This window comes from Bos indicus, chromosome 29 (assembly GCF_029378745.1).
Source record: "Bos indicus isolate NIAB-ARS_2022 breed Sahiwal x Tharparkar chromosome 29, NIAB-ARS_B.indTharparkar_mat_pri_1.0, whole genome shotgun sequence".
NCBI lineage: Eukaryota > Metazoa > Chordata > Mammalia > Artiodactyla > Bovidae > Bos > Bos indicus.
In genome coordinates this window covers 37,697,922-37,839,306 of record NC_091788.1, presented here as the reverse complement: position 1 = coordinate 37,839,306, position 141,385 = coordinate 37,697,922, and the positions used below count along the sequence as shown (strand labels likewise).

Genomic DNA, 141,385 nt, shown 5'->3' with positions numbered 1-141,385 from the left:
GTTGTGTCTGATTCATTGTGACCCCATGGACTGTAGCCCGACAGACTCCTCCGTCCATGGGTTTCTCCAGGCAAGAATCCTGGAGTGGGTTACCATTTCCTTCTCCAGGGGATCTTCCCAACCCAGGGATCAAACCCACATCTCCTGCGTCTCTAACACTGGCAGGCAGATTCTTTATCACTGTACCACCTGGGAAGCCCATCTGGTATATAGTAGGTGCCTGAGAAATGCATACTGAATGAGTCATTGAATGAAACTTTCTCCTGGCCACCAGCCCACATGGATCTGTCTCTGCTCAATAATCACTGAGCACCTACAATGTGCCAGGCACTAGACCTGAGGAGACAAATAGGACAGTAGTGTCACAGGCCTTGAGGGTCTCTGTCTCTGTCTAATGGGAAGATGGATGGACAAGCTGACTCAGTCCAATTCAGTGAGATGCCTGGTGTGATGAAAGTATGGACAGGTGTGCATCCCTCCAAGCGACACTGATTCTCTGTGGGTTAGACCATGGCTGGATTCCCAGAGAAGGTGGCTCTGAGCCTCTGCAGGCAGGGAACAGATCATCAGGAGAGAGAGATCTCCTTCCCTTGGCCCAGATGCATCCCCCCTACTGGAGGTGCATTCCCTGAGGGCAGGAGTGAGGGCCAGAACTCCAGAACTTCCGGCCCTGAAGCCCTGGTGTGACTGTTTGCCTTCCCCTCCCTCCTGGCCCCACCCCTGCTGAAAATAACTCAGAGCAGAGAATGGATGGAGGCCACAATGAAACCCTAACCCTCATCACCCCAGAGACATGAAGCATCTCCTGCTCAGTGCAGAAGGCCTGGGGTGTGCAGACTGCAGGGCTGGAGGAAGGGGAGTGACAGTAACATGGGAGGCTGGGGGGATGAGCTCACCCAGGCCCCCTGACTGGCAGCAGTGTCTGCTCCCACTAGGAGGATCACCCCTCTCCCCGTCCTCACTTTCTCCCCTCCTCTTGAAAATGGAGCAGTTTGGGCCAGGGTGGGAACTGGATGTAGCAGCAGGAAGAAGGTACAAGGCAAAGACTGGGCTAGGGGTCTGGGGGAGACCTGTGAACATGAGCCAAGAGGGTCAGGGGCTGAAGGAGGGGCTGCTGGATCATGGGCTGGAGTGTGGTCCTTGGAGAATAGGTCTCCATAAGTGCTTTGCTCCTCTGAGGGTAGCGTGGTCCCCTACCCCAACCTCAGTAATTAAAAGTGTGAGAGGGTACGTGTAGGGGTCCTGATAGGAGCTCACCCTAAAGCTTTTCATTCCCTCTCTATGCCTTATCCATAGCCAGGTTCTCTGGCAGGACTTGATGGCCTTCTGTCCCCTCCCCAAGCTACCCATTGCCTCTGGAGAGGATCTGAAAGAGGGAGCCAGGAGCAGAGTGAGGAGTAAGCCTATGAATGAGGGCTGACCCCTGTGCTTATCCTGGAGCTGCCAAGGGGCTCCACACCTGGACTAAATCAATAAACAAGAATAACTGATGTCCAGGTAGTGCTTACTGTGTACTGAGCCCTGTTGTGAAGTGTGCTCTTCACCAGAAACTCACAGCAACAATACTAGGTGAGAAGTACTGTGATTCTCATCTTCATTTTGTAGTCTAGGATCTGAGGCTCAGAGAGGTTAAGAATTGCCCAGCATCACACAGCTAGCAAGAGGTACAGCTGAGGGTTGGGCCCCAGAAGTCGACTCCCGTGATGGCTAAGCTACACACAGCTGGAGGACAGACCAAGTGTGGATTCGGAGTTAAGAGCCTCAGATGCAGGTTCCAGGCAATGGTGGCAGGCTGGCAACCCACCCTCTGAGCCTGAGCTGCTACTTCTGTGTAAGGGTTGCGGGAAGACCTCCCCAGGGGGCTGCTGGGAGGATTAAAGGGTTGGGAAATAATGATGGTAAAGCCCTGGCCAGTGCCCAGCACATTATAAACACACTGGCTGCTACCCTCGGCGTCCCCACTCTCTGGCTGGTGTCAGATCAGCTCTGACTCTCTCTAGCTCTGTCCTCCTGCCCTACTCGCGCTCATGGAGAGTGGGAAGAGGACTCCTGCCCATGGAATGTCAGGATTCACGGAACTGTGGAGCTGACATGCAGAGGCAGATGAAATGAGCAGAGCACAGAACACCCAGAGAGCCCAGGGACAGTTGGGGAGTCAAGTTCATTGTCTGGAAGTGGGGGGTTGGGGGACAGACCATCAGACCCCTCTCTCAGACACACACACACATACACACACCATGCATGCATGCAAACAAGCTTCTGAAAAACTACCCCCAGGGATACTCACCCACAGTGACCGGCTGACCACTTGCAGGGACTTCAGTAATGGACAGATTGAGCAGACTCCGGGCACCTGTTAGAAAGCACCGCTCATTCACTCAGCACATGCACCCAAACACCTGGGTGGCTGGGCTTTGTGCTAGAAAGTGGACAGGACAGACAAGTGGCCTGAAACTGGGGGCGTGTTCCCACCGGGGCACATGCTGAGTCCCACACCCCACAATAAAGAGGATCTGATGGATTAAATGCAAGGAGGATTCTTTGGTTAAAATAAAGAGCTAATGAAAGAATTAGCCCTTCCTTCTGTACAATCTGCTAGAGAACCCAAATATTTCCCCTTTCCATCTTGTATTGAGTTTGTTCTTCACACCTGCCTCAAGAAGTGGGAAGCTGACAGTCTCATCATTATCATAATCATTTGACTGGTAAGGGAGGGGGCTTACCACATTCCATAGTGGATACTGCCTGATTTCCTAGCTACTCTGTGAAATGCCTGGTATCAACATCTGCATATTCATGAATGAAGCCTCCCAGCTGGTAATCAGCAGAGCCGGAATTCATAGCCTGGTGTCTGAACTCCACAGAGATGCTGACACTGTGTTTGTTCAAGTCTAATGCTTTTACTTCTTCACATTTTAACACCTCGGAAATTAGGGGTGGTAATATCAATCAATTCAATTGATGGCATATCAAGAGTTTATTTTGGCAGCGTTTTTGTCCCCGATGGTGCATAAAGGAATAACTGTGAAAGTGAAAGTTTTTCAGTCACATCCAACTCTTTGGGACCCCATGGACTAGTCCATGGAATTTTCCAGGCCAGAATACTGGAGTGGGTAGCCATTCCCTTCTCCAGGGGATGGCTTCCCAACCCAGGAATCAAACCTAGGTCTCCCGCATTGCAGGCAGATTCTTTATCAGCTGAGCCACCAGGGAAGCCCAAGAATACTGGATGGGTAGCCTATCCCTTATCCAGTGGATCTTCCTGACTCAGGAATTGAACCGGGGTCTCCTGCATTGCAGGATTCTTTACCAGCTGAGCTACCAGGGAAGCCCAATAACAGTGTGACTTATGATCAATGCCATCTTAGACTCGGTGAAACCCAATTCATAGAGCAGGTAGGAGGCTTTGCTGAAATCATACCAAGTCCCAAGGAATGCCTGGCACCTGATTAGGGCTCCAGACACTGTAGCCCTATTATTAGTGTCTTCTAATTTTTCTTTTTACAGTGATCACCAGCCCAAGGATAGCAAATTGATTTTGTTTCCTGAGCCAACTCCAGTCACTAGGGAACACTGCTTCATATATAATAATGCCTTAATAAAGATTGGATTCATGATTCTGGGGCTGTGACAAGGATCTGGGGAAAAGAATACCTGATCAATACCGTGTACCCTGGGCACGGTAAGGGCCATGGTCCCTCTTATGCCAGTATTTGTCATTCCTAATCTAGCCCAACCTCTGGTCCTTGGGCTACAAGTTCTTAGGTTGTGGATTCAGATGGAATTCCTGGGGATGGGACAGTGGAGTGGGGAGGAGGAGGAGGGGTACCTGAGCAGAGGACCCTGGCTGCCTGGGACTGTCTGCAGAGGTTGGAGTTGTTGAACCGCCAGAAGCATTTGGAGAGGGTGGACTCCTTTCCCTTGCATGAGTAGAACATCTTGCCCGACAAGGAGTGGGGCAGCCCCTTGGGCACCCGGGCCACGGTCCCACAGCCCAAGTCCTGGCAGAGCACGTTGGCCTCTGAGTCGTACCACTCACTGTCACACACTGTGTTCCAGACCCCTCGGAAGTACACCTCCACCTGCCCCTCACAGGGGTCAGTGCCCCCGGTCAGGCGCCAGGACTGGTGCTCTGCAGGGGGTGCGGGGGGTCAGAGTCAGGTCAGGATCCTTTGAGTGGAAACCCCCACCAGCCCTGACCTACGGATGCAGACTCCCCAGAGCCAAGGGGTCTCCAGATGCTCTCCCTTCTGCCTCTGCACGCCCCTCTCGTCCACCCCGTCTGCTCTGGCTGACCCTGTGCTGTCTACATCTCTGCTGCTCAAAGCGTGGTTCAAGGACTGGCAGCTTCGGCATTACCTGGGACCCTGTTAGAAATGCAGACTCTCAAGCCCTGCCTCAGATCTACTGACGCAGAATGTACCTTGGACAAGATTGCTCCTCCCTCTCCATTCTCGGGCTCGAGAAGCCCTGGCTGGACCAGAACCTCATTCCTCATCGGGGGAGCCGCTGACGGCCTCCTCAGGGCCTCCCTGCCTCCAGCTCCCCTTGCTGCACTGAGCCAGGTGACCAACTCTCACTCAGGAAGAGTCTTGTCTCTAATGTCACCCATTCCAGGAGGCGGGCAGGCTTCACCCTCCGCCTCTGCGCTGTCTGCTGCCTCTTAACCCCACCTGGCTGCCTTTCGTAGGTCATGTGCCACTCTCTCTCCTGGATTATGTTTGTTTGGGTCTCACCTTCCCTTTGGACTGGGACCTCCCACGGGCAGGGTGGGTCTCTCCAGCACTCATGGAGGCCCAGCAGGCCTATAGTGAGTGCTGGATGACCCTGGTTCAGCATCACCCACTCACCTGAACACACCACTCCGGCATCCTCCTTGTGGCCACAGTACCCATTTCCGGGCAGCCCCGGGCAGTGCCACAGGTAGGTCTCCAACCCGGTGCAGTTCACTTGGTCCCAGTGGATGCGTCCTTGGCCAGGGGCAAAGTGCAAGCCGGGCAGGGCCTGGACGGCCCAGCCGCAGCCCAGCTGCCGGCACACCACGTGAGCATCCTCCAGGTCCCATGTGTCGTCACACACCGAACCCCACTGGCCGTGCTCCAGCATCTCCACGCGGCCCTCACATGGGCTGCCACCACCCACCAATTTCAAATCGCGTTTATCTGGGGATGGGAGGAGAATGGGTTTGGGGATTGGAGGGAAGAAGTAGAGGAAGGGAAGGGGTGAGAAGATTGTCGGGACTGGGCAGGGGAGTGTTTCCCCAGGGTTGTAGACCCAGGGAGAGGGGCTTGAGAAGACTGGCTGTCAAGGCTGGAGACCTAGGGTTGGGGAGCCAGTGGGAGGGGCTAGTAGCCTGGTGGGCGGTACTGAGGAATCTCTCTGGGCCGCGTGGGCTGGCTGAGGGGCAGACTAGTGGGTGGGGCTAGAGACCCGGTGGGCGGGGCCTGAAAAGCCTAGGGGAGTCGAAGAGCTAAGAGATGCTGGGAACCTGGCGTATTTATGTATTAGGGGCTAGGGGCGCTGCTGGCGCCTCCGGTGTTGGAACCAGTTGTATAGTTGTATTTGCGTCGCTGGTGGGTGGGGTTTCAGTTCAGAGGGCGATGCTTGGGCCCAGGAGCCAGAACTGAGGACAGGAGGGAGGGGCAGGGGCCGAAGGCTTGGGAGGTGGGACGGGCAGGGGGCCTGGCGGCCGGTGCGGGTTGGTCCGCTCGTACCTGTACAGTTGACCTGGGCAGGCCACTCGTCGCTGCGGCAGTCGCGCTCCACCACCTTGCAGCTCAGCCATTCGGGGCCGCTGCACTGGACGGCAGGGGCCAGGACACTTGTGGTGTTCGGGGCCCAGCTGGCGTTCCCCGCGGCTGCCCAGGCCGGCGGCTCCGGGGTCTGCAGGACCGGCAGTTCCAGCGGGTGAGCCCGGCCACAGTCCAGCGAGCTGCACAGGGCGTGGGAGGCATCGAGCTCCCAGAGCGCCCCGCACACGGGCTGCCACGACTGCTGGAACCAGACCTCCACTGTCCCTTCGCAGCGGGTGCTCCCATTCACCAGACGGACCTGGAGTCGCTCCCCTGGAAGCGCCAGACATCAGCTGAGCCTTGGCAGATGCTGATGCTGCTGACCCCAGGGATGGAAGGGGGTGGAGGGGCGCGGACAGAGGCCAAGGGCTTCACCAGGGATCTGCTGCTTAACCTTGGACGGTCCCCTACTCGCTCTGGGCCTCAGCCTTCCTGTCTGCAAAATGGGGGCTGGGCTGGCTCCTCCCCTGACCCTTTGATCCTCCTTACAATCAGGAGAGGGTAGGGCCGAAGGTGATTAGAGGTTAAGATGAGTTAACCCTGGGGTGTCCAGTCCCCACAAACTCTTCTCTCTTGCCTCCGCCTCCAGAGTTACCTTGTGTGAAAGGTGGTTGTGGGCTCAGAGACACCCCCATCCCTCCTCCCCTCTCCCACCCCCACCTCCTCCCAGTACTATGGGGCCATATTTCGCCTCCCAGACTCCTCCACTATTTTGAGGGTACTACCAAGGAGGATGGGATCATGACCCCAGAACCTTGAAAGATGGACTTGGGGCTGATGATGGGGTTAAAGATGGGCCATTTCAGTGGATGGCAGGTCCTCTTCCCCTGAGCCTGCCTCCTGCTTCTGCCCAGAGTTGTACAAGACTTTGACAGAGTGGATCCTTAAACATCTGTTGAGTTAAATAAGGCCCCATCTGATGGAACCCCAGTACCCCTACCAAGAGTCCTTTAGCTTGTTCTCAACAAATCCTCTTTAAATGCTCACTGAATACTTTGCCCACATGTGCATGATTTTTGATCAATAGCCTCTCAAAGATGGTAGCACTAAGATCTCAAACTGAAACTAGTAGTGGAACTTTAGACATTGGGTCAGGAAGGAGAAGTGTTATCTGAAGTTAGGGAACCTCCCTGGTACCATAAAAACCCATTTCCCTTTTCCATCACACCAGCAGACCACCTGCTTTGTCTCAAAAAGCTGCCTATGAGCCCAGTAATATCTTTCCTCACCTGGCTCCAAGGTCTGGCTCTCTGCACTGGTGGTGCTGGGCTGGTCAGATGGAGTCGGAGATGGGTGACCTGAAATTAACCAGCAACAGCTGTGGTGGGTGAGTGAACTCCAGCCTGAGGAGGGCACACAGGTGAAGGGTAGGGGGCACTCATTGGAGCCTGCAGTGTCTACATGGGGCCTCTGCTAAGACAGGGCCCTCAACCTTGGGTGCATTTACCTCCTTCAGGGCACAGAAATTCTCAGCATCCCCCACTTCATCTATTATTGTGCACACATGCTCAGAAATCAGAGGAGAGCAGAAAGAACAACTGTGGCTTTGGGGCCAGACCCACTCACTGACTGAGTGAGCACAGAGGGGTTACTCACTGCTCTCGGCCAGAGTCCCAACTTGTTTACAATAACACTTAAGAAAGTATTATAAAGCTAAAAGGAGACAATACCAGTAAAATACTTCACATATATAAGTAGCTCGAAAATGGGAGTTATTATTAGGAAAAACACTTTTGGTTTGGAAAATTTGTTTGAGAAATTCACACCAGACTTTAGCGTAGTTGGCACATCCTGGACTGGGAGCCGTTGGACTACGAAGTACCTTCAGACACTGAGAAACTAACATTTGCCGAGGGCCGATTATATGCCAGGTCTTTACATACAGTATTTCACTTTCCTTCAATAACACAGTGAGGTAGGTATTAGCATCCACTTTTTAGAAATTAGAGAAGGGAAGCCCAGAAAATAGAAATCAGTTGTCTGTGCCAGACTGTGTCTGTTTATTCTTCCAGAGCCTCTGTCCACTTTGCCCTGAGAGGCTGACCTGTTTGGACTACATCAGCAACTTGTAGGGCCCTTGGGCTTCTGTTGGGCTCAGCCAGTGGTGAGCCCCCACAGAGAGACGAGGGAGGGGAGGAGTGGAGTCGTGGAGTTATGCTCCTGACTTCCTTCTCGTGCGATCCCTTGGGTAGCCTGATCCTTCATCTGAAGGTCATTGCTTATCTCCAGGGGCTCACCTCTGCTTGACTTTCTCCTTCTGGATCTCATTGACTGCTCTGTGGTCTTGTCTCCTCTGGCTAAGGGTGGTGAGAGCTCAGCTGCTCCAAGCACCTGGTTATCACATTATTCTTTCCAAGTAAGACCCCTTCAAACTCCTATTTTGAAGGTGCCACCTGTTTCCCGTTGGGATGCTGGCTGATACATGGCCTGAAGCCAGCCAGCTAGCAAGTGACAGAGCCAGGATTTGAACTGTCTCTAAGGAATGGGCTCCATGCTGGGCATGGATATTCTGGTTTGCAGAAGCGTAAAGGGGAGATATGGTTGGGACTGTGAGCTTACTAAGGAACTCCTCTGAGGTTCCAGATTCTCCTGTCCTTAGTTTGGAGCCCTTGATGTCTAGGCAGAAAGACGTGTGCCCACTGCCAGGCCAAGGTAGGTAAGAGTCAGTGAGCCTCCTCCATCTCTTTCTGCTCTGTTGTGGCCGAATTAGAGATCCTGGATTCCAGATTCAACCACAGGATGGAGGGGGATGTTGACCCATCTTGAATTTTGTGTAAGAAGTGAGGCTTTTTAGTGTTAAGCCACTTAGCGACTCAGCAACCACTAAGTGAAGAGTTTTGAGATGTATTTATTATCACAGCCTAGCCCGGCCTGGCCTGAATAATACAAGAGCTGAAGATTCAGGCATGACTACTACACAATCTCAGCCTCATCTGAGAATATTCCATGGACTCACTCCTGGATGAGCATACACGCCTGTGCATGTGCACACACACACACACACACGCATGCGCGTAACCTGCAGACATAGCTCCCCTACAAGCATCCAACTAGGCTACTCCATCACTCAGACAGAAAACAATCAGACCTTTAATTGCCTGTTCTCACCAACTCCCTGGTTGGCTGCCCAGCCTGACCTCCTGAAGGTGAAATGACTCAGAATTCAGAGCACAGACTCTGCTGCTAATATCAGAGTTGGAGCAAGAATTCAGATACCCTCAAGTTAGAATTGCAGAATCTCAGTTCCCACAGCAATGGTCCCAGAACTCCAGTGTAATTGTTATTTCTGTGTGTGCTGGGGAAAGGGGGAGCGGATGGGGGAATTGGAATGCTGGCTGCAGTGCTTGAGTGTGTGATTGTGGGGTGTGTGTGTATGTGTGTATGTGGTTGTGGCAGTATGTGTACCCTGATGTGTATGTCTTTGCACGTATATATGAGTGTGTATGAGGCTGTAACTGTATGTGTGTATTAGGGGGGCTCTAGCTCACTTCTCTACACCTCTCTGTGGGTCTGAGAAAATATTTCTCATACATAAAGGCACACATGTTTTCAACTAGATCAGAAAACCCTGGAGGGCAGGGCCAAAGTCTGGGTCAGCCCCACATCCCCTAGGGTGCCCAACACAGTGTTTGTTGATTAACTGACTGAGTGAAACAGTGAGCAGGGGGTGTCAACTCCAAGGACAACTGTTGCCAGGGCAGTTTATTAATACCAGCGATACTCTATTTGTTTTCTGTGTCACAGGCATTTTCCTGTCCCTTATCTCAACAAGTGAGGTTGACTTTTGTGTTTGGACTTCTGTGCTGCAGAAACAAAAGCAGACATTACCTCTCAGCCTCCTTCCATCCGGGCCTCAGTTCACAGAGGGCCCAGTGCAGGATCCGCACTTCCCAGAACTCATTTCTGCCTATGTTTCACATTTTCCCATAAATTTGATTCACATTTTTTCTGCAATAAATTCATTTGAAAAGGAAACTTTACCCTGTCTTAAGATTTCACTTTACAATGCAAAGATGCCTGAATGTAAAAATATTCATTACAGTTTTTTGAACAGCAAACAATTGGAAAAAGTGAATGCCCATGTGTTGGGAAAATTGCAAAATAAAGATGGTCCATTTACATCATGACATCTTATGCAGCCTTTGTAAAGAATGAAATAGACTTATACCATTTGGAGGGATTTCCATGGAAATTGGTATGATTATGTGAACATGGAGGAACGTATGGAAGAACACAGACCAGGTTATGAAAACGGGCGGTTAGGACTCAGTGCTTCCGCTGCCAAGGGCATAAGTTCAATCCCTGCTGGGGGAACTAAGATCCCACGAGCCAGGCGGCCTGTGCCCTGCACTTAGAAGAGTCTTGGACTTGGTCTAATGCTCTGTTGTCTCCATCTCAACATTCTTAACAATTTTGAAGCATAAGATACTGCATTTTCATATTGCGCTTAGCCCTGCAAGTTACGCTGCTGGTCCTGCCAGTGGGAGAAGAGAAGAGGGAGAGAAAAAAGAAACAAGTGATGAAAGAAAGAGAAAAAAGGCTACACTTCAAAAAATCATGTATATAGATGGTTGTACACGATTTTATATAGACTCCATCTATATGAGATTAGGTACAGAGGTAGGTATGCAGAAAAATTAGAAAATATAGCAATATAAATGGGTATTTTGTATTGCTTGCCTAAAACAGAAAGGAATTGTAAAAATAAATACACTAAAAATAAAGCCACATTAGGGACTTCCCTGGTGGTCCAGTGGTTAATGCTCCATGCTTCCAATGCAGAGTGTGTGGGTTTGATCGCTGGGCAGGGAACTAAGATCCCACATGCTGCACAGTGTGGCCAAAAAATAAAAATGAATAAAGTCCTATATTCTCCCACATAAATAAAAATAAAGCCACATTATAAATGTTGAAAGACACACCATCATCAATTAGAGACTCTTTGAGGAGATCAGCAAGAATGACAGAGCCCTGAAAATAAAATAATTGAAAACTTTTCTTGCTAAGTAGCTCAGTGTTATTTAATGCTCAGTTCATTTACCACCTGAAACTCTCCTGTGTGTGTGTTAATTGCTCAGTCATGTCCAGCTCTTTGTGACTCCATGGACTATAGCTCATCAGGCTCTCTGTCCATGGGGATTCTCCAGGCAAGAATATTGGAGTGGGTTGCCATTCCCTTCTCCAGGGGATCTTCGCAACCCAGGGATCAAACCCAGGTCTCCTGCATTGCAGGCAGATTCTTTACTCTCTGAGCCACCAGGGAAGCCTCAAATTCTCTTGTATACCCAGGAAACAGTCTTGAGTTGAGCCCACATTCTGGAAACTTATGGATCAAGAGGGATAAGGAAAGGAGGGGAGGATTTCCCAGCAAGAGGAAAGAAGCTGAGAGAGCTACCTCTGGCCCAGGAAGGTGGCAGCTTTTTTAGGCTAGTCCCAAGCAGAGTGGGGCAGGACGTTACCTGGGGTGGCAAGAGGAAGATGCCAGGGAAGGAGGAAGTGAAGGAGACAGAGGACGGGGAAAATGAATGCACTGCAGAGCCACCTTTCCCAAAGCCCAAGAAAATGGGCCACTCCTCCCCTTCCTGGGTCACCCAGGCCCGTGGGATTTCCCCTTGGCTTCTGGGAAATGAGAGACACAGGGAGGGAGGAGGTACAGACACTGAGGGAAAGGGGGGTGTTTTCCCAGTCGATGCCCCAGCTGGCCAGCCCAGTGTCAGAACAAGGCCTGCGGGGAGAGTTTCAGGTCCCTGTAGGGGCTGTGGGAACTCAGGCCTGGCCACACCCGGCACACCCACATAGGGGAGTGAGATAAACACCATCTACCGTAGCTGAGGGAACCTGCAGCCCCGGCGCCATCGATGTCTCAAGGAACAGGTGGGTGCATGGTAGATGCTCACTGAGTGGATGATGGATGGAGAGATGCTGTGCAGAAGCGAAAGAATGGTGGAGAAGGACTTTCCTGGTGATTCAGTGACTAAGATTCCAGGTGCAGGGAGGCCAGGTTTGATCCCTGGTCAGGGAGCTAGATCTCACATGCTACAACCTGGTGCAGCCAAATAAATAATTTTTTTTTTTTTTAAATGAAGAAGAAGAACCAGTATGGGGAACATGGAAGGTGATATTTGCTGAAAGCATATCTTTCTTTCTTTAATATCAGTGTAAAGTGTTGGTGAGCACATGTGTCAACAGCCTTAAAAATAAAAAACAAACCAGGCCCTTCTGATCCAGTAATTCCACTTCTGGGAACCTTTCCTAAAGAAACGATCAGGAATACAGTACTACATAGTAGTAAGCATCCCCAAGTCGGAAATTGGAAAGTTCTCAATTATTTTTTTCCGGCTGAGCCCATTTGTAACTATGTGACTCGGGCAAATCATTGACCTCACTGAGCCTCAATGGCCCTTCTGTAAAACAGGAGCAACAAGCACTCACACAGCAGGCTTGCCGTGAGGATTAAGGGAGATGATGCAGCCAGGGAGCTCAGTGCCTTGGAGCACCTTGAGCTGCTGCCCTATTAAGTAAAAAGTCTGAGGCTATGTAGTTTCTAATAGTAAATATAATAACAACAATAACAACAACAACAACAAAACCCAACCGGAGACCACTCATTTGTCTAGAAAGAAAGGGGAGATTGGTTAGGAAATCACAACATGTAAAAAATATTTGCAAGAAAAAGTAACCAAGAGTTTTTAAGGACATGTTGCTAGGTTAAATGATCAACTTAAGCAGGGAAAGATCAAAGGCCGGAGGAGAAGGGGACGACAGAAGACGAGATGGTTAGATGGCATCACCAACTCAATGGACATGAATTTGAGCAAGCTCCAGGAGATGCTGAAAGACAGGGAAGCCTGGCATGCTGTAGTCTATGAGGTCACAGAGAGTCGAACACGACTGAGTGACTGAACAACAACGAGCAGGAACACAGTTCTCTCTCCCGCCCAGTGCCCGCCCTGCCCTTGGCTTTAAGCTTCTGAAGGTCTTCCAGAACCCAAATTCAACTCTCTGTTCTAGCCTCTCCTCACACCCTGGACTTTTCCTGTGTGACCCCAGCCAACAGGCAAGTCTGTACTTTGTGAGCAGTTTCATTGCCATAAGTCCTATGAGATTCTAAGCATCCCACGTGTACCCCAAGGCCCACAGACCCCAGTGCAGCGTTCTCCCCAGCTGTTGCTCCGGGGCACTGCTGCGGAAAGGGCAGAGTGCGCTCCTCTCCAGGACTAGGACCAGGCCCCTGGGGCTGCAGAGCCCACAAGCTTTGGGAGCAGCGTGGGCCTGATGGCCTGGACATCACCATGAATCATGTTCATGCAGACCCACTTTTGTTACCTGAGAAAGGTGATGAAGACTAGTTGACCCCAGGATGGCTTGCCTCCCAGGCTGGAGCTGGGGGCCCAGATATTCACAGAGGGCAGCGCTGGTTCAGAGAGCGGTCCAGAAATGTCCAACTGACCCCTGGCCCTGAGAGTCACTGGGTGGGCCCTGGACTGCCATTCCGTTTGCAGACGGACATTTGGGAGACAACCAGATGGGCACCTAGTGTTCTACTTGCAACCTACACTGAGAGTCGTTGCCCATCTCAGGGATCTCAAGTTCAAAGGATAGGGAATAAGGGAAGGACGTTGTGGTTCTTCTCATTGCTCTGATGGGGAAAGTGGAGGCCCCAAGACATGCCGAGTACCCCCTACAATCTCCAGGCACAGCTCAGTGATACAGTTGACATTTATTCACTACTTTCATACACCAGTCCTTTTAAAAATACTTTAGATGAATTAACTGATTGAATTCTCATAGAGAGTCCACAAAGTAGGAAAACCAAGGAGCAAAAAATTTAGTAGTGATTTGCCTGAGTTGACACAGCTAGAAAATAGCAAAGCTAGAAGTCTAACCTATAGAATCGGACACGACAGCACCTGAGTGACTGAACAAGGATTCGAAACCAGGCTGACTGTTTCAAGAACCCACACTCTTAACCAGTCTACTCCACTGGACTTGAATCCAGCATCCTGCTTTCTGGTTCAGTAACCATGCCGAGGGTAAGGCGCAGAGATCTCTGACCACTCAGGTGGGCTTCCAAACTCCTCCCAACTCTACCATGCTCAGCCAGCCCTGAACTCAGATAGCCCACCCCCAAAGGTGATATATCCCGTTGTCTCCCACATGTCTAGGGGTTAGGATTCCTGGGTTTGACCTAGGCGGTCCGGTTTCGACTCCCCGTGGTGGAGTACCACCCTTGTGGAGAAGGAAACGGCAACCCACTCCAGTATTCTTGCCTTGAAAATCCCGTGAAGAGAGGAGCCTGCCAGGCTATGGTCCGTGGTGTCACAAAAGAGTTAGAGACGACTGAGCAACTAAACAACAAACGAAGGTGATACAACTCAGCACCCAGTCAAGCCTCAGGAACCAAGTCCTAAAAGGGCCCTGACTGTAAAGATGCGCAGAAGGGAGGAAACTGTCCTTTCCCAGGGCCAGAGCCTCTGGGATGGCTTGTGTCCCCTGGCCCCACAACAACGACAAGATGAGGTCTGGCAGCCCAGCCAAAAGCATCCCCACCTCTTCTCCACTTGTTCTCCACACAGCCTGGCTTCAGAGCCACCTGAACTCCCTTGCCTCACTTCTGAGGCCGCAGGAGAACTGGTTGGACAGGAAGAGCCAATCAATGACTAATACCCCCAGGGAATTTAGGGGGAGGAGCCTGAGCCGAAGAGTATGGAATTCCAGTGAATGGTTTTTTTGTTGTTGTTTTTAGAAAAGTCCTTTGAGGTTGTTGATGGAGAGCAATTATTTTTGTTCTTTGTTTTCTAAGTTTAATACTAGTTTTATTTACTAATAGCTAAGAAAAGCCATTGGAGAAGGCAATGGTACCCCACTCCAGTACTCCTGCCTGGAAAATCACATGGACGGAGGAGCCTGGTAGGCTGCAGTCCATGGGGTCGCTGAGAGTCGGACATGACTGAGCGACTTCACTTTCACTTTTCACTTTCATGCATTGGAGAAGGAAATGGCAACTCACTCCAGTGTTCTTGCCTGGAGAATCCCACGGACGGGTGGGCTGCCATCTCTGGGGTTGCACAGAGTCGGACACGACTGAAGCGACTTAGCAGCAGCAAGAAAAGCCATGACAAACCTAGACAGCATATTAAAAAGCAGACACATCACTTTGCCAACAAAGATCTGTATAGTCAAAGCTGTGGTTTTTCCAGTAGTCCTGTCCAGATGTGAGAGTTGGACCATAAAGAAGGCTGAGCACCTAAGAATTGACGCTTTCAAATTGTAGTGCTGGCAAGACTCTTGAGAGTCCCTTGGGCTGCAAGAAGATCAAACTGGTCAATCCTAAAGGAAATCAGCCCTGACTATTCACTGGAAAGACTAACGCTGAAGTGAAGGGCCAATACTTTGGCCACCTGATGCAAAGAGCCAACTCGTTGGAAAAGACCCTGATGCTGGGAAAGACTGAGGGCAAGAGGGGAAGGGGGCAACAGAGGATGAGATGGTTGGATGGCATCACTGACTCAATGGACATGAGTTTGAGCAAACTCAAGGAGATAGTGAAGTACAAGGAAGCCTGACATGCTGCAGTCCATGGGGTCACAGAGTTGGACATGACTTTTTTTTTTTAAGTCACTTCAGTCGTGTCCGACTCCGTGTGACCCCGTAGACGGCAGCCCACCAGGCTTTCCCGTCCCTGGGATTCTCCAGGCAAGAACACTGGAGTGGGTTGCCATTTCCTTCTCCAATGCATGAAAGTGAAAAGTGAAAGGGAAGTCGCTCAGTCGTGTCCGACTCTTCGAAACCCCGTGAACTGCAGCCTACCAGGCTCCTCCGTCCATGGGATTTGCCAAGCAAGAGTACTGGAGTGGGGTGCCATTGTGACTGACAACAACAATGATCCTTAGTGGAACAGTAAACCTCTAAAATTCTTTGTTTTCTTTTATAATCTTTATTTTAGGGACTTTCCTGGTAGGGCTTCCCAAGTAGCAAGTGGTAAACAACCCGCCTATCGATGCAGGAGACATAAGAGATGCGGGTTCAATCCCGGGGTGGGGAAGATCCCCTGGAGGAGAGCACGGCAATGCACTCCAGTATTCTTGCCTGGAGAATCCCATGGGCAGAGGAGCCTTGGGGGCTACAGTCCAGGGGGTCGCAAAGTGTTGGCACAACTGCAGCACGCATGCACACACATATATGTATCTATTCTTTTTCAAATCCTTTTCCCATTTAGGTTATTAGAATATTGAGTAGAGTTCCCAGTGCTACACAGTAGGCCCTTGTTGGTTATCTGTTTTAATTTTTCTCTTAAAATATGGTTTTAATGTCTAAAATGTTATTTGTGTACATATGTTTTGATATCTAGTGTTGGACATTTGTTTTCAACATTTTCCTTTTATAATTAATATTGAGATGAATTGCACATTCTTAATTATTTATGTAGAATAAGTCCTAGAAAGGGAATTATTAAATCAAAGGTAATACCCGTTTTTTAAGCTTTGTTACATATTCCTTAATTGCTTTCCAGAAAGTTGCATCAGCTATCTCAGCAGCAAGATTTGAGAATGCCTGTTTCCTGTACCTGCTCCAACATCAGATATTATCGTTTCTCAAACACCATTACCTGAAGCAGGTCACCCTCAGCCCCCATCTGGATGGCTTACAGCAGTCTCTTAGTGGTCCCCAGCCATCATGCTCCCCACCCGTATCAATTCTCCATACTCCTCCCAGACTGATTCTCCTAACATTCCTTCTTAAATTCCATGGCCCACAGAATGAGACCTAAGTGTCCTCATGGCCCATGAGCATCTTCATGTCCCTTTGGGGTTTCTTTAATCATCTCATCATCCCCTTCTATGCCCTGAACATACTGAACACGTTTCTGCTTTTAGAAGTCCTTCATTCCTCTCTCCGTCTCTGTCTCTCCCCCTCCTTCTGCTTTCCAGTCTCTGCATTTGCAACTTCCTCAGGTTGGAACACTCTTTCCCCTGTTCTCTGGCCAACTGCCTCCTCTTGCATCTAAGCATTTGGGCTTCTTCTTTTTTTCTTTTTCCTTTCTTTTTTTTTTTTACTGGAGGAGAATTTCTTTACAATGTTGTGATGGTCTCTGCATGACTACAGTAATCAACAAGAATTACTCATAGTTGTATATATATGTATCCCTTTGCTCTTGAGCCTCCCTCCCCCTCCATTCCACACCTCTAGGCCATCACAGAGTGCTGGGCTGGGCTCCCTGTGTTATACAGCAGCTTCCTGCTACTTCTTGATTTTACACATGATAGTGTATATATATCAACGCTACTTTTTCAATTTGTCCTACCCTCTCCTTCCCCACTAGCGGTGTGTACGTGTCAACCCTAAACTCGATGGAAGGCAATTGTTAAAACAACTGGAAAGAAAACCCAGAGAGGCTATAATTCCATTAAAATTAGAAAGAAGCATGGTTGGTTCACACAAGTAATGTATGACTTGATTCAGAGGGAAGAGCTGTGCCCCATCTTTGAAGGGACTTAGAGAGGTTAGGCTGAGTTTATCACAGAGACCGAGGCTGTCCTGGGGGCTCAGTTGGACAGTATGGCTCATGGCTTCCAGAGGTGACCGACATCCATGACTACAGTGAACAGACCAGGCGGCACCCACTGGGGCCTTTCTAAACCCAGCAAGATTGGGCTGAAATCCCCTCCCCCCAACCCCCTGGAAAAAGACAAAGTCAGCAACTTGGTGTCTTAAATGTATTTAACTTATTTTACAAGATTTTTGTTTGTTCCATCTCATTCTCTCTCACTATACTTAGGAAGGGCTTAGGGACACAAGGAAAACTCAAGGCACAGGCTATGGATTGAATATTTGTGTCTTCCTAAAAATTGGCAATGGCACCCCACTCCAGTACTCCTGCCTGGAAAATCCCATGGATAGAGGAGCCTGGAAGGCTCCAGTCCATGGGGTCGCTGAGGGTTGGACATGACTGAGCAACTTCACTTTCACTTTTCACTTTCAATAATTGGAGAAGGAAATGGCAACCCACTCCAGTGTTCTTGCCTGGAGAATCCCAGGGACTGGGGAGCCGCCTCGTGGGCTGCCATCTATGGGGTTTCACAGAGTCGGACACGACTGAAGTGACTTAGCAGTAGCAAAAATTAATATGCTGAAGCCCTGATCTCCACTGTGATGGTATGAGGAAGTGGGGCTTTGAGAGATAACTTGGGTGAGATGAGGTTATGAGTGTGGGGCCCTCATGATGGGGAAAAAAAAGCGAGAGACCTAAGATCTCTTTATCCTGTGAGAGTATAGCAAGAAGGCGGCCGTCTGCAAACCAGGAAGAGGACCCTTACCAGACACTGAAGCTGCTGGCACCTTGATCTTGGACTTCTTAGCCTCAGAACTGTGCGAAACAAATGTTTGTTGTTTAAGCCACAAACATTTAAACCGCCCAGTCTGTGGTATTTTGCTGTAGCAGCCCAAGCTAAGACAGCACATGATTGACAGAGCAAGGTGATGGCAAAGGTTTCAAGGGTCCCAAACCCGAAGGTCCTCAGTCACCCGGGTCAAAGAAATCAACCTTTTTGACTGTCTTTTGTCACCATATTGTACAACCCAGGATGCTCCCCTGCCTGACATCCTCCCTTCATGCCAGACTGAATTCCCCCACTTTCCATCACCAAACCCAGGGGAGGTGAAGGACAACAACTCACAATCTGCATTGAGAGGAAGCTCAAAGATTAGATCAAGCAACACCACCGGCTTTGGGGTATGTTCAGTTCCTGGAACTCCTCTTTTCATGCTCAAGAAAGTGAGGGCGTGTGAGCGACGTTATCCTGAAAGCTGAGAAATGAGTCTATTGCTGGTCCACATTCAATTCCATTAACATGTGCCGAACTCAGACCATGTGCAGGGCCTGGGGCAGGTATTAGGGAGGAGAGAGTGAATGGGATGATCCCGGGAATGGCAGAATCCACAGCCTCCCTAGCACCGAGGCATCTGCTTCACAGTCAGCACTCTCGGGAAATTCTTTTTTCAGGTTCCAACACATTTATTGTCTTGTAGCAACACAGTTACTAGTAGCAAGTTACTAGTGGAACAGTTACTAATATAAGAACAGACATTTTATCAGACATACACATATTCGATGTGAACACAAAAATGAACACAAAAACGTTCAACGTCATGAATCATTGTGCTGTACTGTGCTCAGTCGCTCAGTCGTGTCCGACTCTTTGTGACCCCATGGACTGTAGCCCTCCAGGTTCCTCTGTTCACAGGGATTCTACAGGCCAGAATACTGGAGTGGGTTGTCATGCCCTCCTCCAGGGGATCTTCCCAACCCAGGGATTGAAGGCAGGTCTCCCACATTGCAGGCAGATTTTTTACTGTCTGAGCCACCAAGGAAGCTCAAGAATACTGCAGTGCATAGTCTATCCCTTCTCCAGGGGAACTTCCCAACCCAGGAATTGAACCAGGGTCTCCTGCATTGCAGGCAGATTCTTTACCAGCTGAGCTACCCAGAAAGCCCCATGAATCATTAAGGAAACACAATCAGGTGCTGGTGAGCCACGTCTCCACACTTTTAAAACAGGCAATATTCAAAATACTGATAGTGCCAACCAAGTACTGGTGAGGAATACAGGGGAACTGGAATGCTCCTATAGTGTCACTGGGAATGCAAATAGATACAGTCATTCATTTTATGAAACCACATGTTCATATAAAGAGTTTTATGTATATGTTCATAGTAAGCTTATCTGTAATAACCAAACAAGAAACAAACAGGAAGTTCTTTTTTCATGATTTAGAGTGGGGACCTTGGGAACAGACAGAATAGCGATCTGAACCCATCCCTGTCGATCACCAGCTGTGCAACCTTGGGAAAGTCTCTGGGCTCTGTTAGATGGGTTTTAACCTGGCGCTGGGCATAATACATGGACCACATCGGATTGCTTTGAGGAGTGCATGGATGGCATATGTAACATGTTTAGGACTGGTACAGCTGCCATTACATCCCCCACTCTAAAGCTTTGATCCACTTTCTCCTATTCAGTCCTGAATGGACATGGAAGGGCAGCTGGCCATTGACTATCTTTATGTTCATCCCAGGCATAAAGATGGATCTGAGGGTGCCTCAGTTTTCTCTGCAAAGGGACAATTCCAGTTCCCCCCAAACATCCTTCTTTCTTCCTGCCTCCCCACCTTTCTTAGGAAGCTTAGCAGAGCTGCCTCACACTCACAACTCACTATTCCCTTCCCCACCTCTACGAACATGTCATCCAGCATTCCTAGAGATGAGATGGGGACTGCAGTTTCCATGGTAACGAGTTCCTTTAAAAGCAAAGGCTCTCTGGTCTTGGCCACAAGGCTTGCTCAGGCTCCCATGCCAGATGATACCTTCCCTGCATCTACCAGATGGTAAGATGGGACATCAGAGAGCATAGAGGATTGTGAAAAAAAAAAAAAATTCCCAAGGCATAACAGGAAGGATATGACTCCAAGTAAACCCAGCAGGCCAGAGACACTGGCCTTTTACTAACTGCATCTTCTTGATCCCCCGTAAGAATTCAGACCATGGCAAGAGGCGGACATCCCAATTCAGTTGGTCTTGGATGGGGTCCTAGAATCTGGTTTGGGTAGAACCATCTACCAGGTTTTCGGCAGCAGAAATAGCACTGGATTGGAACTGAAGAAACTCGGGTTTGAAAACCAGCTTCTTCCTTACTGTGAAAACCTTGGGTGAATCTCTTCATATGCCCAGCTTGCCTCCCTCACCTCACAGGTAATAAAAACCTCACAGGACTAAAACAAGATCACATAAAACTCCAGTACCTTGGCCCCAGTAAGTAACCAAGAAGACCCTGCAGAATCAATAAGCACAATGTATGTGTGTGATAGATGTGTGTGTGCATGTGTGCAATAAGTGGTAAAAGCTGAATATAAATAAAATACAAAGGGTGAGGGCTTCCCTGGCAGTCCAGTGGTTAAGAATCTGCCTTGCAGTGCAAGGGACACTGGTTCGATCCCTGGTTCGGGAAGATCCCACATGCCGCAGAGCAACTAAGCCTGTGAGCCACAACTACTCAGGCCCATGCACCAAGAGACTTTGCTTCAAAACAAGAGAAACCATCGCAGTGAGAAGCCTGTGTACCACAATGAAGAGTAGCCCCCGCTCACCGCAACTAAAGAAAGCCTGAGTGCAGCAACAAAAACCCACCACAGTCAAAAAATAAGTTAATTAAATAAAAAAAATATTTTTAAAAATTAAGCAAAAAATACACAGAATGATCACATTCTTATAACTATAAATGTGTAGAAAAAATGGCCAATGAGACCTCATAGAATTGAAGATGCTGATGTCTTGACTCCAAAATGATACCTTTCTATTTATAGCTTAGAAAAATATTCGCTGACATGTTCACACGCAGACATGCACAGGGATTTTTACCACAGCACTGCTTGTAATCAGAGAAAATTAGAAGTAATCTAACAGCTCACGAGCAAGAAATCATTAAAGAAACTGTGCTCTATTTATAGAACGAATTATTTCATTAAAAAAGTGAACTAGATCTATATCTACCTACCTGGCTAGATCTTCGAAATGTATTCTGAGCAAGAGAAGTAAGTTGTAGAACAATATGTCCAATATGATACCGTGTATAGAAAATATGGTGGACTTACTATCTATTGGGTATTGATACATTTTTGTGTAATAAAAATATAAAACATGGAAGAGAAGGGACACACCACATTTTGGAGCATGAGTGTTCTGGGGAGGGAGGGATAAGAAAATATTTCAACTGCATCCGTGTGGTTTTCTTCATTATTAAAATAGATCTGAGAAAACATGGCAAGAATGTCAGCATTTCTTCAGTCTGGGTGGTAGGAATGTCTAGGGGTTGTGCAAACACTCTCAGTGCACTTCCGCGTGTTTGCAATATTTCTGACTAAATGTCTGGTGGTGGTGGTTTAGTCGCCAAGTCATGTCCGACTCTTGTGACCCTATGGACTGTAGCCCACCAGGCTCCTCTGTCCATGGGATTCTCTAAGCAAGAATACTGGAGTAGGTTGCCATTTCTAGAAGGCTCTATAACAGGGTAATAACAACAGTTTTTATTACAGGTAGGTTTTTTCCTTTGTATTTCCGACATTGCTAAATTCTGTAATTTTACATTGTATGTAATGTAAAGATGAAAATGAAAGCAACACTTTTAAAAAATGACAACACATGTGAAAAAAGCTTTGTGAATTGCTTGAATCATATCACTGCCCCTGCCAATGAGTCTTGTGTGCTTACTCGGATGTTTTTTAAATTCTTTTGTTTTCATCACGATGCTCACAGATAAGTACTATTTTTTTTTTTTTTTTAGAGGGGCACCCCTGGCCCCACCAGCAAGCTGACTGTGTTGAGACGCTCTTTATGTTTATTTGGGTGCGGAAACGACCCCCGACTCACCAGTCAGATAAGTACTATTATTCCCACTTTACAAATGGGGAAATTTAGGGTCCAAGAGAGGTGGAGGAACTTCCCAGAACCAGGGCTCATAAGAGGCAAAGCAGGATTGGAACCCAGACAGAGGGTTTCCTAGACTGCCTGCTCAGGAAGTTACTGCAGGAGAGGTGACTTTTGAGCCAGGCCTTGATGGTCAAGGGACATTTCATTGGGGCATATTTACTGAAACAAGAGCTTTATATATGTTGTCACACAGAACCCACATGAAAACCCTGTGAGGAGGTGCTATTATGAGACCCATTTACTGACAAAGTGGCTCAGAGGAACTATTACTAACCCAAGGTCGCAGAGCTTGGTGGTGACAGAGCCAGAATAGAAATCCAAGTTTGTTCTCCAGTCACCCTTCCCACTGTGCCAGGCAGTGTCCGCAAGTGAGAGGAGGAGAGGGGCATTCTGGGTAGGGGGGCACAGCACGTGCAAAGGCCCAGAGGCAGGATAGGGCCTGCCATGTTTAGCTAGAAACTCAGGTATATGAAATGCAAGAATAAAATCCCCCAGAGCCCAGCCTTCTGTACAAAGGGCAGCGTTGGGTTTCAGTAGAAGCTGAAACTCTGCTGGGTCATGCAGGATTTTCCAGGGGGCCCGTCCCCACCCACCGGCTCACAGGAGTGACTCTGGGTCAAAGTTGCCGAGAGCTGCTGGAGCAGCAGTTTCTGGGTGAATGAAGCTTGTGTGTGGGCAAGAGGCGAAAATCCCCCCAACTCTCAGGGAGTGATGCTGACACCTTCCTGAGATGGTCTAAAGCCCCCTTAAGAGAAGGGCCCCCTTAAGAGAAGGGCGCCCTTAATGTCAATATCTAGAAGCTGTTGGAAGTCACTGGCACCCTTCCTAGGAAGGCAACACAGTCCTTCTCAGCAGGAGGTATCTCGGGCTTGGAACAGAATGGGGACCAACCCTGGCTCAGCATGTGCCCATCAGCCCCAAGGGGCCCCACCCCTCCCACCATCATCCACCTCCACTCTCTAAACAAATCCAGACCCAAATCCAGGTTCAGAGGGGAAGCTGAGAAGACACGGGGGAATGTTCAGCCTGAATCTCCAAGGCCATCTTGTGCCATTTAGCAGCCGAAGGCCAGAGCGGTCAATGGCCACGTGGCCAACCAGACCCATGAGTTCAAGTCCAGGAAATAAATTTGGGTTCCCTGGGTGGTGGTAGCATGTGTGTTTACCTGCTTTTACATACAGCACATGCTCTCTAATTACTTTCCGTTGGACCCACTGAAGTCTCAGTTTTCCAGATGAGAACTCAAACTGACTTGCTCAAGGTCACAGTCACTAAGAGGTAAAGCCGGAATTCAGCTTCTGGTTTCTCTAAATTCAAGCCCACGTCTGGGCTGTGGGGTCGTAGCATCACCCTACACTCCCCTTCATAAGTCTTGTTGTCTAGGAAGCTTCCAAGGTGGCTCAAACTCCTTTCACATTCTTGCTTATCCCAAACCTTAGTCAGGAAGGTGCCCTTCCTCCCTTCCTTCCTTTCCTCTTTTCATGACTCCTTCTCTTCTCCCTCCCTTCCTCCCTCCCTTTCAGCCAGGCTCTGTACCAGCCCCTCACCATGGTGGGGGACAGAGGTATACTCATAGTTGATTATGATCAAGTAGAAGTGCTAATCCGGGCATCAGAACAAAGTGCTTTGCAAAGAATAGAGATGAGAGGCCATAACTTTGACAGGGTCAGTTGAGAGGGGTCTTAGAGGATGAGTAGGAGTTCTCAAGGATGAGAATGTGATGGAGAGCAGGAGATATCCAAGTCTTTGCCAAACAACCTGGGGGATCTAACATGTATCTTTCCAGAGGGTGAGCGGGCTTGGAGGCAAGAGCACGTGGGGCAGTGAACTTTCACTCTCCATGTCACCCGTTCTCCTCACCAGTAGCCTGGCACCACAAGGCTTCCCCCATTCTTCCTCACAAAAGTGCTTGAGCCCTGACTTAAATGCTGAGAAGACATTGTTGCTTTCTCAGCCCCTGAACTCCAATGATGGGTAAGATCTCTGGCCAGTGTCTCTCCCCATGGTGTCAAAAGAGGCCTTCAGGACTTCCCTGAGTGGTCCACTGGTTAAGAATCCTCCTGCCAATGCAGGGGACAAGGGTACAACCCCTGGTGCAGGAAGATTCCACATACCACTGGGCAAATAACCCGTGAGCCACAGCTACTGAGCTGGCGCTCTAAAGCCCTCGAGCAGCAACTACTGAAGCTCACACACCCTAGAGCTCGTGCTCTGCAAAAAGACAAACCACCGCAATGAGAAGCCCACGCACCACAACTAGAGAGTATCCCCTGCTCACCACAACTAGAGAAAGCCTGTGCTCAGCAATGAAGATGCAGTGATGCCAGAAATAAACAAATTAAAAGATAAATAAAGAAGCCTTTACACTGGGGCAAGCAGGGAGCCAGCTGAATGTCTAGTCAGTGCCAAAGTATGCTGGACCCTTGGGAAGTTTTGCAGAGGTTTAAGGTGGGCATCCCAGGCTCTAGCAACCAACACCCACTGCTTTGGTATAAGTGTCTGGCTCAGCCAACTGACCTCCCAACCTATTCCCAGCTGCATCCCACCCTCCCAATCCACTCCGTTGGCTGGCGACTCTGTTTCTAAACTCCAGAGTCCCGGGGAGCAGAGAAGTCAAGAAGCCATCTCTGCAGGGCCGGGGTTAACATGGCAGAGTTGGAAGCAGGTGGGCTTCCCAGGTGGCGCTGGTGGTAAAGAACCCACCTGCCAATGCAGGTAGACGTAAGAGACACGGGCTCGATCCCTGGGTTGGGAAGATCCCCTGGAGGAGGACACAGCAGTCCACTCCAGTATGCTTGCCTGGAGAATTCCATGGACAGAGGAGCCTGGCGGGCTGCAGTCCATGGGGTCACAAAGAGTCGGACACAACTGAAGCGACTTCGCACACTCTCACAGGCTTTGAAGTCGAATCTCATCTCTTCCTCTTAATACTAGGATCTGGATTTCTTGTCTTTTTCTTAAAAAGAAATTTTATTGGCCTACAGTATTGACTTAAAATGTGGTGGTAGTTTCAGGCATACAGCAAAGTGAATCAGTTTTACGTGAACACATAGCCACTCTCCCTTAACCTCTAGTATCCTCCGCGACCTTTGTCCACGAAAGTGGTGACATTAACAGCCACCTCCTGGCGATGCTGGGAGATTGAAAGAGAAAATGATTGTCATAGGACCTGCCTCTCCTTAACTACTTGGCACTGCGCTTACACAATCCTTTACTGCAGTTCTGAAGCCCTCAGGTACCACTGGGGTTTTCATAACTCTGTGAGTGGCCTTCCCGACCTGAAATGATGCAGGGTTGTTTCATGGTCTTTATTTATTCTGTACGGTGTGAAAAATCATATATTTTGCTGCAGAAATGTTAATGTACTTAGTTACAGGGGCTGCTCAGGCCCCTGCTGAGACATTATATAACATATGCTAATACTTCACTTCACAGAGCAAGAGAGCTGACATTCCGGTCATACTCATTTTCCCTCAGAGAGGTTCAGAAACTTGCCTAAGGTCACAGAGGAGGTGGTGGAGCTTGAGAGCAAATGCTGGTCTCTGAGACCCCAGGATTCACATTCTCACAGCCATTCTGATAAACATTCCTTGGAACCAACACAGTGCCCCTCAGCGCACCCACCTCCATACTGATGAGACTAAACACCCACCACGCCCCGGAGCCTCACACAGTCCCTCTTCGAGAACGAAAGGCCGTGTTGTGTGAGGGTGCTGGGTGAGATCTCTTTTAATGTGGCTGTTATAACATTTTTACAATAAGGATGACTAATGCTTACATCGTGTCTGAATTCTCAGCTGGAACTGGGCGGGAGTGACAAGGAGAGATGGTAGAATAGAGACTAGCCATTATTATGACCTTGGGTGAGTCCCTGTCCCATTTTGGGCCTCAGGGTCTCCAAGGTGAAAATGGGTGAGTTGGGCAAGCTGGGGTCAGCCAGAGGGGATTAAGTTCTGTTGCCTCCAATGGCCCCTGATTTGAGGCTGCCGAGCAGACAGTGCTTCAGAACACAGCTCCCGCTGTCCCCACCACCTCCACCCAGCTGTGCAGTATTTCCTAACCAGATGACCTTCAGATTCAAGATTAAATTGTATTGAATCCCATAGTAAGCAAATGATTCCTTTTCCAGTTCTTCAGTCCTGGGGATTGCAAGTCTTATTGTCATGCTTCTCTACTTTTAATGTCTAAGATTTTTTAACACAGGGAGAGCTGACTTAGGTTTGGATAGCAGGCTAGTGAATGACACAGTCGTTCTGAGGGACTCATCTGTTTATATGGATATAATCAACTTATTGAAGTAACATTGGTTTGAGATATAGGAAACTTGGAGAGTTTCAAGGTTTAAATAAACTTTTTTAGATCTACATACAAAGTTGATTATAAAAAATATTTGTTAAATAACTATATATACATAAGGATTTTCCCGATGGCTCAGCAGGTAAAGAATCCACCTATAATGCAAGAGACACAAGAGATATTTGTTCAGTCCCTGGGTCAAAAAGGTCTCATAAAGAAGCAAATGGCAACCCACTCCAGTATTCTTGCCTGAAAAACCCCATGGACAGAGGAGCCTGGCTGCCTACAGCCTAAAGGGTCAAGAAGGGTCAAACAGGACTGAGTAAGCACAAGGGTGAATCATATCACATCCTTGTACACTTAAAACTCTTGATTTCCCATTTCCTCTGGATTAATTCCGAGTCCATACTGATGTTTTCCTTGACACTGCCAACCTTTCCATCTCCGGCTCCCCCTCCCTCTGTAATCTCCTCCAGCGTGTCAAACTAACTTCTGCCTCAGGGCCTTTGCACCTGCCATGCCCTCTGCCTGGAATGTCCTACTCCCTGATCTCAGCAAGGACGGCTCATTTCATCAGTCAGATTTCTGCTCACAGGCTCTCAGAGGCCTGTCCTAAATCCCCATTCCAGTCTCTCTATCTGCCTTCCTTGGTTCTACTTCTTTTATAGCACATATTCCTCTCTGAAATGATACTGTTTTTTAAATGTTTTGGGGGAGTTCACCTCAAGGCATATGGGATCTTAGTTCCCTGATCAGGAATCGAACCTGCACTCCCTGCATTGGAAAGCGAAGTCTTAACCACTGGACTTCCAGGAAAGTCCCAATACTAATTTTTTAATGTGTTTATTTGTTTGTCTATTTTCTCCACTAGAATATAAGCTCCTTAAGTCTGGAGCTTTGTCCCACTTCCTCTGTGGCTGAAAACAGTGCCCACTCATAATAGGAGCTCCACAGATGAATGGCAGGAAGCTGTAAAGGTGAAGGGAGGGTGGCCAGGGAGCAAAGAGGAGCCCACCGGGTGCCACAAGGAGGCAGGCAAGATGGTGGCCGTCGGAGGCTCAGCCTGAGGGCTCTCACACATGGCCCCATCAGCACCAGCCTTCCAGACACTAAGCCAACTGGTTCCCGCCCACTGAGCCAGCAGAGAAAGCCATGTCAGCAATTACACCTGTAAAAGAATGAAGGCTTTACAACATCACCATCAAGACACTATCATGATAATAACTGATTCAGACTGGAATCAGCCATAATATTACTATGAGTGGATAAAGATTTGAAGAGGACCAAAATATTTATATATTCTCCGAGACTCTGCCCATAAGAGACATATTCATTACAAAGGAAATAAGTGACTTTACCTAGCAGACAACACCTTAATCCAAGCAACCCGAGTGAGACCACTGGTAACGGGATGAGCTGATACTATGTCCGAGAAGGACTCAGCTTCATTTTTGTGACACTCCTGACAAAATAAGAACAACTAATCATGAGGGACCTTCAGACAAGCCCTGACGAGGAACATTTTATAGAAAAACTAGCCTGCACTCCTCAAAATGATCAATACCATGAAAGAGAAAGAAAATCTGAGCAAATGCTCCAGAAAATCAGCAGAGTGAAACACAATACGTTCCATAGAATTTTCTTTTGCCTCTAAGACAAATTGTTTTGGAAAAATCTGACAAAGTTCTGTAGATTATTTTTGTAGTGATGTTAATCACCTGATTTTGATACACGTACGGTGGTTACATAAAAGAACGCTTTTTTTTTTTTTTTTTTTAGGACATGTTGACATATTTAAGAGAAAGGGCCATTATGTCTACAACTTGCTCTCAAGTGGTTTAAGAAAAAAATGCGGTAGAAAAATAGAGAAAATTATAAAAAGTATTAACCAGTCAGGGAGTCTGAGTAAAGAGCACAAGGAAAATCTTTGTATTATTTTTGCAGCTTCGCAGGAAGTCTAAAATTGTGCTGAAATAAATTAAAAAAAAAAAAAAAACCTAAAATACTAAGCTAGAAAAAAGGCTAGGAATTGAGGAGCCATTGAGATGGTGGAGGCAAAGTGGCTGCAGGAAGCCAGCTCCTCGCCTCACAAGGCTGACATCTTAGAGGCCACGGTCAGTTGTGTTCACCTCAGACCACGTCAGCCCACAGTGCTCCCCTGACATATCCACATCGAGGTGGGGGAACTGAGGACACATGTGGGCCCTCTGGGTGATGTGTGGAAGGGACCCAGGGCACAGCCTGCAGAGCAAACTTCTCACCCCTGACCATGACCCTGGGTCCCTCACTCCCCACTTTGCGCCTCAGTTCCCTCCTCTGACAAATGGGTAGATGTCAATGACTGGCAGCCCTCTGGCGATGAAGTCTTCCAACTCAGCTTGTTATTGTTGTTCAGTCACTAAGTCGTGTCTGACTCTTTGCGACCCCATGGACTGCAGCATGTCAGGCTTCCTGTCCTTCACCATTTCCCAGAGTTTGCTCAAACTCATGTTCATTGATTCGGTGATGCCATCCAACCATCTCATTCTGATATTTCTAGAATCCCATCTGGAGAATGCAGCATATCTCTCCAAGAAATTTGATTCATTTGGCAAGTATGTTTACTTTAGCCGAAGGAAAGACAGAAAGGTGGTCTCGCTAAGCAGAATGAGGAATGAACGTTCTCCCTGTCTTGGACACGCTTCTCCATCTCTGCCCCAACTCCCCCACCCCAGCTCTGCTCCCAGGCACCCCTCCTGGAAGAGATGAACACAACTACCAAAAACTTCTACCAAAGTATAGAGAAAATCTTTCCTGAAGCCCTATTTCGGAAGAGGCAGCTGGTAGGGATGGGTTGGTCAGAGACCAGAAAGCCACTCTGGTACCAGTTCAGTCGGCAACTGTCTGCATGGCTCCAGTTTTCTGAGCATCACTTTGTGCTCCTGCAAGATGACAGAGCCATGCATAGCTTTGCACACAGCGACTTCACCTCTGTGTTCTCCTCGGCTCAGGGCTCAGTAGGCGATTTTCAAATTGAAAGCAGGGCACTCCCATAAGACCCTCAGGACACCTTGAGAAGCTGTCATCTCTGATGAGCCTCTCATTCAGGACCCCACAGCCCAGGCCCCCAACCCTCGGCACAGACTCCCTGGGCTGGTCTGGCCCTACCTGGAGAGCCCAGCCCAGTTCAGGGTCACAGTGGCGTGGTCAGGATGACCTGGAAACTTAGAGGCTGGAACTCCTAATGCGTTCTGCCACCTCTGATACACAGTGGAGATCCAAGGCATCCTCCTTGCAGGGGAAAAAAGGGGGGTCTTTTTTCCATTACACTACCGTAATCCAGCATACCCCAAGGCCCCCTCAGGCTCCTCCCCAGCCCATCTGCCCTGCCTCCCTGCCCGGGCTGGCTTCCTGGGGGCTGCCTCAGCTGCCATTTTTAGGCAGAGGCAGTTTGGCCGCAGGAGTTTACAAAATGGTGGGCGGAAACCCGGGCTTCCCTCCGCTGTCCCTGTGAGCTCCCGCCCTGAGGCCCAGCTCCACGCCCTGGCTGTGGGGCTCTTTGGGGCCCCAAGGAGCCCTGAGTTTCCCCAGGTACTTCACAGCTAACATCTTATGCAGCCTCATCCCAACCCTGGGCTCTGGAGGTTACCACTGATCCCACTTTACAACTGGGGAAACCGAGGCTGGGCAGAAGCTCGGCTGGCCAGGAAGTGGCTTCTGACACATGAGTCCCTTCTAGAGTTTCTTCACACTCGTTCCATGACAGCCCAGCTGAGGTGAAAACTCTGCAGAGAATGGGAGACCTTTCCTAGAAAAATTGATGTGGATGGGTTCCCAAACCCTGCCATCTTCCAGGGCAGGGAAGCATTATGGATTTGGAGTCCCAGGCAGCACAGTGGATAAGAATCCGCCTGCCAGTGCAGGGCACACGGGCTCAATCCCTGGTCCAAGAAGATTCCACATGTCTCAGAGCAACTAAGCCCATGCACCCCAACTACAGAGCCCTTGTGCTGCAACTACTGAAGCCTGAGAGCCTAGAGCTTGTGCTCTGCAATAAGAGAAGCTGCCACAATGAGAAGCCTGCATCCAAGAGTTGCCTCCACTCACCGCAACTGCAAGAGAAACCCCACATAAAGCAAGAAAGACACCAATGCAGCCAAAAATAAATGAATAAATAGAATTTTAAAAAAAGATCTGGCACCTAATAGTTAGCTGCGAGCCTTGTTGAAAACAAGGGGCCCCAGATGGGCTTGCTTATGCTAAGCCCCACATCACCAAGTCGAGACTTTATGGTTTCACCTGACCAGGGCTAGTTAAGTCATCTGCCTGTTAGACCCTGCCATTCCTAAAATAAAGCAATTTTGTGATAACCAACAAAGACCTACTGCATAGCACAGGGAACTATACTCAATATTTTGTAATAACCTATAAGCATAAATAATCTGAAAAACATAGACATATATGTATGCATAACTGAATCACTTTGCTGTACACCTAAAACTAACACAACATTGTAAACTCTGCTCAATGTTACGTGATAGCCTAGGTGGAAGAGGGGTTTTGGGAGAAAGGATACATGAATTTGCATGGCCGAGTCCCTTCACTATCCACCTGAAACTATCACATCAGCCACACCCCAATACAAAATTTAAAGTTTAAAGTTCGAAAATAAAATAAAAATCCCCTTATATACCTGTCCTTTCTGTCAGAGCGCATGCTGCCGATTATAACTGCTTTTTGCTCTTTAGAATTTTTACTGCATTAAAAGATTTTAATATGCCTCAGTTTATCTTTCAACTGACTATTCACTGTGCCATCTGGGAAAAGTCACTTCACCTCTCTGAGCCCCTGACATGTGGCGCTCATAATCAGACTTCACAGGGATGTAAGGAGGGCAAGACAGGTGTATGAATTTACAAAGCACTGCCCAGTTGGCCTGGTGCAGGCAAATGTACGGTCTGTGTGGGCCATCTCTGTGCCAGTCTCTGTGCCTGGCATGCTCACTGCATCCTCATGACACAGCAGTCTGGGTGAGTCAGCAGATAGAGAGCCTGGCACCCAGCTCTTCTGGGCTCTGGGGACCTACCCACCCAATAGGCCTTAGGCCTTGCTCTTCAGATTCTGCTCAAATGGTTCTTTTGCCTGAAATGCCTTTTTTTCCCTTTAACTTTTTATTCTGAAATTATAGACTCACAAGAAGTTGCCAGAATAGCACAGAGAAATCCCAGGCACAGAATAGCACAGAAAAATCCAGCTTCCCCGGATGGTGACCCGCTCTATAACTAGAGTAACTCACCAAAACCAGGAAGTCGATACCCACACAACACAAGGATCTCACCAGCTTTCGCAGGCATTCATTTTTTTTTAATGTCAAAGGAAGTAAATAAATTTTTTAAAAAGTGTCTTTGGGCCTAAGATGTCTTTTGCCATCGTATTTTGGTATGCAAAGCCTTCTTGTCCCCGTGTCCAGCCCCTCTGTGGCAAGTTCAAGCTCTCCTTATCCTGATTTCCAGCTCCCAGAAACTGAGCAACCCAGTGATGGAGAATGTGGGTTTTGGAGATCTAAAACCCGTGTTTTAAACTCAGCATCATGGATTTAAACCCATGGGGTTAAGCTCAGCATCAGCCACAGACTGGGACAAAGTACAGAGCTTTCTGACCCTCCGTTTCCCCACCTATTAATATAAAATAGGGGCAAGCACCCCAATGTCAAGAGAGGAAAGAATAATCATGGCTGGTGCTTGGAGAATGTAAGTCCCCTGCAATGGATGGTGGTTATGACTATCATCGGATTGCACCTGTTGTCGCATCTACCCTGGGCTGACCCTTGTATGTTTTATCACCATCCCCTGTGGCTCAGCTGGTAAAGAATCTGCTTGTGATGCGGGAGACCTGGGTTTGATCACTGGGTTGGGACGATCCCCTGGAGAAGGGAAAGGCTACCCATTCCAGTATTCTGGCCTAGAGAATTCCATGGACTTTGTAGGCCATGGGGTCGCAAAGAGTCAGACACGACTGAGCCACTTTCACTTCAACATTTAACATGTTCAATGTCAAGCCTTCATAGCTCAGTACCAGCTCAGGGCCTGGCACACAGTGAGTGAGTGTGAAGTCACTCAGTTGTGTCCAACTCTTTGTGACCCCATGAACTGTAGCCCACCAGGTTCCTCTGTCCATGAAATTTTTCAAGCAAGAGTACTGGAATGGGTTGCCATTTCCTTCTCCAGGGGATCTTCCCGACAGTTGCTAAATAAATGTGGATAAATGGAGCCCTCTGCTATGCAAGCTCTCCTTTGGCTTATGGTATCTCTTTGACATGGTATCTCTTTAGCTTCACTTAGATCATCCCTGGCCTGGTGGGCAAGGTACATGCACAGCAAGTCCGTGAAGGCCGAGCCTTGTGGAGGGAGGCAGCCCATTTGCTCCCATCCATCCCTTAAAAGTCTTTTGGGGGCCCCAGGATCCATCCCTGAGGCCCCTTGGGGCCATCCCTGGACCCAGTATTAAGGCTGCAAGCCTGGGAGGGTACAATATCTGGGAAAGATGCCTCATCCTTGGAAAGCAGCCAGACGGGAGACAGACCAGGCAGCCTTTCGCGGCGGAGAGAGCTCAGAGCTGCCGGTCAGGAGACCTCAGCTCAAGCCCTGGCAGGTCTTAGCCACAGACTTCGGACAGGGCTGAGCCTCGCTAAACCTCAGTTTCCTCACCTACACAATGGGGTCTTTATGTGGGTAAACGAGCTTATGGTACAAACGACATTATGTTAACCACTAAATCCTGTACTTACATATATGAGATCTTTGTCCTGGCTGTGTAACATTTATAAGTTCACATTTAAGTGGTCACTGGCATGGTATTAAATACCACAGGTCTGACCAGAAATGAATAACATTTTTCCATGATGTTTATTTTCACCGTTATTACCATTCAGGTGATTGACAATGGCTTTAAGGCAGCAATATGTAGGGGTTTTCTTTTTTTTTTAAGTAAATGTCTTTATACTTTAAAGCATCTATTAAGAATATTAAGCAAATGGTCAGGTAGAATGGCAGCTTTAGTAAACACCTAGAAGGGGCAAGAATGTGGACCCCCCAGAAAATGCTGCTCTTCTGACACACCTCGCCCTGACCAGATGTGGGGAGGAGGGCAGTGATGAGGGTGCGATAGAGGAGTTGGAAGACCCTGAGACTGGGGAAAGCAAGGGATCTCAGTGCAGGGCTGAGGACCCAGCAGGGAATTTAGTTGTGGTCCATGCAGGGGGATGGCGAAGGTGCATGCCAGGGTGTGTGTGTGGTGGCGGCAGGAGGGGGGAGGTCCTTCTCCTCCAGGCCCCTATCCCAAAGCCTCAAATGGACCACCTGCTTCCTTGTCCCAGGGGGACGGCTGATGCTTCAGCCTCAGAATCCGACAGCTGGGGTCTCGATTTAATTCTCAAAGGTTTCTGTAAGAAATGAGGCTGACTCAGAGCAGGCTTCAATATATGTGAACTGAATGAGGGATGCTGTGGGTAGTGTTTCTCACTCATTCCGGATCCCTCTGGAATCATCTGTGTTAGGCTGACTATGCCAGCCCCAACGCCCTAGGAGCTGCCTTGTCTTGCGTTACCACCCTGGTGACAGCCACGTTAACTGTCCCCACCAGGCATATGACCAGAGAACCAGACTAAGCTGGGAGAAATATGGAGGTGGCTGTCATACATTATTCATAGATGGATAAGACTTGCCAGACAGGAAGAATGTGGGAGATTAAAAAAAAAAAAGAATAGTAACCATTTGTTTAATTTAATCCAATCAAGTGGTAAAAGCCCCTGAGTTAGGGGGAGATAGAGAGGATTAGGCTTGTTAAATTTGGATTGTGTGTGGAGAGACCAGTCCAATAAGAGGGCATGAGCTATCCATTAGCAGCACAAGAGAATGCTGTCTCATATTTTGGCAAAACAACAAAAAAAACTGTCCTCATCTCAGTCCACTGATACAGAAACTCTAGCCTGCTTGGGATAAGTCAAGTTACCTGCAGTGGTACCACTATTTTCTCCTTGGTAAGTGGCTTTTAAGCCCAGGAAGATTAGAATTTAAAATACACAGGTGATGAAAAACATAAAAACCCATAGTATTTGTACCTTTTTGTCAAGTTTAAGTTGGGCCAAATTCTGCATGTTGGTGTATAAAATCCTATATTTTCGTGTTTAAGAATTTTTGGCCACTAGAGTTTCTCGGAGAAGGCAATGGCACCCCACTCCGGTACTCTTGCCTGGAAAATCCCATGGACAGAGGAGCCTGGTGGGCTGCAGTCCATGGGGTCGCTAAGAGTCGGACACGACTGAGCGACTTCCCTTTCACTTTTCACTTTCATGCATTGGAGAAGGAAATGGCAACCCACTCCAGTGTTCTTGCCTGGAGAATCCCAGGGACGGGAAAGCCTGGTGGGCTGCTGTCTGTGGGGTCGCACAGAGTCGGACACGACTGAAGCGACTTCGAAGCAGCAGCAGCAGCAGCAGAGTGTATCATGTTTGTGACTGAGTAATTGACTCCAGTTGAAATTTTAACCTAAAAAATTAAGAGAATTTGACAGCGTCTGTAAACATGATCAAACTACTTAAGAGAATTTAATATTCACTTTGTTTATAACTTAGTTTTTTGGATTTATAAGAATTATTTTAAATCCTTGATAATGCTGTGTTTCTTAGAGGTATTTGAGGCATTTATAAGACAATCAAATACATTAAATTTATAAATGCAGTGTCTGAAAGAAGGCATGGCAACCCATTCCAATTTTCTTGCCTGGAGTATCCCAAGGATGGAGGAACCTAGCAGGCTACAGTCCATGGGGTTGCAAAAGCTGGACATAACTGAAGTGACTTACAAGCACCCACGCATAAATGCAGTGTAGAATATCTAAGGCAGTGATCTCCAATGTAAGTGTAATATGTGCTCCATACATCATTTTACATTTTCTGTCAGCTACATTTTTAAAAAGGAATGGGTAAGCTTAATTGATGGAGAAGGCAATGGCACCCCACTCTAGTACTCTTGCCTGGAAAATCCCATGGATGGAGGAGCCTGGTAGGCTGCAGTCCATGGGGTCGCTAAGAGTCAGACACGACTGAGCGACTTCCCTTTCACTTTTCACTTTCATGCATTGGAGAAGGGAATGGCAACCCACTCCAGTGTTCTTGCCTGGAGAATCCCAGGGATGGGGGAGCCTGGTGGGTTGCCATCTATGGGGTCGCACAGAGTCGGACACAACTGAAGTGACTTAGCAGCAAGCTTAATTGTAACAGTAGTACTTTTACCTAACATATCTAAACTATTTTCATTTCAATGTGTAATTAATATAAAAATTATTAATGAGTTATTTTCACATTCTTTCTCTAAACACATCTCTGAACTCTGCAGTGTATCTTGCATTCCTAACACATCTCCCTTCAGACGACCACATTCGGACGGCACACTGTAGTGGCAGCTAAATTAGACGTCACAGATCTAAGGGAATTAAATCAGCTACATTTGTAAGTGGTATTTATTCTTTAAGGAGGCTTACTCTGTTCAACCTGACTTGTTGAAATATTAATCAAAGAGTCCTTGAGAGCCGTTGTTTAAAAGCCACTGGACTTATAAAGAAAATGAGGTCTATGTATTTACAAGGCAAGGAAATAATAGATTTTTTTTAATTGTTAATTTAAGAAGCTATTTTTTTAAGTGACCACATATAGCCTTTTCAAGTGCACAGCAGCAGCCCTTGAGGACCTCGCCGACCACAGTCCAGATGGAATTCGAGTCACTGGCTTCGGCTCGGCCCCGGCAGGACTGGCTAGGTTCTTTGTTCCTGCGTCTCTCGTAGTGTCAGATATGACGGAGCCCTTAAGGCCTGTCTGTCCAAAGCTCCCCGTTCCACACAAACTGAGGTCTAAAGCTGAGAAGCCCTACTACAAGGTAACTGAGAGGCAGGGTGTCAGGGATCCATCGAGGGTCTCCTGACTCCCCCACTCAGCCCTCCAAAACTCCCCTGTCAGGGGTTTCTGGCTCCTTCTCCCCACCTCTCCACCCACCCTGGCTGATCTGGAAAGTGAGGCAGAACTGGAGGGTAGGTGGACCAACAGGTCTCTGGCCCAGGCCTCTAGGGAGCACCAAGGGGGAATTGGGAAGCATGGGTCTCTAGACCCTGGCCCCTGCCCTGGTCACTCATCAGGACAGGCCAAGACCTGCTGAGAAGCCTGCCCAGAATCCAGGCCAGCCTGGCCAGAGAAACTGCTCTGCAAGGCCCAGGATGGAACCTGGAGCTGGGACTGCAAAGGGAAGAAGGACAGGGGAGGCCAACCCAACTCCAGAGAGCAATGACCAGGTCCACCACGACACCAGAGAGCCAGACTCCACGTGCCACATGCCTAGTAAGCCCCCCAGGCCACATGCAGCCATGGGGGCAAAGCCCTGGAACTTCCTCATGGACCTCATCCTCCCAGCTCCCCTTCCTCCCTCCCTCTTCTCCGCTGCTTTTCTTTCTTTGCTTTTCTCCAGTTCCCTTCTGCCCGACTGCCCCTATGTCAGGCCACATTTCCAAGAACTAGAATCTATACCTCTGGGCACCCTTAGGAGGGTTGAAGGGAGCAGCATTTAATGCCATTTAATCACAGAGCAAGGAAACTATTCCTGCCTAAAGGGCTTTCTCCTGGAGTAGGAAATGGCAACCCACTCCAGTATTCTTGCCTGGGAAATCCCCTGGACAGGGAAACCTGGCGGGCTACAGTCCAAGGGGTCACAAAGACTGAGCAGTACAAACAAAAGGACTCTCAGTCCCCCTGAACAGTCAAGACAAAAATCACAGTTTGGAGGCAGGATGTCTTTATCACCTCCTCATCTCCCCTTTAACAAAGAGAGCTGGCTTTGGGCTCAAGGGCCGTTACATTCTTTTAACTGTCTGCTAACAAGTCGTAAGAACTGGTTTTCACTGCCATATATTTTTATGCTTATCTTTTCCTTTTATTTGTGGCAAATGATGTCAGTTTTCCATGTGTAAATTGTGACATAAAGTTTCCTTTCAAAACTGAACTTGTATTAGTAACAAGTGAGTCAATTGAGTATAAATGCAGTTTTGAAAACACGAAGTAACTATCCTGAGAGTGGAGTGGGCCGGGCAGAGCCATGATGAAGTGTAGAGAACGGGCCCCAGGTGCCCTCTGCTCCACCTTCCTCGGCTCTGCCCAGCCCGGGTTCCCACCTCCATTCAGACACCGTGCGAGGCCAGATCCCAAAGCCTGCAGGCCTTTCAGACCCAGAGCTGAAGCCAGCCGCTCATGAAAAACAGAGGATAGAGATGCAGAGTGAGGGGCCCACTCTCAGACCATCTGTCTGTCCAGCTTGGGGGCAGAAAGTGGCCGAGCTCCGGAAGCTCCTGGTAGAGTGAGAACAGGCAAGGCCTCTCTTCCGGACACTCATACGGTGCCAAAGTCCTACCCATACCCACTCCTAGAGCTAATCAGTTTTTCCTGAAGCAGTGTGAAGTCAGGAGGCTGGAAGCACATGCCTCTAGACAGATGGAGGCAGAGAGAAGAGCCCTCCACAGCTCCCCAAATGCTCCAGGTTTCCCGATGGCGCCTTCCAGGGTCTCCCTCACATCAAACTAAAAGCACTTAGCATCTCTACTGCCAAGTGGACCCAGACTTCTGGGCCCAGAATTCTGTTTCCATCCCCATCTCCTTACCCTCCAGACATGAGGGCCCAGAGCAGCAGGACCTCTGCCACCTTGAACCCCACCCTCCGCGGGGGACCAACAAGCATCCGATGAGCAAAACCTTTCCGCCATCTCATGCCTGGCCCAGGTCACTCCAGGCAGTACCTTGGTCCCCATGAGGGCCTCAAGATCAGAAAGGAGCTGGCTCTCAAGAGACTCTCTGCTCATATGTGCCCTAAACCAGGGGTCCCCAACCTCTGGGATCTAATGCCTGATGATCCGAGGTGGAATTGATGTAACAATAGAAATAAAGTGCACAGTAAATAGAATGTGTTTGAATCATTCTGAAACCATCCCACCCCCACCTTGGTTGGTGGAAAAAAAATGTCTTCCACAAAACTGGTCCCTCGTACCCAACAGGTTGGGGAACACTGCCCTAAACTACCCCCAATGGAGTCACCAGTGGCCACCTGTCCCCTAGTCTGCTTGGCTTCCCCAAATTCTGTTACAGGATGACTCTACCATCCGTGGTACAAGCCTGGTGAACCCAGAGCCTCTGCTTTGGGGTTGAAAACGCAATCATCAGTGAGCCTGCTTCTCTGGAAGGAAAACGGTTCCTTCCTGAAAGTTGGCAAGAAATCCTTAGCCTATGGATAGGAGGTGTCTCCTTCCTCAGACACTGGGAGCCCATTGATAAGAAGCTTGCATGCTGCCCACATTATTTGACCCTCAGGGGTCCTCTTAGGACTGTCCAGGCACAGCCCCAGCCCTTCACGGGGGTGCCTGTACCCTCCCTGGGCCCCAAATGCTGTTGGCACAGCTGGGGACCATCCTGGTACCAGACTGTAGTCTTAGCTAGAAGGCTCCAGAAACATGAGCATGAGAAAACAGCCAGAAAGGAGGCCTGGAGGGCAGGTCCCAGGCCCTCCCACAGGAATGGCAGGAGGTGAGGAGGGGGCTACCTGAGAGAGCTGCCGTCAGCAATCCAGCAACCACGAAGAAGAGCGCCATGTCTGCCGCCATCTCTGACTGCTATGCGTGCCCGGCGGTGGGAAGCACCATCCCAGGGCCAGGAGGTGGACAGGCCGCTGAGGGCCCCTCTCAGCTGCTCTGCCCCTGGCTGCTCCTGTCTGTAACTCTCTGCAGGAGACGGCACCCTTTGCACGCATGCGGCCAAGCCCAGCCTGCGAATGTCTCTCACGCCTCTGTGCTCTACTTGTGGTTTCGGTCTCCAGGAAGCCAGGCTGGTAATATAGGTGAGGAGAGCCCAGCTGCCTCTACTGCGAGGCCACCAAGCCTGGCTAAACCCTAAGAGTCTCAGAGTAAGACACACATACACACAGGGGCCCAAGGGTCTCCTGAGGAAGAGGGGAGCAGAGCGGGGAAAGCCTCACTTCTGGAGATCTGGTACATAGTAAGTAGATGCTCCATCAATACATGTTGGAACAGTGAAGGAGCGACCCAGTTCCACTCTAGTCCGTGAGCTCTGGCTCTCATGGGATTGAATCCCATACTTTCCCTTGTTCTCAGGTGCCATGATGAATGGGAAGGAGGAGAGTGTAGCTTTGCACTTTCAAGAGGGAGAGACTCCGCCTGCGCGTGAGCATCGTAAATCAGAACAGTCCTAAGAGATGGTTTTCCCCCACCTCCTTCTGCAGGCTGGAGCCACCCCCAGAGATGGCACAGAAGGCTCCAGTTCCCCCTATACCACTGGGTCCCGTTTATTGCTCTGTGGGAGGCAGGCGCGGGAGCTGGGCCCAGAAGGATGAGCAGGTTTTCAACAGGCAGCAATGCGTGAAAGCTGCTGGGCCTTGAGGAGCGGAAGGGCAGGGGGCTTTGCAGGAGCTGAGGCGGCCCCCCAGGGCTCTTTGGGAAGTGCTGAGTTGTCTGGTTGGGCTGCAAAGAAAGTTCCAAAGGAGGCAGGGACGAAGCCCAAGCATAATTAATTCACCATTGTGCTCCATGGGGGGTCTACATGCACATTAAGTCACTTCAGTCGGGTTCGACTCTATGCGATCTATGGACTTTAGCCCACCAGGCTCCTCTGTCCATGGGATTCTTCAAACAAGAGTACTGGAGTGGGTTGCCATGACCTCCTCTAGGGGGTCTTCTCCACCCAGAGACTGAACCTGCTTCTCTTATGTCTCCTGCATTTTCAGGCAGGTTCTTTACCACTAGTGTCACCCGGGAAGCCCAGGGGACCTACAGCTAATGCCAAATAAATGAAGTTGAGTCAACGAAGGAACTGCTCACTTAATCTGGTCGTCCAAACAGAATCCATGAAGAAGTTGAGTCCAAGTCCAGGGGAGTCTGGTTCTCTCCTGACCCTTCCCTGATATGACTCCATCTCAAATTCACTAAGCCTGGCCTGACACTTCCCTCATCCTCACTTGTTTTCATTTCCCTACCTGTGGAATGGGGAGGGGACATCTGAAGTTGCAGGTTGTTGAACCACAAGGAACCAGTAAACTGTCCAGCCCCACCGGGTGGAAAAGTTCTGGCACCAGCTGAGACTGCCCTCCTGTGGACGGTTATGGAAGCGCATACAGCAGATAACTGCCTCCCACTTCCATTTTCAACTCCAATAAGGAACACTTAGTGAGACCCCTTTTGGAGGAAGAGATGAAACCACAACCCTGCCCTCAAAGAGCAGGTAGTTCACAAATTCAGGTGACCAACGGTGGACCAGGGTAGGATGAGCACAGTGGGAGGTCTCCTGCTGAGAAGCAGCATCCTAAGGGACACGTTTGGTTGGGCAGGAAAGATGGTTATGCTTCCCTCTCTGGCAATATAGGAGATGGTATGTGCTGGAAAGTTCTCCTGAAACCAAACACACACAAAAGCTGGATTAAAATATTATAAAGCAGGAGTCCCCAGCCTCTGGGCAACCTCCTGTCAGATCAGTGGCAGCCTTGGATTAGAAATAAAGTGCATTAAAAAAATGCAATATGCTCAAAGTATCCTGAAACCATTCCCTCTGCCTGGTCAATGAAAAAATTGTCTTCTACGAAAACAGTCCCTGGTGCCAAAAAGGTTTAGTGATGCGTGCATGCATGCATGCTCAGTCGTATCCGACTCTGGGATCCCATGGACTGTAGCCCTCCAGGCTCCTCTGTTCATGGGGTTTCCCAAGCAAGAATACTAGAGTAGGTTGCCATATCCTCCTCCAGGGATCTTCCAGACCCAGGGATCAAACTCTCATCCCCTGCATTGCAGGTGGACGCTTTACTGCTGAGCCACTGGGAAGAAAAGAGTTTGGGGGATCGCTGTATAAAGCATCTTTAGAAAAGTCTAGCAGAGGTGGCACGAAATTAAGGTTAATTGTTGGAGTTCAGAAGTGACAAAAAGCACAAATCCAAAGAGATCGCTGAGAGCAGAAGCAGAGGTTACCTGAGGTACCTGCTGATCCCAAGAGGCCAAGAACTTCAGTTTGAAGGGACAAAACCTAGAGCTTGAGCAAAGAGTAAAAGAGAATCAGGAACCTCCCATTCAAAGCAGAACAGTGAACAACACCCACAGTGGATGACCCTGGAGAGAAAAACCTTGAAAGGGAGCTGGTCAGAATTCGCTCAGCTCAGCCTTGACTCTGAGTGAGAGAAAAAGGAACATCAACCCTGAATTTAAAAACAACAGGAGAATTTAAAGAAAGTAGATAGTTGCTCCCTAGGTACTTGGGAGAAACAAATGGGAAAATACTCTCTGGAGTAACTCAGCTTAAACTCAGGCCTCAAAGAATCCCCATAGAAAACGTTCACAGGAACAGGAGTACATAGGCAAAAAAAAAAACACATAAAATTCAAAACACAAGGGTATTGATCAGGATTCTTTAGAGAAACAGAACGAGTAGAATATGATTTATTATAAGGATTGCCTCATATGATTTTGGAAGCTAAGAAGTCCCAAGATCTCAGTTGGCAACTGGAGATTCAGGAGAGCTGGTGATGAACATCTAGTCTAAGTCTGCAGACCTGAGAACCAACAGAGCTGTTGGTGTAAGGTCCAGTCTGAGTCCAAGTCCAAAGGCAGGATGAGATCAGTGTCCCAGCTCAAAGAAAGGCAGAGAGAGACACACTCTCTTACTCGGCCCTTCTCTTCCATTCAGACTTTCAGTGGCTTGGATGAGGCTCCCACTCATGGGGGACAGCAACATGCTTCACTCACTCCACTGTTGCAAATGTGAATCTCATCCAGAAACACCCTCACAGACACACCCAGAATAATTTTTAACCAAATATCTGGACATATGGCCCAGTCCAGCAGACACATAAAACTAACCATCACAAGGCATTTTAAGTGAGAATTACACATAGCAATAAATAATAGACTTAAACTTTCAAAAGCTTTGGATATTGGAATTATGGTATACATAATATAAAATAAAGATATTTCATATGCTTAAAGAAATAAAAGTTAGTAATCAATGGTATAGATGAGGAATGAGACTATTTTATTTTTGTTGTTGTTGTTGTTTTTTTAACTTTCCACCTCTGCTTTATTGCTAAGCACTTTAGATAGACAGGGACCCCACCTTACCACCAGGCCTCTGGACTGATACAGTCAGGGTCTCTGGCCATGTCACTGATGGTCTTGTAGGGAGAAATAGATCTGGAGGTTTGGACTTTCCCAACAGAACTAGGGGAGAAGGGGCAGAAACTTGCAGAATGCTTCAGACCAAGATGGAGCTCAGGCTGAGGCTGGACCCAGGGCTAGGCTGGTGTGTAGGTCTGGGCCACTCAGTGCCCAGTTCCTCCCCAGACAGTGCCACATGGAACCTATGAGAAGGAACATTTCAACCTCACACTTTATCCTGAAAAGCATAATGAGACTATTTCAAATGACTAGGGAGATTTACAAAACAACTAAGATAATACCTCTATATTGGATAAATATGATCTTCAGAACTAGTAAACAAAGGACAGATTAAACATCAGAATAAGATAGCTCCAGAGAGTACTCATGAGCTGGATATATATCTGAAGAACTTATTAAAAACACAGCACAGAGAGACAAACAATGGAAAATATGAAACAGAGGTTAAGAGATATAGAAGATGGAACAAGGGCTTGAATAGGTCTAAGCGGAAAATTGTCAGAATTCATGAAAGATACAGTCCTCAGATCCTGGAAGCTCCCTAACCCATGAATGATAAATAAAAAGAAATCTACAACAAACACCTATGGTAGCAAAACAGCTAATCACTGGAGAGAAGATGATCTATAAAGCAGTCAGCTAACCTCTTAATATCAATAATTGAAGCCAGAGGACAGATGTTCTTTTAGAATTATGGACAAGGAAAATAATCTTGGAAGGAAAGAATAAGATTCAAGTAGGAATTGTGATCAAAGGAATACGTGAACATGGACATAAATTAAATAAGCATCAATGATATAAAATAATTGTAAGAATGTCTAATTTGTTGGATTAGCAAAAAAAACAAGATTAAAAAGAAGCAGGAAATAATAACAAAGGAATCAGTAAGGAGCCATCAGAGTTTAAAAAGGCCTGTCATTTGCAAGAGCACAAAAATTTTGACTGGCTTTTAACTTTGTTAAAGTAAATGTGCATGCTAAATTAGTGGAACGATTAGTGGGGAAAGCCTTATATAAAACCAAGAAAGGAAAGAAAAAGAAGTCAAATAAGAAAGGCAGGACACACAGGATGGGTAGGTTTTAGCAGACAGAAACAGGTGTAGGGCGCTCCTGGCAGAAGGCACAGTGTAAGAAGAGGCAGGACCAGATGGCGGGAGCATCACTGGGAACTGATATGATACACCAGATATGCCTGTGTTCTGTGGACACAAAATTCCAGGAAGCTGGAAGGTACACAAGCTCGGGGCCCAAAGCCAGGTGCTCATTTTTATAACTCTGGGAGCCAGGACTTTTTTAAATTAATCTTTTCCTTTTTAAAAAAATTATTTTTAATTGAAGGATAATTGCTTTATAATATTGGTTTGATTGAAGTGCAGTTGCCTTACAATGTTGTGTTAGTTTCTCCTGTATGGCAGAACGAATACAGCTCTATGTTTACATATATAGTGAATTCGCTCAGTCGTGTCCGACTCTTTGCGACCCCATGGACTGTAGCCTACCAGGCTCCTCTGTCAATGGGATTTTCCAGGCAATAGTCCTGGAGTGGATTGCCATTTCCTTCTCTAGGGGATCTGCCCAACCCACGGATCGAACCCAGGTCTCCCGCATTGTAGACAGACGCTTTACCGTCTGAGCCTCCAGGGAAGTATACCTCCCCCCCTTTTTTGAATTTCCTTCTCATTTAGGTCACCACTGAGCACTGAGTAGAGTTCCCTGTGCTATACAATAGGTTCTCAGTGGGCTTCCTTGGTGGCTCAAATGGTAAAGAATTCACCTACAATGCAGGAGACCCGGGTTCAACCCCTGGGTCAGGAAGATCCCCTGGAGAAAGGAACGGCTACCCACTCCAGTATTCTTGCCTGGAGAAATTCATGGACAGAAGAGCCTGACGGGCTACAGTCACACTCTTTGGTGTCACAAAGAGTCAGACACAACTGAGCAACTAACATTATCTATTTTATACATAATATCAATAGTGTATTATATACGTCAATCCCAATCTCCCATTCACCCCACTTCCCCCGTTTCCCTCTTGACATCCATATGTTTGATATCTATGTCTGTGTCTCTATTTCTGCTTTGCAAATAAGATCATCTATACCGTTTTTGTAAATTCCACATATATGCATTATTATATGATATTTGCTTTTCTAACTTACTTCACTCAATATGACGGTCTTTAGGTCCATCCACATCTCCACAAATGACCCAATTTCATTCCTTTTTATGGCTGAGTAATATTTCACTGTATATACGTACCATACCTTCTCTACCCATTCCTCTGGGGGACATTTGGGTTGCTTCCACGTCTTTCTTCAAGCCAGAACACCAATTTGCAAGAACACCTCACGTTTCTGCATCCTGTGGACAGTCCAGACATTTTTCACCCAGACTGCATCTCTCTCTTGACCTTGGCCCAGCAGAGAGGAACAAGCCACGTTATTGAGGGAAATCTGACTCTGACTGGAAGGAAGGGAGGCCTTGGGGCTGCACCCCCTGCTAAGTGGCATAGGGGAAAGTTCAATGCCTGCTCATTCTTAGTGAGCACTTCCTATTGTACTAAACACTTGACATGGGATTCCCTCCTCATTTCTCACAACAACTCAACTAAATAGGTACCATCCTTAACACATCCTTGAAGACAAGGAAACTGAAGTTAAAGAAGTGGTTTGCTCAAGTTCCCACAGTTAAGAAGTAGTAGGGTTAGGCTCTGAACTCAGGTCTGTCTGACCCCAAACCCTGAGCTCTAACCACATGCAACTCAGCCTCACTGGGGGTCGGAGTGGGGAGGCAGAAGTTGCCAGAGGGGGTTACAATTTTAATTAGGTAGTATCTTAGCCTACCCCTCTCCCAAATAGAGCTTTGCCTGCAGGTAGGTTATTTGGAAGTGGGATCTCAGGGAGCAGAGAAAGGGACAAAAAGCAGTGAAACAGGAAAAGAAGGAAAGTCAGTAAAAGGACGCGCTGTTGAGTTGGTCCCACTGTGTGCCACTGGTGCTCCATCTCAGACTTACGAGGCGGTTCTCGGAAATATTTAACCCATGTGTAGGCTCCATTCCTGCCACCCACTGCACCAGCACCAGTGTGGCCAAAGGAGATGCAGGAAAGACCCGCAGGAAAAGCCAGCATGCCCCCTTGCTTGTTAGATCTCTCTCTGTGTAGCCCTTCTCTGCTGGCCATTAACATAAGAAAAAAAGATTTGCTTGCTTGGGACTTCCCTGATGGTCCAGTGGTTAAGACACTAAGCTCCCCATGCAGGGGTCAGGGTTCAGTGCCTGGTGAGGGAACTAGATCCCATATGCCACAGCTAAAGATATCATGTGCCACAACCAAGACCAAGCACAGCCAAATAAATACTTTTTTTAAAAAAAAGAAAAGAACTGCATGCTTGTGCCCACTCCCACAGACTCATCCCTATGCTTCTACCCCAAGCATCCTTGTCTTTGATTTTCCAGGCTGGCTCCTTCCAGGTTGCTGCCCAGGAGTCCATGTATATCCACAGCCCCAGCCACTTTTCCTTCCACGGGAAGTGGATGACCAATGGTACTCTCACATCTCCTCCACCAAGAGTATTTCCTTTAGAATTACCTCTAAGTGAGGCTGTTTCTGTCCATTTCTAGTTCATTACAATCACTGTGCTCTCCCATTTGTGAAACAGTCGTAAGGTTTGCCACCTTTAAGAAGGGCAGCCCCCTTGAGGCCAGAAGTTTGAGTTAAAAGAGAAACGTGGAGACCACAGAGGTGAAGACCTTCTGTTCATCTAACTTACTTACATCTTCTGGGCCTGTTTGGGCCCAAAGCTGTTGTCCAGTGAATCACTGCTACCCTTCCTCCAGGTCTCACAACCCAGTGTGTATGATAATACCCAGACCATGCTGGGTGCTCAGGTTGCTTAGTCATTGACGTGGTGTTATTTAGTCACTAGGTCATGTTCAGTTCTTTGCAACCCCACGGACTGCAGCACGCCAGGCTTCCTTGTCCTTCACCATCTTCTGGAGTTTACTCAAATTCACATCCATCAAGTTGGTGATGCCATCCAACCATCTCATCCTCCATCCCTGCTTCTCCTCCTGCCCTCAATCTTCCCCAACATCAGGGTCTTTTCCAACGAGTCATTGGCAACTCATCATCAAAGTACAGTCACTGCAAGGGCCCAGAAACATATTAGATGATTTTCAAATGACAATTGATTCTCTGTGGCAGGAATCATGGTTTTATCCCAGGACCCTAAAGTTTCAGGCTGCGAATTCTCCTCCACTAGAAGTCTCCAGAGACTTCACACAGCATCCTTCTCCACTGGGTCTTATGGCCAGGATGGCATGGTGGCTGGTACCACTGCCTGGACCTGCTGCAAGAATCTTCTCTTGGGGGACTTCCCTGGTGGTCCTGTGGTTGAGACTCTGTGCTTTCACTGTAGGAGGCATGGTTTCAACCCCTGGTAAGGGAACTAAGATCCTGCAGGCCTCAAGGTGTGGCAAAAAAATAAATAAAAATAAAAGTTGATACAAAGAAAGAGAATCTCTAGGCAAAGTAAAAAAAAAAAAAAAGTTAATACAAAAAATATCCATAATGAAGAACAAAAAACAAAACTTCTCTTCTCTGAGCCCCACTCAGAATAAGCAGCCCCCCAAGTCACATGATAAGTAGTCAGAACAGAATCCTCAAATGTGATATATGTACCAAAATCCAAAGAGGCTTACCATGTACTGCCCCATTCTTACAGGGAGTAGATATAAGGTGCAAAAGATTGCTCTTCACCTTAGAGGTAATGCCCCAGCATGCCCCAGACCTATGGATCCCCTGAGTCTTCCTTGGTTTGGCAGCCACCTAAATTTTCGTGTGGTTATCTCCCACCTTTCAGCACAAATAGCAACTCTCAACTTTTCTGGTCTCAAAACCTCCTGATAGTCTTAAACACTATCAAGGACTCCAAAGAACTTTGTTTATGTGGATTATATCTATTCATACATACCATGTGAGAAATTAAACTGAGAAATTTAAAACATGTAATTTATTAAAAAATAACAATACTGAAAAAGAATATATATGTATAATTAAATCACTTTGCTGTACACTTGCAATTAACACAATACTGTAAATTAACTATACCTCAAGAAATAAATACTTAGCAAAAATAAACTTGTTACACACTAACATAAGTAACACTTTTTATGAAAAATTAATATATATCCCAAACCAAAAAAAGTTATTGGGGAGAGTAGCATTATATTGAATGTTTACCAGTCTTTCTAATGTCTGGCTTTGTAGAAGACACTTGGATTCTCATATCTGCTTCTTCATTCAACCTGCTGAGATATGTTATTTTAGTTGAATATGGGAAAAATCTGGCCTTGTGATATGCAGTTGGAAAAAGAAGGAATATTTTAATCACCTTTTTAGGTAATTTTAGATAGTCTTCTCTGATACTACTACAAAACTTAACAAGTGATAATTTCTAAAGGTTAGTTGCAATTTGGAATCTGGAATCAGATCAATGAACTTTATTGCACTGTTAAAATCCATTGGTTTATCTCGCACTTCTAATGGATCTTTAATCTGCATGTGATTTTGAAATAACATGTATCAGTCATTCTGGAACATGTTGGTTGACAGAGTTATGGTAGATCTTCCAATTTCATATATTTCATCATACGATGTTAAAAAAAAATCACACTCATTAATGTCGTCTCTGATCCCATCAGGAAACTAAGTATAGGGAATCTGTCAAGATGACGGTGGCAAATACAAGTTTTCTAAAATTCCAATTTTTCACTTAAAAGCTCCAATCTTATCATTGGCAACAAATACTGTCAGTTGTTTTCTTTGAAGTGACAAACTCACATCACTGATTTTCAAAAAATTGTCTGCCAAATCCTTAAGTCTGAATAACCATAGTTTCAAGTAAAGATGGTGTTCTGTGGAAAAAATAATAAAAGACTCAACAAGTTCATCTGGCAAATCAAACAATGGCACAGTTGCTCTTCCTGGAGGCAACCACTGTGCTGCAATATTCAGCTGAAGTGTTCTGTACATACTCCTCATCTTGTCACATAGAATATTAAAAATTTGTGTACCTAAGAATTGATTTAATGATATTCATAATTTTAGGGAGTATGGGTTCAATCCCTAATCAGGTAACTAAGATTCCACATGCCCAGGAGAAACGTGACCCCTTGCACTGCAACAAGAAAGCCCATGCACGGCAGTGAAAGAGCCTGTGTGCTACAAATAAGACCTGATGCAGCCAAATAAATAATATTAGTGATGCTTATTGCTTCCTTCAGTTCAGTTTAGTCGCTCAGTCGTGTCCAGCTCTTTGCAACCCCATGGATTGCAGCACGCCAGGCTTCCCTGTCCATCACCAACTCCCGGAGCTTCCTTAAGAACATTCTTAAGTAAAGCTAGCAATTTTTGAGTATTTTTTACTCTGGGTGCATGGAAGTGAAGCGTTCAATGGCTACTAGTTGAGTATAGGGCTTCCCCGGTGATTCATTTGGTAAAGAATCCGCCTGCCATGTGAGAGACCTGGGTTCGATCCCTGGGTTGGGAAGATCCCCTGGAGAAGGGAACAGCTACCCACTCCAGTATCCTGGCCTGGAGAATTCCATGGACTGTGTAGTCCATGGGGTCGCAAAGAGTTGGACACAACTGAGCGACTTTCACTTTCAGTAGAATATAATGCCCCCACTTTGACTCATGCTGAGAGCAGCAGTTTTACCCATCATTGTTTTTGTACCAGCCAAATTAGGTCAGGAAAAAGGCAAATTATGTCTTCATACTTTTGAAATTTAATTAAAATTTTATTTTATATTGGTGTATAGTTGATTTGACTGTGTGGATCACAATAAACTGTGGAAAATTCTGAAAGAGATGGGAATACCAAACCACCTGATCTGCCTCTTGAGAAATTTGTATGCAGGTCAGGAAGCAACAGTTAGAACTGGACATGGAACAACAGACTGGTTCCACATAGGAAAAGGAGTACGCCAAGGCTGTATATTGTCACCCTGTTTATTTAACTTATATGCAGAGTACATCATGAGAAACGCTGGACTGGAAGAAACACAAACTGGAATCAAGATTGCCGGGAGAAATATCAGTAACCTCAGATATGCAGATGACACCACCCTTATGGCAGAAACTGAAGAGGAACTCAAAAGCCACTTGATGAAAGTGAAAGAGGAGAGTGAAAAAGTTGGCTTAAAGTTCAACATTCAGAAAACAAAGATCATGGCATCTGGCCCCATCACTTCACGGCAAATAGATGGGAAAACAGTGTCAGACTTTATTTTTCTAGGCTCCAAAATCACTGCGGATGGTGACTGCAGCCATGAAATTAAAAGACGCTTACTCCTTGGAAGGAAAGTTATGACCAACCTAGATAGCATGTTCAAAAGCAGAGACATTACTTTGCCAACAAAGGTTCATCTAGTCAAGGCTATGGTTTTTCCTGTGGTCATGTATGGATGTGAGAGTTGGACTGTGAAGAAGGCTGATCGCCGAAGAATTGATGCTTTTGAACTGTGGTGTTGGAGAAGACTCTTGAGAGTCCCTTGGACTGCAAGGAGATCCAATCAGTCCATTCTGAAGGAGATCAGCCCTGGGATTTCTTTGGAAGGCATGATGCTAAAGCTGAAACTCTAGTACTTTGGCCACCTCATGCGAAGAGTTGACTCATTGGAAAAGACTGTGATGCTGGGAGGGATTGGGGGCAGGAGGAGAAGGGGACGACAGAGGATGAGATGGCTGGATGGCATCACTGACTCAATGGACGTGAGTCTCAGGGAACTCCGGGAATTGGTGATGGACAGGGAGGCCTGGCGTGCTGCGATTCATGGGGTCGCAAAGAGTCGGACACGACTGAGCGACTGATCTGATCTGATCTGATAGTTGATTTACAATAGTTATAATAGTTACAATAGTTAATAGTTGTAATAGTTAGTTCCAGGTGTACAGCAAAGTGATTCAGTTACGTATATACATATACGTCCTCTTTTTCAGATTCTTTTTCCATGTAGGTTAATGCAGACTAATGAGTAGAGTCCCCTGTGCTAAATAGTAGGTCCTTGCAGGTTATCTCAAAGCTACTTTCTTTATGAAAAGAGTTATGACCTCACAGATTCCTGAAAGGGTCTCAGGTACCCATTAGGGTTGGTTTGATCAGAAGGTCTATGGTACCAAGAGTTGAAACCCAGCATCCTGAGTATCCTGGTTCTCCTCGTAAGCATTGCTGGTGACACATAAGCCCTCACGGAGGAGCAGCCTTGTGGAGATTTGACACCGGGGACATGCCCCATTGTCTTTCCTCTCCCACAGGCAATGTTTCACTGATCACTCCCCAGTGAACCTTGCAGTGTGGTACCTGCTGAACCCAACACTCCATATCGGGCCTGATCAGCCCAGAATCAAGCAGAATGATACCCCCAGTACCAAATTTAACCTTTGTGAACAATCAGAATCTTAGAAGCACTGTAGAGAAACTCTCTGGAAAATTAAGAAAAGGGGGGGAAACTATAATCTCATCATCTTGACAATCACTGTTAGGTTGTGGCCAACGGTGACCACAAACAATGTCATTTCATTCTGAATTTACCAGTGATGAAAATCCCCAAGCTTTTTTTTGTCCTACTAGTGCTAAGCCACGTCATCCTGGCCCTTTCTAGCTGGCTCTGGGACCCCAAGAAGAGGACCTGACATTCAAATGTGTTTACTTTATCCATATAGAGCTGCTCTACAGACACATGTGGGGTCTGGAGTCCAAACTGGCTAAAGTTTTCACAGTTCTGTGTGATTTTCAAATGGGGGTCATGCTCATCCATATCAAGAGCCTCTTTCATAAATTCTCCCATGGAAATGTGAACCTTGGATTGTAACGTTTAACAGTGAAACCACACTCACTGATGACATGTCCTTTCTATATTTGTTTCCTGTGGCTGATGGGACAAATTCCCAAGGATTTGTTAACTTAGACAACAGGAATTTACTCACACGGTTCTGGAGGCCAGAGATCTGACATCAAGGAGTCAGCAGGGCCACACTCCCACTAGTGGCTCTAGGGGAGAATCTGTCTCTTGCTTTTTCAACCTTTTTGTTTTGATTTGCTGGTTTGCTTTAATATTCATTTATTTGGCTGCACTCAGAATATCTAGTTGCCACATGTGAACTCTTATTTACACATCCAGGATCTTTCCCAGACCGGGTATCAAACCCCAGCCCCCTGCTTTGGGGCATGGAGTCTTCGCCTGTGACAACAGGAGTTCCTTGACACTCTTTGTTGCTTCCAGCATCACTCCAGTCTTTGCCTCTCTCTTCCCAGTGCTGTCCCCTCTGTGTGGGTCTATCTAATCTCCCTCTGTCTTTCTCTCTTTTTTTAATTGACCACCTTCACCCATTTCCCTCACTTCCCACCCCCACCTCTGACAACCACCAGCCTATTCTCAGTTTCTATAAATTCTTTTTCTTTTTTTCAGAATCCACATATAAGAGGAATCATATAGTACTTGTCTTTCTCTAACTTATTTCACTTAGCACAATGCCCTCAGGGTCTAGCCATGTTGTTGCAAATAGCAGCATTTCCTTCTTTTCATGGTTGAATAATACTCTGTTGTGTGTGTGTATACATATATACACCAAGTTTTCTTTATCCATTCATCCATTTATTTATCCACTCATCCATCAGTGAACATTTAGGTTGCTTTTTAAATTTTTATTTATTTATTCTTTATCTATTTTGGCCACTCTGGGTCTACCTTGTGGCTCAACGGTTTCTCTAGTTGTGGCGTTAGGGCTCAGTTGACATATGGGATCTTAGTTCCCTGACCAGGGATCGAACTCAGGCTCCCCGACTTGGGAACATGGAGTCTTATTCACTGGACCACCAGGGAAGTCCCTAAGTTGCTTTCATGTCTTGAGTAATGCTGCAATGAACATTGAGGGGTATAAATATCTTTTTTTAGACAGTGATTGCATTTCCTTCAGATAGATACCCCAAAGTGGAATTGCTAGATAATCCAATAGTTCTATTTTTCACTTTGTAAGAATACTCCATGCTGTTCTCCAAAGCAGCTGCACCAATTTACATTCCTACCAACAGTGCAAGAGGGTTCCCTTTCTCCACATCCTCACCAATGATTGTTGTTATCTCTTGTCTTTGCCTTTCTCTTATAAAGATACCTGAAATGGCATTTACAAGCCACTGAGATAATCCAAGTGGGTCATAAATGCCATCTTTTGCCCTATGGGATAATATTCACAGGTTCCAAGGGTCAGGACGGGGACATCTCTTTGAGGGGGCCCACCATTCAGCCCACTACACCCTCTCACAGCAGACATCTATCTATGGCCATAGTTCCCAATCAGGGATGATTGGGGCCCCCGGGGACATACAGAAATGTTTGGAGACATTTTTGTTGCCACAACTGAGGGGGAAAGATTCAGCTAGCATCTTGTTAATAGAGGCCAGCGATATTGCTAAATACCCTACAAGGCACAGTGTGTGTGAAAGTGCTCAGTTGTGTCCAAACACATGGACTGTAGTCCGCCAGGCTCTTCTGTCCATGAGATTCTCCAGGCAAGAATACTGGAGTGGGTTACCATGCTCTCCTCCAAGAGATCTTCCCAACCCAGGGATTGAACCCCTGTCTGTTGCATCTCCTGCATTGGCAGGCAGATTCTTTAACACCAGCGCCACTTGAGAAACCCCATGGCTCAGCAGGTAAAGAATTCACCTGCAATGCAGGAGACACAATGCATAGGACAACTCTAAAGCAAAGACTTAACCAGCCTAAAGTGTCAATAGTGTTGAGGTTGAGAAACCCTGATTTATAATGAAAGTGAAAGTGAAGTCGCTCAGTTGTATCCGACTCTTTGCAACCCCCTGGTTTGTAGCCTGCCAGGCTCCTCCATCCATGGGATTTTCCAGGCAAAAATACAGGAGTGGGTTGCCATTTCCTTCTCCATGATTTATAATAAATTATTATTATTACATATGCTCTAAGAAGCCTCCATGGTCAACTTTATCTCTTTATCCAACTTTATTTTTCATTATAGCCTTTATTATTTGTGACATTAAATACATCCTATTCTGTTTTATTCTATTCTCTTCTATTCATTTGTTTGTTGTCTGTCTCCCTCAACACATCAGCTCAATGAGGGCAGAGATTTGTGTCCGCTTTGTTCACTGCTATATCCTCAGCCTTTTGAACAGCACCCAGAATGTAGTAAGCAATTCCCAAATGTGTATTTAATTAACTCATTAGTTAATTAAAATGAAGACATTTCCTGAGCTCTTACTGTACATGAACACAGTGCTAGGTTATCTCATTTTGATGTTCATTAAAAAAAAATTCTAGAAGGTAGGAAGTATTGTTATTCTCCTCCATTTTCCAGATAAAGAAACTGAAGAAGTTAAACAGCTTACTGAAGATTACACAGCTCTTAAGAGGACAAGACAGGAGGCTTCCCTGGTGATCCAGTGGCTAAGACTTCACACTCCCAATGGAGGGGGCCTGGGTTCAATCCCTGGTCAGGGGACTAGATCCTATATGCTGAAACTAAGAGTTTTCATGCTGAGTTTTCACCATGAAGACTGAAGATCCCACCTGCCACAACTAAGACCCCGTGCAGCCAAATAAATAAATATTAAAACAAAAAAAGAGGTCAAAGTAGAGCCTTTTCTCAGGTGTCCAATCCCAGGGTATATTCCCTTGGAGAGGTTGGGCTTACCATGTGCCAGGCAGGGTACCAGGGAACACAGAAGTGAAGAAGATGCAATCCCTGTCCCCAAGTCTCTAGTCCAGTGGGACAAAAAGCAAGTAAATAGGCACTTATGACACCAGTCATTGCAGGGGACTCTGAGGGTTAAACCAACCTCGGGAAATCAGGGGAGACTTGATTGGTGGTTCAGTCAGTAAAGAATTCGCCTGCAATGTTGGGTTGGAAAGATCCCCTGGAGGAGAGCATGGCAACCCCCTCCAGTATTCTTCCCTGGAGAATTGCCATGGACAGAGGAGTCTGGTGGGCTGCAGTCCACGGGGTCTCAAGAGTCGGACACTAGTGAGCGACTAAGCACACCACAGCACATCATCTGTGATGCTTTGCCTCCCAACCCAAACCTCAATCCATGGATGTTCACACTCATGAGTGCTCAGGGGACAGGAAGACAACAGGAGGATGGATCCTCTACTCCATCTGCCCCCTGGGGGCCACGGCCATTCACAGACCAGTCTGCATCCATGCCAGACCTTCAGCCCTGGGAATGTCGTGCTTTCATTCATGGCCATGGGAAGGCATCCACTCTGTTCCACTCCTTTAAAGGCCCCTGGCTCTCTTGGTGGTCATGGGAATGGAACAGCAGTTATCAACCTTGTCCTGAAAAAACCCAACAGAACCAGGGCCTTCCATGTGCTGCTACCCACTTAGTGGGGAATGCGAGTCCTGCACGAACAAGTCAGCTGCAGGTTACAGGCCATTCCTGAGGTGCTGCTACACCCCAGGGTGTGCTGGGCTTGGCCACCCCTGCATAGGAAGCTGTTGTGGGTGGACACCTGCACAGCATCCAGGAATCGCCCTGGGCTTTGCTGTCCTTTCCTCTGCTCTGCCCCTTCTCCACTTTCATCCAGGTGTATTTTGATTCCTGTGTGTGTTCTAAGTTTCCCTGAGCATGCATGCTCAGTCATATTCAACTCTTTGCAACCCCATGGTCTATAGCCTGCCAGGCTCCTCTGTCCATGGGATTTCCCAGGCAAGAATACTGAAGTGGGTTGCCTAGGTGAAGCCACTGCCTCTAAATATCCCCAGCTTGCAGACACGGCCATCCTCCCCTTTGTCACCTTCACCAGTAGCTGTGGCTCCATGCGTAGGTGAAAGGCTCCATCAGCAGTCCCCGATGGAGGCATCTGCTGAGCCACTCCAGTGATTCAGTTGTGGGCTCTGTAGATGGGGTGGGGGACTGCCACTTGGCTCCATTTGAGCCTGTGGGCCCAGAGTTGCCAGACTCTCCCTAACTTCAAGAACAGCCAAAAATCCTGATTTTCTTTTCTTTTTTAAAAATCAGTCTGTTAATTTATGTATTAATCTGTGTGGGGTCTCAGCTGGAGCTCACAAGCTCTTTGCTGCAAAGCAAGGGCTTAGCTGCCCTGCAGCATGTGGGATTTTAATTCCAATGCAGGAATCAAACCTGCGTCCCCTGCATTGGAAGGTGAATTCTTAACCATTGAACCACCAGGGAAGTCCCCAGAAATCCTGATTTTCATGTGACCATTTCTGAATTTTTAAGGATGCAACTCAATTTAAACTTTTTTTTTAATTAAAAAAATAAATAAATAAAAACAAGAACAAAAACTTTGCACCATGGGGCCAAATGCCATTTGGGTCAAACCACATATGCTTATGGGACATGGACATGGGCTCTGAGTCTCCTCAGACTAAAAATCTGCTCTCCAGACCTTTATACAGGTAATTAATGTTGACTCACACCGGGAAAGTAGTCACGGTTGTCTTCAGAACACTACTTCCAGTGTCTGCAGGACACAAATCACCCCTACCCAGCAAATTAGGTCCCTCATCACCCCATCCTAGTTCCTGCCCCCTGTACGCTTCAGGGACAGAGACTGGATAGCAAGGGAAAACCGGCATTTTGTGTGTGTGTGTTTGCTGCTTTCTTCTCTTGGTTCTTCTCTGCTAGCCACATTGTTGGTTTCTATTTGTTTTTATTTTGGCTGCTCTGGGTATCACTTGTGGCTTGCAGGCTCTTCATTGTGGCTTGCAGGCTTTCTCTAGTTGCAGCACACGGGCTTCTCGTTGAGGTGCGCAGGCTCAGTAGCTACAGTGTGGGTGCTTAGTTGCCCCCATGGGAAGTGGAATCTTAGTTCCCTGATCAGGGATCGAACCCACGTGCCCTGCATTGGACGGTGGATTCTTAACCACTGGAACACCAAGGAGGTCCCACCACACTGTTTTTAGGAAATTTCCTTTCATCCACCTCCTCCTGAAGGTCACAGGTGGCAGGTCAACACTCTCATCTGCAAGGCTCAGCCCTCCAAGATGGCATTTGTTACACCTGCCACCCTAGTGACCTTGTCAAGAGAGGACAGAGTCTGAATGTGACATGCATGTTGTCACCACATCCTGGTGATCCTGAGTGTCCTCCAGGTAGAGGCAGAAAAGCCCAACTATCTGGGAGGGACTAGGAGACTCCAGTCTCTGCCCAACCCATCCACAGCACTTGCCCCTGACTAAAGTGGCTGAATCCTGGGTGGAGAGCTCTGCTTTCTCTCCATCACCCTCCATTACTCTTATCCCTGCATGGGCTTTTCTCATCCATCACAAGCTTGGCTTCTTGCCTGATAGAAAATTTGAACAACCAGTTTTTTGTGGCATCTACAGCTTTTGCAAGACTCCATTTATTTTAGCTTTGAGCCTTCCTGAGACTATAGTAGGCTCCCCTGATGCCTCAAATGGTAAAGAATCTGCTTGCAGTGCAGGAGACCTGGGTTCGGCCCATGGATTGGGAAGATCCCCTGAAGGAGAGCATGGCTACCCACTTCAGTATTCTTGCTTGGAGAATCCCATGGACACAGGAGTCTGACGAGCAACAGTCCATGGGATCATAAAGAGTCAGATATGACTGAGTGACCAAGCAGGCTCGCAAGCATGCAAGACTATATAACCCAGTACAAAGTACTGGTCAGTCATTAGGTTAAAACAGTGAAAAGTTAGACAAGTGTCTTCTACAAATAGTGCTGGAACAGCTGGATATATGATCCAGCAATCAAGCTCCTTGAATTTTAACCCAAAGAAGCTGAAAATGTACATCCACACAAAAACCTGCACGTGGATATTAATAGCAGCTTTATTCATAGTTGCCAAAACTTGGAAACAACCAACATGTCCTTCAGTACACGAATGAATAAGTTCACTATGGTCCATTGTACCTTCCCTGGTGGCTCAGATGGTTAAGCGTCTGCCTACAATGCGGGAGACCTGGGTTCGATCCCTGGGTCAGGAAGATACTCTGGAGAAGGAAATGGCAACCCACTCCAGTACCCTTGCCTGGAAAATCCCATGGAAGTGTGGTAGACTACAGTCCATGGGGTTGCAAAGAGTTGGACACAACTGAGCGACTCCACTTTCACTTTCACGGTCCATTAGACAATGGAATATTATTTAGCACTAAAAAGAAATGAGTTATTAATATCAAGCCTTGAAAAAGTATGGAGGCACCTTGAATGCCATATTACTGAGTGATAGAAGCCAATCTGTAAAAATTACATATTGTATGATTCCAACTATATGACATACCAGAAAAGGCAAACCTATGCAGACAATAAAAAGGACCAGAGGTTGCCAGGGCTTGAGGAGTGGGGTGGGGATGAATCGGCAGAACACAGAGGAATTGTAGGACAGTGAAAATACTGTGTGATGCTATAATGATGGATGCATGTCATTATATATTTGTTCAGACTCACAGAACATACAGCACCAAGAATAAGCCCTACAGTAAACTATAGACTCCAGGTGACTAAAATACTTCAATGTAGGTTCATCCTTGGTTTAATTAAAAAAAAAGTATTATTCTGGTGAGTGATTTTGATAATGGGGGAGGCTATGCATGTGTGAGTGTGAGAGTAGTGGTGTGTAAGAAATTTCTGTACCATCCTCTTGATACTCTTATAAACCTAAAACTACTCTTAAAAGACAAAATCTTTTTAAAGAGGTTCAACAAGTTCCTTGACCCAGTGGAACAGGTTCCTTCTACTCCACTGGAGGAGACAACCAGTCATTGAACGAGTATTCTGTGCCCTGAAGACATTAAAATGGGACAATGAGACAGAGAAAGGATGGTGAGAATCCAGTAGACAACTTCTTAGACAGGTAACCAGGGAAGGTCTTCCTGAAGAGGAGATACTCCAGCTGAAACCTAAATAAAGAGAAGAGACCAGTCACGCAAGGAGCTGGAGGAGAAGCAGTGTGGCAGAGGTAAGAGCAGAGACCAAGGTTCTGAGGCAGGAAGGGGCTCAGCGCCTGAGAACAGAAAGAAGGTCAGTGTGGCTGCACGTGAGTGGACGTGAGGCTATGCGATGTTGGAGCAGGGCAGCAGCCAGATGCCGTGGGACTTTTAGGTCAGGGTGAGGGCTGGCCTTTAATCCAAGGGTTCTTAGGGCTCTGAGGAGGGGAGGGCTGAGGCCTGATTTTGATTTAGTCTGAGGCCAGGCTCTCTCAATCTCAACTCACTTGTGGGCCCTCTACAGCGCAACAAGCTTCTTGAAGGTGCCCCCACTTCCTTTTCCACAATAGCTTTTGCACAATCTGAATTGCATTTGAGAGCTTCCTGTGTCTCTCAAGAGACCGGTCAGTGGTTTACCCCTAGTTCAGCTACCATAATCAGTCATTCCCAGACCTTCCTTCCTCGCCCTTCCATGGGGGCCTCAGTCTCCGCATCCACTAAGTGGGAGAGTAGGACCAACCGATACAGGCTGCCTTTCTGGTTCTGTATCTCTAGTTTTGGAAGTGACTGGAAGAGGATGCAGCGAAAGTGGGATCCGAGGGAGAAATGAAAGTGAAAGATGGGAAAACATTCCTCCAGCTTCCAGAAAAGTGGGCAGAACTGGGAAAGAGGGTGATGGGCGGGGAAGGGAGGTTTTAGAAAGCTGGGCAGGCAGGGTCCGTGTGACCCAGGCTTTCGCTTCTCCTAAACAGCCCCGGGGCACCATGTGATGCAGCCCGGGCCACAGAAGCAGCGAAAGGGGAAGCTAGGGGCTCCCCGACTTTCTCAAGAAGCGGAGAGCCGGACCGAGGCTGAGCTCGGAGGGAGAGGGGCCCGGAGGGCCGGGAGGAGGGGACAGGCTTACAGTCTTGGGAAGGGAGGCGGGGGAGGAGACAGCGGGCGGTGGAGGCAGAGGCAGGCCCCGTGAGGACCCCTCTCCCCGGAGTGCAGGCCAGGTGTCGTCAGGGAAAGGAACAACGGTTAAGAAAAGGCAGCCAACCGGGGAAACAGACAGGAAAGGAGGGGGAGGGGCAGAGCAGAGGCGAGAAAAAGGGTCGGCAGTGAGGATGACTGAAGGCAGGAGGAAGAGTTAGGGGCGGCAGGAGGGGAGAGGTGAGAGTTAGGGAGCAAAGAGGTAGAATCCGGGTAGCCCCCCAGGCCCCGTGGGGGCGAGAAAGACCGGGAGAGGGGACGCGGGAGCAAAGAAGAGGAAAGGGAGAGGAAGGGGGACCCCAAGGGGGTGAGAAAGGAGGGAAGGGAGGAGAGGAGTGAGGCCGCAGGGGAGGGGCGAGGGACTCGGACGGGGGAGGGGCGGGGGTTCGGCGGGGGAGGGGGTGGGTCCGAGTCGCTCCGCAGAGGGCCCAGGATGCCCGGGCCGAGCGCCCCCCGGGCGACCTGGGAGTCGGAGGAACGCCAGCCGCTCCTGGCGCGCAGGCCGCGGAGGCCCCGTCGGTGGTGGCGGGCCGCGGCGGCCGCGGTGCTGCTGGTGGAGATGCTGGAGCGCGCCGCCTTCTTCGGCGTCGCGGGCAACCTCGTGCTTTACCTGAACAGCGCCGAACTCAACTGGGCGGGCGACCAGGCGTCCCGCGCCGCGCTTGTCTTCCTGGGCGCCTCCTACCTGCTGGCGCCCGTGGGCGGCTGGCTGGCCGACGTGTACTTGGGCCGCTACCGCGCCATCGTGCTCAGCCTGCTGCTCTACCTGGCCGCCTCTGGCCTGCTGGCCTCCACCGCCTTCCCCGACGGCCGCAGCTCCTTCTGCGGAGAGATGCCCTCCGCGCACCTGGAGCCCGCCTGCCCCTCGCCCGGATGCCAGTACACCTGGCGCGCCACCTACTGCGCGCCCACCCTCTACGCGGCGCTGCTGCTGCTCGCCCTGGCCGCCAGCTCCGTCAGGAGCAACCTCACCTCTTTTGGGGCCGACCAGGTGAGTGGCAGAGGGCCGGGGAGTATGGCGGGGAGAGGGAGGGATCTGGGAGTCAGGAGGCTACGACTGCCGGCGTGACCTTGGACAAACCACTTCCCCTCCATGGGTCCAGTTTCCTTATTTGAAAGAAGCTGGGGTGGGGGGTGGGGAGTCGGAGTTTGCTTATTCCAACAACTAAAACGACAACAATAGCGACAATCTTAGTTGGCCTTTGACGATGTGTCACTTTCCGTGTTTTAATTCATTTCATCCTCTGAACTACTTACAGGGTAGGTAGGTGGATTATGCCCATTTTACAGATGAGGACACTGAGGTTACAGGACATTAATCAACCTTTCCAAGGTCTCATAGAGAGCAGCTCAAAAGGAGGATACGGCTACAAGGACTTCAGGCCCCATCAGGAGCCCCAGCTTTGTGTGTTATAGCCATCTGGGGGCTGCAAGAGGAGCAAGCCTTTTCCTGCCAGCTGTGGCAGAGGTGGAGTCAGACCTATTTGTTCACATCTTAGCTCTGCCGCTCATGAACCCTCAGCACTTGGGCCAATATCCTAACTACTGAGCCTGTTTCTGTACCCTTTTGGACAGAAGATGGCACATAGGAGAAATTCAATAGATATTTGCTAACTGAATGAGTAATCACCTGATTTATTGTTGTTCAGTTGTCAAATCGTGTCTGACTCTTTGCAACCCCATGAACTGCAGCACGCCAGGCTTCCCTGTCCCTCACTATCTCCCGGAGTTTGCCCATATTCATCTCCATTGAATCAGTGAAGCCATCCAACCATCTCATCTTCTGTTCCCCTCTTCTCCTCCTGCCCTCAATCTTTCCCAGTATTAGTATCTTTTACAATGAGTCAGTTCTTTGCATCAAGTTGCCAAAGTATTAGAGCTTCAGCTTCATCATGAGTCCTTCCAATGAATATTCAGGATTGATTTCCTTTAGGATTGACTGGTTTGATCTCCTTGCAGTCCAGGGGACTCTCAAGAATCTTCTCCAGCGCCACAGTTCAAAAGCATCAATTCTTGGGGCCTCTGCCTCCTTTATGGTCCAACTCTCACATCTGTACATGACTGCTAGAAAAATACCTAATAGCACAGCTGTATTTTGATAGCTCTACTCAGTGGGATGTTAGACAGTAATTTTTTAAAATATGTAACATGATTTGAAAAAAATCACTTACAATGTTAATGAGCAAAAGCAATGCAGAACTGCATACAGAATATGATCACAGCCATGTGAAAAGACCAGGTGTCTACAAAAGGAAGAAACTGGGAAAAATTGTAACAGTAGTGGGAACATGATGCTGGACTAGTTAGTTATACTTTTTTTACCTAACTGTCTGTTTTAAAATGCTCTTTAATTACATGTGTTACAATCAGAAAGGGGACATTTTAGAAAGCATCATTGCATCCAGCTGTCATCCACAGTCCAGCATCCAACATAGTCTCCAGTGTCCTTGCCAAGGAGTGACTCACCCAGCCTGTTTGGATTCCTTTGGTGATGGGGGATTCAGTGCCCCCAGGACAGCCCTCTCCATTTCTCAGCCCCCACTGACCTTCCTTCAGACCAGGAGACTCCCAAAATTTGCCACTGGGAATCTTTCATCTTCCCTTAACTCTCCTCTTCACTGACATCCCACCCCATCCCCAGGTGCCCTTAATGTGTGCCTTGACCTCATTGACCTCCAGAGGGCCTCAGCCATCTACTGCCTCCTGTCTCTCCCACCTCTTGGTGGCAGAACTGACCTCTCAGAGGCTCGGCCACTGGGCAGCATGGACTTTGGGTGGGGCCGGGCCAGGCTGAAAGACTGCCTAGGGGTCTGGCCTGACCCCTAGGGCAGTTCAGAAACACTAAAATGATTTGAGGCAGGGATGGACATGATTAGATTTGAGTTCTTTAAAATGGCTCTGGCCACAGGTAGACAGTTGATGGGGGTCACAAGAGTGGGCACACCAGAGCAGTGAGGAGGCTGTTGCAGAATTCAGGGGGGGCAGTCAGATGGGCTTGAGGGTGGGAAGGGTTGGCATCATCTGGCAGAACAGCCATACATAGGAGCCAAGTGTTTTAACACACTTGCTGGTTTCAGAACGGGCCATCCATCATTCTCAACAAAGTGGCTGCTCATTTTGGGAGAACTCATTTATATCCTGAATGGGCTGTCTGCTCTTCCCCTTAGAGTTGCAATTGTCATATTCATTTACATCCAGTTAATAAATGGAGTGACTGCTCGTTATGGGACTTATTCGATTTTCTGCTTAAAAGTCTACAGCAAGGATTTTCAGTGAGTGGACAGGCCTTTCCCTCTTTATTGCCAAGAGGATCCCTCAAAATCTCCAAAGGGATGCAGTTTTAAATGCATCTGTGTGAACTGTAATCTTACATTTGAAAAAGGAACAAAATACCTAGTTATCTTTTTCCTAGTGCAATCACAGAAGTTAAAGCTTGATAAAATCTGCTTAGCTAATGGATATATGTATCTCTGGATAGAAGAAGAATGATAGGTTCTGAGATTTGGGGAGTTGTTGAAGGGGTGATGGGGTACAGAATTGCTTATTTAGAGAGGTGACTTCCAGAGCTCACTGCTTTTTCAGATTTCAGATGTCTGGGCCCTGCCCCAGACCTGCTGAGTCAGAATCTGTGGACCAGGATCTAGGAGCAGGACAGCTGCCAGTACAGTTGATCCGAGCCAGCAGACCGGAAGTGGGCCTGGGGCTTGGCTGTCGCAGATTGATCCAAACCCTGGGTAAAGATTTTTCAGCCTTTCTGCCCTTGCTGGGGGGCCTGAATTTTTTTTTTTTTTTAAATCAGGCCAAAGTCTGCTCTTGGGGCTGCATCTAGGATCACTTCTGCTTTCCCTGATTATGCCAACTTTGTTTGACTGGGAGGCAAGTGGGGGTGGGGGCACAATAGAAAACTCTATTTGCATCTCCAAACTGCAGAGGAAATTCTCCATTGGACTTTGGTTCTTCCAGTAATACACATGAATCATATTTAATAATGTGGAGCAGACCCGAGATCTTGACTGGCTTTTTTCTGACTATGAAGGTTATGCACACTATGGTCTGCTCAAACACAAAAGGATAAATCAGCTAGAAATGAACAAAGTGGCATCAGAGACATCTGTTGTGTGCACCACTTAGTGACAATAAAAAAGCAATGTGTGTCAAGGGCATGAAGAAACAGCTGCGCCAAAATGTCCTTATCATTAACGAGTGACTCCCAAGGGAAGGGTTTATTCATTCATTCGACAAATATTATTGAGCATCTACTTAGTGATCAGGGATTAGGAAAGTGCCAGAATGCCCACCCACTGATGGAAGAAGTGTCTCTGTAGGAGGGTCATGCAGTCACAGAGAGTATGTCATGGCAGGGTGCCACCACACCTCCTTGGCCCTCACTCTTACCCCTGCTTTACAGGTGATGGATCTTGGCCGCCATGCCAGCCGCCGCTTCTTCAACTGGTTTTACTGGAGCATCAATGTGGGTGCCATGCTGTCATTGCTGGTGGTGGCCTTTATCCAACAGAACATCAGCTTCCTGCTGGGCTACAGCATCGTCGTGGGTTGTGTGGGCCTGGCCTTCTTCATCTTCCTCTTTGCCACCCCCAGCTTCATCATCAAACCACCCACAGGCAGCCAAGTGTCCTCCATGCTCAAACTTGCTCTCCAAAACTGCTGTCCCCGACTGTGGCACCGACACTCTGCCAGGTGAGGAGGGGGCTCTGGGGGGAGGGGCCGGGTGGTCCAGTTTAAAGATACTCTGGATCAGCTCCAGTGGTAGCCCTTCATGATGATGGGCACCTCTATGCCTGAGGAGGGTGGTGGAGATGGGGGGTGGTAAAGTTGACAGGGGACTAACTGTAGAAGGTATGAGGATGTTAACAGTCTTGACAGTGATGGAAGTGATGGATATAGGGATGATGGGTTATCAGTGACAATAACTTCTGGCAATAAATGCTGACCATGGCAGCAGAGGTGGTGGCTGTGGAGATGATTGTACAGTGAAGGCACTTGGGACAGAATTCTATACCACATTGATATTAAGTGTAAGAAAGACTAAGAAGTCAGCCAAACCAGTTTCTTTTCCCAAGGGAAGAAAACCATCCCCAAGGAAAAGAAATGCAACAAGGCAAAATGGTTATCTGAGGAGGTCTTGCAAATAGCTGAGAAAAGAAGAGAAGCAGAAGGCAAAGGAGAAAAGGAAAGATATACCCATCTGAATGCAGAGCTCCAAAGAAAAGCAAGGAGAGTTAAGAAAGCCTTCCTAAGTGAACAAAGCAAAGAAATAGAGGAAAACAATAGAATGGGAAAAACTAGAGATCTCTTCAAGAAAATTAGAGATACCAAGGGAACATTTCATGCAAAGATGGTCACAATAAAGGACAGAAATAGTATGGACCTAACAGAAGCAGAAGATATTAAGAAGAGGTAGCAAGAATACACTGAAGAACTATACAAAAAAGATCTTAATGACTCAAATAACTATGATGGTGTGATCACTCACCCAGAGCCAGACATCTTGGAGTGCAAAGTCAAGTGGGCCTTAGGAAGCATCAGTATGAACAAAGCTAGTGGAGGTGATGGAATTCCAGTTGAGCTATTTCAAATCCTAAAATATGATGCAGTTAAAGTGCTGCACTCAATATGTCAGCAAATTTGGAAAACTCAGCAGTGGCCACAGGACTGGAAAAGGTCAGTTTTCATTCCAGTCCCAAAGAAGGGCAATGCCAAAGAATGTTCAAACTATTGCACAATTGCATTCATTTCACATGCTAGCAAAGTAATGTTCAAAATTCTCCAAGCCAGGCTTCAACAGTACATGAACTGTGAACTTTCAGATGTTCAAGCTGGATTTAGAAGAGGCAGAAGAACCAGAGATCAAATTGCCAACATCTGTTGAATCATAGAAAAAACAAGAGAATTCCAGAAAAACATCTACTTCTGCTTCATTGACTACACTAAAGCCTTTGTGTGGATCACAACAAACTGGAAAATTCTTAGAGATGGGAATACCAGACCACCCTACCTGCCTCCTGTGAAACCTGTATGCAGGCCAAGAAGCAACCAGACATGGAACAATAGACTGGTTCAAAATTGGGAAAGGAGAATATCGAGGCTGTATATTGTCACCCTCCTTATTTAACTTATATGTAGAGTACATCATGAGAAATACCAGATTGGATGAAGCACAAGCTGGAATCAAGACTGCTGGGAGAAATATCAATAGCTTCAGATATGCAGATGACACCACGCTTATGGCAGAAAGCAAAGAGGAACTAAAGAGCCTCTTATGAAGGTGAAAGAGGAGAGTGAAAAAGCTGGCTTAAAACTCAACATTTAAAAAACTAAGATCATGGCATCCAGTCCCATCACTTCAGGTCAAATAGATGGGAAAATAATGGAAACAGTGACAGACTTTATTTTCTTGGGCTCCAAAATCACTACAGGTGGTGAGTGCAGTCATGAAATTAAAAGATGCTTGCTCCTTGGAAGAAAAGCTATGACAAACCCAGACAGCATAGTAAAAAGCAGAGACAGTACTTTGCCAACAAAGATCCGTATAGTCAAAGCTATGGTTTATCCAGTAGTCATGTACAGATGTGAGAGTTGGACCACAAAGAAGGATGAGCACTGAAGAATTGATGCTTTTGAACTGTGGTGGTGGAGAAGACTCTTGAGAGTCCCTTGGACTGCAAGAAGATCAAACCAGTCAATCCTAAAGGAAATCAACCCTGAACGTTCATTGGAAGGACTGATGCTGAAGGCAGGAGGAGAAGGGGATGACAGAGGACAAAATGGTTGGATGGCATCACCAGCTACACAATGGACATGAGTCAGCAAACTCCGGGAGATGGTGAAGGACAGGGAAACCTGGGATGCTGCAGTCCATGGGGTTGCGAAGAGTCAGACACGACTGAGTAAGCAACAAGAAGGGATGAAAGTTCTGAATAACCTCGCATATGCACAATGGCTGCCTTTTGCCCCTCTCTTCCCTGAGTTTATTGACTACTTATGCTAAGCAAACCTGTCTCTAGACCGTGGACCCAGTTATAGCTCCTATCCATGGAATCTAGACAGAAAAGGTATACAGCATGCTTTCTCCCGACCTGGTACATTGCTGTAAGGTTTTGTTTGAATGATCCATTGCTGCCTAACGAACCACCCCAGAACTTAGTGTCTTAAGCAACCACCTTTTTTGCCTCTCAAAATCCTGTGGTTCACTGGGCTCACCTGGGTAGTTCTGCTTCTTGTGTTGTCATGGGGGCTGCAGTCACATGGGGACTTGTAAGGGTTAGAACATCCAAGACAGCTCACATTCCTGGTTGGCAGTTGACGTTGATGTTGACAGTCAGCAAGCGCACCTTGGTTCCCCTTTGTGTGGCCTCACCCCCGAGCAGCAAGGTGTTTGGGCTAGGAAAGAAAGGAAGCATGCCAAGAGAAAATGTCCCAAAGGGCAGGAAGCGGAAGCTACGTGTCCCTTGAAGGCCTTTTGGAGTTTCAGCGTCCCAGAGCGTCACTTCTTCCTCAGTCTGTTGGTTAGCACAGTCACAGGCTTGCTCAGATTCAAGGGCAGGGCAGATAAACTCCGTCTCTCAGCTAAGAAGCGGCATCACAAACTGGGAGGGGAGAAGCTTACGATGGCCATCACACCGCACTGGTATGGGCCCTTTGGGCATCTCAAAGGATGAGCCAAGGCTCTTAGGTAAAAAGGGATTAGAAACTTCTCAAGACAAAGGGCAAAGGGTAAAAGTTGATCTTTCCTGCTTCCTAATAATGTCCCCTCCACCCCTACCTCTCCATTCCTTGGTCTGTAGAGAGAGGGCTCTCATGTTGCCTGTTAAGGAGGATGGGCTTGGAGACCACACCTGGGGAACTGGATTGTCTCAAATTGTAATGCCTCTTTCCCTGAGTCAGGCATGAACGGGGGCTTCCCTGATTCCCAGGCAAATCAACGCTATGAGTGGAAAAATCCCCCAAGACTCTGCCTGCCACAGCCTCTGGTCTTACTTCCCCCAGGACCCAAGAGGCTGACACTCTAGGATGGAATGAGCCTTGATCACCACCTCTGCTTCAGGGTTGATAGTGATCATATTGACAGTGGCAATGCCAACACCAAAAAAAAAAAAATTAATGGTGATAGGAATGCGAATTCCATGAAGAAGATTGCTTTGGTGACTGTGGTCACCGTACTAATGATGGTGCTGCTGCTGCTGCTAAGTCGCTTCAGTCGTATCCAACTCTGTGTGACCCCAGAGACGGCAGCCCACCAGGCTCCCCCGTCCCTGGGATGCTGATAGGGGTGCAAATGTTGATAATGTCGGTGAAAGTGATGCTGATGGTGGAGTGGAGGAGAGGAGGGCAGTGATTTCCTAGATGATGGTTGTGATAACTGGTGATAGGGGAATGGGATTAAAGTAGGGGATGATGGTGGAGGTGGGAAGGTAGCCATGGTGGTGGTGACAGTAGCTGCCATTTAATCTGCTGCCTCTTTGGCCCCTTAGAGACCCTTCCAGTGCCCAGCTGCTGCCTGACCAGAGGTTTCCCCAGCCTGGCCCTTCCCCACAAGAGGACATCGCCAACTTCCAGGTGCTGGTGAAGATCTTGCCCGTCATGGTGACTTTGGTGCCATATTGGATGGTATACTTCCAGGTCAGCACCTCTGCCCTTTCACTCTAGAGGAAATGGCTCCCTAAGCCCCTTAGTAGTCTCATCTCTCACCATAGATGCTCTGGACACATGGAATGAGGGTAGTGTGGTTCAGTCGCTAAGTCATGTCCAACTCTTAGAACTCTATGGGCTGTGTAACCTACCAGGCTTCTCTGTCCGTGGAATTTTCCAGACAAGAATACTGGAGTGGGTTGCCATTTCCTTCTTCAGGGGATCTTCCCAACCCAGGGATCGAACCCCCGTCTCCTGCATTGCAGGAGGATTCTTTACCATCTGAGCTACCAGCCCCTCCCCCCATCTCCCCTGTGGAATGGGGAAAGGGCTTACAAAGTGAACTGCAGGGAGAGGGCCTCACAAAGTGAACTGCTGCCTGTAGCAGCCAGGTGGGCCTTGATGCAAAGCTGTCCCAATAATTACATTCCCTGAGTGCACAAGGAGCTCTGGAGACGGGTCTGAGGCCCAGTGACTGAATAAATCACCCCATCCCTCCCAGCCTCAGTTTCTTATGTTAGACTAGAGGTCAGACAGCTCTGAAGCATTCTGATTCTCCGACTTGGCAATGAAAGCCCAGAGAAGGTGGGTCAGTTACCTGAGACCCTACAGCAAGTCTGAGACAAGCTCAGCACCTCAAGTGCTTTGCAACAGAAGTTCCCAGCCCTGGCTCTGCCTCAGAATCCACTGCAGAGTTTTTTAAAAATATACAGATTCCCAGGTCTCACCCCCAGATTTGTGAAAGAGAATTGCTAGGGGAGTCTGTAGTGTAATAAACTTCTCAGATGATGCTAATTCTCAGCGAGGTTTGAGAACCACTGCTTTCTCCCGCCCCGCAAAGTGTGTGGGTATGTGGAGGGTGGGCAACGAACTCCAGTCTCTAAGCCCCAGGCCCCACATCTGCTTTCTAGGAGTCTTGTTTCGAGATGCAGAAGATGGGGGTCGTTCGGGGTCAGCCTGCTACTTGGGGACAGCACAGAGGCAGAAACTGTCTGTGACGGGACGTTGTGTGTCCATGGTGATCCCCAGTCACACCAGTTGTTAGAACACTGACATCCTTCCATAACCAGTCAGCAAATAGCTGCTGCCTTGGTCAACCCAAGGGCCCTCTGCTGCCCCCGGCCCTTCTGTGGGATTCTATCAGATCCCCCTCCCTCACAGAGCAACTAACAGGGTAACACCTGGGATGGCAGGGCCCCCTGGAGTCTGCTCCTGCCGCTGTGTCCAGGGACACTCTGGTGGATCAGTGGCTATGCATCCCCAGTTGTGTCAACATGTGTGACTCAGCTTGGCTTCAGTGTCAGATAAGAGCTCCCCATGTGGCCAGCCATGTCATTATCTTACCCATGTCAACAAACATTTATCCACGAGTACTCTATGCTGGCCCTGGAGACATGAACATGAGCCAGACCAGCTGGGACCCCGGCTCTGGAGCAAAGCTAGGCACGTAGCCCTCAGGCCTGGGAACAGAGTGACGGAAGCTCCCCAGGAGCGAGGAGGGTGGTATAGTCTCTTCTCCCTGAGACTAGGAAAGGGGACAGCTGCCTGGCCACCCTGTACTGCTGCAGAGGAGTGCCTGACTTGGAGCTAGGAGCATCCTGGGGTGGAGGTGAGGTGGCCAGCTCTGTTCCAGCCTCACCTCTAGCTCTCTTGACAGATGCAGTCCACTTACGTCCTGCAAGGTCTTCACCTCCAAATCCCGAACATCTTCCCCAACTGCCCTACCAACAGATCCGAGGCTCTGAGAGCCCAGGGCAGTGTCTACAAGGTGAGAGACACATGTGCGTTCAGCCCCGATCTCGGGCCAGGCTGGGGGATTCCTCTGAGAAAAGGAAGACTGAAGCGGCCTCCACACTCCCGTCCCCCAGTGGCAGAGCATCCTTGGAATACAGAAAATGCACCTGGAGGTCCAGGCATCCTGCCCCTAAGCTCAGCTGTAGCTTGTACAAGACTTCAGGCCGGCTTCACTCCACTGCTGCTCTGAAGTGGCCCTCACTGCCCAGTTTGCACCAGACCCTCAGATCAGACACACTCGGGGCATCCTCATCTCTTCCTCACTTGCTCCCTCTCTGGAACCCCCAGATACTCAGATCTCTGCCTTGCACCAGAACTTTCCAAACCAGTTCCTTGCCATCTCAGAGACTCTTAAAATCAAAGACTCTTCATAATAATGAGAGCTATATGGCAGATAAATGACATACTAGGTGCGTAAAAAGTTTGTTCAAGTTTTTCTGTTAACACCTTATGGAAGAACTCCAATGGACTTTTTGGCTAACTGAATATTTGCTACTAAACCTCATGCCTTGCCCATGGCAGACATCACTAATCAATCTCGACATTCTATCATGCTGAGCCCATGAATGTTCCAGGCAGCCACAGCCAACTGATAGAAGTTAAAGGAAGCTGTTTGCCATCCCTGATCTAATCCATTCCCCAGTTGCACAGCCGAGGAGTGTGCATTCAGGGGAGGGGAACAAACTGACTCCAGGTCACGCAGGGACAGTCTGGATGGAGTCCAGGTCTGCCGACCCCAGTCCGAGCTCCTTCTGCTCTGCTCACCTGCCCCTCTTGGTTTCTTCTTGCAGATCCCAGAAGCCTGGCTGCTCCTGGCCAATGTCGTGGTGTTGCTGATCCTGGTGCCTGTAAAGGACCACCTGCTTGACCCTTTACTGCTGCGCTGCAAGCTGCTTCCCTCGGCTCTGCAGAAGATGGCCCTGGGGATGTTCTTTGGTTTCACTTCGGTCATTGTGGCAGGTGCAGTGTAGGGCCTGGGGGAGTGGGATGGCCTTTGTCTGGGGCTGGAGGGAGGCTGGTTCCCCCAGGGGCTGATGCTGGAGCTGTGGGTCTGGGCCAAGTACACCCTCCACCTGTGGGTGCCAGTCTTGGTTTCTGGAAGATGTGAACTGAAAGAGACCCTCCTCCTTGAGTCCAGCCTCCTTTCATTTTTGACAGATGAGGAAGCTCAGGTCAAGAGAGGAAAAAAGATTTTCCCCAGTGGGATGTAAGCCCCCTGAAGGCAGGGAATTTTTTTTTTTCTTTTTTTATTCATTGCTATGAATAATGAGGGGTTCTCTGGTGGCTCAGATGGTAAAGAATCTGCCTGCAATGTGGGAGACCCACGTTTGATCCCTGGGTCAGGAAGATCCCCTGGAGAAGGGCATGGCAACCCACTCCAGTATTCTTGCCCAGAGAATCCCATGGACAGAGGAGCCTGGCAGGTTACAGTCCATGGGGTCGCAAAGACTCGGACATACTTTGTTGAGCGACTGAACAACAACATGAATAATGAACATAGGTACTCAATAAGTGTGTAGAATGTGTTTTCCAAAGACACACAGCTGTTCAGTGGTTGGGGGACTTTTTTCAAAAAGTATTTACTATTTATTCTCTTCTTTCTTCCATTTCAAAAGGATTTGAAGCTGCAAAGCTGCTTACAAGAAAGGGCTCTGATAAAAGAAGCTTTGCATGCTACTGTACTGACCTCAACCCTTTCACTTTGTGACATAATGATCCTGAAGTTTCTTAGTGTCTCTGAACTTCATCTTTAAAAAGGAGAGAGTAATTCATTCAGACACTATGCAGGGCCTGGGCTCTGCCCTCATGGAATGTGGTCTAACAGGAGTGTTGTGAGGATTAAACAAGATGAAGTCAGTAAATCACTCAGCACCATGCCTGGATCATAAGTAGGAGCCAGAGGAATTAAAGCTCAGTAAACAGTATTGTGTTTGTTTACTGGAGGATGAAAGGATGAAAACCAAACTAGATTGTTTTTCAACTAGGTACTTTGGTAAATTTTGTCCTATATCACCCTCACAAGAATCCTGGGATTTTTATTCCTGTGTGCGTGCTCAGTCGCTCAGTCATATCCAACTCTGCGACCCCATGGACTGTAGCCCACCAGGCTCCTCTGTCTATGGGATTCTCTAGACAAGAATACTGGAGTGGGTAGCCAATACCTTCTCCAGGGGATCTTCCCAACCCAGGGATCTAACCAGTTTCCTGCACTGCAGGTGGATTTATTGCCACTGAGCCTCCTGCATGAAAGTACTGGGTCTCAGAGAGGTTAAGTGATTGGCCCAAGGTCACACAGCTAACCAGTGGCAGGGCCATGACTGGAACCCAAGTCACTTAATTACATAAATGGTTTTCATTCCATGAGAGCACAGCTGTCTCCTAAGCAATGAAGGGAGAGAAAATAAACTTGAAAGCCAGGTTAGAAATGCTGCTGTAATACTTGATGCTGCAGCAGAGGAGTCAGGTGATAGCATGGGAAACGGGCCAGCTTTGAAACCAGACACACTGAGGCACAAGCACAGCCCCAACTACTTATCAGCTTTGTGACTTGGGGCTGATTGCTTAAAGTTCTCTTTCTCATTTACAAGAATGCATACTAGGTGTCTCACCCATAACAGGCTCTCAATTAATAAGAGCTGTTACTGTTATTGAGTGCAAAATCGAGTTCTGAGCTTCCTAGCAGCTAAGGCAAAAAGGGAATAGTTGGAGGGCCAGTATTAATTTCCTTACCTGATGCCTGGTCAATCACTAGCTACTTAGGGAATACACGCTACCTGCCAAGCTCTGTCATGGGCAAAGCTGCCTAAAGGCTTCTCAGGTGGTGCTAATGGTAAAGAACCTGCCTGCCAATGCAGGAGACATAAGAGACATGGGTTCCATCCCTGGGTTGGGAAGATTCCCTGAGGAAGGGCATGGCAACCCACTCCAGTATTCTTGCCTGGAGAATCCCACAGACAGAGGAACCTGGTGGGCTGCAGTCTATGGGGTCGCAAAGAGTTGGACATGACTGAAGAGACTTAGCACAAGCTGCCTACAGTGGATCTGACTGTATTCCTTCTCTCTGCCACCAGGAGTCCTGGAGATGAAGCGTTTAGAATACATCAATCACAACCAGACTGTGTCCCAGCAGATTGGGCAGGACACATACTACGCAGCACCACTGTCCATCTGGTGGCAGACCCCTCAGTACCTGCTCATCGGGATCAGTGAGATTTTTGCCAGCATCGCAGGTACCCTGGACCCCCCCACCCCCACCCCCACCCTGCTCTTGCACAGGTGATGGGCTCTGCCTGGTGGTGCCTTGAAGTAAGAGGTTTCACGGGCTCAGCCTCTGGAGCTTGTCTTCGTGGAGGCAGGCAGGACCTTCTGAGCAGGGCTGCGGTCACCCAGTGGGGACTTGTCAGCACTAATCCCAGTGGGGATTAGAGGTGAATAAGATATTCCCATACCCAACTTCCCTGCAGTCCCCCTGGTGCCATGTTCCCCACCCTCTGTGTCTTTGCACTTGCTGTCCCCTCTACCTCCCTATTTCACAGATTGGATGTGAACTCCCATTTCCCCTTCAGTCTAAGACTTCCCCTCCCTGTCTAACTGCCGTGTTCTCCACGAGTCCGTCTCCAAGGCCCCTGGGCAGACGGGGGTCCTCTCTGCCCTCCCTTTGTTCATGTGGCCCAGGGCAGAGGGAACAGGGGCAGGGACAGACTTTGGGAAGAGACTTCTGAGGTTGAATCAAAATGATGTGGTGATGATGTGAAAGCTGGGCAGAGAGGGTTGGGGAGAGAGAGGGTGAAGGCCGGGCTGGCTCAGCGGTGCCATCACTGAAGTGGGAGACCCAGGAGGAAGGGGCAGAGGGGAGACAGCAGTGTGGGAGCAGCCAGGAGGACATGTCCAGACAGGGAAGATGAGCCGGGCAGAGGCAAGGGGCCATCCGGGGGAGGCCAGGAGGGAGGCTCGGTGAGGGTGGGGTGGGGGCTGTGGCCCAGGAGGCTGGGGCCTGAGCCTGTTCTCTGCTCCTCCCCCAGCCCCTTGGGTAACCCTTCCTCCCTCTCTGCAGGCCTGGAGTTTGCATACTCAGAGGCCCCACGCTCCATGCAGGGCGCCTTGATGGGCATCTTCTTCTGCCTGTCCGGGGTGGGCTCGCTACTGGGCTCCAGCCTGGTGGCACTACTGTCACTGCCAGGGGGCTGGCTGTACTGCCCGGAGGATACTGGTGAGTCTGGGGGGCTCCCCGGGAATGGGACACGGTTGGAAGGAGGCTTAGAAAGGGGGTGTCAACTGCGAAGTGCTTTGACCCCAGGCAGAAGGTAATGGCACGTTAGACTCAGGAGAACGAGGTTGGAGCCCAAACCTAGCCCACCGCCCACAGCATGGCCTCCCCTCCATGGGCCTCCATGACCCTAACTATCCAAAAGGAGTCTGAACTCAGCAGACCTCCAAGGCGGCTTCCTGCTTCTGGAACCCTGCCAGTCTAGTTAAGGGTCACCTTTCTTGGTCTGTTTTAAGCCCCTGAAAGAAGAGCCAGCTAACAGGACATTGTAGACGCCACAGGAAACACCCAGGGCAGCCCAGTGCTAGAGGATCATCTGCCCAGTGTGTTCAGATCCCACCCATTGCCCACTGTGACTTCAGCTGCCAGCCTCAGGAGAGCCCCACCCTGACCCAAACGCCAACCCCTCCTTTCTCCAGGGAACATCAACAAATGCCGAATGGACCTCTACTTCTTCCTGCTGGCCGGCATTCAGGCTGCAGCAGCCCTGCTGTTCATCATTATCGCTGATCGCTATGAGAGGGCAGCCAAGGGCCCAGCCCCCCAAAGCTGTCCCAGGAGGGACAGTGGCTGAACAGGGCCCCCATGCCCCACCCGCGCCTCTCTTCCCCCAACACAGACAGCAGCAGTCCCCGGCTGGAGTCTCCTTCTCAGTTTATTCCGACGTTAGGATGAAATGGTTCTCATAAATAAGGGCCACGAGCCCTTCCTCACGACCACGGTCCATGACAAGGGGCAGGGCAGAGGGGGCCTGGGTGGGAGTCCCGGCAAGGGGCCAGGCAGGGACTCAGATCAACAAGCACCAGAGGATGAACGGGAGGCTGCCCGGGCTGGAGGCCCACGGCGCCGGGCCAGGCAGGCTGGGAGGGTCAGGAGCTGCCCCGGATCCGCTCCATGTAGCTGCGCAGCTCCTCAGGGTCTTTCAGCCCCATGTCCTCACACACCCAGCGGATGTCCTCCTCGCCCGCCACCAGGATGGACTGCACGGCCGGAGCCCCCACCGGCTCCTCGGGCAGCTGGGCCGGGGGCGCTGGCGCAAACGTCACAAATTCCACACGCTTCCTCCGCCCCCCGGCTTCCTTCCTGGCCAGGGTGCCCGAGGAGCTGGTGGTGGCCCCAGTAGGAGGAGCCTGGGCCTGGGCCAGGGTCAGGGCCTCTCCTCCTCCCCCACTCTCACAGGGGCAGCCCCCCTCCCCCTTGGGTGGGCCAGGAGACTGCCGGTCCAGCTGGCGACTCAGTTCCTCCTGGTCGGTGCCCAGCCAGACCCAGTTGTGGGGCTGGGGGGAGGCAGGGTCAGTGGCACCGTCGGGAGGCTCCTTGCGCTGGTAGCGCAGCACAAAGACCACGCCATTGACCAGGAAGATGAGGATGGCCAGACAGAAGATGCCCAGAAGGGCATACATGCCCAGCTCTAGGTCAGTGACCCGCTGAGGGGCGGGGACCATCTCCTCCTCTCCCTCCTCCTCCTCCTCCTCCCTAGCTTCTGCCTCTTCCTTCCTGGCCTCCTCCTCTGTCTGCTCGAACTTGCCCCTCACATCCCCACTGCCCCCCATGCTGCCTGCTGCCCACCGTCCTCCACCCACGCTGGCTCCTGGGGCTGGCGATGAGCTCCGAGCTGGGCTGGATGGGAGGGCAGGGGCTGAGGTGGGAGCAGGGGGCAGCCCCAGCCAGGCAGTGCCAGAGGCCAGGGGCACACGGTGGCGGCCACGGCGGCAGGGCTCTGGGGGGTGCAGAGCCACGTGCAGGGGCAGCCCCTCGGTGCCCGCCCCACTCACCACTACCCGGAGTTGGGCACCCTGCTCCTCAGCTGGCAGCACGGCACCGGGCTCCTCAGCCGAGACGGACAGTCCCAGGTCATGGTGGTCGTAGAGCTCGGCGGGGGCCAGGGTGTGGTCAGAGAAGGACAGCCACAGGGAGAGGGCCACCTCCTGTGGGGCACACAGACACGGGCAGAGACATGCGAGGGCACGCACGCACGCATGCACACAGAGACCACTCCCACGGACACAGGCCACATGGAGGAGAAGAGACCAGAGAGAAAACAGACACAGGCAGAGAGGGACAAGACACAGGGAGAGAGGGGACATGCGTCAATCACCTGTCTGCTACTCGGCTCAGGGTCTGAGTCATCAGGAGGGTCCTCAGTTAGAGCCCTCTAATAACCTCCCACTGCCACACTCCAGCCAGCCACTGCTTGATCACCACCAGCCGCAGAGTGCTCACTACCTTACAGGGAGTCCGTCCTCATTCTGAAAACCCTAAGGTGAAGGGTGGAGGTACCTCCCATCCCTCTGGTTATCAACCCCCAGCTGGAGATGTCGACCTCAACCCCCTGACCCCGCAGCGTGTCACCTGCTTTGGGGCGGGAAGGGCGGACTGCGCCCAGCACGTGGCTGTGACCTCCCCCGGGTGGGCAGTGCCCCGGCTTAGGGCCAGTGAGATGCCCATCACTGGCTGCACTCGCAGCTCCAGCACCGAGACCTTGTCATCCGTCACAGCCAGCGCCTGCTCCCCGAGGATGGAGTCAGACAATGGGGAGCGCACCTGAGGGTGAGAGGGAGTTGGAAGTGGGGAAGAGTTATCACCCACAGACAGCCTCTCCCCTCTGAGAGCCCAGCACCCCTACGGAGGGATCTGGTTTATGAGCTAGGCAGCTTTCCCACTTTCTGCACCGCAACCACACGCCTTATACATACCTGGACCACAATCCCACTCCTAAGGGACAGTTCCCTCCTCTCTCAAGACCTGGCCCCCTACACCCAACCCCCGCCCTTCATACTTTAAGGACTTCGCCCCCATTCATTACACGGCCGCCCTATTTTGACCCAATCCCCCATCCCCAGGGCTCATACTTCCCCAGGTGCACTCTGGGCCCTTCCGACACTCTTCGCACCTGCCCATTAATATTCTGGGAGTCACCTCCATACACCCTTTTCGGGGCGTCTGCTCACCTCGATGGAGGTGACACCGGGCTCCCGACCCACCAGGACCCGGCCTCCCTCCAGCGAGGCTACGCGCGGGTCTTGCACGCGAGCGTGCGGCGCCACGAGGTGGGACACGTCCAGCAGCCAGTCCGGACCGAGCAGATGGGTGAGGCGGCGGCCGCCGTCCAGCGGATGGGCCGCGAAAGGGACGAGGAAGCGCACGCCGGCACGCTGGTACTGCAGGCGGCAGCCGCGGGCGCGCCGCTCCGCTTCCTCTACCCCCGCAGCCTCTGGCTCCCGCGCCCTGAGGGAAAGGGCGGCCGGGGGAAGGGGCGTCAGCGCGGGCTCCGCCCCCTCGCTGGCCGAGGGCCCCGCCCACGAGAGGCCCCGCCTCCAGGTGGGGGACAGGTTATCCAAGCCCTGCCCACAGTCGCGCCTCAGTGGTCAGGTCCTTCCACCTGCTGGCGCTGAGTTCAGTCCCCTCTGGCTCCTAATTGGAACTCTTTGACTATGCATGAGGCGAGGGGAAACAGTGACAGACTTTATTTTGGGGAGTTCCAAAATCACCGCAGATGGTGACTGCAGCCATGAAATTAAAAGATGCTTATTCCTTGGAAGAAAAGTTATGACCAACCTAGACTGCATATTAAAAAGCAGAGACATCACTTTGCCAACTAAGGTCCGTCTAGTCAAGGCTATGGTTTTTCCAGTAGTCATGTATGGATGTAAGAGGTGGACTATAAAGAAAGCTGAGCGTCGAAGAATTGATGCTCTTGAACCGTGGTGTTGGACAAGACTCTTGAGAGTCCCTTGGACTGCAAGGAGATCCAACCAGTCCATCCTAAAGGAAATCAGTCCTGAATATTCATTGGAAGGACTGATGTTGAAGCTGAAACGCCAACATTTTGGCCACCTGATGCAAAGAACTGACTCATTTGAAAAGACCCTGAAGCTGGGAAAGATTGAAGGCAGGAGGAGAAGGGGACGACAGAGGATGAGATGGTTGGATGGCATCACCGACTCAATGGACATGAGTTTGAGTAAACTCCAGGAATTGGTGATGGACAGGGAGGCCCAGTGTGCTGCAGTCCATGAGATTGCAAAGAGTCAGACACGACTGAGCAACTGAACTGAACTGAGGCGAGGGACGCTCTTTTATTGGAGGAGACCTACTAGTGCTCCATCTCTAGAGGGCCTAGGGGGACAGATTCCTGAGGCCTGAGGCCCCCTCACCCTTGGGCTCTGGGAAGATCCCCTCAATAGTTACTGAGCTAGGTGCTACCTTGAGGACACAGCAGGGAACACAATAGACAAAGCCCTCACCTTCGAGGGGAGGAATGCGGAGGGGGATAATCAGACCACAAACAAAATTAACCTGATCACGCGGTGTGTTAGAAGTGATATGTACTATTAAAGAGGCAGGGAAGGAAGAGAAGAGTGGAGGTCAGCAGTTACAAACAGCGGTCAGAACCTGTGTGAAGGGCAGGAAGGGGCAGAAGGAACCGCAGACCACAGGGCAGTTTTGCCAATTCGGGTTTATGGCGGTATCCCGCCCCACTCCCCGCACGCTCAGTCCCAGAGGGACTTCGCCAAGGCCAGCCAGCTTCCCCAGGGCTCCACTCACCCTTCCGCTGGGCCGGGTACCCTCCAGCCTCGGACCTGCTCGAGGGTGGTGTCAGTCACTTCGATGCGCAGGGGCAGCAGCGGGGCCCACACGGTCATCCGAAGCGAGGCCCGCAGCCGGCGCCACCAGAAATCCACCCGCACCCCCAGAGCGCCCCGGCTCTCCTTGCCAGACACAAACACAGCATCACAGGCCTCTGACACCTGTGGAAGGGCAGAGGGCAGGGGGTGGGCTTAGCCACAGCGGACAGGCGCAGACCAGACAGTATTCCTGACTCCTACCCGTAAGAAAGGGTAAGGCTGAAATTCATTCTGTATTCTACTATAAGGTATGGCTTCCCTGAGATTTTCCCATGCAGCCAAGATCCATTGCCCAGGGAGGTACCGCCCTTCCCTGAGTTTACCAGGGGCTGTTGGGGAAACTGGCTTTTTGCATACAACGAAATTTTTCCACCAGCAGGTAAGGGTTTGAATGCACAAGTTTGGCTCCTCCTTAGTGCTTTGGTAGACAAAGGGTAGGGGCAAGGCAGGCCTATCTACCCAAGGACTCTCAGGTAGGAACCACTTACATAATGCTACCTGGCACAGGTAGCAAAGAACACCTTCACTCAGGCAGCCAGGATTTAGGAAGTAAAGCCTCTGGGCTTCCCCCTCTTAGAACTTTGATTGGGAAACGTTGCCCTGCCTTTTTTTTTAAACCTCACAGATTATTTCAAGGCTCCAATAATGATAATTATTCTACAACAGAGGATGAGATGATTGGATGGCATCACTGATTCAATAGACATGAGTGAGCGAACTCTGGGAGATGGTGAAGGACAGGGAAGCCCAGTGTGCTACAGTCCATGGGGTGGCAGAGAGCTGGACACGACTGAGCGACTGAACAACAACAAATGTAACAGCAGCAGCTGCTGGTGTTTCAGCCCCTGCTTTGCTGAATACAGTCCTAGAGTGCCTTTTTTTTCTTTTTTGATGTGGACCATTTTAAAGTCTTTATTGAATTTGTTATAATCCTGCTTCTGTTTTATATTTTGGTTTTTTGGCCAGGAGGCATGTGGGATCTTGGCTCCCTGACCAGGGATCAAACCCACACCCCCTGCATTGCAAAGAGAAGTCTTACCCACTGGGCCACCCAGGAAGTCCCTCTTAGAGTGCTTTTAATTCTTACAACATCCTTAAAATATATTTTCATTTTAAAACTTAGGAAACAGAGGCTCAGAGAAGTTGAGATTTGCCCACAGTCACACAGCTAGTTGATAACAAAGATGGGTTTCAAATGAAAACTTTCCCACTGTAAAGTACATGCTCTTAACCCTCCCATGTCAGTTCATCTGCCAATGTAGTAATGAATGGGAAAATGCCTGAGTTGGGGGCTTTGGGGTAGTACAGCTCCCACTTGACTCTGGAGAGAGTTGGTGGGACCAGAGCTGTGGTTCCCCTCATGAGGTCCCTGGTATCAAGAAGAAGCTGCTCTCTGGGACTCCCTGGGCGGTCCAGTGGTTAACACTCCATGCTGCCAATGCAGGGTCCACAGGTTCAGTTCCTGGTCAGGGAACTAAGATCCCACATGCTGTGCAGGGTGGCCAAAAGATTGAAAAAAAGAAAAAGAAGCTGTTCTCTTGGGGACCTGATTGGGGAAGGAGGAATGCTGCGTGTGCATCAAGCAGGTACAGCCCCCACGTGCCACTCACCTGCAGGACCTGTGTGTTGGCCGACTCGCAGCCGATGTGCTCTGTCACCTCCACCAGAGCTCCGCCACTGTCCACCGTGACAAGGCGCACAGGGATGCGCCTCGGCACACCAGTCAACGGTGCTGTGTTCACGAGCTCCTCAGCCTGGGGGTGCAGCAGAGGCTCAGCCTCAAGCTCTCCACCTCTTCGCCCCCAGCCTGGCCGGGAAGAGCTGTGGACCCCTTACCTTGGCCAGTGGGACGAGGGCTCTTATGTCCCGCTCCGACACCAGGATCTCCCACACCATTTTGTCCTTCTCTGCTTCGGGGGCCTGGCCTGGGTACTCCAACTGCCAGGTGACAGGGCGAGTGACCGCCACGCCCCCACTAGTGCCATTCTCCACCAAAAAGTCCACCCACAGGAACTCGGACAGTTCAAGGGGGCTGCTGGCCAAAAGAGAGAGAATCTGAGTGCTTGCTAGCAGTCAGGTGTTGTCATGAGCACTTCCTGTCTTGGTGAGGTCGGTCCTATGATTATCCCCATTTTACAGATGAGGAAACTGAGGTACAGAGGTTATATAACTTGCCCAAGGTCATGCAGTGAAAAGTGGCAGAGCTGGAATGAAACCTAACCATCCTGGCTCCAGAGTCCCAGTTCTTATCTGCTCAAGATCCAAGTAGCCACTTTACCAACCCCAGGGAGGCTTGCTAATCTCTGCCTTCCATAGCTGTCAGGGTGGCATAAAACACCAAGGAAGAAGATTCACTTCCAGGACTGGCACTCAACCCCTGAATTATAAAGAATCTCACAGCTTCCTTTGATCAAGCACCTACTATGTACCAGAAACTGGCCTAGAAACTTGCTGTGCAGTACCTTATTTTCATAAACTATAAGGGGTGTATTGTTATGTCCATTTCACAGGTGAGGAAACAGAGGCTGGGGTGGGAATGGGGGAGGTGGGCTTCACTGGCTTGCCTAAGATATTTATCCAAAAAGTGTCAGAACTAGAATTCAAACAGAGGCTACAAAGTCCAAGGCCTTGACCCAGACACAGGACATGAATAAGGAGTTCATAAGTGTTTAAGAACTGCAGCTGGGCTTTGGGGGAAATATTAACAGCCTGGAAAAATGAACACATGTAGTGGGAGTGGGAGATGGGGTAGTGGCTGTGAGGGTTGTGACTGGGTGACCAGGACAGGTTGATGTCACCTGGAATAAGACTCACAGATACTGTACCTGGCATGTGCCAAAAGATGGATAAATAGTAGCTGAGTGAAGGAAAGATATCTGTTTTGTGCTGCTTCCTTGAAGGAGACTGACTGCTCTTGTGCCTGACTACATGTGAATACAGGGGGCCGCGTGGCAGCCTCCTCCCTCCAGCCCCATAAATCTGCCCACTTGCACTCTAGGACCATCCCTCCCCTCATGGAAAGAAAGTACCCACCTGGAATTTGGCTCCACTGGCCCGACTCGATGGCAGGTGATGAGCGTGGTGTGGTGCTTGGAGCCCTTGAAGCGTTCCAGCTTGGCAGTCCAGAGGGTGGGCTGGGCTAGGCGGGCAGCCATCACGTGCAGCCCCTTCTTTACCTTAATCCTGGGGGAGGGGACACAGGTACAATTTGTCATGGGTCGGGTGGTGTATGTTGAAGTGTGGGCTGGATTGGAGCAGGAAGATAAGGAGCTCTGGTCTGAATCTTCTCCTCACCACCCTCCAACCCAGGGGGACCCATCTCCATGCAGGTCCTGTCTGTCACACAGCTCTCCTCATTCACAGAGCACTTATGACTCCCCACGGTCCACAAGGTCAAGTCTTAGCCTGGCATCTGAGGCCCTCTAGGGTTGGTCGGTCCAGTCTCATCTTCAGTTGTGACATCTCTCCATTGCGCCCTTAGCTTCAGCTGCTCCCAAAGTACACATCCACCATGCCCCTTCCTGCCTCTAGCCTTTGCTCAAGCTGTGCCTTCAGCCTGGTCTGCCCTTCCTTCCTTAATTCTTTTTAAAAAAAATATTTATTTATTTATGCTGCACTGGATCTTAGCTGGGCTTCCCTGGTGGCTCAGATGGTAAAGAATCTGCCTGCAATGTGGGAGACCTGGGTTCGATCCCTAGGTTGGGAAGATCCCCTGGAGGAAGGCATGGTAACCCACTCCAGTATTCTTGCCTGGAGAATCCCCATGGACAGAGGAGTCTGGCGGGCTATATATTCCATGGGGTTGCAAAGAGTTGGACAGGACTGAGCGACTAAGCACAGCACAGCAGGTTCTGGATTGTAGCATGCAGGATCTTCGATCTTCATTGTGGCATGTGGAATCTTTAGTTTCAGCCTGCGATCTCTTTTACTTGTGGCATGAGGGATCTAGTTCCCTGACCAGGGATGGAACCCAGGCCCCCTACATTGGGAGCATGGAATCTTAGCCACTGGACCACCAGGGAAGTCCCTGCCCTTCCTCTTTTCACCTGCTCATTCTTCAAGCCTCCAGCAACACAGATACCATTTTCTTTAAAAAGCTTTCCTGGTGACAGGATGAATTTCCCCTGCCTCCCGGAGAAGGCAATGGCAACCCACTCCAGTACTCTTGCCTGGAAAATCCCATGGGCGGAGGAGCCTAGTAGGCTGCAGTCCATGGGGTCGAGAAGAGTCTGACACGACTGAGCGACTTCACTCTCACTTTTCACTTTCATGCATTGGAGAAGGAAATGGCAACCCACTCCAGTGTTCTTGCCTGGAGAATCCCAGGGATGGGGGAGCCTGGTGGACTGCTGTCTCTGGGGTCGCACAGAGTCGGACACGACTGAAGCAACTTAGCAGCAGCCGCTGCAGCAGCAGCCACCCTCTAACCCCTGCCCCTGCAGAGCTGGGTATGGTATGATCCAGTCCATGTCCATGCAGCCCCCTTCCCTACCACTAGGGGTCCCTCAGGACATGGGGGAACCGGGCCTTGCTCTATCCTGAGCTCCAGAGTGGAGACACAGGGCTTGGCATCTTTTAAGTCTAGGAAAGATCTAATGATGGTGCCAGTAAGCAGAAGAGAGGGAGAGACACAGGGGTGGGACACACGCAAACAATAACAGCGGGGTGGGGGAATGGCTGGGGCGGAGTGGGGAGGCCTTCCTAAAGAAAGGTACATGAAAAGGAGGGCCTTTGTATGGGAAGGAACCAACTCTGTCCAAAGGCTAAGGACCATGGTGAGGTGGCCAGCGGGAAAAGATGTAGATGAATGGGACTGGGGCAAATACCTCTCCTGGGGCATCCAAGCATTAACCACCCCCAGGCACCACATTTCCCAGTTTCTAAGTCCTCTTCCTGTTTCCCCTCCCTGGAGACACAATTGTGGGCAACGTTAGCTGCACCGGACCAAGGAGTCTCAGAAAAGTGCTGGGGGGAGGGGAGCTTCCTACTTCCAATTCTAAGTTCAAGGTCCTGCCCAATGGCAGGGTCCTGCCTGCTACCAGTGCCTAGCCTGGAGGGGGTTTGATGGACCCATGTTTTGCAGAAGTCAGGGATTCCATAAGGACACCAAGAAGAGGGGGCACCTGCCCAGTCTTCCTGCAGAAGTTCCCTGCCTCTGACCCATCCCCAGGGACACAGGCAGCTCACCGCAGGGTCAGGACACCAGCTGTGAAGTTGTGCCGAAGCAGGAGGGTGGCGCTGAAGAGCTGGCCGGGCCGCACAGGCACGTCAGGCACCCGCAGAGTCACTGCCTCATCCAGGGGCACCTCTTGGTGCTGTGGGGGGTCCGCTGGGCGCAGCTCCACACTGCCCACTGGGAGTGCCTGCTCCCCGGGGTCTTCCTCCCCGCCGGGGCCACAGCCCCCAGGACCCTCAGCTGCTGGCTCCAGCGTGTAGGCCAGCTCTGCCCGGGTGGCCGAGCCCTGGGAGAACCAGTGTGAAGGGAACTCCAGCTCCACCACGCAGGCGCCCAGGGATGGCTGCCAAGACACAACAGCCATGGTCAGAGTGGTGGGGGAGGGGAGCCCCAGCACCCGTCCTCTGGCAGGAAACCCAGAGCTGAAGGGGTCCACGAATACAGGGCCAGCATGGGCCAGAGACGCCAGCAGGTGACACGCCAGCTGGTGACACGACAGGCTAGGTCTTAGAACACGTCCCATTGGCCACTTTTCTACCTTTGGGAACATTCTTATTCCAAAGTGAACCAGCCTCAATACCTCCCCCTGATCATGCCCCGGACTGCCCTGACTACAGCTCAGGCTTCTCAGAACCCACAGCCCACAGAACACCTCTCCCCAGTGGAATCCCATGCTAGGCTGCAAAAGAGGGGAAATTGCAACAATAAAAGCAATACTAGCAATAATATAAACACTCGCTGAGGGATTGCTCTTGTGCCAGGCATTGTGCCAAAAGCTATTCTTGCATCTGTCTCATTTATTCTTTTTTTTTTTTTAATTACTATTTCTGTTTTGTTTTGGCTGCACCACACTTCACAGCATGTGGGATCCTAGTTCCCTGACCAAGAATCAAACCTGTGCCTCCTGCATTAGAAGGGCAGAGTCTTAACCACTGGACCACCAGGGAAGTCCTCATCTCATTTCTTTATTCCAGCTCCATATGAGGTAAGAATTGCTATTATCTCCTTTTACTGATGAAGAAACTGAACCTCAGAGAGATTAAGTTACTTGCCCAAAGTCATGTACAATAGACTGAACTCCTCAAGGGGCCCCAAATAACAGGGCCCTGTGAGAGCTAGCAGAGTAGGAATGGAATCGGGTGGTCTGTGACCCCCAAACCTCCCAGAAGTGGTGAGCCCTCTCTTTCCTATTCTGGGATCACCTTCTGGCGGGCACAGCAGCAGGGCCAACCCAGGTGGGGGCCCCCACTCACCTGGAAGCGGCAGGCTCGGTGAGCAGTGCCTGCTGGGTGTGTGGCATGGAGCCGGGCGCAGGGCAGGCTGCCAGGCCCTGGGGGCCAATCCTGCCCTCTGAGGTGGAAGAGGACACGGGCGTGGGGCTCTGCTGGAGTCACGGCCGCTTCCACTGACACGGCCCTCACGTCCCATGGGACTGGCCGTTGGTGTGGCTCAGTGACCCGAGGAGGGACCACCTGGAGGGAGAATGGGGGTGCTCAACAAAACAGGGGGTGGGGGGAAGCGAAACCTCAGGCTAGTAAGAGAGAGCCTTGATGGGTCTCCTTCTCCCCCTCTGGAAAAGGGGGAGCGCGGCTAGGGCTGTGGAAGGGCCCTGAGCCACACACAGCAGACCTCGGCTCTGAGTCCCGGTAGCCCAGGAGTCTCTGGTGGTACCTCCTTACCTGCTGAGTGGCGAAGGGTGGGTAGGAGGCCCGGAGAAGTGGCTGGGCCCTGGGCCAGGGCTGCAGGAGCAGAAAGGTCTCAGATCGGGAGCCCAGAGAGGAGTTGGCAGGGGGGTAGCGGCCCACCTGCTGCACACGGAAGTGCTCAGGGGCATCCAGGAGTCCCAGGGCTGCCGGCAGGTAGACTGGGTCCAGGGGGTCCTGGTCACAGTCCACTAAGGAGGGAGAAGGGGTAGGGGTCGTGGCAGCTTTAGAGCGGGCAGGGGCTGAACCCAGCTTTGTCCCAGGGCAGAGCAGTCATGGGAGGTGGAGGAAGAAAAGGGTTGTGAGTCCCATTCTCCCAGGATGTTGGAGTGGGGATCTCCCCATTTCACAGGTAACGGGGGCCAGGATTTGAATCTCCATCCAGGACTGACTGCCAGCTTCTGAGTCACTCCTGCCTTCCACAGACCCAAGCCTTCCTCCCACCAGCAGAACCTTCTCAGTGTCTCCTCTTCCCCCACCCGCTCCTGCCCTCTACCTACCTGCCTCTGACACCAAGGCATTTGTGTGACACCAAGCCCTCCCCAGACAGGGTCCATGTGATAATAAAAGATGGTGACGAGGTGAGCTTTGTAGAATTAGAGACCCTTCCTCTGCCCCCTGGGTCCTTGGCAAGACTTGGCTGGGCATCCACCCTCGCTGCCACTGTGTCATCACCATGGCAACCTTACACTGGTTTCCCAAACTTGCTCCTTTCTATGCCATCCCAACCGGGTATTGGAGTACAAGCCCAGAATGGGGTAGGGGGCAGGAACCCTACGGAAGCCTGGGGAGAGAGTCAAAGTAGTCAACACTCAAAAGGGCAAAGGACCCCTCTAGCTAGCCTTAATAATAATTTTTTGAAAGTTATCTGTGTGCAAGTTACTATTTTAAATGCTGTGCATATGTTAACGCTTCCGTGTTCTGTAATAGCTCTGAGAACTAGGTTTATTACTATTAATGCCATTTTATGGTTGTAGAAAATGAAGTTGAGAGGTTCAGGGACTGGCCTGGGGTTCCATATCTGAAGCGTGGTAGAGTTGGGAGTCAAAGAGCCCAGCTACCCACCATTACACACCCTGTCTCTCCACCCTCCCCCTCTCTCCACCCTGGGCTGCTTTCCACTGCGCCCCTGCGGGCTTCACTCCCTAGACTGTATAGGTCTCTTGTCCTCGCCTCCCTCCTCCTTGAATGTGAATGTTGCCTCCTTCTTTAGGAAGCCCTCCTTGATTGCTTGCTCTCTCACCCTGGCTTCCTCCTCTGATTTAGTTTTCTTGTCTGTTGACCAGGGGGCTTGTCACACTCATCCCAGAATCCCCCATTCCTGGAGAGGATGATCTGGGAACCTGAAGTAAAAGTCCCTCAGTCCTGTCTGACTCTTTTCAATCCCATGGACTATAGTCCATGGAATTCTCCAGGCCAGAATACTGGAGTGGGTAGCCTTTCCCTTCTCCAAGGGATCTTCCCTTGGAAAACCAACCCAGGGATCAAATCCAGGGCTCCCGCACAGCAGGAGGATTCTTTACCAGCTGAGCCACAAGGGAAGCCCTCTGGGAACCTGGAGACCTGCATTTATGTCCTAACTCTGCCTTGATGAAGCTTGGGTCAGTATGCTCCTCACCTGTAGAAGGAGCATTTAGTGACATGGTAGCCAGAGGAGGGCTTTGTAAACCAGTGGCACATTGTCTGGAGGAGGGGTTGTTGCTGCTGCATAATAGATGTGACAAGCCTTTCCTCTTCTCTCTGTGTGAGGGGTTATTAGGGCTCCTGCTGGGTCCCCAGGGAGGGGAGCAGGTGGCTGAAAGGAGCCCTAGAGCCAGTTCACTCTCAGCCCCACTGCTGGGATGGGGGACTGGATGGTTTCAACCTCCTTCAAGACCCTTCCCTCCAAGCAGCCTGTGGTGAGAAGCTTCACTCCTCCCTCCCCAAGTGTAACAGGTGAGTGACTGTGGCTCCCTGGGGTCAGACCCTGGCTTCTGGTCCTCTTGTCTACTCCACTGCCTGGATAATTACAACATGCTCTTGTGGCCTGACTCCCACGGACTCCCATCACTCAGAGTTCAGCTCTCTTGTGAGGGAGGGGGGCGGGGGCAGAAAATGTCTCACTATCCCCCGCTCTCTCTGGCATCATCCACCTAGCAGCCTCAGTCCACGCCAGGGGCAGCCTGACTCCCACCTCTGGGGTCCAGGGGAGGCTCTGCCCCTCCTCCAGGGATCCCCATACTCAGTAAGGCACGGATGGGGCAACCCCTGGAGACTCCAAGGTCAGAGAGCTCCTTGGCGCAGGGGGAAGGCAGTGAGGATCTCTCAGGTTCTGGGCAGAGGGGAGGGGGCTAGGAGCCACAGGGCTACAGCTCTCTGGACGGCCAATTAGGGAGGTGGTGCGTGCGAGGCAGGGGGCAACCAGGTTAGACGTCCCGGCTGGAGGGGAAGCTCGCGGAAGGTGCGGGGACTCGGCGAGGGTGGGAGGATGACGCGCAAGAGCCCGGGGACCGTGCTGGTCGTGGACCAGGAAGGAATTGCCAGGTTATGCAAGTGAGGGAAGCAACGGAGGCCCGCGGCTGGGGGCCAGATCCCGGGGGTGAGACCTCTCCACCCTCCGGGCACGCTGCCGAGCGACCCGGCTCGGGGCTTCGTCCCAGAACTCGTAGACTCCCGGCTCCCGAGCATCCCTCGTCCCCGGCCTCAGTTTGGGCCCGGCTGCCCCTCGCCCCGCCCTGTCCCTCCCGCTGACCTCTCACGATGTCCAGGGCGAAGGCCACCAGGAGGCAGAGCCAGGGGCCGCGGGGCCCCCGGGGAGCCGCGGCCGTGCGCCCCGCCATCCAGGCGCACATCCTTCCCAAGGAAGGCGGGGACTAGGCGGGAGGCTCAGGTGGCCGCGGTCCGCCCGGCATCTCCCGGCCGGGTGAGTCCCCGGTGCTGCCTGCGCGTTCGCAGGTCCGCCCGCCCGGCGGCTGCAGTTCCCAGACAATGGAGCGGAGCCGGAGCTGGAGCAGGAGGGTGGGAGGGAGCGAGCGCGGCTCGCGGGCTGCCCCTCGGCCCCGCCGGGTCCTAGTGCCCCGCGGATCCCGATCCCAGAGCGCCTCCTTGATAGAGGCTGGCCTGAAGGCCACTTCCCTGGGGGCTGATTTGGCTGTGCCAAGGGACAGGACGAAGTGTTCAGTTCGATCCCTCTCTGGGAAGCTCCTGATCAAGGAGGAAAGAGCCACGTCCTCTGCTTCATCCCCACTCCACAAGCAGCTCACCTGTAAAGGCATCTGACACCTGAACCAGAATTCAGGGATATAAGGAACCGAGCTCAAGGGTGGAGAGGGGATGAAAGAGGGCCCATAGGGCCAGGGGACCACTGCCTGGGTGCATGCAGCCCCATCCCTGCGGGAAGCCTGTGGGCCTAGAAGTGTGAGGGAGGAGCCCCAGGGAGAAGGCCTGCCTCCCAGCTTCCTGGCCCAGCTTCCTCAGCCAAGCAGTGTTGGGAGTAAGCGGTCTACAGCAGGGCACCTGGCTGCACATTAGCCTTTCCTGGGCAGTTTAAAAAGGAAAACCCACACCAGGACCCCTCCAGGAAATAACTGATCCATTCCATGGGCCGGGTTGAGAACCATGGTGGGGATGCAGGGAGGGCAAGCCAGTCTCTCTCTGGCTGGGGGCCAGGCTTTACCACTCCTGCACACAGGGATGGAAGCAGTCCCTTCCCTCCTCCCCTACAGGCACACTGCTCTCTCCAAGTTGGTCAGTCCCAGGAAGTTTGGGAATGGGGCATGCCCTCCTCATTCCTCAGCCCAGGAGGGAAGGGTCCCTGGTACCAGCTGTCTTTCTCACTCCCTTTCTCCCTATTTGGCACCTGCAGGGAGAAACTAAGCAGCTCCGCAGAAATGGGTTTAGCTGGAGAGGGAGCAATCAAGGCAAGCCAGACTTTTAGCAAATACATTTTATCCGGAAAGAGATAATAAAATAGCGTGCACTTTATTTAAAACCAACCAAGCGCCGATAAAAATATATATATATATATCACTGCAGCTGTGATTCCTTTCAACCTCAACAGTAAGAACTGGGCATTTCTTCACTCTTCACATCGTGTGCAGGGCCTGGCAGAGGAAGCCACCCACCTCCACCAGAGCCTTGGAGGAAGAAATGAGTGGCCCCCACAGTGGGGCCATCTCAGCTGCAGGGCATGAGAAGGGGCCGTGTGGTGCATCTCTGTTGTCTGTGCTGTGCTCCTCCTGGGCCGCTGATCAGCGACTCCTCAGTGGCAGTGACGGAGAGAGAGATGGAGAACCGCCTGGAGCTGTGCAGACAGGAAGATGAGTCCTCTTTCCTCCTTCGGGGTCTCTGAAACCCCCACGGGGGATCCCATCGCAGGGTCCTACTTGCAGGCACAAGCCTGCAAAGCAGTCATCTTTTGCTCTGGCTGAAGGGGAATCAAGAATCCGAGAGGAACCACTTTCCTCTTGACACAAAGCAGCCACAGGGCAGTTTCTTACATACAGTATGGCAGCAGCGGGCAAACGGAGGACCCCGCTGGCTCGGATTAAGGCACTTGTAACAGACTCAAGGTACGTTCCAGCCCCGGCCCCAGGTGGGAACTTCCTCACTTCTGTTTGCCCTCAGGCCCCATAGGCCCTGCCTCTCCCCACCACCGGGCAATGAAAGGGACAGGAGCACGCCTTGAGGGACCGGGGTTTGGTTGGAGTACAGGGCTGGGAGGAGAAGACAAACAAGGATGGAAGGAGGGGACTTGGCAAAGGGGGAGGTAGAGAAGGACAGGAGGAAAAGAGCACTGGAGGAAGGCAAGTCGTGGCTGAGTCATGGAGGCCACTGGCAGTGATCGGGGTGCTCGCTGGGAGCAGGTGCAGAAGCTGGCAGGAGCCCCCCGCCAACCACCTGCCCTGCTAAGACAGGCTGGGAGCAGAGAAAGAGTGGGGAGAACCAAGCCCAAACCAGAGAACCTCAGAGGACAGGGCCCCTGAGGACAAGTCGGGGCATGGTCTTCCTCTCTCGGCTAAGGGGTCTGCAGAGAGAAAGGTCTGAAAGATTCAGAGACAGGGCAAGAAAGAGGCAGGGGGCTGGAAGGAGGGTTGTGTGACCCAGAAGCAGCTGGGCTCTTTGGTATGATGCAGGGGGTGGCGTCCGACGACCCTCTCACTCCTCCTCCACGTTCCGGGGCCCCTTGACCGCTCGCCTCTGCCGCCAGCGCAGCTCCTCCACCTGGCGTTCCAGACCCCGAACCTTGGCCTCCAGCTGGGCCCCCGAGGCGCGGGTGCCAGTGAGCCGGCTCAGCAGGGCGTAGAGGGTCAGCAAGGCCAGGAGAAGCAGCGCCCGGGTGGAGGGGTCGGGCACGGACCTCACCAGGGCCACAAAGGCAGCCAGGAAGAGGGCAAGCTTCAGGCCCCACAGGATCCGCCCCAGCAAGGCCAAGACCAAGCCGAGGAGCACTGACAGCAGCCAATAGGCAACCAGGGCACCTGCTCCCCACAGCAGGAAGGTCTGGACTTGGCCGGGGCTGAGCTTCAGGCCCTGGGTGAGGTGATCTCCTGGAAGGAGAGAGAGTCATAGAATCAGCCACCCTGGCATGGTGAAGGGAGTGGGGGGAGCTGGCAAGGACCAATAAAAAGGGGAAGAGCCAAACCCCCTTAGCCAAGGAAAAATCCTTTCCCCTCAGGTCATGGAGCTTAAATCCCAGCATCGGGTCCAGCTGACTGAGGGCAGACTCCTTCCCTTGGCTGAGTCCATTGCATCTGTGAAATGGGAGTGAGCCACTGTGGGTGCTGGTTAGAAAAGACGCTACGGCTTAGTGCGATGCCACAGTTAGTAGCCTGCTCTTAGGTTGCCTCTGGAGAGACCTGGGAGGAGTTAAACAGCTAGGGAAAAGTCTAGACTTTGAAAAGATAAACTCTCACAAACATGAAGTGACACGTTAATCTCCAGCTGACCTAACCAGTTCTCTGCCACTCACCTTCTAGCCCCAAGGCGTTCAGCAACTGAGCAGCGATCCCAGACAGTGCGAAGAAGGCCACAGAAATGGCTGACGAGATGGCCCACATTATCTGCGCCAAGGTCTGTGGGAAGAGGAGGGCACAAGATGAGTCCATAATTAATGATGTTCTTCCTCTCTGAGCCTCACCACTACCAGCCAGGAACGCCTCCACCTGCTTCTCGTCCTGGCCGAGGGGTCCCTTCCACAGCCACCTTCCAGTGCATGGGGACAGGCCATTTCTCCTTCCTGAGCTGGAACCCATGACACTGGGGCCCTAATTCAACTGATGTGCTCAAATACTTTGGTGGTGGTAGTGGGTGAATGTGGATGTGTGGGAGAATCATCAAATCCCTGAAGCAGTCACCCTGTAAAATTTGGTGGGGGGTCCTCCTAGCCTCCCAAGGATTGAAGGTCTGGGAAGCAGCATCCCTGATGGGCTAGGCTGTTTCAGTGACAATGAAGTCAATCGGCTCTTCTGTATTATGGATCTTATAAATGGTAAGATCTTTGTTTCAGGTATTCAATAAGACCTATCAAAAGTATATGGCAACATGCTTGGGATGCCACTGGGTAGAAGAGACAGCCCTGCCTTAAGGCCCTGAGTCATCCCCACTCCCGCCTCTCCAGGTAAAAGTATGGACTCAGGTCTTGATATTTGGCCAATTTAAGACTTAAGGTCAGATTTAGACCAAAGTCAGACACATCGTCACCAGTGACATAGGTTTACAAAGATGGCTCATTTCCCAGTCTTTCTGGCAAGAAAAGGCAGGGATAAGGGAAAGATGGGGGTGGAGCTAAACGCTCTGGGGTAGGAATGAAACAAAGGGGGTGCAAGAGGCAGGGGCTGTCTGGCTTCATTCCGTCGAACTGGGGGGCTATTTGCCCCACGGATTATGATACAGAGGATGTGGAGTCAAGACAGGTGGCCGTGAACAACGGCTCCTCTGTCCTTAACATGTGTGGTCACAGCAGGGAACACTCTCTTTACCTCGGAAACCAGGTGCATGGTTTCTGCCCCAATCCAGGTATCCAAGGTTCCCCGCACAGAGCTACCGATCTGGCTCAAGAGATCAACTGGGGCCTCCCTCTTCTGCTGGCCCGGCGTCACAAAGTCTCGATGTGACTGGGAAGACGCTGAGTGCAGGAGCAGGAGGGCCATGAGCACCATCAGGACAACTTTGAACAGATACTTGCCCCATGGCGAACCGCTGCCTAAGCCTGCCATGGCTGGATCTGTCAGGGTTGAGAAGCATGGTATGAGTGAGGGCCCGAACTGGCAGAGAAACCCACTGTCCTGAGTGCGACTTGCCCCAGCACCCTCCTCCACCCCTCCCTGTTAGTTGAAACGCAGAACTGAGACTTTCAGCCTCAGCTGGGTACAACCATCTGATTCACAGGTTCCTCTTTCAAGTTCTTTACTGTTTGCATATTAATAAACCAGTAAGTATACGTCAGCGCCTTAAGGTGGATGAGAAGATCTCTCTGAGGCTTACTCCAGTTCTAAAAACCTGAAGGCCTGCCTTTGTGTATTAGGTGCTTTGGGCATTAAAGAAAAAAAAAAAAAAAATATATATATATATATATATAAGACTATAAAGCTTTGTCCCCAAGGAAGTTATAATCTACTTTAGATAAAGCTAATACATATATTTTACAAACTTAAAAATTGCACTCAAATAGGATTACCACTGCGTAAAGATGTAAAGAAACATGCTTGGTTGGGTGCTCAAATACACAAGAACACACTGTACACAGGCCATCTGTTCTGCAGGAGTATCACGTGAGATGGTCCTTATCCTCCTCACCACTATGGGTAGAGAAGAGACTGAGACTTAGGACTTTGTCATCCACCCAAGGTCACTGGGGCTAAGGAGAAAGGCCAGGATTTGGACCTAAACTTCTGCTTCCAAATTATAGAAGTGAAGGTGGATCACAACTGTGGTTGCTCACTGGAAACATCTGGAAGCTTCACAAACTATTGATGCCTCTGCCCTAAAGACAGGAGGTTCTGATGTCACGGTGAGTATGGCCCCGGCTTAGACCTCCAAAAGCCCCCCAGAGGATTCCACTGTGCAAAGTCAAGATCCACTCACACTGAATGACCTCAACTCCCCAGCCCCCAACAGAGGCAAAGAGTTAAAGCACAACTTTTAAGGAACAATATTATTAATAATAAAAAGTTAACCATGGGCCACCTATCTCATTTAATCCTCACTACAACCCATTAGGTAGGTACTGTTCTTATCCCCCATTTAACTGATGAAGAAACTGAGGAAGGATAAGTAGTAAGTAGGTGAGCCAGAATTTGAATTCAGGTATACCTGACATCAGGCTTCCCTGGTGGCTCAGCGGGAAAGAATCTGCCTGCAGTGCAGGAGACAAGGAGACACCGATTTGATCCCTAGGTTGGGAAGATCCCCTGGAGGCGGGCATGTCAACTCACTCCAGTATTCTTTCCGGGAGAATCCCATGGACAGAGCAGCATGGCGGGCTACAGTCCGTGGGGTCACAAAGAGTTGGACACTGAAGCAACTCAGCATGCGTGCACGTGACATCAGCACCCTCACATATACCACCGTGCTGTATCCTCTCCAACTCAAATCTCACAAGTGATTGGAAAGTCACCCAAGAGATTATTCATGAGCTAAAATAGACTTGGCATCTACCAGTCCACTCCATGAATTACTGGTGATAATTCAGTTAACTGCTTTGTGTCTTATGCTCTGATCTCCTCTGTAATGTGATGCTGTAGGCAAGTTAAGACCCAACAAGTATCAACTCATTGAAGTACCAGTGGATTTAGCCAAGAAAAACGTTTTCAGTTCCAACTTCTATTTGCTACCGTGCTTGAGAAAAGTCAAACAGCACCGGCAAATTCCCTGTTCTCTTCCAGGCTCAGAAATGAACCTGCAGCTCCTGGGAGTGTCAGAGATTTAGACTTGAGGAGCAGAGGCTTAGCCAGGCCCCTGAGGCAGGAGCAGTCAGGTGTTTGAAGTTTTTGTAGCTACCAGGGCCCTCAGGTAGTCAGCCAGAAATCAAGGAGGAGAAGATATTCTCGTTTTTGTTTAGTGGGAAGGAGGGTCCAAGAACCAGTTATAAAAATATCACATTTGGGGCACTTTCTGGCACAGAACAGTTGCTCTAAATCCCTCCTGAGACCTGTAGGATCAGGCAGGCTGCAAAACAGACAGTTCAGAGGGAACAACCTCAGGTTGGGAAGTCTTCTACTCTTCTTCTGGCACAAATCAAGAACCAGATGGTTCCTGCCTGCCCGTGGTCAGAGATGAGGAAAGCACAGGTCAGTTCCTGGTCTATCTGGGTCATGACTGCACTGGGGACGTAACGAGCAGGGATGCTATCTTGGGTTGGATTCTATATCCAAGGACCTCCACCCAGAGGGATCCGATGACTTCTCCTATCTTGAAGGTCAAGGTGACGTGAATTGCTCCCCACCCCCACCCCCAAATGGAAGTCTCCTGCGTTCTGTGCCAGCCTCAACCTTCAGGCAGCCATTTGCTTCAGTCCAGGGGAGTTGTGTGTGCTCAATCGCTCAGTCGGGTCTGACTCTTTGCAACCTCATGGACTGTAGCCCGCCAGGCTCCTCTGTCCATGGGATTCTCCAGGCAAGAATACTGGATCGGGTTGCCATTTCCTCCTCCACAGGTTCTTCCTGACCCAGGGATCAGACCCGGAGCTCCTACATCTCCTGCATTGGCAGGTGTTTTCCTTACCACTGAGCCACCCGGAAATCTGAGGAAACTAGGGGGACCTTGAAATAAACTCTCCACAGTGAGGCTGGCATTGCCTGCCAGTCAACCTTCGGAAATGTACCAGCAACCAAATCTAACCCGATTCCGGAGTGAGCCCTTCGCAGATAAGAAAGCTACTCCCTTTCTTCAAAGGTTTCCCTGGTGGCTCAGATGGTAAAGAATCTGCGTGCAATGTAGGAGACCTGGGTTCGATCCCGGTTGGGAAGATTCCCCTGGAAAAGGGACTGGCTACCCACTCCAGTATTCTTGCCTGGAGAATCCCATGGACAGAGGAGTCTGGCAGGCTACAGTCCATAGGGTCACAAAGAGTTGGACACGACTAACACTTTTACTTTTCCCTTTCTCTTCAAATTGTTTTCTTTAACAGGATTCCTCCTCATTTCTCCTTCAGCAAGGGTCTAACCCATCGCCATGATACCTCCTCACTTCATCCCAACCAAATACTTTTGATAAAAAGAAGCCATGGGAGTCAGGGGCTGCAGCAGCCATGAGCTCTGAGAGGAAGGATGTCTTAAATGTCTCAGCAAATAGCAGGCACTCAACAACAACAAATTGTGTGCGTGTGTGTGTGTGTGTTGCTTGATAATTTACAAAGTGCTTGTTCTTTCACCATCACATTTAAGTCCACAACAATCTTATAAGATACTGTTATTTCTCCACATTTACTCAGAAAACTATGGCTTAGAGAGATCAAGTGTTGTTCAAGTTCACACAGCAGGACGGGGACCTAACTCCAGAACCCAGGGTCTAAACCTTGCCCTTTTGCTCCTTCCACATCCCACCCACCCTGCCTCATTAAGACATGGTTGCTGCCCTCAAGGAGCTTAAGGTTCTGCCCCAAATCAACCACCTCACAGACAGAGGGCACCCAGATTCCCACAAGGAGACCACCCACCAGATGATGACCCACCTGCTGGACTCACAGGTCATGGTTCTGCAGCAAAAAGCTGGGACTAGACCTGCCACTTTTGTTTAGGCGGCAGCAATATGGCTTGGGCAGGGACAGGCTGAACTGGGGAAACTGCTTCATTTAACTGTGGTAGTGAGAAGGAAATGGCAACCACCTCCAGTGTTCTTGCCTGGAGAATCCCAGGGACGGGGGAGCCTGGTGGGCTGCCGTCTATGGGGTCGCACAGAGTCGGACACGACTGAAGCGACTTAGCAGCAGCAGGAGCAGTGAGAAGACACTATATGTTTAGCTGTGGTTTGCTAAGAGGGTAGGGTAGGGCGGTCCCCAGGCTCCCTGCCAAGGCTCCTTCCTCCTGTCGCTTCCTCTCGCACTATAAATCACAACACAGCAGGAGGGGCAGCTGATTTTGTGCCTTCTGCCGGTCCTGATTTCCCCATCACTGTAGAAACTGCCCCCATGGAGAAGCAGTTCTCAATTGTGGTTGCCATGAAAAGGGCTTGAGCCTCCTCAATCTGGAGTGTCTGTCCCACCTGCACCCTCCAGCCCCCAGGGCTTCTTTACTCGGACTCTCCCCAGAGTCAGGTTCAGGCTTTTGTTTTCAGAGCTCCTTGGGGATTTCTGATGCATAACAGGACAACTGCCACAAATGATCAGCAGCACAGGGGAAAGTCTACTGTTTGGGCAAAGCCGCCCAAATTCAGCAGTGTACAAAGCACTCTAGACTTTCCTGTCCCAGGTTCAGTTCTGCCACACACTAGAAGCCACTACTGAACTCCCCTGGCAGTCTAGTGGTTAACACTCCATGCTTCCAGTGGAGGGGGTGTGGGCTCAATCCCTGACCAGGGAACTAAGATCCCACATGCACTGCCGCGCGGCCAAAAAAAATAAAATTTAGAAGCCACTACCTTCTACCTTATTACTTAACTGTCTGAGTTTCAGTCTCCTCAAATCTAAAATGGGATCAAATGAGGTTAAGAGTTAATGCAAGTAGTTAACATGTTTCTACAAGAACTTTGTAAACTATAAACATCTATAGGAAAGTTGTAGCCCACAAATTGCCAATATACCACTCATTGCACTGTAGCATAATTTAGCAGTTTTTATGCCTGCCTTCCCCAAAAGACTTTGAGCACCTCCCCTTCACACTTGATAGCTAACCTTCCTTGGAATTCCCAGTGCCTAGCACAGAACAATGACTAATAAATGCTTGTTAAATGAGTGTCAAGAAGCCCAAGAAGCGGTGAGAATGACAACGGAGAGCCATGGAGAGGTACGGAGAGGACTATTTTAAAGTTGATCCAAATATGCAGCGGCCACTCGAAAAGCACAGCTGCGTGGAAAAGAAGCTCCTAAACCGGGTGAAGCTGCTACTCGGGAGTATGAAGTCAGCGTCCCGGCAGGTGGGGGCAGCCCCCGCTAAACCCCTAACAGCTGCTGCCCAGCAACTGTTTGGGGGCAGGGCGACGAGCAAAGGGGCAGCTTCCCATGCGCACGGCGCTTTCCCCAGGGCCCGGCCTTCCCGAGACAGGGTGTCAGTGGCATGCTTGTGCTATTTCGAACAGCGTGTCCCTTGCCAAGGCTGCTGAGTGACGTCGCCGGCAAGGGACGCGGCGCGGCCCAGGGGTTCGGGGTACCCCCAAACGGCTCGGAGCGAAGCCGCGGGAGGCCGAGTCGTAGGCGGGAGTTGGGGTCGAGGGGCTCAGCGCTGGCCTGGTCCCGCAAACCTGACAGCCGCGTGTCCTCGACCGGACCTTGGAGCAGCACCGCGAACTCTTCTCCCCGGAAACGCGCACCTCCCCTGTTACTTAGTAACGACGCCCCCTGTTGCATAGCAACGAGGATCCGGGTCCACTGTTAAGACTGCCCGCCGCGCGACTTCGGACCCCTCCCCACAGGCGCTCGTCAGGCCTCGCGGCCGCCGGACTCACACCTGCAGCGGCCGCCGCCACCCAGTCCCGCGTGCAGCCCCCGAGTCCCGGTCTCAGCCTGCACTCACCGGGCTCTGGCCACCGCTGCTCTTCACGTGCGACTTCACTAAAACGCGGCACTACACCCGCGCCTCAACTCTGGGGCGTTGGTTTATCGTCTGCGCACGCGCAAGGCGGGACGTGCCCGGACCTGCGGGCCGCCCAAAAAGCCCAAAGTCCGGTGCCGGTCAGCGCATGCGCTCTACTCTCCGCTTGCGTATTTATCCCAGGCATTCCCACCGGGAGAATAATGGAGTCGGAAGTTCGAGCTGGAAACGGAAGTCTCTGGCAGGAAAGGGGAAAGTGACTATATCTGGACTATAGAGTGGGTAAACTTCATTTTTTAATTTGGAATGGAAGCTTATCTGCCTCTTAAAAAAACAAAAACAAAAACCCCTTGGCATTTCGGGCATTGTAGTTCTCCAGCTATGTGAGGCCTCCTGAGGCATTGTGGGAAATGTAGTTCTAAGAAAGAGGAGCCTGAGCGCACCTGGTCTTTTGAGAAAATTTTTCGCGCTTAAAAGACACAAAGGGGAAAGGGTGTTAGAGGAGCAGTAAGAGGCGCTCAACCGGGAAAATGCATCCTTTCCCTCTGAGATCATTTCCACTCCTTAACTCTGCAGATGGTTCCTAAATGTTCTCTCAGTTTTAGAGAGGGAAGGGCACTAACTTCCAGACCCATTTCAGTCAAAAAGGCAGCATTGTGAGGGAGAACGCCGCGGGATTTGGAATGAAGAGGTCTTTTGCCTGCTTTGTTATTCTGGCAGGTCACTTCATCTCTCTGGATGTCCTTATTTCAACTTTACTATTGTTTGAAAGAAAACTGTAGGCTTGAAATGGAGTCACTTATTGTAAGGACAAGTCCCTAATCCGGGAATTAATACCTGTCGTAGCTTAAATTTCAACGTCATTCAGAAATGTAGTCTTAACAAGTTAGGAATTTTTTGGTCAGCACCAATGAGGCCATCTGTCACACGGGGTCTCTGTTGTCCCCAAAGGAAACTGAAATAATCTGCCATATAGATCCCTTCCATTCCCCATAAAATATGTTACCTATGGCTGCAATGCGGGAGAACTGGGTTCGATCCCTGGGTTGGGAAGATCCCCCAGAGAATGGAAAGGCTACCCACTGTAGTACTCTGGCCTGGAAAATTCCATGGACTGTATAGTCCATGGGGATAGCAAAGAGTTGGACAGGACTACACGACTTTCCACTTTCATTTTCATGCCTAAAGTAATCTTTTCTTCTGTTTATGGATTTCATGTCCTGCGTTTGAAAACCTTTCCTTTACTATAGCTCTTTGGAGATATGGGATGCTGCCTAATTTATGAATCTTCTATAACTAATTAGATATTTGAAATGTATTTGGCTGAATTTTGTTTTTTAATTCTATAAAGTACTAAAAGTGTTCCAGTGAGAAAAAGGAAAAAGTTTTCTTTTTTTCTCTTGCCCTTTTCTGAGCACTTTTTTTACTTTGAATGTTCCTGTCTGTAGTCAGTGCATGCATGCAATGCAAAATTCGTTCAGTCCTTTTGGTTGGAACTCTTTGCGACCCTGTGGGTCATAGCCCTATGGGCTCCTCTGTCCATGGGATTTTCCAGGCAAGAATCCTGGAGTGGATTGCAATTTTCTCCTCCAGGGGAACTTCCTGACCCAGGGATAAAACCTGGGTCTCCTGCATGGCAGCCAGATTCTTTACCAACTGAATCACCAGGGGAAGGCTCCAGGAAAGACAATGGACCCAACTAACAGGCTGCTTGACTCCAGTCTATATCTGTTTTTGAAACAGCGCAAGAGGAAAAAGAATATAAGATCCTTACACCTTTGTTCTTTGTCACTGACCCTTGACTCTGTGCCCTCACCTATATAATCCTCTGATTTCTGGAGGAAGGGAGGCCCAGTGCCTGAGGCAGGAGCCTGCTGTGTCTCCCTTCCTCCACCTGAGGATTGAAGCCACCTTTCTATTTCTTCCAAACCTTGTCTCCATATTTTATTTGGCTTCAGTGGGCAGAGAAAGCCAAGATTTTTGGACTACATCAGAAGATCTTAACATACATCTTCACTTCTTAGCAGGTATGGAGATTCAAGGAAATAAGTGGAGTGAACTTTTTCTGATTAAGTAAGTGGAGTTTTTTGTTTTTTAAATTTAAGTTGCTGTGCAAATGCTTTTATGTAGGTAAGTTCCCCTTTGATGTTCCTGAAACAGTTCTGAAACTCAATACTCTAAAACAAAAATCTATTTTTCCCCTCTCTGGGAGAAGGCAATGGCCTCCCACTCCAGTACTCTTGCCTGGAAAAATCCCATGGTAGGAGGAACCTGGTAGGCTGCAGTCCATGGGGTCACTGAGGGTCAGACACGACTGAGCGACTTCACTTTCACTTTTCACTTTCATGCATTGGAGAAGGAAATGGCAACCCACTCCAGTGGTCTTGCCTGGAGAATCCCAAGGATGGGGGAGCCTCGTGGGCTGCTGTCTATGGGGTCGCACAGAGTCAGACACGACTGAAGTGACTTAGCAGCAGCTTCCATAGCTCTGAGAAACTACTCCCAAGAGGTAGGGGAGAGGCCAGTATATCTGTAACTTTGGTAAGTGGTGTGTGCAATCCAGCATACATCTTGGAAGAAGGTTACTGCTAGTCGAGAGGAACAGGTATCTCAGTTCATTATTTTAATGCTTTTCTAAGTATGGGAAAATGCAAGAATTGGGGTTCACAAAAATGTTCCTATCATATCTAGCTATCTAAGGGTCTGTTTTGCCTGTTTTCTCAAAGCACAGTGGTTCACCCTGTTCTTCATCCTGAATTTCTTTCAGGGTGTATTGTAGGTTAGTGCTGAGGACTTACTCTAGAAGATTTGTGAAACTGGATGGTGAGTGACATTCCTTGTTTTACAGTGCCACCTTGTGGTCCTAAATTTAACCAAGGTTTGGGAGGTATTTCATAACCAAATTGTCCCATGGTGCCAGGAAGGCTTATTCCTAGGTCAGGAGAGGATTCCCTTGATATGCCACTCAGTGCATTATTAATGTCCCTGTTAATAGTAGCGTAAAAGTATCTGAACCACTTGTCTCACTAGTCTGCTATGTTTCAGGAAATGATTCCCTTTTGTTGCCTCTTCCCATGTCTGCTGCTGCTGCTGCTAAGTCGCTTCAGTCGTGTCTGACTCTGTGCGACCCCATAGACAGCAGCCCATCAGGCTCCCCCGTCCCTGGGATTTTCCAGGCAAGAACACTGGAGTGGGTTGCCATTTCCATTACACTATTGTTCACTCGCTAAGTGGTGTCTGATTCTTTGTGACCCCATGAACTGCAGCATGCCAGGCTTCTCTGTCCAGAGTTACATTATTACAATTATTTTAATTTTATATAGAACTATATATTTGGCCGGGGCTTCCCTGGTGGTTCAGTGGGAAATAATCTGCCTGCCAATGCAAGTGACTCAGGAGAGCCAGGTTCAATTCCTGGGTTGAGAATATCTCCTGGAGAAGGAAATGGCAACCCTCTCCAATATTCTTGCCTGGAGAATTCCATGGACAGAGGAGCCTGGCACACTGAGTCTATGGAGTCGAAAGGAGTCAGACACAACTTAGGGACTAAACAGCTGTATATTTGGTTGACTGTTTCAAGCTGCTTGGTCATCAAAATATTTGTCAGAATCTCAGTAGCACTTTGGGTAATGTGAAAAACAACAATCTTGTAGAGTAAGCAGAATACAGGTAGTACAGTTAGTAGTAAGGATTTTTTTAATTTATTTATTTGCCTGCACCGAGTCTTAGTTGTGGAGTGAGGGATCTTTAGTTTCGGCATACAAATTCTTAGTTGCAGCATGTGGGGTCTAGGTCCCCAACCAGAAACAGAACCCTGGCCCTCTGCATTGAAAGTGTGGAGTCTTAGCTACTGGACCATCAGGGAAGTCCCTTAAGTTAGCATTTAAACCAAGAACCTCCATTGGATGTGAGCCCTGGTCACCTGACCCATCTGTTCCATACCAATTGCTATCTTTAAAGGTAATGATAAGTTGACGTTGTTCATAAGGCACTCTGCCCAATTTCCTAATGTTATTAAGCTCCTTATCTCTAGTATAATTTAATTGTTCCCACCATAAGGAAGCCTTTAAATTTAAATGACTATAGCCTGGTATTAACAATATAAATCCATCCCATAATTGAGGGATGGTCTCTCCCAGTAAGCAGGAGGTTATGATTTTTGACTAACATTTAGCTCATTGTTCTGATTGAGCTTGAGTGATTAACTTTTAAAGAAAAATTGTATTTATGGCCAGGGGCAGAGCTGGTATGATTGATTAGCCAAGTGAGGGAGTCCCATCTAGTAATATCAATAAGGACTTGAACAGAACTATATAACTTTTTTCTTCTAGAATAAATTTCCTAAGGGCCATCCAAGCAAGCCTTGGAGTGGAAAAAATTCACCAAGGTAAACCAAAAGTACTGAACATGGGTAATTGACCATAAATACAACAATTGGATTGATTTTTAAACTCTGCATAGGATTTGTGTATCCATGATAGAAACCAAGAAAACACTATAAATGATCACACAGGTCAGGCCCAGCATCTTGGAATAGCTGTTCACTTCTCATGTCATCTTCTTCTCATCCTGGTGTGGGTATTCTTTTAAGGTGATATTGAGGTCAGCAGTCCTATCTTTAGACCAGTCTGGAACAGGGGCCCTTTTTAAAGTGGGAGGAATGAATGCAGGAGTTAATTCTCTTTGGTTTCACTGCACATGAGCTAGTTAAGAATATGATAAAAATCCTTTCATCTAGGTTTGGAGACAGTTCTTTAAATGATGTCTTTTCCAGTTTGAAATCTCCTTGTTTCAGGTCATGGCACATCTGATCTTCATCCAAAGATAGATTACTAGGGTAAACATCAGAATCAATTTTAGACTGTCCTTTGAATAGTTCATTAAACCTTACAATAATGCAAATTGGTAAAAAGGAGTCATCTGGGAAGTAAGTCTTAGGCAGTAAATACCAAAACTCAAAGACAACTAACAGCACTAGAACTTAATATCTACAAAGGTATATTACTGAAACATAATTTTTCTTTTGAAAACTATCCTTGTCGCTACAAAATATAGCCAGATTAAGACTAATTTGCTTGCAAAATGAGTCCAGTTTCAATAAACTTAACCTGATTATATATATAAGTATAATTGACCATATATGCTTAAAACTCAGAATTTTGGGGTTCCATCAAGATCATGGCAAATAGAAAGGGAAAAGTGGAAACAGTGACAGGTTTTATTTTGGGGGCTCTAAAATCACTTCAGACAGTGACTGCAGCCATGAAATTAAAAGATGCTTTCTCCTTGGAAGAAAAGCTATGACCAACATAGACAGCATATTAAAAAGCAGAGACATCACTTTGCCAACAAAGGCCCATATAGTCAAAGCTATGGTTTTTCCAGTAGTCATGTACATATTTGAGAGTTGGACCACAAAGAAGGCTGAGTGCCAAAGAACTGATGCTTTTGAACTGTGGTGCTGGAGAAGACTCTTCAGAGTCCCTTGGACTGCAAGGAGGTCAAACCAGTCAGTCCTAAAGGAAATCAGTCCTGAATAGTCATTGGAAGGACTGATGCTGAAGCTGAAACTCCAGTACTTTGACCACCAGATGCTAAGAGCTGACTCATTGGAAAAGACCCAGATACTGGGAAAAATTGAAGGCAAAAGGAGAAGTGGGTAGGAGACGATGAGATGGTTAAATAGCATCACGGACTCAGTGGACATGAGTTTGAGCAAACTCGAGGAGATAGTAAAGAACAGGGGAGCCTGGTGTGCCTCAGTCCATGGGGTCACAAAGAGTCAAACATGACTTAGCTACTGAACAACAACAAACGCTCTTTTAAATTGGTTTTGCTAGAACTTTTCATAAGGATTCTCAGGTTTGAACTATAAAAGGTTTCTCAAGGCCAGGAAAGTCATGCTAAGGACTGGCCATCAGATTCTGTTTGAGATACCTATAAATTTGGGTGAATAACTCTCTTCTTGAGGATCCAAAATGTCTTGAGGTTCTTGAACCTGCTGGGAAATGGCTTGAATTATTCACCTGATAAGGTTACAAGGTACCAGACTATTTTTTTCAAGAAGTTAATGGCTCCATAAAGTCAGTCTTAGTTCCTTAATGCTGTCTTGTCTTATCTGAGTCTATGCACATCTCTCAATTATAACATTCCAATCAAAGCCTTGAGAGTATAACCAATGTTTCCAATTGTGTACTGTTGTAAGGAGAATAGGTTCTTACTGAATTTATGCAAATAACAGTATTGCCATGAAAATAAGAATACTCACTAAGAGTTTCCAAATTCTGGAGGGATCAAGTAGAGAGAAAAGATAAATGTTTCAGTTCTGCTTACAAAGATATAATTCATCAGATTGCTGTAAATCACAGTTAGCTTAAGGGGAAAGGTTTCTTTACATCTGGAAAGCAAAGATTAAAATTCAGTAATATTTCAGACAAAAAGCCACACTTGTTAATCTTGATACTTCATAGGTTTGATGCCATCAAGTTTTCCATTAGAATTCTTTTAATTTTTTACCCAGTTCAGCAATATAATCTAAACATTTTCAGAAACCTGTACTTATCAGAAAGCCCTTTCTATGAGTCTTCTTGAAAATGAAGCATTTTTATGAAGCATCAGAGCAAAATAATAATTGTCTATAAATGACAAAAGATTTTAAAGGGCATGGCTAAAGACCTGATTACAATGTAGTTGTCAAAAAAATTTAGTTATTTTTGTGACATAGAATATTAATAACTAGAATTATGACTGATAACATTTTATCAGGACACAGTCAGATTTTAGGCATTTCATATAATTTCCAGAACATTTATGTTAATAACAATTACCCATAGTGGAGAAGGAAATGGCAGTGCACTCCAGTATTCTTGCCTGAAGAATTCCGTGGACAGAGGAGCCTGGCAGGCTACATACAGTCCATGGGGTCCCAAAGAGTCAGACATGACTGAGCAACTAACACAACATACACTATAACCTAAGAAAGTTAACAGTGCTTCTCCTGTAATTTAATATACCAAATAAGCATAATTAACTTATCATCTTTCTTTGAGATGTTTTGGTATCCTCTGAAGTATCCCCAGGTTAGCTAGAGGTCAAAAGAACTTCATTTTAAAATTGGTTTGAGGAAGCTTGTCAAAGATATCAAAAATTTTAGAGACTTCCCTGGTGGTTCAGTGGTTAGGAATCCACATCTCAATTTGGGGGACATGGGTTCAGTCCCATGTCAGTTCCACATGCCGAGGGGCAACTAAGCCCATGTGACACAACTACTGAAACCCATGCACCTGGAGCCCACGCTCTACAATAAGAGAAGCTGCCACAATGAGAGGCCTGGGCACCGCAACCAGAGTGTGGCTGCTACTCACCGCAGCGAGAGAAAGTCCACAGGGAGTAGTGAGGACTCAGTGCAGCCAAAAAATAAATAAGTAAATAAATAATTTTTAAAAAAGGAAAAAAAATTAAACACTTGGTCAAATAGGATCATAGGTCACTATGAAACGATATTTATTTGACTAAGTGACAATTGTTGTTGTTCAGTCGCTAAGTCATGTTCAACTCTGCGACCCCATGGACTGCAGCACGCCAGCCTTCCCGGTCCTTCACTATCTCCCAGAGCTTGCTCCAACTCATGTCCATTGAGTCAGTGATGCCATCCAACCATTTTCATCCTCTGTCACTCCCTTCTCCTGCCCTCAATCAAGTGACAAAAGAATATTTCAGAGGCAAATACAAAAGTTTACAACAGGTTGTTTAAAAGGTAAAGAAACTTGACAATCTGCCATCAAAAGCAGATCAGTATTCCAAGAAAACTTTGTCCCTCTTAACAGAGAGAGAAAAACGAATTCTAATTTTGTACCAGCATATTTTTAATAGTAAAACTCAACCAATTAAGTTAATTCTGATCTTAGCCAGTCCTGCTCACATACAAAACCCTTTTCCTAGAATTTCTTTTCCATAACCTTCTGTAACTTTCTTGTTTTACCTTCAGATTTTGTCCCGTGCTGTCCCTTTTCTCTCTCTGTCTTTAACCTTTTTTAGGACAAAATTATTTCCTTTTCCCTTAACAAAATTCACTTCCTTTCTTTATACTTTATTTTTCCTTTGCATACAAATATATATTTTCCTTATTAATTTTTAAAAGTTTGAGTTATATGTTTTAATTATAATCTTAAACCATTAAAACCTTAATTTCTATTAAAAGTTAAGAAGTAAGCAATTATGAACTAAACTAGCATTCTGTAGAATGACAAACTTATTAGCTATAATTTCTAAAATCATGTACTTTCTTATAGAAAATGTCTCATATTAACTAATAGTCCTAAATATCATTAGTTTCTCTGTAAAAGAATCTTTATATTAATTTGAAGTATATTATTTTATTTGTAAATGACCTGCTGCTGCTAAGTTGCTTCAGTTGTGTCCGACTCTGTGCGACCCCATAGACGGCAGCCCACCAGGCTCCGTTGTCCCTGGGATTCTCCAGGCAAAAACACTGGAGTGGGTTGCCATTTCCTTCTCCAATGCATGAAAGTGAAAAGTGAAAGTGAAGTCGCTCTGTCGTGTCCGACTCTTAGCGACCCCATGGACTGCAGCCTACCAGGCTCCTCCGTCCATGGGATTTTCCAGGCAAGAGTACTGGAGCAGGGTGCCATTGCCTTCTCCAGTAAATGACCTAGATATTCAATAAACTTCTATCATTTAACTTAACTTAGCGAAACTCCAAAGTTTCAAATTACCAAAAGTCTGCAGAAACTATTTTTAAGTAAACATACTGTAAAACATAATTATTCCTAGCTCAGTCAGTAAAGAATCTGCCTGCAATACAGGAGACCCGGGTTCAATTCCTGGGTCGAGAAGATCCCCTGGAGAAGGAAATGGCAACCCACTCCAGTGTTATTGCCCAGAGAATCCCATGGACAGAGGAGCCTGGGCTACAGTCCATGGGGTCGCAAGAATCCGACACGACTTAGCAACTAAAGAGAGAGAATCTCTTCTCTGACTGCTAGCCTTGTTCCTCTCCTTCAGTGGCAGTTCCTCTTTCCATATTCAAACGTGATCATTCTTCAGATTTAGTGCTTGGTCTTGTTTGTTCATTCCTAAAGAGTTTGCCTAAAAACTCTTATCTCATTTATACTTAATTTACTTGTAAAAATCTCACTATAGCAAGTTATTTTTCTTGCTGACAGATTTTGTAAGAGATAATCAGATCTTATTTAATTATCTGATTTTATTATATTATTTGATTCTCTGATTACAGAGAATCAGATCTCTTTTAACAACCCTACATACAATAAAAGGATTATGTCATCTCAATATTATTCAAATCAAAAGGCTTAAACTTGTTTACCACCAGATATTACTGTAATACTGAATATTTCCCAGATTCATGTGAACCTGAAATCCATTTGGGTTAGTTTCTTTTATATTTCTGAGCATTTATATACGTGCTCAATTTCATTTAAGCCAATTATATAGAGCTCCTTTACAAATTAATTTTGGCGTTACTACCCAGAGGTAGAAATATATCTATAACATATACACAGACATACAGACATACACAGCAAGATATCCCATAGCTTCACTGAAAAGCTTAGTCATTAAAAAATAAAATAAAAACTAAAAACTTAGTCATTAATCAGTTATGACAATATAAAACTCATTTGTTTGTAAGTAAGTGAACAGAATAAGTTAAATTTACTTGCTTGTGTTTAAAAAGGCCTCTTTTCTGTTTTTTCCCCTCTGTCTCAGAAATTGGAGGTGATGTATGTAAGAGTTCCTGAGAGTCGTGGTAGAACATCTTATATCTCAAGGCACAAGGAGAGAAATGCAAGCTCCTCCTAGAAGGACTTTTGTTCCCCTAGGTTCAGAATTTTGAAAAGATGTTTTATCAAACCAATTTCTTTAACTATGCAAAAACCAGTTTTGGAATGTGAAACAACCCCATCTTGGCCATTTCAGGGTGGGGTTTCCTTGAGTTCCCAATTAAATAAATACTTATGGAAGTATTTGTTGGCTCCTCTTTTCTTCTTTTTGGGAAACTCTATTCCCTGTTTCTCAGATGACCATTATATCTACCACTGTGGGCAGGAATCCCTCAGAAGAAATGGAGTAGCCATTATGGTCAACAAGAGTTTGAAATGCAGTACTTGAATGCAATCTCAAAAATGACAGAATGATCTCTGTTCGTTTCCAAGGCAAACCATTCAATATCACAGTAATCCAAGTCTATGCCCCAACCAGTAATGCTGAAGAAGCTGAAGTTGAACGGTTCTATGAAGACCTACAAGACCTTTTAGAACTAACACCCAAAAAAGATGTCCTTTTCACTATAGGGGACTGGAATGCAAAAGTAGGAAGTCAAGAAACACCTGGAGTAACAGGCAAATTTGGCCTTGGAATACGGAATGAAGCAGGACAAAGACTAATAGACTTTTGCCAAGAAAATGCACTGGTCATAACAAACACTCTCTTCCAACAACATAAGAGAAGACTCTACACATGGACATCACCAGATGGTCAACACCAAAATCAGATGGATTATATTCTTTGCAGCCAAAGATGGAGAAGCTCTATATAGTCAACAAAAACAAGACCAGGAGCTGGCTGTGGCTCAGATCATGAACTCCTTATTACCAAATTCAGACTTAAATTGAAGAAAGTAGGGAAAACCACTAGACCATTCAGGTATGACCTAAATCAAATCCCTTATGATTATACAGTGGAAGTGAGAACTAGATTTAAGGGACTAGATCTGATAGATAGAGTGCCTGATGAACTATGGAATGAGGTTTGTGACATTGTACAGGAGACAGGGATCAAGACCATCCCCAAGGAAAAGAAATGCAAAAAAGCAAAATGGCTGTCTGAGGAGGTCTTACAAATAGCTGTGAAAAGAAGACAAGCAAAAAGCAAAAGAGAAAAGGAAAGATATAAGCCTCTGAATGCAGAGTTCCAAAGAATAGCAAGAAGAGATAAGAAAGCCTTCCTCAGTAATCAATGCAAAGAAATAGAGGAAAACAACAGAATGGGAAAGACCAGAGATCTCTTCAAGAAAATTAGAGATACCAAGGGAACATTTCATGCAAAGATGGGCTCAATAAAGGACAGAAATGATATGGACCTAACAGAAGCAGAAGATATTAAGAAGAGGTGGCAAGAATACACAGAAGAACTGTACAAAAAAGATCTTCACAACCCAGATAATCACGATGGTGTGATCACTGACCTAGAGCCAGACATCCTGGAATGTGAAGTCAAGTGGGCCTTAGAAAGCATCACTATGAACAAATCTAGTGGAGGTGATGGAATTCCAGTTGAGCTATTTCAAATCCTGAAAGATGATGCCGTGAAAGTGCTGCATTCAATATGCCAGCAAATTTGGAAAACTCAGCAGTGGCCACAGGACTGGAAAAGGTCAGTTTTCATTCCAATCCCAAAGAAAGGCAATGCCAAAGAATGCTCAAACTACCGCACAATTGCACTCATCTCACACGCTAGTAAAGTAATGCTCAAAATTGTCCAAGCCAGGCTTCAGCAATACGTGAACCGTGAACTTCCTGATGTTCAAGCTGGTTTTAGAAAAGGCAGAGGAACCAGAGATCAAATTGCCAACATCCACAGGATCATGGAAAAAGCAAGAGAGTTCCAGAAAAACATCTATTTCTGCTTTATTGACTATGCCAAAGCCTTTGACTATGTGGATCACAATAAACTGTAGAAAATTCTGAAAGAGATGGGAATACCAGACCACCTGACCTGCCTCTTGAGAAATCTGTATGCAGGTCAGGAAGCAACAGTTAGAACTGGACATCGAACAACAGACTGGTTCCAAATAGGAAAAGGAGTACATCAAGGCTGTATATTGTCACCCTGCTTATTTAACTTCTATGCAGAATACATCAAGAGAAACGCTGGGCTGGAAGAAGCACAAGCTGGAATCAAGATTGCCAGGAGAAATATCACTAACCTCAGATATGCAGATGACACCACGCTTATGGCAGAAAGTGAAGAAGAACTAAAGAGTCTCTTGATGAAAGTGAAAGAAGACAGTGAAAAAGTTGGCTTAAAGCTCAACATTCAGAAAACGAAGATCATGGCCTCTGGCCCCATCACTTCATGGGAAATAGATGGGGAAACAGTGTCAGACTTTATTTTTGGGGGCTCCAAAATCACTGCAGATGATGACTGCAGCCATGAAATTAAAAGACGCTTGCTCCTTGGAAGAAAAGCTATGACCAACCTAGACAGCATATTAAAAAGGAGAGACATTACTTTGCCAACAAAGGTCTATCTCGTCAAGGCTATGATTTTTCCAGTCGTCATGTATGGATGTGAGAGTTGGACTGTGAAGAAAGCTGAGCACCACAGAACTCATGCTTTTGAACTGTGGTGTTGGAGAAGACTCTTGAGAGTCCCTTGGACTGCAAGGAGATCCAACCAGTCCATTCTGAAGGAGATCAGCCCTGGGATTTCTTTGGAAGGAATGATGCTAAAGCTGAAACTCCAGTACTTTGGCCACCTCATGTGAAGAGTTGACTCATTGGAAAAGACTCTGATGCTGGGAAGGATTGGGGGCAGGAGGAGAAGGGGACGACAGGATGAGATGGATGGATGGCATCACCGACTCGATGGACGTGAGTTTGAGTGAAGTCCAGGAGTTGGTGATGGACAGGGAGGCCTGGCGTGCTGCGATTCATGGGATCTCAAAGAGTCGGACACAACTGAGCGACTGAACTGAACTGAACTGAACTGATTCCCTAATTTTAAAGTTCATTTGCCCAGATAAAATTACTATTGAAAACCATCTGGTGGACACGTGCTGTTTGTGAGCTTAATTCCTCTAGGTGTCACCCTGGAGTCATTGCAGCTCTTTTACCTGCCTTGCTTTCTCCCTCCAGCAATCTAAACCCCACCCCCACAGTTTCTCCTAGCACTGGATGGCCAGTCCTTATGTGTTCATCTTTTGATGAGCAACTTTTCGACGTTAATGAGTGGGTTTCCCTATGGGACTGCTGCTTGGTATAAGGACTCACCTTCCCCACTGCCATAAATGTCTCGCCTGAGAAAGCTGAAACCAGCCAGAAGGAACTGTGTCTGGAACTGTGTCCCTTATCTTTGGAGCTGAAAGCTCTCATGTGGTAGCTTCACTTTAATTCCAACTAACCCTGTTAAAGTTTGGTCTTCCCTAGTGGCTCAAATGGTAAAGAATCTGCCTACAATGCAGGAGACCCTGGTTCGATCCCTGGGTTGGGAAGATCCCCTGGAGAAGGGAATGGCAACCCACTTCAGTATTATTGCCTGGAGAATTCCATGGACAGAAGAGCCTGGCAGGCTACAGTTCATGGGGTTGTAAAGAGTCAGGCATGACTGAGCAACTAACACTTTCACTTTCTGTTAGAGTTTATGAAGCTGTCGTTGGCTTTCAACCTCATCACCCAGTCCAAACCTCCACAATGTCTTTCTTTTTAAAATATAATTGTATTTATTTATTATTTTTGGTTGCACTGGGTCTTTGTTGCTGCTCACACGCTTCCTCTAGTTGCAGCAAGCGGGGCCTACTCTTCATTGTCGTGCACAGGCTTCCCTTTGTGGTGGCTTCTCTTGCAGACCGTGGGCTCTAGGCACAGGGGCTTCAGTAGCTGCAGCCCATGGACTCGGTAGTTGTGGCCCATGGGCTTTGTTGCTCTGAAGCATGTGGTATCTTCCCGGACCAGGGAATGAACCTGTGTCCCCTGCACTGGCAGGCAGATTCTTATCCACTGTACCACCAGGGAAGTCCTCCTCAGTATGTTTCACCTGAGGAAAATTTCCCCAATGTCTCTCAATACAGGAAATACAGCTATCTCTTCTTGAACCTAAGTTCAAGGATAACCCACTTCTCATACCAAGGAATTTAACAACCTGTGAATAAAACTCAGGATTGTCAACCGAGATGGGAGATCTGGAGTTTAAGAGAGACTCATCTAATTTCATTGGGACACACCAAGGAGGTAGATGGACACAAGGAGCCCTTGGTGGTACCAGGGCTCTGGATCATTCTAGAGTACAGGCAAATGAGGGAAGTCTGCTCTGGGTCCCTCTCTGTGTGGTCACCAACTGTCAACTGGAAAAAAAGTGCACGACATTGGAGCTGTGAGTTGAGTTCTATGCCTTATCTTACTGAGGGCTATAGCCTGAGAGACAGCCTCTCTGATAGCTCTAAGGAACTGCTGATGAGAGGGAGGGAGAGAGGCCAGTGTACCTGTGATTTTGGCCAAAGAGTATGTACAATCTCGGGAGAAGGAAACGGCAACCCACTCCAGTATTCATGCCTGGAAAATCCCATGGACCAAGGAGCCTAGTGGGCTATAATCCATGGAGTCGCAAAGAGTCGGACATGACTGAGCGACTTCTGTGTGTGTGTGTGTGTGTGTGTGTGTGTGTATGTACAATCTCACATACATCTCTGTAGGTTACTACTAGCCATGAGGAACAGGTATCTCAGTTTGTGATTTTAGTGCTTTTCTATGTATAGGAGGACAGAAGAATTGAGGTTCATAAAAAATTTTATAGCTAATTATCTAAGGGCCTGTTTTGTGCACTTTTCCAAAGCACAGTGTGCCTCATCCTGTTCTTTGTCCTGAATTCCTTTCAAGAAGTACTTAGGGCAGTGACTGTAGTGGCTAATGACTTAATCCTTCCTTGTAAGACTGGATGGTAAGTGACATTCCTTGTTGTACACAGACTATGCATGAGTAGCAACCAGTCTGTCCCCATGTCAGATTGCTTCTTTCCTTCAGACACATTCATTTTCCCCCGGACCCTCTGCTTTGGCTAAGGATCTCTTTCTTCCAGAACAAACTCTGGTAGCATCCTTGGTCACACCTCCCAGCCTTTCTAACAGTTGCATCTTCACATTTGCTTGTGAGATCATTTCTGATTCGTAGGATTATCAATCTCATGTCACGGAATTTCCTGTGCAGGAAATGTAACTATTTTGCCCCTTATGAAAAATTAATTTTTTAAAATTCATTTATTTATTTGTGTATCTATTTTTGGCTGTGCTGGGTCTTCATTGCTACCCAGGCTTTTCTCTAGTTGCGGTGAGTGGAGAGGGGGAGCACTACTCTTCATTGCAGTGGACAGGCTTCTCATTGCAGTGGCTTCTCTTGTTAAGGGGCACAGACTCTAGGGCACTCAGGCTCAGTTGGGCATGTGGGCTCAGTAGTTGTGGTTCCCAGGTTCTAAATCACAGGTTCAATAGTTGTGGTACATTGGCTTAGTTGCTCCATGGCATGTGGGATCTTCCCGGACCAGGGATCAAATCCATATCTCCTGCATTGGCAGGCAGATTCTTTACCACTGAGCCACCTTTCTTCTTTCTTAAAAAAAAAAATATTTAATTTATTTGGTTGCATTGGGTCTTAATTGTAGCACTTGGGATCTTCTGTCTTCATTGTGGCATGCAGGATCTTTAATTGCAAATGTGGGATCTAGTTTCCCAACCAGGGGTCAAATCTGGACCCCTTGCATTGGGAGCACAGAGTCCTAGCCACTGGACCACCAGGGAAGTCCCAAGTAAACTTCTTTTCAACTCTCTTTTCTATCTGAATGGAGGGACACTCTTAGACAGTTCAAGGCTCTTTCCACCCTTGTTTTACAGTCTGTATAAACCTTTTGGAAAATTAACAGGGTGAAGGGGGAGAATCCACCTAATCCTTAGTTGTTTGAGGTGCACTGTCCTGCTTAATCCTATATCAGTTGTCCACAAGGTTGTAACTTAATCTACCTGTGAAATGGAGCTTCTGGGTTATTGACCTATGTGTACCCTTGCTTCTCAAGCAGCAGCAGCAGTCTTGGCCTAGGGAAGCAGGGCATAGAGTTCCAATCTCGAGAACCCACTGACAGTTATCTTATAGCCATTCCCCCCACCTCTTTGCTTCCAAACCTTAGGTAATCTTTATCTCCTTTGTGCAGAGATTGAGACTGGGGGAAGTGAGGAGGAAACTGAGATCAAATTCTCACCTCTAATAGTTACTCCAAAATCAGTTGCCCTGAATCCTTTCTGTTTCATGAGGGCCTGGCTTTTGAAACTCAAAAGCCTGGAAACAACTCCCTGTTTCCTCCATTCTTCTGTGACAGCTGTAAGCTCCCTACCATAGGGACATGGGCTTCCCTGGTGGCTCAGTTGATAAAGAATCTGCCTGCAGTGAGGGAGACCTGGGTTCGATCCCTGGGTTGGGAAGATCCCCTGGAGAAGGTAATGGCTACCCACTCCAGTATTCTGGCCTGGAGAATTCCATGGGATGGTACAGTCCATTGGGTCACATAGAGTCAGACATCACTGAGTGACTTTCACTTTCACCTTCATGGGGACACCTCTGGTTTTGCTCAAAGTGCTATCCCCAATGTCAAGTATAATGTCTGACTGGCACATAGTGGGTACTCAATAAAGATGGGTCTTCCCAGGTGGCACTAGTGGTAAAGAACCTGCCTGCCAATACAGGAGAGGTAAAAGATGCAGGTTCAATGCCTGGGTTGGGAAGACCCCCTGGAGGAGGGCATGGCAACCCACTCCAGTATTCTTGCCTGGAGAATCCCATGGACAGAGGAGCCTGGCAGGCTATGGTCAGTCCATAGGGTCACACAGAGTCAGTCATAACTAAAGTCACTTAGCATAAATATTTATCCAAAAAGTGAATGATTGGGTCTTGCTGCCTCTCTCTGCAACCCATCCAATAAATGTCTTCCAGAGGAATCTGCTGGAAGTGTGGTTATGATTCTATAGCTTATCTGCTGTCGATCCAATCAAGTCGATTCAATCAAGTCTAACCACCTCTGGTTCAAGTTCCCCTCTAAATAGATTGATTTTATTTCCTACCACATACAAATACTTAAGATGCCTGGATTGTCAGGCAGCCTGTCATTCAACCAACAATAGTTACGATATTCCTGCTATGTATCAGGCACCGTGCTAGACCCCGAAAAAACAGCAGTGACCAGAACAATCATGGTTCCTGCCATTACAGACTTTATAATCTGCCAGAGAACCCAGACAGTAAACAGATACTTGTACATAATTAAATGATTATAGTGGGACTTCCCTGGTGGTCCAGTGGTTAAGAATCCACCTGCCAATGCCGGGGACACAGGTTTAATCCCGGGTTCCTGAAGATCCCACCTGCCAAGGGGCAACTAACTCTGCACTCTGCAATTAGAGAAGCCACTGTAATGAGAGTCCACACACCATAACAAAGAGTAACCCCTGCTTACTACAACTAGAGAAGGACCTCTCACATCAATGAAGACCCAGCACAAGCAAAAATAAATCCTAAATTCTTTGAAATAAATTATTATAGCTATCCCAGAGTGACTCAGAGGAAAATTACAGGGTGCTGTGGGGACTAAAATTCAGTCAGGGGTCAATAAAAGAGACTCCAGAGGAAGTGCTATTTAGGGTGAGATTGGATTTACTTTGGAAAGGATGGGAGGGGTGGGGAGAAGAAGGGCAGACACTGCGGAAAGTGTTCCAGGTGAAGGATCTGGAACCAGTCAGAGTGGGTAAGTTTGAGGGCTTGAAAGGCCAGTGTGTCCAAGAAGCAGATGACTTGCCCCAAATCACAGAGCAAATTGGTAGTATGGGCAAGACCAGAAGAGTTTCTTAGCCAGTGTTAAGGCTTCTCTGCCCATGTGTATCTTCGTCTTCACTGGGTCTTCCAAAGCTGCTGCTAAGTCACTTCAGTCGTGTCCGACTCTGTGCGACCCCATAGACGGCAGCCCACCAGGCTCCCCCGTCCCTGGGATTCTCCAGGCAAGAACACGGAGTGGGTTGCCATTTCCTTCTCCAATGCATGAAAGTGAAAAGTGAAAGTGAAGTCGCTGAGTCTTGTCCAACTCTTAGCAACCCCATGGACTGTGGCCTACCAGGCTCCTCCGCCCATGGGATTTTCCAGGCAAGAGTGCTGGAGTCGGGTGCCATTGCCTTCTCCACTTCCAAAGCTAGTCCTCTGAGAACACTTGCCAGAGAAACACATGGGGCATGAAGTGAAAATGCAGACTCTCTAAATTAGGCCCCAGAAAAATGCATTTTTAAAAGTTCCTTAAGAAATTCTTACAGAAACCAACATAACATTGTAAAGCAATTATCCTCCAATTAAAAATAAATTAAAAACTTGAAAATAGAATAAAAAATTATGAAGTACTCAAAAATAGACATAAAATATGCAAAACCATTATGGACAATAATATAAAACTATACTGAAAAAATATTACAGAAGACCTAAGTAAATCAAAGTATACCATGCTCACGAAATAAAAGACTAATAGCATTTAAAAAAAAAAATTCTCATATACTCCAATATTTGCAAGACGGTCGTTCCACCGCCCTTGGCTCAAAAGAGTGTAGCTAAATTGATTGACTTTAAGGTCCCAGTGCATTAAGGGAAATGTAGTTTCGAATCTCCTCTCCCAGCCATTGGAGCTTTACGAAACTAGCCGAGAGGGCCCGGAAATACCCGAGTATTTCCTGGCGCGCCCTTTCCTGCCTGATTGCATTATGGGAAAGGACAGTTTCCGTTAAATTCTGGACGCTGGGGCGCGCGGCTGGCCACACTCCCACGTGAAGCTATTCGCGAGCATCGCTTCGCGGGGCAGCTCCCCGCTCGCAGCGGAGCGTCTGGAAGCAGCGAGGGAACTGGAAGTGTCCCGCGGGGGCCCAGAAGCTGATCCCGGAGCCCAGCGTGAGGAGCCTCGGAGTGCAGCGAGGGCACCATGTCTCTGATCTGCTCTAGTGAGTATCGGCTGCGGCCGCTCGCGGGGTGCTGGAGGCCGGAGAGCCGAGCGTGAGGATCTGCGCGCCTCTGCGGCGCCAGTGTCGGGGCTGGACCTGAAAAACGGGGCTCCGGGGAGGCAGGGCGGCGGCCTGTCAGCCCGGGGGGGTCTTCCTCCTCCAGCGTGAGGTCAGTTTGCGCAGCGCTTCATAGTTTACATAACGTCTCTAGTGCATTCTCGCAGGCTGCACAGAGGCAACCCACCTCGTTTGCGCAGTGGATCTGAGGCTTGGATAGCGGGGAGCTGGTGGTGCAGGGGAAAGAGCTCTCTGTAGGAAGCAGGAAGCCAGAGGGCTTGTGCAGGATCCGCCTCCAGTTGGCTTTGTGATCTGGCGCCGGGATGAGGTCCTCAGTTTCCCCAACTGCAAAAATAATGGCCTTGGCACTGGATGTGTTGTCTGAGGCCCTGCTTGGGTAGGTAGCGCTTCTGCAGTTTGCGAAGGTCGCACAGTGAGTTGGAGGCGGTGACAGGCCTGGGAGCCAGACCAGCCTCACCCTGTAGGGCTGATGAAAACAGCTGCACATTTGGAAAAGCCTCTGTTGGTTTACAGCGTGCTTGCAAGACTGCAAAGTCGTTATGTCCCCACAGGAATTCTCCAAAGCAGAAATAAAGATCCGGTTTTACAGATAAGGATGTAAGGTTCAAGGAGAAATGTGGCTTTTGTAAAACAGAGTACAGCTAGTTAGTGGCAGAGCTGTGTGAAGGAGCCAGGTTCTCTGACCCTGAATCCATGCTTTTTTCAAATGCTTTGTCCTGTCTTTTGGATGTGTTATTGAGGAAAGTGGGTGTTTTGCATTCTGGTCGTTCATCAGGTTATTAGTTTCTCATCCTTTTCTCTCTCAAGCTCTTGACTCTTCTCAGAACCTCCCCATAAACCCAAAACAAAGGAGAGAAAGAGTGAAAGGAAATGTGACTAGAAAAAGAGTCCTTAAGCGTTAAAGAAATGACAGTGTGCAGAGTATTTTCACATTCATTGTTTCAATCCTGAGGAACATCTTTTCAGTATCCGTCAGCTCCACGCCATTCGCTGGTCTGTTAAGATGTTTACTGAGCATTTGCCAAGCACCTGCATTGTACTGGAAGTCAGAGAGCAGCTACAGTCCCAATCCTCAGGGGTGTAAATGGATACTTCTGTTGGGGCGTGGTGAGGATGATTTCATCAATGGAAAGTGTTTACAGTGGAGCTTGGCACCTAGTAAACAGCATGTAAATAAATACTTTGTTATCATAGCTCTTGTCACATCGCCTTGTAATTTGTCTGAGAATCCATCTAGGCCCTAGTCTAAGACTTGAAGGGCTTTGTGTGTATCTTCCTGTCCTGCTGTATAATGGGTGCCTAAGCGTTTTTGTTCAGAAATGAGATGGGCAGGAATTATTGACTGCTCCCTAGGTGCCTAGCATTTAGTAGTCATGCAGCAATTATTTGTTGACTACCTGACTGTCAGAGACTGATGGAGAAGGTAGTTAAGTGGCTGGAAAGCATTGTGGGTACAGTCCAAAACTGGCTTGGGGTCATGTCTTGATTCCTGTTAGCTGAGTGTAGAGAGGCAAGGTCTTGTGGAGGCCAGCCGAGGGTGAAGCGTCCCCTTGGCCAGAGTCCCTGTCACCACCCCAGGCTCACCACCTGCCTTTTCTCCGCAGTCTCCAATGAAGTGCCAGAACACCCCTGTGTGTCCCCCGTTTCTAATCATGTGTATGAGCGGCGGCTCATTGAGAAGTATATTGCAGAGAACGGCACAGATCCCATCAACAACCAGCCTCTGTCCGAGGAGCAGCTCATTGATATCAAAGGTGCCTGCTGGCCAGCCTCAATCCAGGGCTGTCGTAGCCTAAAGCCTGGGAAGGTGGGAAGGGTGGTGGGTACATAGCACGTTAGTGGGGGCTGAAGGGGAAAGAGTGTGGGAGGGCCAGCACGCCCTAGGTCATGAGTTTTCATGCCCACTTTGTCTCTCTTGGCAGTTGCTCACCCAATCCGGCCCAAGCCTCCCTCAGCCACCAGCATCCCAGCCATTCTGAAAGCCTTGCAGGATGAGTGGGTGAGTCCCTGGAAGAGAATTTATATTTTTGCCACTTGAAAAGAGGGGATCACTGGACTAGGACATAGGTGGGGATGGGAGGGATGGAGCCTTATTTTCTGTTTTGAGGGGAGGGTGAGAGCAGAGGAGGAGCCTGGTTGTTAATGTCACACAGATCTCGGCTCCACCCTTTGCTCCGTTGCCCACTCGCCACGTCCCTTGGCAAATATCCAAGTACTGCTTTTCCTGACCATATTGCATGGATTAGTACCTGTCTCAGGGTTTTCAGAGACTCGGAGTAAGATAAGCTTCATGGTGTCAGGGACTTGTTTTACTCATTAGAGCCCCAGCAGTGAGAACCTCAAGGACTGCGTCTTGAGGACTGCCTGGCTCAGTGCCTGACACAATGAGCAGTCAATAAACAGCAGCTCTAGTGTTCCTTTCTGGTGAGGTGACAGCATGACACCGGAGATGTGCCGGTAAATTAGAGAAGATGGTGGGAAGAGCTGGCCCCCGTTCCTGTCTGTGTGCCCAAGGTTTGGCACGGTGAGGAGCTTGGGAGCGTCTGCTCGAGAGTTCAGGGTCACTCAGATCTTGCTTGGGTCACTGATACCGGTCTAGGCCGTGGGATTGGCCTAGGATAAGAGCGTCCTCTTATCAAGGGCTGACTCCTCTGCTGGGTGCTCCCCACGCCTCCCCACCCCCTCACTGTGGTGTCTCCCTCTCCCAGGATGCGGTCATGCTCCACAGCTTCACCCTGCGCCAGCAGCTGCAGACCACCCGCCAGGAGCTGTCCCACGCCCTGTACCAGCACGATGCCGCCTGCCGTGTCATTGCGCGTCTCACCAAGGAAGTCACTGCTGCCCGAGAAGGTACAGCCTCCGGCCTGCCATCCCCCACTCTGGGGTCCACTCTGGGGCAGGCCTGTTTTGTAATAGCCCATTCCTAACATTGCCTTCTCTCTCAGCTCTGGCGACCCTGAAACCTCAGGCCGGTCTCATTGTGCCCCAGGCTGTGCCAAGCTCCCAGCCAAGTGTTGTGGTGAGTGTCCCCGCAGCCCCGCCAGCAGTGGAGTGTGCATGGTGGCCCATCGGCCTCCTCTGCAAGGGAGGAGGAGGGCATTCTGTGCTCCTCTGGCATTCCATGCTCCTCTCACCTTCCTCCTTGTTCTCTTCAGGGTGCAGGCGAGCCAATGGATTTGGGCGAACTGGTGGGAATGACTCCTGAGATTATTCAGAAGGTACGTCATGCTCTCGCTTGGTGGGAAAGCTGATGGACTCTCCCTTTTGCCTGGAGTCCAATATGAGTAAAAACCCCATCCATTTGGAGATGGAGTGGAGTCGTACAGAGTACACACTCAACCAGGCTGCCTGGCTTTGTGTTTTGATGTCCCCGGTTATCAGCTTTATGACCTTGGGCTGACTTAACTAATCCTATGTCTAATTTCCCTTGCTACTAAAGTGAGGATGATAGTACCTACTCTATGGACTTGTGGGAATTTTAAAGATATTAATTATTAAGTACAATTTGTTGCTCTTATTAGGGTTCTTTGCAGATATTAAAGCATTTTGTTACATGTTTTCATTTTTTATTTTCTGAAGGAGACAGGATAGGAATGATCACTTTGATTTTATAGATGAAGAATCTGTAGATTCAGAGTCAGAAGCACAGCTCACAAGAGGCAGAGCTGGCCCCTGATTCTGTGTCTGTGCTCTGTGACTTGGGGATCCTCCTTAGTACCAGTTGATAGTTTGTGTCTTTTCCAAGCCATGCAGCTTGTCAGCATCTCAGCTCCCACTGTAGTGGCACAGGCGTGGTCTGGGAGCCCTGCCAACTATTGACTCTGTGGCCCTGAGCAAGTGACTGCACCTGCTCTGGGGCTCAGTTTCCTCCTCTGAGAAACAAAGTCATCAACACCCACCTCATAAGGTTGGAGTGAAAATGAAAAAAGATATTGCACGGAAGCCTTCAGCACAGAGCCTGGCAGATGATGAGTTCTTGGTGATGGCTTGTGAAAGCGTAGATGTGACGAGCATTCACTGTGCTTTTCTCTGGCAAATTAATTTGTCTCACACTGAGCTTATTCCCCTCTCTCCCCCAGCTTCAAGACAAGGCCACCGTGCTCACCACAGAACGGAAGAAGGTGAGTCCTCCCAGGGCCGGGCCCAGAGCTGACCTGGAGGAGCTGGTGGTTCCCTTAGGAGGAGAGGGGGTGGCCAATTAATTCCTGCACCCAGTAACTTCTTGGGGGATTTTTCTTTTTCTCAGAGAGGGAAAACTGTGCCTGAGGAGCTGGTGAAGCCAGAAGAGCTCAGCAAATACCGACAGGTGGCATCACATGTGGTGAGTGGCTCGGTCCCACAGACTTGGGAGACTGGGTCCTCCGGGCTATTTCCAGGGTGGGACAGGCCAGCATGAAGCATTGTCCAGGACCTCTGGCCCTCACTGTTTTTCACCTTGGCTGCTGAGTTGTCAGGGTTTCTCCTCCTGCCCGGCTGTGGCCTTCCCCATCATCACTGATGGGAGTTGCTGCATCCGGGCAGAAAGCCAAGCACAGTGGACGAGGAACAGAAGTCACTCTTGTTCCCCAGGGCTGGGGCTGGGGCCAGGGCCGGGACTGGAGCCGTTGAGTGGCTTTGTGGCCTGCTTTGATTCAGCCGTGACTGGGTTTGATGTGACTTTTTCTGCATAGGGGCTGCACAGTGCTAGCATTCCCGGGATCCTCGCCCTGGACCTCTGCCCCTCCGACACCAACAAGATCCTCACTGGTAAGAGTGGGCCCAGCCCAGCAAGCCGAGAAGGGGGTGGGGGAAGGGTAGGAGAAGGACAGCAAGGAGGGTGCCCACTCCTGTCCTCTCTGGATCTGGGGACAAAAGAACCTTTGGCAGAGGGGCCTGGGAGCCTGACTCATTTTTGGATCTCATTTTGGTCCCCTCCAGGTGGGGCGGATAAGAATGTCGTCGTCTTCGACAAGAGTTCTGAGCAGATTTTGGCCACCCTCAAAGGCCATACCAAGAAGGTCACCAGCGTGGTCTTTCACCCGTCCCAGGTAAGCGCTCCCCTAGCACCCTCAGCCCTCATTTCTGAGCCCTGTTCCCGTGCTGTGAGGTCCCAGAACCAGGCCCCCACCCCCGTTGCCTTCTTGGTGAAGTGACACGGGCCTGAGAGTGCCAGCTCTTCAGCACTGGCGGTTCAGGGCCAGATTTGGGGTCATGGGATTGCCCACTATTCCTGAAACAGTGGTCTTCAAACCAGGGAAGAAAGGAAATATATAGTTTGAAAAGCATATTGAAAAGTTTTATGTTAGGGAAGGAAGAATCTCTACACTATTTTAAAATACGAACTGCAGAGCACAAAGTTCAACAAAATTCTGCCCCATGTGTCTGAGGGGGAGGGATAGGTCCAGATTTCCCACAGTCTTCCAGGCCGGGGGATGGAAACTTGATGCTGAGCGTGTTAGTATGTTATTTCTCCTACGCAGTTGTGTTGATGGAAGATGGTAGTTTTACCTTACGAGTTTTAACATCCTAACTAACCAAAATAATAGGTTGGTGACACTATGTGAGTTCTCCCTGTTACCAGTTTTTCTGAGAATTAACTTGCCCCTGAATTCTTAAGTGTGGGATGCTTAGGACATGCCTTCACAACCCTTCCAGGCCTGCTACTGCTCAGACTTTCCTGTCCTAAGGAGCCATTGACTACATGAGGCTATTTAAATAAAATGGGATTAAACATTCAGTTCCTGAATTGCTCTAGGTGTATATCTCTCTGGTCCTGGGAAAGGGATGGATGGTTTCCCTCTGGTTCACTAATCTTTTTTACCACTAGATGGCAGGGCCTCCTCCACTTGGCCAAATTCTGTTTAATTTCCCATCCTGATAGCGTTTACCCTTTGGCCCACTCAGGCGTTGTTGGGTGGATGGAAGGTTCCAGGCCTGGCAGAGCTGTGGCCGTCCCCAGTCCCCTTTTGCAAGATGATTGTGGTCCATCTCTTCTGTCTCTGATAATCTGCCTCTTTGCTCTCCTTTTAGGAGCTGGTGTTTTCTGCCTCCCCTGATGCTACTATCAGGATTTGGTCGGTTCCGAACGCCTCTTGCGTACAGGTTGTTCGTGCCCACGAGAGCGCTGTGACAGGCCTCAGCCTCCACGCCACTGGTGACTATCTCCTGAGCTCCTCTGATGACCAGGTATTGTCCCAGCCAGGCCCTAAAGAGGTCCCCAAACTCAGGCATCCTGGGAGGAGGAAACATCTTACCCAGCCGGGTCCCCAGAACCTGGAGAGAGTATTTCCTCTCTACAGAGAGGGGATGGCCTTGCCAAGGTCTGCCCGACCAGGGTCCCTGCCTTCCTGAGGGGCCATCAGAACCTGGGGACTACTGTCTTACCGGCTCTGTTGTCTCTGTTTTTTCAGTACTGGGCCTTCTCTGACATCCAGACAGGACGTGTGCTCACCAAGGTGACTGATGAGACCTCTGGATGCTGTAAGTTGTCTCCTAAGTGTTGGGCTCTTCATTCGCTGTATAATGTTTTATTTAGCTATTGCTCATTTGTTCTAAAAAGTACATGCTGCCAAGAGCTTGCTGAGTGCTGGGCATAGTGCTGGCCCAGGGAGCAGGAGGAAGAGTGAGGAGCCTACCTTTGCTGTGCTTAGTATCCTGAGGGTGGGCTCTGACCGTCCGTCTGTCTCCCCCCAACAGCTCTCACCTGTGCGCAGTTCCACCCTGATGGACTCATTTTCGGGACAGGAACCATGGACTCTCAGATCAAGATCTGGGACTTGAAGGTAGGACATGGCCGTCCCGTCTGCAGCCCAGGGTTGGAGCTCTTGTCCCTGTGTGGTGTGATGAAGTGGTTATGGCACCTGGCCTCAGGGGTGTCCCAGGGGCTGTGTGTGTGACACAGTAGGTGTGGTCTGGGAGCCCCAGGCTAGGCGTCCACCCTTGCTCTTCCTGCTGGTTGTCCTCCCTGAGGGTGGAGGACATCTCAGGAGTGGAGTTGTCTGAGCTCCATTTTCTCCCTCACGACCGGTGGGTGACATTTTACTCCCTGCTCCCCAACCGCAGGAGCGCACCAATGTGGCCAACTTCCCTGGCCACTCGGGCCCCATCACCAGCATTGCCTTCTCGGAGAACGGCTACTACCTGGCTACAGCGGCCGATGACTCCTCTGTTAAACTCTGGGATCTGCGCAAACTTAAGAACTTTAAGACGTTGCAACTGGATAACAACTTTGAGGTACACCTCTTTCTCTGTCACCCTTCCTCCTCATTTGTTGATGAATTACTCTAAACTGCCTCTGTTGTTCCCAAATTGCCCATAGTTTCTGCTTCCTTTCATGTGACTTCTTTCCGGAAAATGGCAGGTGAAGTCACTGATCTTTGACCAGAGCGGTACTTACCTGGCCCTTGGCGGCACCGATGTCCAGATCTACATCTGTAAACAGTGGACGGAGATTCTTCACTTTACAGGTAGAGGCTTGCCTCAAGATCCTGAGGTCTCTGGGTGCTCTGGCCCAGAAGAAAGTGGGGAAAGTTTCACTGGGTTAGGGGTTTCTAGTGGCAGGCATGCATTTGCCAAAGCCGCTTTTAATCGCTCTGAGACAGAGTTTAGTGGCTAAGACAAGGAACTCAGGAGTCAGACTGCCTGACTTTAAATGCTAGCTCTGCCACTCGAAGCTTTGTGACATTGGGCGAGCTACTTAACTTCTCTGGAGAATAATAGTACAGTTGATTCTCCACAGACTCAACCAACTGTGGATCAAAAACATTTGTGGGGGGAAAATATCCAGAAAGTTCCAAAAAGCAAAACTCTTAATTGCCTGCACACTGGCAACTATTCATGTAGCATTTACATTATATTTAAAACTATTTGCATAGAATTTGTGTTGTGTTAGGAATTACAAGTTATTTAGAGATGACTTAAAGTATACAGGAGAATGCGCGTCCGTTACACGCAAATACCACCTCAACAAAGTTGGCACCTCCTAATAGTAGTGTGGCCTCTGGTACATGACTTTCCCTTTTGGAGCTGTAGTTACTTTATCTTTAAATGGGCGTATTGACACTGCTTTGCATATTGTGCCAGCTGGTTCCCTGGAGGTGGCCTGCATGGGGACAGGGTGCCTCTTTCACTTTCAGGAACTGAAGGAATGGCAGCTGCTGCCATCTTTGTTAATGAAGTTTTCTTGTTCTCATTAGCAGGTGGTGGGCGGGGCACAAGCACCTTCTCCCACCCCAGATTCTACTCACTGTGTGTCCCAGAAGTGGCCAGGCCTTCTGGTGTGGCCCATGGGTTTTCACCTTCCCTGGGCCCCGGTGCCTTGATTTGGAGCAGTCTGTGGAGTGGCGGGCTGGAAGCATAGGGCAGCTTTAGAATGGGGAGGTGGTGGGCCGGCTATGATCATGTCCATGAACTATCTGAGCCCAGCGAGGAGGGTTGCCTGGCATCTTCTGCCCCTGACCCAGCCCTGCCCTGTGCCAGGAGCCCAGCTTTCTGTGTGAGCTAGGACAAGCTGATAAAGCTGTTCCAGTTACACACAGGGACTCAGAACTAAATACCAACAAGTCCAGCTTCCTGTCAGTTCTCAGACTTGGACTGAGCTGAGCAGAGCCAATTTGTAGCTGCCCCCTGAAAGCTTAGGTGGCGGGGACTGGTGTTCCTGTGTTCACTCAGCCCAGCCACACACAGTGCCTGCTGCGGGCCAGCCCCAGGGAGGCTCTGGAGCTCAGTGCCATGTGAGTCACCCTAGAGCTCTGGCGTTAGGGGTTAATAGGCCATGGGAGGTTTCCAGGTCACAGGGATGGGTGAGGAGCATGTCATCAGGGGTCAATGATGAGACCTCAAGGAAGAAAAGCCTCCTCACTGTTGTCTTATCTCTCCACAGAGCACAGTGGCCTGACCACAGGGGTGGCCTTCGGACACCACGCCAAGTTCATTGCTTCCACGGGAATGGACCGGAGCCTCAAATTCTACAGCCTGTAGGCGGCAGCTCACCAGACCGGAGTGGGGCCTCGTCTCAGTAGTGGGATAGCATTGGGGTGGGGGTGGGGGGCAGGGGAGAAGAGACTACTGGGGGGTGGGGGGTATATGGGGTGGGACATTCGCATCATTTCACTCTGGTCCCGGTGGTGGCCTGAGAGCCGCAGTGGCATGGACCACCCTCATCCGTCACCCTCTGAGGGCTCAGGGTCGGCCCCAGGGCCTCTCTTCGAGGAGTTGATGGAGTTGATGGCTGTTCCACACCCACCGTGTTCCAGTTCCTGTGAGTTGGGGAGAGGCTGAGCCAAGGGAACTGTGAAGGGGCTGGGCCAAGGGCTCAGGCAGGTTTTTGTAAGCAGCGCTCTAGTTTCATTAAAAAAAGAAAACAACAAACATAGCCGCCTTCCTGTGTCTGTAGCGGGGAGAATCAAGGGGAGGGAGCGCCAAATAGGACTTGGACCACCAGGATGCCCATCGTTCTGTTGTCTCTTTAATTGGACAACAAATTAAAAAATAATCTACAAGCCATTTGCCAGAATGATTCTTCCACATCCCTGCAGGCTTTGACTTTGTGATTTATGGGGTTTCATGTCACCTGCCTTGGGTGGCTCCCATGTGAGCCTGGAAGTGGGGGAAGGGGAGAGTGCTGAGGATCTCACTGCCACACAACTGGCCATCTCTCAGGGCGTCCTCAGTCCTTCGGTCCAAGGGGACAGAAAATCTGTCTCAACTGGCCTGAATCAGAAATCTATCTGTGACTGGTATTTGAAGATTAAAAGTCAAACTGGTCTGGGAGGACCCAGCCAGCAAACAGTAAATTAGCAGAATGTCAGGGAACCCACACCCCCTGTGGTTGGGGAATTAAGGTAGGGTAGTCCGTGCAGCTGCTTTGGGTGGTCAAGAAGGGCCTCTTCTAGATGATAAGCTGGAGGGTGACTGATGGGAGCTAAAGGGGAGGAGTGTTGCAGTTGAGGGAAGGTTCTGAGGCTGGAAGATCAAGGTCAAGATGTGTGCTGCAGGCTCGGGAAACCAGCATGGCTGGAGTGGTGCCACTGGGTATGGCCTTGGGAGATCATCAGTACCCTTTCAAAGAGCGGTCCTAGTGGAACACAGAGGAAAAGAATGTGAGATGACATTTTGTTAATTTTATGCCTGAAACAACTTTGCCTTTGGTTGTCCAGCAACTGGGCAGCTTCCTGCACCCCCGTGGGGCTTCAGGTACCTTGGCAGTCCAGCCTAGAAGGTGGGCTCTGCGAGCTTGGGGACAGACTCCGGGCTTTGGCACTTAGTAGAGTAAGGCCACAGACAGATTGATTAATTTATCTCTGTTTAGTGTCCATTAAGACAGGAATACTGTGCTTACTAGGGATGTAAGGCTGAGGTGGACTTCCCTGGTTGCTCTCTCAGTGGTAAAGAATCTGCCGGCCAATGCAGGAGACTCAGGTTCAATCCCTGGGTTTGGGGAGATCCCTTGGAGAAGGAAATGATGACCCTCTCCAGTATTCTTGCCTGGGAAACCCCCTGGACAGAGGAGCCTGGCAGGCTAGAGATGGGGTCTCAAGGAGTCAGATACAACTTAGCGACTGAACAAGGCTTAAGTAGGTTAGTGTGTGAGCAGTGTTTGGACGGACGAACGCGGTGAGTGCTGTACATATTTTAACTGCTGCTGCCGCTTTTACTTCCTACTGCTCCGCTGTTTTACTCTCCCTGGGGTCCCTGCCCTGCCAGGCGGGTGTCCTCACTCAGCCCAGGTTCATGGTGTTTGGCGTGTCTCTACCACGTTACCTTGGAGGTGTTTATTCATTTGTCTCTTAACTATTTAAACTTAGGTTTTAATCTCCTTGAAGGCAGCACCCTGTACCCTGCTGGCATTCAATTCATTGCTGCTAAGAGGCGGACAGTTTCAACTCTGGGGCTTCGAACAAAGCCCAGGTCTGTTCTTTTGTGTTCTGTCTCTACTCAGAACACAAAAGAAGATGTGGTAGTGGGGAGGGGGAGGGCGGGGATGGATGACAGACTTTGTTATTTCAGCCAAAATGGAATAGGGTCTGTTACTCCTGCCATGTCTCTAGATTTCAGCTCATTGCCTTGAAGGTGAATCTTTTGGAACTGGGTCTCAATCGATAGATGGTAAGAGGCTCACCTTTTCTGGGCCCTTATCGTTAGGCTCATGAATTTTTGTAATTAATGCTTATTGCATTCTCTGTGAACTTCAGCCCTTTGACGATCCGTCTGGACCTTTCCGTGCATGAGGACCCAGTTCCCACCCACCCCGCTGTGCCTCCGCTGTTGAAGGTTGCTCAGCCTTGGGGCACTGACCAAGGCAGCCACCTGGGGGCACTGTAGTTACACTAGTCTCCCCAGTAACAGTGGCACCAGGACCCAGCTCTCAGCACCAGTCAGGCGCTATCATCTGCATTCCACAGACAGAAAACTAAGCATTATATTAGAGCTGGGATTTTAAACTGGCTTCAGAGACAGCTGGCTGCCCTAGCGTCAGCTGAGACAGGAGCAGGCAGCTCTGTGGTGTTCCAGGAGTGTAGGGCTGGTTAGGTGTGGGCTCTGGTGTCAGGGCTTCCCCTTGTGGCTCAGTTGGTAAAGAAAATCCCTGCGATGCAGGAGACCCCAGTTCGATCCCTGGGTTGGGAAGATCCCCTGGATAAAGGAAAGGCTACCTACTCCGGTATTCTGGCCTGGAGAATTCCATGGACTGTAAAGTCCATGGGGTTGGAGACTCAGACACGACTGAGCGACTTTCGCCTTTCTGGTGTCAGAAGCCAGGTTTGAATCCCAGCATTACAGCTTTCTACGACTTAGGTCTCCACTTCTGCAGGTGTGGGCTTCCCCAATGATTCAAGCAGCAAAGAATCTGCCTGCAACGTAGGAGACACAAGAGGTGCAGGTTCAATCTCTAGGTCGGGAATATCACCTGGAGGAGGGCATGGCAACCCACTCCAGTATTCTTGCCTGGAGAATCCCATGGACAGAGGAGCCTGGCGGGCTACAGTCCATGAAGTCCCAAAGAGTTGGACACGACAGAGCATGTGATGGATTATTAATATCATCTGTCTGTAAAACTCAGTTAGTGCCTCAAATCAAACAGGGCTGTTGAGCTGATACATGCCTCCTGGGAAGCCCTCCATAGCTGGCTGCTTCTCTTCCCTGCTGTTGTCGGCACTGGCGTGACACTGCTGGCCCTGGTGGCCTTGGGATCCACACCTGTGTTATAAAAGTGGGGCCCACAGGGCCTTCTTCATTTGTAAATCTTCCATTTATTAAGCTCTGGTGACACAAGGTGCAACATGATGAGGCAGGGAGATGGGAGCACACAGGTGACACGACCCTGGGCTGTAGACTTCAGATAGAGGTGCCAATGCAGAAGATGGGGTGTGGCTTTTTTTGAAAGGCAGGTAAATCTGGGGAGAGGTTGACATAGGCACATTTTAGAGAAGTAAAAATTCCCTAGGTTGTCCCAGGGTAGGGGTGGCTGGTGTACAGAGAGGCTCTGGCAGCCCCACTGCCTTGACCAAGTTAGGAGGGAGGAGGGAGCGGGGATGGGGTGGGAGAGAGAGTGTGGAGGGCAGCGGGGGGCAGGATGTGGGAACATGACCCACAGATTGTGAAGGCAGGTTGGGAGACGGCCAGTCTCAATCAGCAGCTTGAAGTCTTAAGATTTCATCTGAAGAGTTTCAAAATTTGGAACAGGTCTTTAACCCACATTTTAAAAGTGTTGTTTTTTTTTTTTTTTAATTTCAATTGTGAAACATTCATTCAAAAGGGTCTAAAACATATCTTCTGTTTAAACGATAATAAACACCCTTGTACCCACCACCCAGCTTAGGAAAGACAGCACTGGGGGCCCGCTGTGCACCCTTCTGCAAACACATCCCTCTTTCTACCCGGCAGAGGAAACTGATATCCTACCCTGATATGGGGTTTTATATTTATGCCACTATCTATATCTTTGCTTTTATAATTTTGCCATAATCTATTTTTCTTCCTTTTTTTTTTTTGCTGACTTTTGTACTTTGTATAACTGCAATCATTCAGCTTGCAATCTTTGACTTTATCCACTCAACACTGTTCTTGAGACTTATCAGTACTGACCTCATAACTATTGTTGTTCAGTCACGAAGTCACGTCCAACTCTTTGCAACTCCATGGACTGCAACACACCAGGCTTTCCTGTTCTTCACTATCTCCTGGAGTTTGCTCAAATTCATATCCATTGAGTCAGTGATCCCATCCAACCATCTCATCCTCTGTCACCCCCTTCTCCTCCTCCCCTCAATTTTTCCCAGCATCAGGGTCTTTTCCAATAAGTTAGCTCTTCGCATCAGGTGGCCAAAGTATTGGAGCTTCAACTTCAGCATCAATCCTTCCAGTGAATATTCAGGGTTGATTTCCTTTAGAACTAACTTTTTTGCTCTCCTTGTTGTCCAAGGGACTCCCAAGAGACTTCTCATGTAGCTATAGTTCTTAACTATTTTGCCAACAAGTGCAAGTGGCCAAACAGAACTACCCCCTAGGTTGCTGGAACAGCATTCACTGAGGATGGGGATAGCCAGGTCCCCAGGGCACATTCATCCTGGGCAGGGTGCTCCAGGGGAGGGACTCCCATCATCAGGCTGAGGTGCTCTTCAGTCGGGTGATTGGGAAGCACAGCTTCTCCGTTGTTGTCCCCAGGGAAGGGGATACATAACACTATGATGTGGCAGAATCTTGCTTCTGGCCCTAATCTGCCAGCTCCTTGTTTGGGCTGGGTTCAGGCAGTGGTGGGGGTGGTTGTCCCAGCTCTTTCCCCTGAAATGACCATGAATCTAGGGTCAAAAGCATGGTGTTGCAGCTGTTTGATGTGGCTAGCAGGCAGCAGGATTCACTCATCGCATACATAGTTGGAGAAGCACCAGACACCCCCGACTCCCCGACGTAATTAAGGGGCCGGGGTCCAAGCTTTGTAATGATCAGCACCTTAGGCTCTTGGCAGCGGCTGGACTTCACAGAGATAAGAGGCCATCTCCTTTCCTGGGAGGCCAGGCTGTAAGGGATAAACTTGGACAGGTTAATCCTTACATGTCATTCACTGTAGAGCCCCAATATAGGAATACCGTACACTGCCCTTATGTGTCCTAATGTTGATAATGGACATGTGTATGCTTAGCCACTCAGTCGTGTCCAATTCTTTGTGATCCCTTGGACTGTAGCCCGCCAAGCTCCTCTGTCCATGGGGATTCTCCAGGCAAGAATACTGGAGTGGGTGGCCAGGCCCTCCTCCAGGGGATCTTCCTGACCCAGGGATCAAACCCAGGTCTCATGGATTACAGGCAGATTCTTTACAGTCTGTGCCACCAGGGAAGCCCAATAATGGACATAGAGGTTTCCAGTTATTTTGCGATTATAAATAGTGTTTCTGTGAGCATTCTGGTGCAAGGGTTTTCCCTAGGATATTAATCTAGGGGAGGATTTATTATATAGATCATATGTATCTATATCATATATATTATATAGATTTTATGTATATCGTATTATATATGATACGTAATGACAATTTTTAAAATTTATTTTATTCAAGTGTAGTTCATTTACAATGTGTTGATTTCTGCTATACAGCAAAGTGATTCAGTTATACATATATTTATATATTCTTTTTTATATTTTTTTCCATTGTGGTTTATCATGGGCTTTCCTGGTGGCTCAGATGGATGTGAGGGATGTATATATAATAGCATCTCTTTTTTGATATGTATACACTGCTATATTTATATATCTTTGGCAGCGCTGGGTCTTCATTGCTGCACGTGGGCTTTCTCTAGTTGCAGAGAGTGGGAGCAAGTCTCTAGTTTCACTTCCAGGCTTCTCATTTGTGAGGCTTCTCTTGTTGGAGAACACAGGTTCTAGGTACATGGGCTTCAGTAGTCATGGCTCACAGGCTTAGTTGCTCTTCAGCACGTGGAATATTCCTGGATCGGGACTGAACCTGTGTCCCCTGAATTGGCAGGCAGATTCTTATCCACTGTGGCACCAGGGAAGTCCTGTAACAGCATCTTGAAGTTTACTTTCACATCCATGATTGCTAATGAGGTTGAGCATATTTTTATCCACTTGTAGGCCATTTGAGTTTATCTTTTGTGAAAGGCCTTTGCCTGTTTTCCTATTTGGATTATTTTTCCTGTTGATCTGTAGCAGTTTAATATATATATATATATATATATATATATATATATATAAACATTTTGGATAGTAATCCCTTATCAATGTGTTGCAAATATATTCCCAGTTAGCCTTGATTTCTCACTCTTTTTTATGGTATCTTGTGATTTTTGGCTTGTGAAATTCTTGTTTCGTTTGTGACCCTGAGAATTCTTTCAGACTTTGGTTGAAATCTTTTTTTTTTTTTTTCCAGTCAAACTTTCCATCTGCTTCTCCTTGAGCCCAGGGACTACTTTAATTATAACCCTGGGATCACTTTAAGTTAAATTCAGCCCTTGAATTTTCTCCAGATTGAATTTTTGAGAGCCTTCACCCCTGCCCTAGACTAAGAATTTGGACCAGAGAAAAGAGAATTGTACTCTTAATTCTCAGCGGAGATTTTTTTTTCTTATCCATCCATCCATTCATCACCATGATCAAGACATGCAAGATCCCATGTGGTCCTCTTCCATGCAGTGGGTTTGTTTCTCCTTCTCTCTGGCCTGAGAATGTGGCCCCCTGAGTCCCAGCTTGGATAGAGAGTCTGCCTGGAAGCTCCAGCCTCTGGCAGCCCCGGAGCTGATCTGTGGTCTGTGTGCTCATCAAAGCAGAACGCCAGGACCTCCCGGCTTCCGCAGAAATCCCCAGAATAGAAGCCGGTTTCACTTCCCAGAGGTTTTGCTTTTACTTTATTTTTGGCCTCTGTGCATAACCTTTAAAAAAAAATTAGTTCAGCAATGAACTCAACGTTTTTAAATACACATGTATAAATATAGTTGTTTACTTCGGAAGACTGATCTGGCTATCTGGTCTTCCTACTGCTACAACAGAGTAGCACTTTTAGGTAAAACGCTCTTACAGAAATGCCTGGGCATGGAGTCACACTTTACAAAACTGAATTTTACTTAAGTTGGAGAAACAGGCTGTGACATGTTCTCCTTTCTATTTAAGGCAAAGTGTGGGCTTCCAGGTACTCGGTGGTAAGAGAATCCATCTACCAATGCAGGAGATGCAGGGGACTTGGGTTTGATCCCTGGGTTGGGAAGATCCCCTGGAGAAGGGAATGGCTACCCACTGAGTATTCTTGCCTAGAGAATCCCATGGACAGAGGAGCCTCGTGGGCTCAGTCCATGGGGTCACACAGAGTCAGACGTGACTGAGTGACCAAGTACACATACACACCACAACCTCAGTGTCAGGATGAGGGATCCTGGTGTAGATGGAGAGATACAGGATCCTCTTTGGTCTCACCTAGCTGACACAGCCCCTGGCCCTCTCCCCAAGGGGCAGGAAGACAGAAAATCTGACAGGCTGCCAAGCAGCTCTGCTTCCTGTCACAGGTCAGCAAAAATAGGTTGTTATCAACCCCATCAGGTCTGACTCAACTGTTCCTGAGGCTCAGGTGCTTTCTCATACCAGGAGGTGGTTTCAGGGAAGGAAGAAGTTTTAAATTGGGCAAATCTGAAAATCACATGGACAGAAGAGCCTGGTGGGCTACAGTCCATGGGGTCGCTAAAAGTCAGACACGACTGAGCAACTTCACTTTCACTTTTCATTTTCATGCATTGGAGAAGGAAATGGCAACCCACTCCAGTGTTCTTGCCTGGAGAATCCCAGGGACGGGGGAGCCTGGTGGGCTGCTGTCTCTGGGGTCGCACAGAGTCGGACACGACTGAAGCGACTTAGCAGCAGCAGCAGCAGCAGCAGCAGAACTGAATTTAGACATTCAGGAAAGTCAAAGCTTAGACTGCTTCTTTCCAGAGAAAGCACAGGAAACTTAGCACTGCAGGGGTCATCATTGTTCACATTCTTAGTACATTTGCTTCTTCAAACAGAACCCTTTGAAGTGGGAGTGTTGACAGAAGTCTGTATACCATGGAAATTGCACTTGCCAAAGCTACCTTCAAAATCCTGAGCCTGTATACATGCAACCGTGGGAGGAAAACTCCTGCATTTTGATCTAGGAGCATCACAAAACAGGAAATGGCTACTTTTCTGACTGTATAGGGTAGCAAAGGTCTTTTCCAAGTTCAAAGAGGAAAAATAAAAGGGAAATGATACCCATTGTTACATAATCCTTTCAAACAGCAAGATGGAAGGACCTTATGAAGAAAAATTCATGACCAACTCAGTGGGAAACTTAAAAGATGAGGATATCCACCCCTTGACTTGCGAAAGCTCTTAACAAACAAGGAAACAAACTTGGGAGAGTAGATAAGAGATTCGAAGAAGCAATTTATTAGATGTTAGAGACTATAAATGATTCTTGGCGTGGGACTTCCTTGGTGGTCCAGTGGTTTAAGGTTCTGCCTTGTGCCTATGGCTTATTTATGTTGATGTATGGCAGAAACCAACACAATATTGTAAAGCTGTTATCCTCCAATTAAAAGTAGATCAATTAAAAGAATCCATCTTGCAATGCAGGAGATGTGGGTTCGATCCCTGGCCTGGAAACTGAGATCCCATATGTATTGGAGCAACTAAAGCCCAAGTGGGGCAACTACTGAGACCGTGAACTCCAGAGGCTGCACACCACAACTAGAGAACTCACACACCAATGATAGATCTTGCATGAAACAACTGCAACTAAGACCCAACGCAGCCAATTTAAAACAATAGCACATAGGAGGGGCGGCCCTAAGATGGTGGAGGAATAGGACGGGGAGACCACTTTCTCCCCTTCAAATTCATCAAAAGAACATTTAAACGCTGAGTAAATTCCACAAAACAACTTCTGAATGCCGGCAGAGGACATCAGGCACCCAGAAAAGCAGCCCATTGTCCTCGAAAGGAGGTAGGAAAAAATATAAAAGACAAAAAAAGAGACAAAAGAGGTAGGGACAGAGCTCCATCCTGGGAAGGGAGTCTTAAAAAGAGAGAAGTTTCCAAACACCAGGAAACACTCTCACTGCCAAGTCTGTGGTGAGCTTTGGGACCACAGAGGGTAAAATAACTGGGAGGAAAAATAAATAAATAATTAAAACCCACAGATTATGTGCCCAACGGTAACTCCCCCAGCAGAGAAGCAGTGAAGACACCTGCACCCGCCACTAGCAAGCAGGGGCTGGGCAGGGAAACGCGGGCTGCATTGCTTGGAGTAAGGACCAGGCCTGAATGCCCTGAGGGCAATCTGAGGGAACTAACTTCGGCTAGCAAACCAGACTGTGGGATAGCTACCACGCGAAAAGCCCTAACCTAAGACAACGCCAGGCCCGCTCACAGAACAAAGGACTGTACAGAGCTAGTCGGCTGCTGACCATACCCCTCCGGTGACAGGCAGCCAGAGCCAGAAGGGGGCAATCGCAGCCCAGAGAGACATTATCTACCAAACTCCAAGCAGGCTTCTTTGCTAACTGAGACTTCTTGGGGTTCTGGACAGTCAACATCCGCCTGAGAAGGTGCGCTGGTTGTACACCCAGAAAACTGAGGGGCAGGGACAGGGGAGACGATAAGTTGCAGCGACCACGCTCACCAAACACCTCGTCACCTGAGCTGCTCAGAACTGGGAAGGGCACAAAACGCACACCCAACCGAGTCTGTGCCTCTGAGGACTACCGGAGTGCCTGAACCTGAGCGGCTTAGAACTGGGAGGTGCACGTAGCCCAGGGCCGGCCTCGGACAGTTCCCGGAGGAGCAACATAGAGCCTGAGCAGCGTGGGCAGGGAGGGCACACGCAGTGTGAGTGGGGGCAGGCCCAGTGTGGCTGAGGCACTGCGAGCACACGCCAGTGTTATTTGTTTGCAGCGTCCCTCCCTCTCCACAGCGCGACTGAACAAGTGAGCCTAAAAAAGTGTCCACCACCACCCCCTTGTGTCAGGGCAGAAATTAGACACTGAAGAGACCAGCAAACAGAAGAAGCTAAAACAGAGGGAACTGCCCTGGAAGTGACAGGTACAATAGATTAAAACCCTGTACTTAGTACTGACTACATAGGAAGGGGCCTATAGATCTTGAGAGACATAAGCCGGACCAAGGAACTATCTGAAAATGAACTGACCCCACACTGCCCACAACAACACCAGAGAAGGTCCTAGATATATTTTTACTATTTTTATGATCATTCTTTTTTTTTTTTAATTTTTAAGTCCTCTATTACTCCTTTAATTTTCATTTTTATAACCTACTATTACTTTGCAAAAAAAAGACCATATTTTTTAAAGCAAACTTCATATATATATTTTATGATTTTTGTGACTTTGTGTTTTTTTTTTTCTTTAATATTGTATTTTTGAAAATCCAACCTCTACTCTAGATTTTTAATCTTTGCTTTTTGGTATTTGTTACCAATTTTGTACCTTTAAGAATCCAATCTTCAGTACCCATTTTAACTTGGGAGCAAGATTACTGGCTTGACTGCTCTCTCCGGCTTTGGACTCTCCTTTTTCTCCACCAGGTCGCCTCTATCACCTCTCTCCCCTTTCTCTTCTCTACCCAACTCTGTGAATCTCTTTGTTTGTTCCAGACGGTGGAGAACACTTAGGGAACTGATTATTGGCTGGATCTGTCTCGCTCCTTTTTATTCCCCCCTTTATCCTCCTGGCCACCTCTGTCTCCTTCCTCCCTCTTCTCTTCTCTGTATAACTCCATGAACATCTCTGAGCGGTCCAGACTGTGGAGCGCACATAAAGAAGTGATTACTGGCTAGCTTGCTCTCTCCTCTTTTGATTCCACCTCATCTCATTCGGGTCACCTCTAACTCCCTCCTCCCTCTTCTCTTCATGTCACTCTGTGAAGCTCTCTGGGTGTCCCTCACTGTGGAGAAACTTTTCATCTTTAACCTAGATGTTTTATCAATGGTGCTGTATAGATGGAGAAGCCTTGAGACTACTGTAAAAATAAGACTGAAAACCAGAAGCAGGAGGCTTAAATCCAAATCCTGAGAACACCAGAGAACTCCTGACTCCAGGGAACATTAATCGACAGGAGCTCATCAAATGCCTCCATACCTACACTGAAACCAAGCACCACCCAAGGGCCAACAAGTTCCAGAGCAAGACATACCATGCAAATTCTCCAGCAACCCAGGAACACAGCCCTGAGCTTCAATATATAGGCTGTCTAAAGTTACTCCAAACCCATTGACATCTCATAACTCATTACTGGACACTTCATTGCACTCCAGAGAGAAGAAATCCAGCTCCACCCACCAGAACACCGACACAAGCTTCCCTAACCAGGAAACCTTGACAAGCCACCCGTACAACCCCACCCACAGTGAGGAAACTCCACAATAAAGAGAACTCCACAAACTGCCAGGATACAGAAAGGCCACCCCAAACTCAGCAATATAAACAAGATGAAGAGACAGAGGAATACCCAGCAGGTAAAGGAAAAGGATAAATGCCCACCAAACCAAACAAAAGAGGAAGAGATAGGGAATCTACCTGATAAAGAATTCCAAATAATGATAGTGAAAATGATCCAAAACCTTGAAATCAAAATGGAATCACAGATAAATAGCCTGGAGACAAGGATTGAGAAGATGCAAGAAAGGTTTAACGAGGACCTAGAAGAAATAAAAAAGAGTCAATATATAATGAATAATGCAATAAATAAGATCAAAAACACTCTGGAGGCACCAAATAGTAGAATAATGGAGGCAGAAGATAGGATTAGTGAAGTAGAAGATAGAATGTTAGAAATAAATGAATCAGAGAGGAAAAAAGAAAAACTAATTAAAAGAAATGAGGACAATCTCAGAGACGTACAGGACAATATTAAACGCCCCAATATTCGAATCATAGGAGTCCCAGAAGAAGAAGACAAAAAGAAAGACCATGAGAAAATACTTGAGGAGATAATAGTTGAAAACTTCCCTAAAATGGGGAAGGAAATAATCACCCAAGTCCAAGAAACCCAGAAAGTCCCAAACAGGATAAACCCAAGGCAAAACACCCCAAGACACATATTAATCAAATTAACAAAGATCAAACACAAAGAACAAATATTAAAAGCAGCAAGAGAAAAACAACAAATAACACACAAGGGGATTCCCATAAGGATAATAGCTGATCTTTCAATAGAAACTCTTGAATTCTTGCCAGGAGGGAATGGCAAGACATACTTAAAGTGATGAAAGAAAATAACCTACAGCCCAGATTACTGTACCCAGCAAGGATCTCATTCAAATATGAAGGAGAAATCAAAAGCTTTACAGATAAGCAAAAGCTGAGAGAATTCAGCACCACAAAACCAGCTCTCCAACAAATGCTAAAGGATATTCTCTAGACAGGAAACACAAAAAGGGTGTATAAACTTGAACCCAAAACAATAAAGTAAATGGCAATGGGATCATCCTTATCAATAATTACCTTAAATGTAAATGGGTTGAATGCCCCAACAAAAAGACAAAGACTGGCTGAATGGATACAAAAACAAAACCCCTATATATGTTGTGTAAAAGAGACCCACCTCAAAACAGGGGACACATACAGATGAAAGTGAAGGGCTGGAAAAAGATATTCCACACAAATAGAGACCAAAAGAAAGCAGGAGTAGCAATACTCATATCAGATAAAATAGACTTTAAAACAAAGTCTATGAAAAGAGACAAAGAAGGACACTAAATAATGATCAAAGGATCAATCCAAGAAGAAGATATAACAATTATAAATATATATGTACCCAACATAGGAGCACTGCAATATGTAAGACAAATGCTAACAAGTATGAAAGGGGAAACTAACAATAACACAATAATAGTGGGAGACTTTAATACCCCACTCACACCTATGGATAGATCAACTAAACAGAAATTTAACAAGGAAACACAAACTTTAAATGATACAATAGACCAGTTAGACCTAATTGATATCTATAGGACATTTCATCCCAAAACAAGGAATTTCACCTTTTTCTCAAGTGCATACGGAACCTTATCCAGGATAGATCACATCCTGGGCCATAAATCTAGCCTTGGTAAATTCAAAAAAATTGAAATCATTCCAAGCATCTTTTCTGACCACAATGCAGTAAGATTAGATCTCAATTATAGGAGAAAAACTATTAAAAATTCCAACATATGGAGGCTGAACATCACGCTGCTGAATAACCACCAAATCACAGAAAAAATCAAAAGGGAAATCAAAATATGCATAGAAATGAATGAAAATGAAAACACAACAACCCAAAACCTGTGGGACACTGTAAAAGCAGTGCTAAGGGGAAAGTTCATAGCAATACAGGCATACCTCAAGAAACAAGAAAAAAGTCAAATAAATGACCTAACTCTACACCTAAATCAACTAGAAAAGGAAGAAATGAAGAACCCCAGGGTTAGTAGAAGGAAAAAAATCTTAAAAATTAGGGCAGAAATAAATGCAAAAGAAACAAAAGAGACCATAGCAAAAATCAACAAAGCCAAAAGCTGGTTCTTTGAAAGGATAAATAAAATTAACAAACCATTAGCCAGACTCATCAAGAAACAAAGGGAGAAAAATCAAATCAATAAAATTAGAAATGAAAATGGAGAGATCACAACAGACAACACAGAAATACAAAGGATCATAAGAGACTACTATCAGCAATTATATGCCAATAAAATTGACAACTTGGAAGAAATGGACAAATTCTTAGAAAAGTACAACTTTCCAAAACTGAACCAGGAAGAAACAGAAAATCTTAACAGACCCATCACAAGCATGGAAATTGAAACTATAATCAGAAATCTTCCAGCAAACAAAAGCCCAGGTCCAGACGACTTCACAGCTGAATTCTACCAAAAATTTAGAGAAGAGCTAACACCTATTCTACTCAAACTATTCCAGAAAATTGCAGAGGAAGGTAAACTTCCAAACTCATTCTATGAGGCCACCATCACCCTAATACCAAAACCTGACAAAGATGCCACAAAAAAAGAAAACTACAGGCCAATATCACTGATGAACATAGATGCAAAAATCCTTAACAAAATTCTAGCAATCAGAATCCAACAACACATTAAAAAGATCATACACCATGACCAAGTGGGCTTTATTCCAAGGATGCAAGGATTCTTCAATATCTGCAAATCAATCAATGTAATACACCACATTAACAAATTGAAAAATAAAAGCCATATGATTATCTCAATAGATGCAGAGAAAGCCTTTGACAAAATTCAACATCCATTTATGATAAAAACTCTCCAGAAAGCAGGAATAGAAGGAACATACCTCAACATAATAAAAGCTATATATAACAAACCCACAGCAAACATTATCATCAATGGTGAAAAATTGAAAGCATTTCCCCTAAAGTCAGGAACAAGACTTTCACCACTACTATTCAACATAGTTTTGGAAGCTTTGGCCACAGCAATCAGAGCAGAAAAAGAAATAAAAGGAACCCACACTGGAAAAGAAGAAGTAAAACTCTCACTGTTTGCAGATGACATGATCCTCTACATAGAAAACCCTAAAGACTCCACCAGCAAATTACTAGAGCTAATCAATGAATATAGTAAAGTTGCAGGATATAAAATCAACACACAGAAATCCCTTGCATTTCCATACACTAATAATGAGAAAATAGAAAGAGAAATTAAGGAAACAATTCCATTCACCATTGCAACAAAAAGAATATAATACTTAGGAATATATCTACCTAAAGAAACTAAAGACCTATATATAGAAAACTATAAAACACTGGTGAAAGAAATCAAAGAGGACACTAATAGATGGAGAAATATACCATGTTTATGGATCAGAAGAATCAATATAGTGAAAATGATTATACTACCCAAAGCAATCTATAGATTCAATGCAACCCCTATCAAGCTACCAACGGTATTTTTCACAGAACTAGAACAAATA

General features: G+C 48.4%; 5 protein-coding genes and 1 long non-coding RNA gene across 15 annotated transcripts in view; 3 read left to right on the top strand and 3 right to left on the bottom strand.

Moving 5' to 3' along the window:
* Positions 1-39,384, bottom strand: part of CD6 (CD6 molecule) — a 45,771-nt gene extending 6,387 nt beyond the window's left edge. For 8 of the 9 annotated variants that reach the window (XM_070783041.1, XM_019955320.2, XM_070783042.1 and 5 more), the window contains exons 1-6: positions 39,180-39,384; positions 7,022-7,090; positions 5,715-6,065; positions 4,851-5,162; positions 3,830-4,132; positions 2,288-2,353 (exon numbers count right to left, since the gene is read on the bottom strand). In XM_070783041.1, coding sequence (XP_070639142.1) covers positions 2,288-2,353; positions 3,830-4,132; positions 4,851-5,162; positions 5,715-6,065; positions 7,022-7,090; positions 39,180-39,240 — 1,162 coding nt within the window. In that variant the 5' untranslated portion in view covers positions 39,241-39,384. The remainder of the gene's footprint in view (positions 1-2,287; positions 2,354-3,829; positions 4,133-4,850; positions 5,163-5,714; positions 6,066-7,021; positions 7,091-39,179) is intronic. The other variant, XM_070783045.1, reaches the window with a different exon arrangement.
* Positions 39,385-60,116: 20,732 nt separating this feature from the next.
* On the top strand, positions 60,117-75,069 carry SLC15A3 (solute carrier family 15 member 3). Its single transcript, XM_019955095.2, has 8 exons — positions 60,117-60,714; positions 64,132-64,421; positions 68,216-68,363; positions 70,030-70,140; positions 70,958-71,126; positions 73,238-73,396; positions 74,221-74,376; positions 74,853-75,069. The coding sequence occupies exons 1-8, from the start codon at positions 60,157-60,159 to the stop codon at positions 75,005-75,007; spliced, it is 1,746 nt and encodes a 581-aa protein (XP_019810654.2). The 5' UTR covers positions 60,117-60,156; the 3' UTR covers positions 75,008-75,069.
* A 1-nt stretch (position 75,070) lies between these two features.
* Positions 75,071-88,919, bottom strand: TMEM132A (transmembrane protein 132A). Of its 2 annotated transcripts, none has more exons than XM_019955092.2 (11): positions 88,672-88,919; positions 85,917-86,131; positions 85,491-85,709; positions 84,249-84,580; positions 82,095-82,244; positions 80,898-81,096; positions 80,672-80,815; positions 78,982-79,184; positions 77,385-77,661; positions 76,786-76,977; positions 75,071-76,361 (listed from the first exon to the last, which is right to left on the bottom strand). In XM_019955092.2, exons 1-11 carry the CDS (start codon positions 88,769-88,771, stop codon positions 75,303-75,305), a joined length of 3,090 nt encoding a protein of 1,029 aa, XP_019810651.2. In that variant the 5' UTR covers positions 88,772-88,919; the 3' UTR covers positions 75,071-75,302. The 2 variants fall into 2 exon arrangements, with proteins under 2 accessions (XP_019810651.2, XP_019810652.2); XM_019955093.2 differs by having other exon boundaries at positions 80,898-81,093.
* Positions 88,920-89,881: 962 nt separating this feature from the next.
* TMEM109 (transmembrane protein 109) lies at positions 89,882-98,723 on the bottom strand. The gene is made up of 4 exons (XM_019955029.2): positions 98,588-98,723; positions 92,900-93,144; positions 91,891-91,993; positions 89,882-91,468 (listed from the first exon to the last, which is right to left on the bottom strand). Exons 2-4 carry the CDS (start codon positions 93,134-93,136, stop codon positions 91,077-91,079), a joined length of 732 nt encoding a protein of 243 aa, XP_019810588.1. The 5' UTR covers positions 93,137-93,144; positions 98,588-98,723; the 3' UTR covers positions 89,882-91,076.
* Positions 98,724-98,750: 27 nt separating this feature from the next.
* Positions 98,751-108,609, top strand: LOC109554496 (uncharacterized). The gene is made up of 4 exons (XR_002180163.2): positions 98,751-98,883; positions 100,633-100,678; positions 101,373-101,428; positions 108,353-108,609. It is a non-coding gene; the product is annotated as an uncharacterized lncRNA (long non-coding RNA).
* An 8,529-nt stretch (positions 108,610-117,138) lies between these two features.
* On the top strand, positions 117,139-126,797 carry PRPF19 (pre-mRNA processing factor 19). The gene is made up of 16 exons (XM_019955213.2): positions 117,139-117,371; positions 119,054-119,203; positions 119,372-119,448; positions 120,158-120,299; positions 120,395-120,468; positions 120,605-120,667; positions 121,529-121,570; positions 121,696-121,770; positions 122,120-122,195; positions 122,367-122,476; positions 123,459-123,614; positions 123,839-123,908; positions 124,125-124,210; positions 124,491-124,661; positions 124,789-124,894; positions 126,310-126,797. Exons 1-16 carry the CDS (start codon positions 117,353-117,355, stop codon positions 126,405-126,407), a joined length of 1,515 nt encoding a protein of 504 aa, XP_019810772.1. The 5' UTR covers positions 117,139-117,352; the 3' UTR covers positions 126,408-126,797.
* Positions 126,798-141,385: the final 14,588 nt, after the last annotated feature.

Excerpts from the sequence above, each read along its gene's own strand:
- TMEM109 (XM_019955029.2), bottom strand. The coding sequence starts at position 93,136 with ATGGCAGGCTTAGGCAGCGGTTCGCCATGGGGCAAGTATCTGTTCAAA. Across the intron at positions 91,994-92,899 it reads CCATGCACCTGGTTTCCGAG|ACCTTGGCGCAGATAATGTG; the intron begins GTAAAGAGAGTG and ends CTCTTCCCACAG. Across the intron at positions 91,469-91,890 it reads GAACGCCTTGGGGCTAGAAG|GAGATCACCTCACCCAGGGC; the intron begins GTGAGTGGCAGA and ends CTCTCCTTCCAG.
- SLC15A3 (XM_019955095.2), top strand. The coding sequence starts at position 60,157 with ATGCCCGGGCCGAGCGCCCCCCGGGCGACCTGGGAGTCGGAGGAACGC. Across the intron at positions 70,141-70,957 it reads CCCAGGGCAGTGTCTACAAG|ATCCCAGAAGCCTGGCTGCT; the intron begins GTGAGAGACACA and ends TTCTTCTTGCAG. Across the intron at positions 74,377-74,852 it reads GTACTGCCCGGAGGATACTG|GGAACATCAACAAATGCCGA; the intron begins GTGAGTCTGGGG and ends TCCTTTCTCCAG.
- TMEM132A (XM_019955092.2), bottom strand. The coding sequence starts at position 88,771 with ATGTGCGCCTGGATGGCGGGGCGCACGGCCGCGGCTCCCCGGGGGCCC. Across the intron at positions 86,132-88,671 it reads CGCCCTGGACATCGTGAGAG|TGGACTGTGACCAGGACCCC; the intron begins GTCAGCGGGAGG and ends CTCCCTCCTTAG. Across the intron at positions 81,097-82,094 it reads CCAGTGGAGCCAAATTCCAG|CAGCCCCCTTGAACTGTCCG; the intron begins GTGGGTACTTTC and ends TCTTTTGGCCAG.
- PRPF19 (XM_019955213.2), top strand. Across the intron at positions 119,449-120,157 it reads AAGCCTTGCAGGATGAGTGG|GATGCGGTCATGCTCCACAG; the intron begins GTGAGTCCCTGG and ends TCCCTCTCCCAG. Across the intron at positions 122,196-122,366 it reads CACCAACAAGATCCTCACTG|GTGGGGCGGATAAGAATGTC; the intron begins GTAAGAGTGGGC and ends GGTCCCCTCCAG.